General features: G+C 41.0%; 1 protein-coding gene across 10 annotated transcripts; it reads right to left on the reverse strand.

The window, feature by feature from the left end:
- Nucleotides 1-6,446: 6,446 nt before the first annotated feature.
- Nucleotides 6,447-96,619, reverse strand: LOC138746223 (plasma membrane calcium-transporting ATPase 1-like). 10 transcript variants are annotated; one of them, XM_069904278.1, is made up of 23 exons: nt 96,497-96,619; nt 95,045-95,300; nt 69,054-69,095; nt 66,632-67,036; nt 45,127-45,324; nt 41,629-41,886; nt 40,455-40,580; nt 32,476-32,586; nt 31,022-31,060; nt 28,791-28,949; nt 27,960-28,174; nt 26,880-27,122; nt 26,220-26,461; nt 24,391-24,622; nt 21,651-21,830; nt 21,473-21,560; nt 19,233-19,339; nt 18,608-18,799; nt 16,152-16,365; nt 14,899-15,110; nt 14,689-14,796; nt 13,362-13,544; nt 6,447-8,986 (listed from the first exon to the last, which is right to left on the reverse strand). In XM_069904278.1, the coding sequence occupies exons 4-23, from the start codon at nt 66,828-66,830 to the stop codon at nt 8,675-8,677; spliced, it is 3,618 nt and encodes a 1,205-aa protein (XP_069760379.1). In that variant the 5' UTR covers nt 66,831-67,036; nt 69,054-69,095; nt 95,045-95,300; nt 96,497-96,619; the 3' UTR covers nt 6,447-8,674. The 10 variants fall into 10 exon arrangements, with proteins under 10 accessions (XP_069760379.1, XP_069760378.1, XP_069760377.1 ...); XM_069904277.1 differs by lacking the exon at nt 69,054-69,095 and having other exon boundaries at nt 95,200-95,300; XM_069904276.1 differs by lacking the exon at nt 69,054-69,095.
- Between the last annotated feature and the right edge of the window lie 47,560 nt (nt 96,620-144,179).

A 144,179-nucleotide genomic window follows, 5' to 3' on the forward strand; every position in this document is an offset into this window, starting at 1 on the left:
CAACTTGGGTGGGATGGTCTTTTGATATGGTGGCAGCTTTCCAAAGATAGTAGGCCTTTTCACACCACCCTATAAAATAGGGATTTCCGAGAACCCTCCCCGTGAACTGGGGATGTGAAAATGTTGGCCAGGGAAAATTACCTGGGTCCACAGCCCTACCTAAGAGCTAGAGCAATGGACCCAGGTAGTTTTTCCCAGCCACTCTCTTCCTACAGTCTGAATTGCTAAATGGCCATGCAGGGAAAGCGTCTCGACGTCAGCGCTTGCGTGCTGCGTCATCATTTCAGCATTTAACCTTGTCAACCTCAATTTGCCTTGAGGCGGGAGATAATGGGTCAATAAGAGAAGGCACAAGAGCAAGCAAGAAGGCTCTGTGAATGGAATAGAGAAGGGGGAGGGGGAGAGCTGGAGAAAAGACAGAGGGGAAGGGAGGGAGAACGAAGAATAGGCTAGCAGAAAACAGAAGTCAATGTTAATGCCATCTGGAGCCTTTCTTGAAGGGCTCGGGCCCAAAATGTCAGTAATACAGTATATCTTTACCTCCTATGGATGTTGCGAGACTGGCTGAGATCCTCTAGTATTCTGTGTTTTTACTGATTAGTGATGGTCAGCATGACTTTGTGCACAGGAAATCATCTCACAAAAATATTTTTTTATTTGGAAAGATGACCTCAGGGAGGCAGACAAGGTTCTGCACTGGTCCACAAGGTTAGAACATAAGATTCAGGGTAAGCAAACAAATTAGATATGCATTTGGGTTGGTGAAACAAGACAAAGGATTGTAGTTGAGGGTAATTTTTCCTTCAGCTTGGAGGTCTGTGACAAATGATGCCTGACGGATCAGTATTGCCTGACGGATCAGTATTGCGTTCTTTATGATACATGGATGAGTATGTTGGTGGCATAATTGTCAATTTCCAGATGACACCACAAATAATAGAAGTGAAGGTGGTTGCAACCAGATATAGATCAACCGAGAAAGTGGGCAAGGGAATAGCAGTGAAATTTGATTTGGACAAGTGCAAAATGCTGGATTTTGGGAAGGAAGTGGCTAGGCTTGAGGGAATACTGTTGAACAGAGAACATGGTTCCTTGAAATAGGAAGGCATATGGCATGCTTTCTCTCATCATCCATAGCTTTGAGAATAAGATTCGTACCCTGCTGTAATCTTTGATAACCTTTACTGTCCACCAATTCTGTGAATTTAAAAAACATGGGAATTTTCCTATCTAGAATTAAATGCATAATGTTGCAATCCTAGATCTGTGTTTTCATAACAAGGTTAAGTAATTAAGTAAAATATGTTGATCTCAAAACTATTTTCCTTTTTTACATATTCCCTCATTCCTTTAATGTCCAAAATCTATTGATCTGAATCCAGTCAATGACAGAATCCAGGGTAGAGAATTACACAGGTTCAGCATACTCATGCCTTTGCTATGCTTTAACATGGTGCCCACTAATTCTAGAAACATTAGCCCAGGGAAACATTCTCCCTACATCTGTTGAGCTCTGACCTTTTAAAGAAACTTGAACATTTCAGTTAGGAAAAACTAGAGATTAGAAGCAGAGCATTCTTAATCAACAGGAATCCATTCCAAGAACCAGTACAGTGATTCTCCACATTTTGTCTGCATCAAGAATCTTTTCCAGTTCAGGAGACTACAATGGACTACTAATTGTCATGGGACATCTTTTCTCAAACTCGTGTCCTCTTGCAATAAAGGTCAAGGTAGCATTTGCTTTCCTAATTGCATAGTATCAGTACTTTGCTTTTCAGTTGGTTGTGTGGAAGAGTCATTCTCCACCCTTTTTTTGGCTATGGTCCCCTTAATACTCTGCTCAAAATTTATGGGTCCCCTTCCCAGTGAAGCAGTCCAGTTTAGTTGGTTTCTTCCATACCTCTCTCCTCCCCACGACAGTCCTTGCCCCCACCCCCACACCAGGGGGCTGCTGTATGGCCCCTATTGAGAATAGAAATGCATGCAATTGGCCTTAACTCCAAGTACCTTTTTGTAGCTCTGCGATGGTCTATGGCTGATGCTCACTACTGATTAAGAGATAGTAGTTAAAATATTGGGTATCTCACCCACAACTGTACAAATTCAAAACTCATCATATTTCTTTTAAAATTTTATTTATTAGTTTAAAACCACACAACACATAATTAAAGATAATTCAAAACAATACAAATACATGTGGTGTATAAAAAGAATATGAAATCCCCCATATACCTCCCCCTCCCCCCTCTATCCCCCTATAAAGAAGAAAAAGAACAGGTCAAGAGATCCTCAACAGGGGTGCCTATTAACTTTAAAGTCTCTTATAATTATTGAAACCTTAAGGAGAATGGAATGTCAAAGCTTAATTTAAATATTAACACCCATATTTTATAAATAAGGGCTCTGTATCTTCCAAAATATATATGTTTGTCTCTTAAATTATGTAATTTTCCTCAAGAGGTAAGCAACTCCAGACTTCAGCATGCCATCTTTCTATACCCAGGTCCGTGTCTGTGACTTCTAAGTTATGACAATACATTTTCTTGCTATTGCTATATGAACAAACTTCTTTTGATACATATTCAATTTCAACATGGGTTCAATATTCTTAATATCACCCAATAAAAATTGGATCCTGTGAGAATTTAAAATCCATTATACATTCCAATAATTTACCCATTTCTAACCAAAAAGGTTTAGCTTTGGAGCACTGCCAAGTAGAATGCAAAAATGTACCAATTTCCTGTCCTAAAACATAAATCCGAAAGAGTCTGATTAAATTTTTAAAATTTATATGGTGTTAAATATAACTGATGAATGAAATTATATTGTACCATTCTATATCTCACATTTATTGTACTTTTCATATTTTTTCTACATAGCCCAATCCAATCTCGTTCATCTATTTGTTTATTCAAATCAACTTCCCATCTTTGTCTTGAATTATGAAGTCCTATTTTTCGGGTTTTCTTTTGTATTAACTCATCACTATTTGACTGTACAACCAAATGTAAATTTCTGAAATTGACATTTTAATAGTAAATCCCTTTAATCTCTTGTAACACTTAAGCAATTAGCTTCTCTACACTTAATTGTGTCATCAGTTCATTGAAAGAAAATGGCATGTTATCTTTGGACTTTGGTTGAAAGCAATTTGTTAATGTGTTACACTATTCAGCATTGTAAATGAGATGTAAACAATGTACGATTAAATATGTTGGATCAGTAATCAATTCTTATTTCCATCATGCTTTGATTTTAATGAAAAAGACAATACTGGAGAAACTCAGCAGGCCAGTGTACTTTGTAGCAAAGATAAAGATACATAATCAATGATTTGGGTTTGAGCCCTTTGTCAAGGTAGGAAAGTAGGCCAAGGAATGGGAGATGGATTTCAATTTGCACATGTGAGGTGTTGCATTTAGATTAAAACAGTGCCAAACTTGCACAGTCAATGGGAGGGCCCTGGAGAGTGTTGGAGAACAGAGAAACCTAGAGATACTTGTTCTTCGTAGTGAAGGCATTTGGCCTTCAACAGTCATGGCATTGTGCATGCACATTAGGAAAGCCTGATGCATCTGAGGAGACTGCACTTGGTGTATTGCGTGTAGGTCTGACAAGAGGAAATATCTCATTGTTGGAAAGGATGCAGAATAAACTCAAGATATTACCATTCCTGGCAAGCTTGAGTTACATGCATAGGCTGGGACCTTTCTCCCTGGAGCAAAGGAGGCCAAGCTGTTTCAATATTAAGTCACAATGGGTATAGTCAGGGAAAATGGGAGTCTTTTCCCCACCACAAGGTTAGGGAGTCTAAAACTGAGCCCATATTTAAGGTGTCAGGGGAAATAAAATTTTTTTTTGAGACATAGAGCATGGTAAAAGGCCATGCCGCCCAATTTACAGTCCATTAACCTACACCCCCAATACGTTTTGAATGGTGGGAGGAAACCGGAGAAAACCCAAGCAGACACTGGGAGATTATACAAACTTCTTACCCTGACCCAGTCCCGATCACTGGCATTGTAAAGGCGTGTTAACTGCTACACCAAGGTACCTGGCGAGCAGCTTCCTTATAAGGTGGTAGGTTTGTAGCATGGGTATATGGGTATTATGTTTAAGACATTTGGATACATGGATAAAAGACAGATAAAAGTCAAATGCTGGTGTTGGACTAGCTTATGTGGGCCACTGCTTGTATAGGCAAGTAGGTCTGAAGGGTCTGTTTCCATGCTTTAAACTCTAAATGACACTGCCAAGACCTTGATGAAGGGCTCACATCCACAAATGTTGGTTATTTATCTTTTCCTTTGCTATATAAAGTCCACTGTTTGACCTGCTGAGTTTCTCTAGCTCTGTTTTTACTTCAACCACGGTGACTGGAGACTTTCGTGTTTTACCTTTGATTTTAATGAAACAGTTGGTCATGCACAGATGGATTTTAAAGATCTGGAACATGAAATGGAACAATAGGCCTTGATTTTCCACCTAAGAGTTACTAATTTTGATAGTATGGCATTTATCACCATGTATACAGTTAATGTACAATTATATCATGAATTGTGACAACTTTCCAGATTTGAAGTGGCTGAAACGGGCTTATAGCATTTCTGGTGAAAGATCTTTTAATCAGTACTAATTACCACATTTAAGAAATGTGTCATTGTGACCTTGTTTTATTAAGATGCCCAATTTACTTACAGAAAATTTTAATATAATCTTCAAATATTTTACATTTTCTTTGCATCTGCACGTTACATTTATCAACTACATTTCATTCAGGGATGCCTCCTAATTCCAGTGGACTAACCAGCACAGCCAGAAAAGTAACTTAGTACTTTGGGTGTGCAGAGTTCATTACAAGTTACTTTTAATATTCCTGCAAGGCTGTACCAGACTACCATCAATTAATGTTGAAGTGCAGTCAGTTTCATAGAATAGCTTCCTAACTTTTTGAAAGCCATATTAGTTCACACTGAAATACTGGTATGCTCCAGTGTCAATAAATGACACCACCAGACCACTACTAGTTAGTGACTCCTCCATTACACCCATTGTTAAAGCATCTCACATTCCACCCCCCCCTCCAAAAAAATTGTCATACGATAAAATGATATAGGATTAGTGGAAGGGAAAAAATTCCAACTAGTTTCTTGACACAAGCATTGATGACATTGCTTGATGTAATGGAAAAACTGTGATATGGACCATTTTGAATGGGGGTTACCTGTTCCTGCAGTGGTTCCAAACCTTTTTTGGTCTAAGGCCCACCTGGCTTCTGGCCTAACATGGTATAGCCACTCATGGCAATGATTGAGCAATATTTTCAAGGTGAAGGCAGCTCTGGAAGAAGATACCTTTATCTAATTTATTTTTATTTAATATTTTAAAAGACCCACATGGAAACACTGGACTGCAGGTTTAGAACCACTGCTTTAAGGGATTAGAGAGGTTCCTGGAATTAGTAGCAGTTCTCCAGCAGGACAGCAAGAGTATACTTTGAGAACTTTCTATCTAAAATATTATTACAACTTCAGGGGTAAATCATCCCAAAATATTTATATTTTAAATCATCTTTAGGCAGGTGTCATTATGTTCATTGTGTGTGTTTGTACATGCAGAGTCAGATAATAAATTTGAACTTGAGGGGGCCCCCTGCGATCTTTGGTGTACCCCTCAACCTGAGGGTTTGTATACCTTAGGCTGGTATGGGAAATGTGGTGCCCTGCCCTGTAACTTCTGTACTGCTATGGGATGCCAAGATGAGCATAAACTCAGGGCTTCCACTTACCAGCTCATGCACAATGACTGGATGCAAGAACCTGATGTTTGCTAAAAACAGACAGCAGTTTGGACACAATAGGCCATTTAAAATAAGTTATAAATGAATGACTTTATCCAATCAAATAAGAGATGGATAACTAAAAGCTACTGGCCAATATCATGTCATCCTTCTACAGGACCTATTGAGGGCATCCTGGCCAGCTGCAACACAGCATGGTACGGTTGCTGCAGAGAAATGGATCGAAGGTCAATCCCCAGGACCATAAAAGCGCCTCCCTACCCATTTTTGGCACGATCTACTGGGACTTGTCTAAGCGACGGTGCAGAAAATCATTGAGGACCCCATGCACACAACATCTTTCAACGACTCCCATTTGGAAAGAGATCTAGGAGGATCAGAGCCAGCATCGCCAGGCTGAGGAACGGCCTCTTCCCACGGGCAGTGAGAACGGTGAACGACCAAAGGAACTGCTCACACTAACCGTCTTAGACTCATATTTACAAAATATTTATATATGAATACTCATCCTGCATGTTTTGTTTTTATGTATGTATGTATGTTGTCTGGCTATGTGTCTGCATGTTTTGCATCAAGGACCAGAAAACACTGTTTTGTCAGATTGTACTTGTGCAATCAGATGACAATAAACTTGAAAAGGTATTTTTAGAAAGCTTTTAATGTGGTTGAAAAAACTCCCATGGTGCTTTGCAGGAATTTATCTGATAAGTTAGACTCCAAATGTTGCAAGTATTAGGACAGGTGACCAAAAGCTCAAGTCACAGAGGAGCTGTTTATGGAACATGTAGCAGATTAAGTAGTTTAGGAATTCCAGAGCATAGAAGGAAGCCACGCCAAGGGAGAGATTTTTAAGGGATACAGCTGGATCAGGAATCATTACAGATCACCAAGCAGAGGGGTCTTGTATTAGGAGTTGATCAATAAGCAACTTGAATATAACTACACAATATGCACCATTCACCACAAAGTCAAGCATTTTTGTTTGTAAACGATAAAATGTGTACAACTGTTAAAGTGTTTTCATTTTGATTTGCGGTTAACGTGAACTTATATCCCATTACCATTTAATTACAAGTACATTGTACAATGATAATCATATTCAATAAAACCATAGGGAACAAAGCATTTCCGCTCAAGAATCTGTTTTTTTAAGGAAATTGTGGTCATTTACCTGAAGATTATATTGCAAATCACTCTCCTTTGGTACAAATTTAAAAAACAATCTGACAAGGACAATCTAACATCATTATTTAATATTTCTTTAAACATTTAATAATTTGGTTTCAAAACTGACAATCAATGGCATCCATAATAAAGTTAATGGCAAAAATAGGATTCAAAGCCACATTCACTTAACCTTTTCTTCTTGTTGCTCCATAATCTTTTTTTTTAAATTAATAAACCTGCAGAAGTAGTTTGGTCACTGGAAATGTGCAATTTGTCACAGAAAATCTCACTGTACACATCCTTACCATTTTCCCATGAAGCAAACACCCAACCCAAAAAAGCTTGAAAAGTTATTTTGATATAAATTAAAATGGTACTAAATTTTAATGCTAAATGTAGTATTGAGTAGGTGGGAAGTTAAAGGAAAAATTACATGAACTGCAGGTAGATACTAGCCAAATGACTACTGTAGTTTCGGGCTTGCTGCAGTGAGCTACATATTCTTGCCAATTACTCTATGCAAGTTATTTAAAATAAAGTCATACTTATCACAAATGTGCTGTGTTAGATTTCAATTATTTACACTTTGAAATGACCAGATACATTGGATGACAGCACTGGATTTACCAAAATTTTGATTACATTTAAGCAAGTGAATATTCAGTGGAATATTAGACTTGTAGCATGGTAACATGCTAAAGTAGACAAAATTAGATATTTAAACAGCCCTTGTGATGAAATGAAAAGAACCAAAGTTTGTGGGGAAATAAAATCCTACTCACATTTAATCAATTCTAAACTAATATCCAAGGACAAACACAGACAAAGATAATGATGCATTTGATTTAATCCATTTGATGAGCCGACAAATACTCTGAAGCATCTCATTGTACATGGATGTATTCTTCCAATTAACAATTCACCCATACTTATTTGTGATGAAAATATCTTTATGCAGTTTATTTCTCAAAACCTGAGAAACTAGATTCTGAAACAATAATTGAAAAATCCATGTAAATATTCTGGGGCTACACGGGGGGAGGGGGGGGGGGGAAGGGCTTGTAACTGTTACAATATTTCAGCATTGTTTTAATAGTGCTACCTATTTGGTTACAAGTATTAGCTTTTTTTATCTACAGTATTTAACAAAGTAAATCACAGGCATATTTAGTACAGTTTCAATAGAAACACCCTTTTCCTGAAAATACAGTAGTATTAAGGATTAGTTTCTCTGCATCGTGTGTCAGGAAGCTTTCTACCTACAAACAGAAACAAAAGTATCTACAAACCTTGTAAACAGAACTGCATCATTTTAGAACATAAATAATTCAAAATATTAACAGCCAAGTAGCAGAAATTATAGATTCAATGAGCCAGGGTCAAAAAAAAAACACCATCCAGAAATCAAAAACTAAATGTTCAGCTAACACACTGCTCAGGACAATTCTTAAAGTTGATTTTTTTAAAAATCTTCTGTAACAGAACAAATCCTCAAAGCAAGTCATTTTTATACCAGGTTTGTGTGTCCATTGAATTCCAAAAGCACCCTTTGTCTGGCAGAAAGCTTAAAGTATCTACATTCTTGGTGTGTCTTCTGCTGAAGTCCAAGACAAGAATATCTTGTCAATCACACAGTGTAAAAGGACCCAATTTTTTTTTCTTCCAACTCACTAGACCTTGTGCATTATCATTCAACTTGCACTAGAGAGACGTTTCCAGACTATGTAGTGGACTTGCTGGGGTTGAAGAGGTAGCAGACTTGCTTGTGTTAGTTGAAAGATGGATTCCACTGTCAACAGCATTATTGTTTTCATTCAGAGATAATCGAGGCGAGGAATCAGGTTTTGTCTGTGTAACGTCTTCGGTATCACTGTCATCAATAAGAGGGATGTGAGTGTCAGAATCTTCTATTCGGAATTCTGGATGGGTCATAAAGTTGTGGATTGAGCTGCGAGATTCAGGCTTCTCTAATCCTTCGTACAAGGAACTACGGAATGCATTCACCACTCTGAGCTGCAAGAGGAACATGCATCATGTCAGTTGATTGATAAAGTACAGGTTTGGATCTGATAATGACAAAATATGATTAAGCTGCATTGCCAGTTGAAATTCACAGTTACACAGCAACACGTGAAATCTGTATCGTGCAGAATGCAGTGGATGCTTGAACTGGAAAAAACTCGGAAGACATTTTAGAGCAATAAATAAATCTTGAAAAAAGCACATCACCTTGTAAGGATTTAAGCCAATGTACCATAAAATACAAACAAAGCAGTTAATGCATCAGTACTTACTGGTCCAAAGATTCATGTACCTCATTTTGTTGAAGACAAAAATGTTTTTAAAAATGCAAAAAACAAGAGCTACAAAACAGGATCACCTCATGCGTGGGATTAGGATGCCCATTGATTATGGATAAAAAAAGCCAAGCCTAAGATAAACACAGCATTAGGAAAATGAGACATGCGAAAACCCTAGATAGCAACCTGTGTAAGTGTTCAAGTATACGCCCAATTCTATTTGCTCAAAATTTCAACCGGCCCACTGGAGCATTGCATTGCAAAATGTGGTCGGGGGAAGAGACAGATACAGACACAACTTTACAAAGACGCTTGTAATACAATTCAGTATTCTCATCTGCTCAACTTTGGTAATTAATTTGGATCTTGGACATACCACTAAGGAAGACATTTGACCACAAATTTTAATTAACATGGCATTTAAATACAACAAAACATCCTAAGGCACATTTTCCAAAGATGATCATTTTCTCCTATTCGTTAGAGGGCAGGACAGAGAAAATGTTTTCAAAATGGGCAAGAAAAGCTGCTTTACACATCGACTTGAAATACAAATATATTTACACAAGTATTGTCAAACATGGAAAAACCTGATTTCATATAGAATTAAAAACAAATTTGTAACAAGTAACTAGACAATGCTAAAACACACAATGCTGGAGAAACTCAGGACAAACAGTGTATTTCGCAAAAGGTAAAAATACATTACTGACATTTCAGCTTGATCCCTTCATCAAGGTATGGAAAAAGGTTGGCAGGCATCCAAGCAAGGTGGGGGAGGTGTGGATGCAAAGGTGGAGAAAGGAGGGAGGGGACAGCAGTGATCATGGGGAGGAGGGATGGCTTGGTGAAGGAAGGGAGGAGAACAGATGAACAGAAACCAGAAAAGTCAATGTTAATGAGATCTGGTTGGACAGTGCCCAGATGGAAAATCAGCTATTGTTCCTCCAATTAGCAGGTAGTTTTGATGGGATAGTACAAAAGGACAAACAGACATGGGAGTATTGGAGTGTGACACCGAACTGAAACAGCTGGCTACTGGGAGGTCTGTTACTGTAGCGGACGGAGTGAAGGTGCTCAGCCAAGTGATCTCCCTTTATGAGAAGGCCACAAAGGGAGCATTGGATGCAGTAATCAGTCCTGCAGATATACACGTGAAGTGTTGCTTGAAAGGCCTGTTTTGGGCCCCAGACTGTGATGAGGGGGATGTGCGGGCACAAGAGTGGTACCTCCTGCGGCCACAGGGGAAGGTGTGGGGGGGAAGAATGAGTGCATGAGAGAGTCACGTAGGGAGTGGTCCCTACAGAAGGCAGAGAGGGGCGGAGAGAAGAAGATGTATGCTTCTTACTACCAGACAATGCTAATCTATTCTGGTTACTGCCTGAACTCCATGAGAGAATCTCTTATTTGCAATGTGTTCTCATTGTCCTTTAACAATTTATTAAAGTTGTTGAAGATTCACTAAGGACTCATTCCAACACTTGTTAATAATTTCAAATCTTGCAAGAAGGATTTTTTTTAAATTCCAGTCCAGCTATTCAGGTTAAAGATGCAATGCCAAATCACTAAGAATGGTTAAATTAGCACAGAGCCATGATCAAGTTTTCCTTTCAATTTTAATCTTTGATTACATCAAATTGGTTTATAATTCATAAGAACTCTGCAGAAGAGATCACAAACTTTGCTTTCTAACCAAGGTTAGGGTGGGAAGGATTTGTAAAATTGACTAAATTTCAGAATAAAGGATTTGCACATGCTGGTTCATAATAAAGTCAAAATAACAGTTTACTTTCTGGAACAATCCTGAGCGGTTAATGGAACACTATTACAGAGCCAGGAACCTGGGATCAAATCTGGCACTGTCTGTAAGGAGATAGTATGCTCTCCCTTGTCTGTGGGGGTTTTCTCATGGTGCTCCAGTTTCATCCCACCCTTCAAAATGAATCAGGGTTGTCAATTAATTGGTGTATTTTGGGAGCACGGATGCGTGGGCCAGAAAGGCCTGTTACCGTGCTACGTCTAAATTTCAAGCTAGATCAGAAAAAAACAGTCTGACTCCTTGAAAGGTCAATGCAATTCAAGTTCTGAACGAGTTGATATTAAAGTGAAATACTGCAGAGAGTTTCAGAATGGACAGCAAAAATAGAAGACCTCCTGCTCCATTCATCCATGCCAAGTTGTCCATCTGAACTAGTCCCAACTTTCTGCATTTGGCATCCCCATAAATCTTTCCTATTCATGTACCTGTCCACACCTACTTCCACCACTTCCTCTGGCAGCTTGTTCCATATACCCACCACACTTTGGGGGGGGGGGGGGGGGGGGTGGAATTAACCCTCAGTCCCTTTTATATCTTTCTCCTCCGACCTTAAATTTATGCCCTTTAATTTTAGATGAGCTTATCCTGGAAAAAGCACTGTCAACTTAGACACACCCCCTATGATGTTATTTACCTCTGAGGTCACCCCTCGGCTTTTTAAGCACCACATTCCAACCTTTCCTTATAACTCAAGCAATATAGTCTCAGTAACATCCTCTTAAGTCTTTGCTTCACCCTTTATGGTATTATTCCCATAACTGGGCAACCAGTACTGTCTGTAGAATGAAACCGGAAAGTCTGCAGACTACAATCAGAGCTGTATGTAATACTAAGTGCGGTCTGCCCAATGTCACGTACTGTGCACTTGTCACGTATCATGGTGTTCCTACTCCTGTACTCAGTGCTCTGACCACTGTTTACCTGGGTCACCTGGGAGCTATGAATCTATACCTTAAGGTTTCTGTTCTGCAACACTTCAGGGCTCGACTACTGACTGTGCAAGTCCTGCCCTGGTTTAACCTACCAAATTGCCACATCTCATTTGTCCAAGTTCAATTCCATCTGCCATTTTTTTGGCCCATTTTCCTTGTTGAAGCAACCTTCATCTCTGTCCACTATAACACTAATTTTGGTGTCAACTGCAAACTTACAACAACTACTTTGCCATACAAATCATTAATATGGATAAGTGAATTCAGCACAGATTCATGGGGTACACAGGCCTCTAATGTGAAAACAAGCTTCCTGTAATTATACAACACCAACTTGACTTGGTTATCTTTTTTTTAGCAATGGGATTTTTTAGATTTGCCATCTCCATTATGTTAACTGAGGCACACAAGGTACATGGAAGAAACTGGAGGAGCCAGGTTCAAACACTATACAGAGACACTTAAGGAAAGAGTTCAGTTTAGCCCTCTTGCTGCTGTAACAAAAGGATGTAGACCTGGAAAAAGAAAGCAATGTCCACAGTCCAGCTTTCTAGATCAGATGCAATTTAGCCTGAGAGATGAAAGCCCATTCAGAGTTAATAACAGGAGATTTATAGATCTGTCAAAGAAATGTCACTGTACATATCAGAATCTCCTAATATGGGCTTATACACAGAACATTTACACAGGCACATTTGAATTATTTTCTCACTGAAATGAAATTTGGGAGGTATATCTTCTCAAGTTTCAGAAGTTTGTTCTTGTTTCAAGTATCACAAGTTCTCTACTTAAAATAAAACTTCAAGACTTGGTGACCATGTTAAGAAAAGCTGCATGAAACAGACTGAAACAATGAAGTTTGAAGGGTACTACAGGAAAAATGAGAAACGTTAGGCATGTGGCTCAGGAAATGTTAAGTTCATGCACTGAGAAACAAACTCACACCCCACAGTAGTAGAAGCAGTAGTGGCAGCTGTAAACACTACATGTGTAGGGGTAGAAACATTTGTTACATCATGGTGCTGGCTGGCGATGGAAGGCTGCCGCCTTAGAGCTCCCTGAAAGGAAGTTCCAGTCTGGAAAGCATTCACTACATCCATCTGCAAGGAACCAGAGATTGTGACAGCTTGTTCATTGAAAGGAGAGGAGAGAGAAAGAGAAAGAGAGAAAGAAAAAGAAAACCATCGATCTACAATATACAGGAGCAGAAATTATATCTAAAAGACAAGTGTTTGCAGAAGAGTGGTGGAGTTGTAGTTAATAAGCTAAATATGTGGGGTAGTCCAGGTATAAATCCTTTCCAATATTGAAGAGAAAGATTTGTATGGTATTCGTACCTGAGTCTGTATTCTGTTCAGACCTCGAAACCACAGAATTTGACCATGACGCAGTTCCCTCTCTGCGTGGTCAATTTCTTCAATATCCTCTTCCAACTCTTCCTCTGGAATCTCTTCCTTTTGCGTGCCAAGGCCAGCTTCTTTGAGGAACTTTAAGCGGCTTGTCGGAATTGTAGCAATCATCTGCAAAAGATGTACTTAATACTGTCCACCAAATTTCAAACTCCAAAACACTTGATGCTTATGGAAACTTATTTGGCGAACCAATTCAGACAACCATTTGTTTACCCAATGGTCACAACTATTTAACACAAGTTTATTGTTCTCTGACTGCACAAGTACAACCCAAATAAAACAGTATTCTCCGATCCTCAGTGCAAAACACGCAGCAACACCACCAGGCACTCAACATACAAACCCTATGCAGGACAATATATATTGTTTCATAACTGATGGGATAAAAACGCAAACATTCATACTTCCCAAAGATGCCAAGTAGCTTCATAAGCAGTACAGTAGAAATATATTGTAAAAGAGGATGGGCAAAAACATTTTGTATGGATTCAATGCAAGCAAATGAGAGGTCACTAACTTTGGCTCCAAAATGGAAATTTATGTAAATCATGGAGTCCCCATAAGAGAATTCAGGGTTTAAGTATAGGAATGAAAATATCATGAGGAGGTTGAGAAAATAATTAACCTGATACAGTGCTGGCCGTTGTACCTAGACAACTAGAAAAGGTAAAGTCATGCCATTATTCCATTTCAAGATTTTATTGAACTGAAAATCTGGAGAATTATCATACCAATTTATTCAGTGAAACGAAAAACACATTGCATCACAGAATACACGAGGTGTTTTACTTCAGACTCTACAGTTAATTCTAACTGAATTATTAGAAGCTTGGCTATTTAGACACTTCCTTTGGACAATGTGTTTTCCTTTTAGATAGCTATTTATTCGGTGGACATCTTTAATAGTTAAATCACTTAACCAGACTAAATGTTCCCATCACTACTGAGACGGTAAAATCAGACCAATAAAGACCTAGAAAAGATGACCAATGCCTCTAGCTATACTTAAAATTAAGACTCAAATGGAAGGTAAGCACAGGCAAAGTCTATTTATCCCTAGCACAATGTACATCAAGGAGTATTCAGTATTATCAGTGTCTCTATTGGTCAATTTTGCTTTAACCAAATGCTGTTGAAGTAGTGTTTCTTCTCCGAGATGGTGGCTGATTTAAAATTCTGCAAGAATGCCTGTTTTGAAACTAAATGCACTGCTTTGATAAACAAAGAACTATGCCAAAATTCAAATGCTTACCTGGCCCCAGAGAAGTGTTCCCATTCCTAGAAAAATACACCATAACCACTGATCAATTGTTAGTTCAGTGCAACTAAATGGCTTCCCGCCAAACTGAATAATAAAGATCTGGAAGAAACAATGGATTTAAAATGTAAACATAAAGAAAAGTCCAAGTCCAACATTCAAAAGTAAATGCAACAAAGACACATCTGGTCATAACCAACTTACCTGTATCAAAAAGGTTCCTAGTACTATGGTACAAAATATTGGATTTTTGAAAATTCCATCAAAAACATTCCTTTCACCATGAATTTTTCGAGCGTTCACTTCATTAAACAATTGCATCATGACAAATGTATTAAATACGATCGTGTAGTGTTCTGAAGGAGGGGCCTGAAGAGGTGCATTTCTTCCACTGTCAATATCAAATATTTTTTCCCCTGAATCAAAAAAGTCACATTTGAAATGCTTTCTTTTAAGATGTTGCTATTTGCAAATGAAATCATACAATTAAACCAGTCTACTGCAAAACAAATTAGATGGACAGAGGAAACGAATGCAGATAACTGAAGTAGAGATGCTTTATAGGTCATACATCTAACCTGGTCCATTGTTGTGTTTAATGGGTCATCTTAACATTACTTTCCAATCCTATCCCCATACCACTTACCATATATTCTCATGTAATAATCAAGTTCTGGGGACCAATTTTTTTTGGGTCAAATTTGGGGGTCAACATTTACACGGATACTACTTTTGACCACAGTAAGTATCTGCGTCATCCAAGGCTCGGATGGCCATGACCAGGTAGTAGGCATTCAGCCTGTCATGAACTTGGATTGATGCACGGCCCAGGTGAGGATCCGCAGTCGGGCCGTCGAGAGCTCAGATGGGTGGGCAGTCGGGGCCAAAAATTGGGGTGTCAACTTATAAACGTTTGGGCCAAAACGGGAGTTTGGGCGGGGGGGGAAGGGGTCAACTTTTACACAGAATTGACTATTTCATGAGTATACACTGAAATGCCCAAAGATCAGTCATGAACATAATTCCAAACTCTGGAAAAAAATAGCTGATCTCATAAAATATACTCTGTCAAACCCTGGGAACTGTATTTCAATACCCCTCCTTCCAATCTCCATCACAAAATTTTTGCTGGCTTGCCTGCAGAACATTTCTCCTTACATGTACACTGTACTCCAGGTGTAGCTTAAGCAAAGGTGTGTAAAATCAGAACAGGATTCTTTCATGAAATCTCACTTGTGAGTATAGGTTCTTTTCCAATTGTTTCCTTTACCCACATATTAATTTTCCATGATCTGCATAAACCATAATACATCAAATCCCTTGCAATATGATATTTAAGACTGGAAAGCCTGTTTCCACAGTAGATAATTTCTCATTTTCCCTACACAATCAAAATACAAAAAGCAAAATGCCTCATTTGAAATCCAAAGTTAATATGGTTTTGCATTTCCACTTACCAACAAACAAGAGTGTAAAAACAATAACAAGTTGGTAGATGGCATGACCAAATATATTTTTCATCATGGTACGAGAGATGAGTGGTTTATTTCTCCCATAAGGCTTCCGTAGTAACAGTGCTTCTGTGGGAGGTTCAGTGGCCAAAGCAAGTGATGCAAATGTATCCATGATTAGATTTACCCAAAGCATTTGCACAGCCTTCAAAGGAGAATCCTAAAAAGACAGGGATAAATGGAGTTCACACAAGGAAAAAGCATAGTTTCTCTGAACATTTCTGTACTGCAATTGCTGCAGTAATCCAAGAAAACAAAAATTTGTAAACTTTCGATTAAATATACAGGTAACCATGTATTAATCACAGCAACATTCCCTTATGTTAAACCCATAGACTATCTACCAAGTCTTAAGAGCAATCCCATTCCCCTGTAACCCACTCTCTCACATTCCCATTAACATAATGCAATTCTCTCACTGGCAACCAGGAGCTTACAGTTGTCAATTAACCCAACAATAAGCACAACTTTGAGTTGAGGAAGGAAACGGGAAGAAATCCACCAGATCACACTGAGAACAAACCATGCAGAAAGCACAGGTCAGAGTCAAACCTGGATTGGTTGGAATTGCGACCATTGCAGCACCAATGTGCCACTTAGGACTTTGCGCTGGACGATTTTCTTTCCAAACTCTCTTATGTTTAATCTCCCCCCCACCCCCCGCCCAAAGATCTTTTAAAACCCTGAGGAAGTTTTGTTTACTCCTTCCAAATCCCATTCTTGCCTCGTTCATTTATGTCTTCAGTGATGATCGACATCATATGGACATGAAGTGCAAATTACTGACTACTGTGGTCAATTCTTCCTTGGACATTTTAAGCATCTGAAGTGCACTGCTCCTTTAACTGTAATCAGTTGATCACGCTCGCAGTCTTAAGCTTCCAAAGGGACTTTACATCTGAATTAAGCTTACAAATGACAAGGGCATGGCAATGAGATGAATTTTGGACAGCTTGTGCAGAATTGGCACAGAAATGACTGAACCATCCTCCTTAAACCTAAAAACTCATCATCCAAAACTAAGAAAAACTAAAAGGAAATGTCAGCTCAGATGGATTAAATTTATGTCATTGTTGGGATCACCTAGACAAATCACTAAAGATAATTTAAATATTGATCATCTCTGACTATGGCAATGTGTCAGGATCAGATCAGCTACACATTCTGATAAAGCATTCAGAATCGTCTCAGGACAACTTAGCTTTAGCCTTTTATTTGGGCCAATATCATTTGCTTACCAAAATACCCTGCAATTGATCAATACTTTGTCTCATTGCCAGATCAATATCATGCTTGAAATTGTTACTTATACAGCAGAGGTTTTCAAAATTTTTTCTTTCCACTCACATACAACTTTAAATAATCCCTGTCATAGGTGCTCAGCGATTAGTAAGGGATTACTTAAGGTGGTCTGTGGGTGAGAAGGGAAGGTTGAGAACCACTGCTCTAGATCCAATTGTTACTGAAATATTTTGCTGAGAAAAGTTGTCATTGGCCCATTTCCTTTGGAGTTATGAAACTGTGCACATAACGAGTCAATGAGGGACGATTAAAACAGTAGTTTTCAAACTTCTTCTTTCCACTCACGTACCACTTTAAGGAATCCCTTACTAATTATAGCCCATCTATGGCATAGGGAATACTTAAGGATGCATGTGAGTGGAAAGAAAATGTTTGAAAACCACTGCTTTACAGCAATGAGTAGATTGAGTTTGGGGAAAAAAAAGTAGTCTGATCAGTTTGGGTTTTTTTTTATATCTAGGCAAATGTGGTCTTGATGGTGACTGTCCAGTTCTTGATAAATGGTTTCATATTTATACTTTTGGATATCGAGTTGTACGCCATAACCCCTGAAAAATGGGATTGGGTCAAAACTGGGCTTTCATGAAGTGCTGTGACCCTCAAAAGAACCGTATTCCACCACTAACTGTAATCTCACAAGGCAACATTTCACTCACTTTACCATTATAATCAAGTAATTGAAGCAACCCTAGTTCATTGAGGGCTGAAGGACATGCCGAGGAGTAGCACTTGACATATCTAAATTTTAAGTGGCAACTGCAAAAAGTTGAATAGGAAGATAAAAACAAAAACCAACACAACACTGGAGATCTTCAGGCAGGGCGGCATCAGTGAAGAAAGTCCGTCCATATTCCATGTCTATTTTACTTCATCAGATCTGGGAAAAACTGTGTGGGAGGGAGGGGTGCTCAAGAGGGGGAGAACAAAGGGAATGTGTGAAATACAAGGGTGAGGACCAAGAGAAAATGGATGAAAGCTGGTGGAGAAGACTTGCAACAGATAGATTAAATTGCAGCATAAGTGCAATCAATAGAACCTTCAATCTTTTAAGAGTCTTGAAAGGTTTGGAGTATAGTTACATAAAAACTGTTTCCACGCACCTGTGTAATACAAGCACCAGTGAATGCCACAATCACCGCCACAACATTGACGGTAAGTTGAAACTGGAGAAACTTTGAAATACTGTCATATACATTTCTGCCCCACATCACTGCCTTGACAATGCTTGTGAAGTTATCATCAGTTAGAATGATATCTGAGGCCTCTTTGGCCACATCGGTTCCAGCAATACCCTGGGAGGGAAGGTAACACACACCTTGTTATATACTGGGATTTTCAACAAAATTACCTCAGGAATTCAATTAAAGTTTTAAAGAAACAGTCTCTTGCGTTTAAATTTGGACATGCAGCATGGAAACAGGCTCTTTCCCCTCGAGCCCGTGCTACCCATTACATCCAATTGACCTTCAATCCCGGTATGTTTTTGAAGGGAGGGAGTGAAACCGGAGCAAACCCGTCAGTCATGGGGAGAACGCAAAAGTCCTTGCAGACAACGCCAGACTGAAAACACAGTTGCTGGCGCCATAACAGCATTGCGCTAACGGCACTGCCCAGGATTTAAAACCTTTCTAAAAAGGATTTTGCATTTTAAAGATACCTTAGGTAAACATTCAAATCAAAACCACAATGCAACATAAATGCACAACATTTTTCACAAGAGCATACCATGGCAAATCCAACATCAGCTTTCTTCAGGGCTGGGCCGTCATTAGTACCATCGCCAGTGACTGCTACCACCTGTCTTCGGTCCAATGCATTACTATCGAGGATGCCTTGAATTGAAAATAAAGGCATGTTTAATTTTGTGAAAATGATTGAACATCACCCAAAAAGTCTCAAACCGGGGGGGGGGGGGGGGGGGGGGGGGTGCCAGCTCCAAGCACTTCTAAAGTTTATCCAAGTGTTTCCACTTTATCTCCACCCCATCTTAGATTCTACAATGTGTTTTGATTTATTCCTGTGCAAAATAGATTTGAAAAAAAAATCAACGTTTTAAATTCCCATTAGAGCGAACAAGGAAAGTCGAATGGGCTCATTTTCCATGGCTACATGCTGTTATTTGGGTGAGATGCAGCTATATCCTCCAACGTCAGCTGCACAAGGTTTCAACAATCAGTTGTCATTAAACACAAACCAAGAAAACCATTCCATTTCTATAACCATTTGCATTCCAAAGCATTTACCCAAAAATATAGAAGATAAAGCAAACAGAAAATGATCAATGGCAGTAGTAAAAAAAAATCTAGAACCATGTTAACTATACCTCACCCAGTCTTAGGGTGTGTGGAATCTTTTACACATACTGTCAGCATTCTGTGCAACTAATCACGTCTTTTCTTGCACACTAAGGTACTGGGGCTTTCAATATTCAACAATTGTATGACCAAGGCCTTTAAGACCAGTGCTGGCTTTCTGAAACGCTATCCAATTTATCGTACTCTATTCCATACACACAAACATTTCTATTTAAGAAACTGTGAATAAAAACTGCCCTGTAAATGCAGCTTAGAGGAAATATATTAATTACTTAACCTTTCTGCATTGCAGTGAAAACAACTTCGACCCTAAATGAATAAAAAAGCTAATGATTGAAAATGTCAAAATTCACTCAGTTATGTGTCTTCCCTTTAGTCACACCGTCCTTAACTTGCTTGGCCTTTGAGTCAACGAGGCATTACATTTGAAATTGTGTACTTGGAATATTTTACACCAGGTGGCAGTCTTGTTCTTAAATTCACAATAATTTTCAGAGAATCTAGAAGTTCCTCTGAACATGTAAACAAATTAAATATATTCACTTCTGCAGAAGTTCAGTCCATTTCTTCAAAATGGAATTCATGAATCTGATGACCATAAGACCCAGAAAATTAAAATGCACCTCAACTCTGACATTCTTTCTCGGTCCTCATTTTTCTCCTGCTTTTCCTCGGAGAAATCAATGGCAATAAAAAAAACCTTCAGCACCCCTTCACCTTTGGGTCTCCAACCTGTCATTGTTCTCTACACCATCTGCAATTTAAAACATTCCCTAATTTTAATGAAATATCTTTCACCGGAAATGCTAACCATTTCCCTGGTGACAGATGCTGCTTGATCTGAACAATATTCTATTTATAATGAGTATACCCTATTTCCCACAAATGCAGCAAGATTTTTCTATCCACTGTTGGAAATTTTTCAGTCTACGTTAATACAACAGGAGGATGTCTTCATCCCTTATTCTTCAGCTTCGCCAGCAAATGGCTTGTCACTTTTTCCACTGCTGCTCTCACCATTTTTCAGAATTCTTCCATCATCAACTATCTGTCCGATTTTTGAATACTGGGTGTGCACATTTCACACCAAAACACTCTTCAATCAAATGCTGACTCATTTTGCTTCTTGATGGATTTTCATTTGAGAAATCTGCAACATCTGTTAGAAGCTCCTCACTATTGAGAATTGGCATTCATTTCCATCCCATTCATGTCAGGCTCATCCCATTACAAGACGTGACCAAGACGTGACATTTTTAGCTGCTTAGCACTCCCTTCAAAAACTTTCCTCCTTTGACAAATCAGGTCCCTCAATAGGTTTTTAAAGCCACAATATCCGATTATACATCAGTGAAATACCATTCAACTTTTATGAACAATAAAGTGCCCAATAAAAATGGAGGTTGTTGAACCTGATGTCAATGGAAGCAAATGTGCTGATTTATTATAATGTCTGGAGTACAAAGCTCATTGAGAATCACAAAGGGCTCAAGCCCGAAACGTTGGTTATGTATCTCTATCTTTGCCATAGAAAGTGCACTGTTTGACCTGGTGAGTTTCTCCAGCGTTGTGTTTTTACTTCAGCATCACAATGTTCATCTTTTAAAAATATCTTTAGAAAAATTAAACCTTGAATCAATGTCAATTTACCTTTGACTAAAGTATGTTTGTCAGTGGGTGAAGATCTTGCAAGGACACGCAGCCTGGGCCAAATCCTGTCAATACGCTCTTGCTCAATCTGAAATGATTAAGTATTTGTTATTTTGTAATAATTAGCATCACGTACAAAAAAAAATACACTTTGACATTTTCATTTGAGTTAACATACCTCTCCTTTTGCGTTGCGAATGCGTTTGTTGAACTGTTTACCCTCCAAACACAGGAAGTCATCACCAGCCTGTAAAATGCCACATTTTGTAGCAATTGCACGAGCGGTGTTAATGTTGTCACCAGTAACCATGCGCACAGTGATACCAGCACCCTGGCATTTCTTTATGGCATCTGGAACCTGCAGGTAGGAGGAAGCAACAACTTCACCTTGAAGAAGCCAACAAAGAGAAGGACCCATCCTACCCCAGACATCTTTTCTCCTTCCAATCCAAGTGTGAAATTGGGCATCCACAGGCTTAAAGACAGTTTCTATTCAACAGCCATCATGCTCCTGCATGAACCCCACATCAGTGATCTCATACTGCCCTTCCTGGGCGAGAACTGATTTTTTTCATTGCAACCCTTCTCTCTGTAATTGTGCTCTTGTTCTTTCCAGCTGTATGAATGTTAGACCACTTGCAGAAGTACCAGTACCCTTCTCATTGTACCAAGTATAATGTGACAAACTAAACTTCTTTTAGTTTAGCGACGAGCAGGTTGTTTTACCTCTAATACAGGCTTCCATCGGATTGTGCGCGTCAGTTCAACCCACTGAGAACTCAACCCCCATTCCACGGATATGTTTCAATGAGTTAGGCCAATGGTCAAAGTGAACTAAGACCTCCACTTCAAGGGATAGGAAGTCCTCCTGGGCAACATTTGTTCCTCAGTCAGTATCATATATCGTCTTTTATGGTGTATCGGACGACCCCAGAATTTCCACGTAAAATGTAGATTTTGAGCGACACCCTTTGTACAAGACGATCCCAAATCTAGTACTTACCACTGACCAATGGATACTGTTAAAAGCAAATCAAAATATTTTAATACCTAATTACCCTGTAAGTGCTTTTATTTTATTATCATATTTTAAAATAAACCACTGTCGGCTCCCGTTACAGGCCATTTAAAGCCTGCACAGAGTTGTCAGCAGTTGGACTGGGTGGATGGACCCCAAGCGGGAGCACTGAGATGTTGTTGATTACTAACAGGACAAGCGGGAAGATAGCAGTGGTGCTGATACTTCACTGGCAAGGTTCGGATTTTAGACCCAATGTACAAGAATACCCGATTTTGAGGATCGTCCTACATGCCAGCATACACGGTCGTTTTAAATTTCTCTTAACAAAGACCATGAAATACTTTGGTACAGAGGGTGTAAATTGTCTTCTGTTTACCATGGACGATGGCAAAAAAAACCTTTCACGAAGCCTCCATTAATGTACCGTTATCAATAATTTAAAGAGTAGCAGAATTAGAATTTATTGTCATGAACAAGTCACAAAATTCATTGTTTTGCAACAGCGTCAGAGTGCAAGCATTAATATAAACCACCTTACAACAATAAATAAAAATCGTGCACAGCAAGTCAGAGTAAGGCAGCATCTTTAGTGTGTTGATCGTTCAGTAATCTGATGGCAGCGGGAAAGAAGCTGACCTTGTGCCGCCGAGTGCTCATCTTTAGGTGAGCAATGCAATCAAAAATGTTCAACTTTACAGTCATATCTCAAAACATGCATGCATTGAACGAGAAAGTTAAAGATTCATTACAGAAAGCAGTTGAACTAAGTGTCTTAGAATGACTAAGCACAGAGTGGCGTGACAATGAAAGGGAGAATTAGTCTATATGGCAAGTTCAGGGAATTACCCATTTCTAGTCACAAATTTTCAGACTTCTGATTCACCGGTTGTCATTCCTTATCCATTTATTTTCCTTTTGTTTGCACAATACAGTGTTGCTTTGTTCAGGCATATTGTTGATAATAATCAGACTGGAGGGAAAATTCACTTAGCATTCATACTTTCTGCATGCATCTTCAAATTGTTTCAATTTGGGAGTGGTACTGTCTCAACTCCTTTGAGAATCAAACCTAGTTTCCTGTCAAAATCTGTTTAATTAATAAGAGAATGAAAAAAGATCCAAACCACTCAAAGTTGGGTAGTTGGAAAATGCAGATTTGTAATGAACCTGATTAAGGTTGGACATAGTGATTAAGATGACTTCGAATTTCCCCTCCAATGTGTTTTCGTAAAAGTAGTTAAACTTCCGTTTCTATTTCTAATGAATTCTGAAACAATTTTTCTTGCCATAGAATTTGCTGAAACTACAAATACTGGAGGCTAGTTGGTTCAACTTAACAATATACACATTTGAGGACTATTTTGAATGCCATTGAATAAAATTTGAAAAATATTCCACACAAAAATGTCACTGGAATTTCCCAAAATCCTTCAAAAGATTGACCTTTGCAAGTCAGCTGCCAGACTTGTCTGTGGAATAATAGCAGTGTTGGCCAGACTTCAATATCCCAAGCATAAATTCATGTTCTTTTACATCAGAGAATCAAGTAATGCTCTTGTTCACCATTCCCAAGATCAGCTTCTTATAAATGAGAGAATAATGCCTCAACTTTCATGCTTAAGTTTTTATTTTCCCATTGAAGTGCAATAAGGATTCAAAACCAATGCGTGCAAAAAAAGTAGCAACTTCAACGCTTTGAGGTTGTTCAGAATAAAACCCTAGATGGACCTCTTAAAGACCCGACATTAATTCCACCCAGATTCATTTTTGAAAGGACACTATTTAAACAGCAGCTACTTTCAAAATGAACACTTGGGTAATCCCCATCCTAATAAAAGACTTTCCTAAAACCCAATGCCATCTCCACCTCATTTAAACATGTTTACAGTTCTCCTACCTCTGGTCTTACAGGATCTTCAATTCCAACTACAGCAATACAGGTGAGGTCAGCAAGTATCTCGTTTTCATTATCCCAGTCTATAGCAGAATTATCAAATTCCCTCCATGCCAAGCAGATGGTGCGGAGTCCCTCAGAGGCCATTGGTTCTATTACTTCCTTAATCAAACTGTCACGATCTCGCGGCTTCAAATCTTTGACTTCGCCCTTTGCATCGAGAATTTTAGAACACCTGGTATAAAAGTTGAAAATTTTCTCAACACATAATTCAACTATAGTCATATGGAAGATGTGCTGTACTTTAGTCAAACATTAAGGTACAGAAAATACAATTGGCATTTTTATACAGTATTTACACTGCCATTTAAGCTGGTATTTAATAATAGCCGACAGATTGGCAGAATTCTAAATACAGTAAACTTGTTTCTCCAGTATTTGAGCATACAAATATTTTCATGCAATTTGCAAAAAATAACAGGAAGCAATTTCATACCAAATTGCAGTGTAAAACACTGCTATTTAAAAAGATGGCGTTTCATTCAGTGATTTAAAGGGTCATGCATAGAAATAGTGTGCAATGTAAAGTTTTTCTTGAGAGAAATTCTCAATCAACCAGCATCTCCCATTCCTCATGGATGTCAGTTGGAAAACCGATGTCAAATTTAGGAACTTGAGATCATTGCAATCTACAGAGACTTGGGAATGATTCGTAACTCTGCCTGTAGGTGCCAAAACTAAAAACAGAAAAGGGATGGAGAGACCACGAGGGACGATTTTGAAAAGTTGTTCTGCAAAATTTGATACCAGCCAAATAAAACCATCCTTTGACAAATCAGTCGTCACGCCAAGTCACAAAAGTCTCCTAACCTGGTAAATAAAATATCCTGAATTGCAAAATGTGCAAATATTTTATTAAAAGAACCAACAGGAATTGCACATTTAAGTAATGATGAAGGGATCTGGTCTGCAAAGTTGAAAATTATTTTTCTCCCACTAATGCTGTTTGACCCATTAAGCTCATCCAGTGGATAGCGTGTGGCACATTTAAGTAAATTGGGAATGGCTGAGTTTACACTAGAATTTCTGAAACTTAGACTATACCAACATTCCCAAAGTGTTGATTTTCTGGAGGCTGGGACTTGTCCTTCGTCAAACAGCAAAATACTATGGGCTCTTCTAAAGTAGTGACATCCTCAGGTTTCAGAATTTCCAGGCGCTGCCCAGCATTTAGACAATCTTTTAGAGCTTTTGGGTTATAGGAGCTTGATAATTTGCAATAATTCTGAAGACTTAACCTGCACAACACTAATCTTATTGCATGAGGCTGAAGAAAAAGGTCCAGAATAGTTAATCACAAAAGCATCTCTATTGCAGAAATATAAATGACTATAACTCGATTAACCTGGCATGCTAGGAACCTTGGTTCCAGATCAACAGGTTTTCTGGATTACTATGCTTTTCTATCATCAGACAATTTTAAAAAATATAATAAATGTTAAACAGTAGAAATACAGTGATCCCCGTGCATCATAAAAGCCATCACTGAAGCTCAGGACCTTGTTGGAAAGGATTGTAACAATCTGGTGAGCCAGATCTCAAACCATCAGGACTTCCAAATAGTTGACTAATGGATTGTATTATGGCAAAACAGGAAATAGATTGAAAGTGACCCACCATGATTCAAGGCAACATCTGAAGTGTACAGTTTGCATATTCAAAATAGCACTTAATTTTACGATCAACGATAGTTAAAATGTTTTCTCTGGATCAATGTCTTATTCAAGTTCCTTCCAGAAATCTGACAGAATTTATTAGTTAATTATACTTACTTCTTCAACACAATCTCAGAGGCACCCTTGCTGTACATTTGATAACCACCATCAGGATTCTTCAGGACCGTACTCATAGATTTTCGTGCAGAATTGAAGGTATAAACTTTGAACATTTTCTCTTCTGGAATTTCATTTCGAATTGTCTGATAGTCTTCCTTCAATTGCAATACAAATTGCAACAAGGCACATTCCGTCTTATTGCCACAATGACGTGGCAAGCCACCTTCTTTCTCGGGTGGCTGTGAAGTTAGATAAATATTACATTTGATATACTCAATCTTACAGGATTGGATCCAGATCAAGTAAAAATAAAGTGGACATGACTCTTAAATGAAGCAACAAAATAAAAAGTCAAATGCATGATTTGAGATTGTTACAGAATACAATTTACATGTCTAGCAAGTCATTGAATTTGCTCTGGGATTGAATCCTCAACTAAATTACTACCTTGAAACAAATAATATTCACTCCTTGTTCCACTAGTTTGAAATATTGTGAAATTCAAAGACAAACATCTCAAGACAGTGTAATACTGTGCAACAAAACACTGCACGCACTTTCAGCAAGAATTTTCATGGCATTAATTCTAAGCAATTAGTATTTTACACTTCAAGGAACAGAGAGTCAGAAGAGAAAAATAAGCGCTCATCAACATACCAGTATCTTGGTAGTATACGCAGAGTTCACAGCTATCCCTACAATCAGTTTGTCCATAGTATTCTCATGAAGAGTATCCAGATCTGGAATTTTCTTGAAGTATTTGCCAGCAATATATGCTTGAACCACAGTCATTCTGTTCATTGTAAGGGTACCAGTTTTGTCTGAACAAATAGCTGTTGCATTCCCCATGGTTTCACAGGCATCCAGATGTCTCACTAAGTTATTATCTTTCATCATTTTCTGTATTGAGAAATTTGTGGTCATTATGACCCATAATGCAAGAGCATGTGCCATTTGATACTTAATGTTATCCATCTTTAAGGAACAATCACACCCCTAATTTGGATTAGCACAATATAAAAGCAGGATCTAGAGTAAGACTAATGAACTCCCTCAACTCAACTTTCCCAATTGCCCACTATAATCCAGGCACCCAAAAATATTTCAATCTCCGTCGTGAATATACTCAAAGCATCTGCAGCTCAATCAGGTATTAACCTGTCCACATTTACTGCTGTTGACTGGGGAAACTACACTAAATATCCCAAGGAATCCAACCGCAAACAGTTCTAATTTCTGCACATGGCCCCGTACACAAGATGGCATTAGATTTGACCAAGGGAAAAGATGCACAGCTTCTAATAATCACCTCTATCATGTCATTGTGGTCTGTGGAAATGCACTGACCAACTCTAATGTATGTGGGCCATGAATGGAAGGAAGAAAAATATCAATTCAAAATGGGGCTTTACGAGGTAGAAGGGCTTAGTTTTTTGGTAGATTGAGGGCCTGTACTGTAGTGAAAGATCTGATTGTTGTGCAATGACTTGAAGCAAGGCATGGCTATGTTCGCCTTGAGCAGAAACTGACTAAAAACATTGCTACGCAAATAACTAGTCATTTTCTGATAAAGAATCAGATTTGAAGCTTTCACGAGACCAGAAAAAAAATGCTGGATATGGATCAAATTAAATACAAGTCACACCAATCAATACAGAGTGGAAAGGGAGCAAAAAACCAAAACAGCAACTTGTGTGTACGAGGCCCAAGGTGCGTTTGTGCATTTCTAAAGCGTACCTTCACAGAGTAAGCCAGCGAGATGGTCACTGCAAGGGGAAGACCTTCAGGTACAGCCACGACCAGTACAGTAACACCAATAATGAAAAATTTAACCAAATACTGGATGTAAATTGGTGTGCACTCAGTCAACCAGGGAAGGCGCTGGATCCAAAAGGTATCAATCACAAAAAACAGAACAAGAATTATAACTGTAAGAGCAGACATCACCAATCCTATGAAAGAAAAATAAAAGAGAGTTACAACACAAATGACAAATAACATTTGATGTAATAGGATGTGCTGCTGTCTTCATGCATTATTTAAACCTTTATCACCTTAACTATTAAAATGACAAACAGCCAAAGGTCCATTTGTAAAGAAGGCAGGTGCTGGATATCTGAAGTCTCCCCAACACTCGGCAGGAGGGTGGTGGGGAAATGATTCACCAGCAGCAAATACCTGCTGCTGCATTGGAATTACAGGAGAAACTCTATGGAGCCCAGAGCAACAAAAGGGAGGAAAGATCAAACGGCAGGTGTGGCAATTCCTGCTTTTGCACAGGACGATGCCTTGAGGAGGGGTTGGGTGTCGAGATTGAAGGTTTAATCAGATTGCTGGAGAGAAACATACTTTAGAATGCTGATGGGGAGGAAAACTAATTCCATTTATTAAAAACAGATGTATTCACCCACAATGGACTTCATTTAAACAACTTTCTACACTCGCTTTTAGGAGACACTTCAGACAGTATAAAATAATCATGACCTCAACAATTCTACACAGAAGTTTCCCCCAGTCATAAAACAGACAATGAAATAAATGCCGTAAAATAGAAAGCAATGGTCATACCAGCTTTCCCAATTTGGACGGCCAGTTTTGTGAGCTTTCCTTGAAGTACAGACTTCTCTTTTTTGGGGAGATTTTTTTTATTTTTTTCACTTCCATCGTCGCCAGTTTCATCACCTTTCAAAGGCTGCATTTCCATCGCTGCACCATCTCGAGCTTTAGCTTGAAACAAAAAAAAGCAAGATCTTCATCAACTCCTGACCAAGATAGACTGGAATTATTGTTATTGGTTAACAAAAATACTTAAGACTTTAAAAGTACATGCTTGTCATCCCAAATGGTGCTCCAGGTGGCGGTGATCTGCAGCTTTGAACTACACCACTTCACTGGGTGATGGTATTCCCTTTACCAGAGTATAGGAATGAAAAATAACTGCTACGCACATCTGATAATAGTGGGCATTTTCTCTCTCATTTCCACTGTCAATTTTAATCATTTTCAACAGCCATGATACCTTGTACTTTGCCATTATCGAATGAGAAAAAGATTAGCAAGGATGAAAAGATTAGTCAAGAGGAAAGGCTGGTAAAGAACAGCTCTCCTTGCAAGATAAAGTTAATGCAGGGTTTTGGCATGGTGGAGAGATATGCAAGGTGTTGACTACTTGTCCTTGGCGATTTCACTCCATCCTTGGCGATTTCACTCCATCCTTGGCGATTTCACTCCATCCTTGGCGATTTCACTCCATCCTTGGCGATTTCACTCCATCCTTGGCGATTTCACTCCATCCTTGGCGATTTCACTCCATCCTTGGCGATTTCACTCCATCCTTGGCGATTTCACTCCATCCTTGGCGATTTCACTCCATCCTTGGCGATTTCACTCCATCCTTGGCGATTTCACTCCATCCTTGGCAATTTCACTCCATCCTTGGCAATTTCACTCCATCCTTGGCAATTTCACTCCATCCTTGGCGATTTCACTCCATCCTTGGCGATTTCACTCCATCCTTGGCGATTTCACTCCATCCTTGGCGATTTCACTCCATCCTTGGCGATTTCACTCCATCCTTGGCGATTTCACTCCATCCTTGGCTCTCAGATGTTTGAGCCACAGAAAGCCTTGATAACATCAACACACATCCTAGGCAATGGCAGATTGCTGGACCTCCTGCACCCTATCCAGCCACCATCCAACTATTCTTTAGGCCACAGATCCTCTGATGGATCTTGGCCTTAAAATGCCCTTTGGAGGTGTGTTTTTATTCAAGCGGCATGCTGAAGTTTCCATTCCTAGAATGTGCATATTTGCCATTTAAATCCTGGATTACAGACCCTCTCATCAAATCTATCCTGTTGTCTAGTAGGATCTCCTCTTAGGTGCTCATCATTGGGGTCCTCAAAGCTGATTGGATTTCATGGACATTGTAGCTCCAGTTGATTGGGGTTTTCAGGTTTTCTGAGGCATCACCTGAGAAGATCTTTGCAGGGCCCTTGAGACCTTCAACCTTGATTTTCTTGTCCCAAATTGAGGCGATAGATCAGATGATCATCAACGCAGCTTTCTTTGAATCAATATCCGCAGGAGATATGTAAATTCTATTTTTCCCTGACAATGTCAAAACTGAACAAGTCAGTGGCGGAAGGAGTTTTCACCATGAAAGTCTGCCTTCATCAATTAAATTTGATGCAAATCACATGACATTACTCAGGAAGTCAACTACTGAAGCTGGCTTTTTGAACTCCAAGTCAACAGCCACCCAGAGCTGTTCAAAGGAATATGCCATCGCTGAACAGCATTTCTTAGGGGTGAAGGGCAAAGGAGAGTACGTGGGTTTAAAAGAATGGTGGGAGGGAGGAAGACCATGGGACAAGAGAAGAAATTATGGCAACAGTGGGCAAGGGGCCCTGCAGTTGAGCTCATCATTTTAACACTTTTAAAAAAATGATAGAGAGACACACTGGAGCCACTCATATTATGACAGGAGAGGGAAATGGGTCAAAAATTCCCAGCAATTAATTTTGCCAGTTTGACAATATTACTAAGTCTTACAGAAAGCATTTTATTTAAATTCCAAGTATAAACTTTGTCCCATTTCTTGATATTTTGCTCAATGTTCCACGTTAAGAACAAAGTCCTGCTCTTAATATTCTGACCATTTTTTTCTCTCACTGATGCAACCTGCTGAATTCCACCAGCACACAGTTTAGCTTCCGATTCCAGCATTTGCAGTCTCTTGTGCGTTTTGAACTCTAATATTATTTCCAGGTGCTATTAATATGCTTAATATTTACCTTTATTTCGATTTTCCACAGTTCCATCTTGTTTCTTATCTAAGGAAAAAAGTATCAGGAAAGGTATCAAGTGAATCGATATACAGTACTGACATATTCAACAAGTCATTTAATGGTGCAAATGGGAAGTGACCTTTGTATAGGTATTTATGATTTATTCCTCAAAGTGAATGGAATACTGTAAATATATCCTGCCTTGCAAATGTATATCCAGTGAGAAGTTTTTTTTAAATTAAAAATTTAGACATACAGCAGAGTAACAGGCCCTTCCAGCCATGAGCCTGTGCCGCCCAATTGCACCCAATTAACCTTCAAACCCCTGTATGTTTTGAAGGGTGGGAGGAAACCAGAGCATCCGGGGAAAACCCACGCAGACAATGGGAGAAGACAAACTCCTTACAGTGTCGGATTTGAACCCAGGTCACTCACACTGTCATGGCGTTGCACTAATTGCTACGCTAACCGTCCAGCCCTGAAGTTCAGAAAGCTCGTTACTAATTTCCAAGACCTATTAATTAAATTGAGATGCTGGAATAGGTTTGAACAAATTGTATTTTTTTAAATATAAAATTGTCAAGCTCTATCTATTAATATTCAGTCAATATTTCACCACAAGGGAACTTGCTTGCAAGTCGCATGGGGTTAAACATTGAACACTGAGGAGGGAAGTGGGGGAAATATAATTTTTCCCAATTCAGTCACATACAATCTTATATCTACCTCAAAAGGAAAAATTGCTTTTGCACAGTATCGTTCACGTTTCCATCACTTTAAAAAATGTAACTTTCAATTAGGACCAGTTTTGAGGTAGAGAAGCCGGGAGCCATTTCATGCATTAAGGTAACCATCTGATCATTTCTTTTTACTATTGATTAAAGGATGTCACTGAAAAATACAATAATGTAAGGAGAGGATCTTCTTGGAACAGTTCGCAAAAAGTCATCACCCTCCAGTGGCCCTTATGCTTCAACTCCATTCCAGCTCAAATAACATATCCACTGTAAATGTATACAATAACCATCGCTACAGCTTTTTGGGTTGAAAAACGTGTGACGTTTAATGGCTTCCAATAGAGGGAAGTGTCCATATTAATTTCCATGTGCATCGATAAGCTTATCCTCAAGCTGATATTATCTGGCGTACAAGTTTCAGAAAGGGATTGTGCATTATTCCTTCTATGGATTTCTAATGAGCTTGATTTCTGAACAAGTATATCACCATACCTGAAGTACACTGCACAGGGGACCAATAAAATTAAGACTGCAATTACCTGACTAATATGGATTAGAGTTGACAGACTTGGTATTTGAAGTTCAAGAAGAAAAAAGCTGCTCCTTAGCACTGAAAAAAATTACTCAACAATAGGCAATTCAAAAGAACCTTGGCAAACCTCTCACATTTTATCCATATAATTGTCTTTCTACCATTAATTGGGCAGCAAGCTATGTACTTACTCTTCTTCTCCTCTTCTCCAGACCCCAGTAAGGTGAAGATGATCCCAGTCTGAGAGTTCACACCAACAGCCGTGACAACCATTCGCCCAGAGCCTTCCATTACATGGGTACCTGAAAGTAGATCCTTGTTAGAATTGTGTCCCTCTTGTTAGAAAGCCATTAGTTCAAAGCAAGAAGGCCTCGAGTGATTTTATTACCTCAATAATCAAAACATGAACTCAGGGGTCCATGCTTAATATAATGACCTATATACAGAAAGCAATTCTTACATACTGAACTGTACAGGGGAGTTCAGTCCAGTTATGCAAATATGCATCATTGATACAAATCTACACACAGAACAAAACAAATACAAATGGCATACACCTAGCGCAAAAAAATAGAATAATACAAAACAAACATCAAGAATTCAGCCTGCTCCCAACTTACGATGAAAAAACCATCATCGTACACAGCTCAAAGCACACTGGGCATGAAGAATGTTTGAAGCATTGATCTAAAATTAATTGCTGGATGGTGGGGATGTGAAACCATCAGTCATCAATTTCACTTGTTCATGTGACCACTAGAGACTGCGAGAATGGTTGAGTCAGCGTCGCAAGTATGCTGTACAATGCCATTGCCCAGCATCGCGAGAGAGTAACGCACCACATATCGCAAGTGCGGGAACAGGAAATCAAAAGTACTGATTCGAACCATTGTAACTTCTAAAAATTGTAAGTAATACCATCATAAGTAGGGGTACACCTGTATAGTTTGACCAATGGCATAGGAGGGTGTCTTGGGTAAACTTATACCTTTCATTTTGATCGTTTTAGACTGGTCACAGTGTTTGAGCTACCGAAAGAAAATAGACACAGACACACACACACACACACACACACACACACACATCGAGAGCAGTTCAGTTTATACAAGTCTTTATTACTAAATCTAAAGCTGAATTCACACTATAACATGCAAGCCCTTCCCAATTATACTTATCAATGCCTGGACTGGTCCCAACTGCCAAAGCGAGGCGATGACTGCACACTTGTAGTAGGTTATCTGGGCGCCGGTAGCAGCTTCTCCACCTCCCCGGACCGGGACGTTGGTTGGAATCTTGAAGTTCTTCTTCTTGCTGAGAGATGTTGCCACCTCTTGGAGAGTCTCTCTTCAGCAGTGGGACCATGGCTTATATTACCCAAAAGTTGTTTACTTCAGATCTTATCTCTTTGAACAAATGGTTTAATTATCTTCAAAGTCTCCTGACAGTCTGGGACCAACAAAAGAAAACTGCATCTCTGGGCCTCATAAGTGTAAATTAGATCATCTATCATCTCTTCCTATTCAACTGCATCCTGGGCCCCATGGTGGAATTTAGATGTGTCTACTAAATATGCATCCTGGGCCTCATAGTGTAAACCAGATGTGTCTACTTTCTAAAAAAACAGGCAAGTTCTCAGCCTTGCAGAAGCAAAAGTAAGAAATACGGTTTAAATCTTCCATTACATAGGGCACAGGGTTTTCAGAATTACATAAACCTTTAATTGTACTTGTAATTCTTATCAGTTATGGAAAAGTAGCAAGTACCAAGGGATTGAACTCCAAGATTAAACTTGTTCATAGACACAGATTATTGCCAAAGTTGAAATAACATGTGCATTTAATCTCAGAGGCCAATGGGAATAAGTAATATGTACATTTGGTAGAACAGATTAAAAAATGCCTTTGTTCTAAAGGATAGCATCTACTTAGAATACTCCAGGGAGAGGCATATTCAAAACTGTGTCAAGTGGTGGTACGCTAAAAAGATGAAGAATCAATAACATTCATCCTCAGTTGTTTGAACCAAACACTTGTAAAATTCACAAAATATGTGGAGATTGAGGAAATCCAAGAACATTTTGGCATTGAAAGTAATCATCTTCATTTTACCATTCAGCATTTTAAACTAATGAACTCTCATCTACGGAAACCCCTCCCTGTCCCCACCCATATACTTTGCCATTCCACAGAAGGAAAAAAATATGGAAGTTTAAAATTGGCACAGGTTCCATTAGTTTGCCAATCATGCAATACACCATCTAAAGCAACTGGGAAATACACTTATCTGGTTTCTACCAATCTCTAAAGGAGCTGGATACTGTATTGTATGATTGCTTCATGTCATATCTTTAATTTAACCCCCATTTTGTTTATCCAATTACTTAAACCAAGGCATTTACAAAAACTAATCAGTTCCGTTTGTTTTTCACTTCAATTTTCCCCATTCTCCACTTTCTGACCAAACTATTTGATATCTCTTCATTGGCAATTTAAGTGGGGTGTGCAAAGTGATGCTTTCCCAACATTCCTCCATTTACGGCCACAGGCAACCCCTGCACTATGGGCACTCAGGTAACAAAAATTCACCCTTACAGAATTCACAAAGCACTATCCACAAATTTGAGATAAGGAATTCTCATGGAATTTGTGTAAAAATCATTGAATGAGTGTTTTCAACTGATGCTACTCAAAGCAGGTGCACATGATGCAGTTTGACGTGATGGAAATAAGATACAGACAATTTTCTATGAGTGCAACCCACCCCGCTCACATAACATGGGGTCGTCCATATTAATATATAGTCCTAAGCATCAAAAAAATTAAATACAGAGGATCAAATTGGAATCACCAATCTTTCCACAACTATTTGAGCATATAGGCACTTGTACACCTTCAATGTAAGAAGTCCATAGGGATAGACAGAAATTGAATGAGAAACATCAAATCAGATGGAGACATGGAAGAATATTTTATAGAATTCTTTTTAAAAATCCGAGGTTAAACAAAGAGAAGTCAAGTGTGAGATCAGGGAGGGAGGTGGATTCAGTGGCAAAGATAGGAACTTCGACCAAAAAGTCCAAAGATTTCCATGATTTCAATGTCTGTCACTGCCTGTTATTTACTAGCAATGGGCAGCCATAATCTATAGGTCATATGGCCATAGAAAACGAAGACCCTTTGGCCCAGATAGTCTGTGCTGAACTATCATTTTGGCCTAGTCCCATGGATCTGAACTCTGATCAAATGTAAAAGGGGCAAACATCATTATGAGATACAACTGGACATGGACAGGGCAAATATAAGATTTGAGAACAATGACTCAAGTTCAAGTTTATTGTCCCATAAACCAAAGATGTGATAATAGAGGCTACTTTGGAAACTGTCCAGTGAAAGTGTAAAATTACAGAGAGAAAGTGTTTGGCTTGGAGCAAAGTTAACAATTTTATTTGGGGATTAGTTCAGGAGTCTGATAGGAAGAATAAATCTGTCTTTGTATCTGGCCATGCGCAATCTTAAACTAATAAATCTTCATCCTGATGCAGGAGGGGTGAAGAGATTATGACCAAGGTGGGATGCTGGCTGCTTTCTCAAGGCAGCAGGAGCTGGAACTTTGCGTAACTTAAGACAACCGTGCATTTGATAGAGGCCAGACCAGAGGTGTAACAGCTGGCAGGACATCAGTCTCAAAAGGCAGGGCTCTGAAGCTGAATAAACAGATGTGGCTAACCATATTACAATAATAATGACTATGACTGATTTAGCATAGTCAATTAAGGAATACCATTCAAAAATTAAGCTGCAGCAAATGATGGCAGCAGATTCAGTGTGATTTGAAAATACGTAGCAGCTGATGTGCATGGAATTCAGAGGCTGAGCAGATGTGCTCACGGCAAACAGGAAGTTGGAGATGAAGATGGTTAAATATGAAGGCTTTGGTTGCAAAGCTGAGCAGACTGATAGAAAATATAGAGTTTTGCAAAATTCAAAGCAAAATCTGAATGGGTACATCTGGGTGAGGAGTACCTGAGCCTTAACTATAGTTGCTGCACGGCTAAACCTCATGCAGGGTGTCAGAAATCTTGTCAGTTTAACTGCAGGTCTATTTAAAACCACAGAATGTTACACCTCAAAATATTTATCAGCTGAAGAGGGAGCAGAATTCCTTCCAAAGGATTTGATTTTTAGATTGACAAAGTTTGCTATCAATTAGAAAAATTGGGCTGCCTAAATGCTATAACTGAGACTCAGTGCTAAAACAAGACCATTTAAAAATTTGCTGAAGTTACCATGGTAATGGGTTGTCGTCAGCACACAGGAGGGCGATTGAAAACTTGGCCGAATGGTGCACCAACAACAACCTCGCACTCATGTCACCAAAACCACGGAGTTGATGGTTAACTTCATGAAGGGAAATCCAGAAGTGTATGATCCAGTGATCATTGGGGGGGATCAGAGGTGGAGAGGATGAGGAAATTTAAGTTCTTGGGAGTCACTACCTCAGAGGATATTTCCTGGACCCAACACACTAATGGATTGTGAAGAAAGCACATCAGCGCCTCTACTTCTTCAGGAGTTTGCGGGGGTTTGGTTATGACACCAGAAACCCTGACAAATTTCTCCAGATGTGTGGTGGAAAGTGTGCTGACCTGCTGCATAGAAGTCTGGTATGGCGACACCAATACCCCCCGAGCGTAAAGCCCTGCAAAAGCTAGTGGACACAGCTCAGGACATCACAGGCAAAACCCTTCCCACCATCAAGAACATCTGCAGGGAACGCTGCTGTTGGAAACCAGCAGCAATCATCAAGGATCCACACCACCCAGCACCCCCTCTGTTCTCACTGCTACCATCGGGAAAGAGGTCGAGGTACCACAAGATTCGCACCATCGGGTTCAGGAACAGCTGCTCCCCCTCCACCATCAGACTTCTCAACAACAAACTCAATCAGAAATCCATTCAAGGACTCTCTGCTTTTACACTTTGTTTTTTCCTCTCTATTGCAGTTTGCTCACATTTCTTTTTGTTTACATGCGTACATTGTGTCGGTTTTTTTTTTGCACCACCAATAAGTGGTAATTCTGCCTCACCTGCAGGAAAAAGCCCCTCAGTTGTATGTGATGTTATGTATGTACTCTGACAATAAATCAGAATGTGACTCAGAACATCCAGGCAACAATGATGTCAGTGTCACACAAAGAATTATCAGATTATGCAAGAACCACCCAACTCTCTTTAGAAAACTATTCCCATTATCCTTTAAGGCAGTTAATTCTCCTAAAACTACCTTCATTCCTTCTCAGGAGTTGATGGCAAACTCTGATTAGTTGGTGTTCCTGACCAAATTTATTTCAAGATCCCAACACAGATCTTACTACCTGTACCATGGAGCCCCTTTCGATCAGCCAGATATGCCTTTTGTTTTCAGGATCCTTGGGCTTCATGATCTTTATAAAAGACCCATATTTGCTTAAGCATCCATGACATCCATGAACATCTATTTGTATTCTTTGCATTATGGGATTTTGTTGATCAAGCACGATGATCTTCTATAACTTTATTGGCCCACACTGTTTGCCTTTTAATGTGTCTGACTTTTAAAAACTGTTGTGGCTAATAGATCTGTAATTACCTGGCTTATCCCTTTCTCCTTTATTGAACAGGGTGGAAGGTTCTTCACCTTGCAGTCCTTGGTAAAATTCCTGCTTTCAAGGAATTTTAAATTTTCAAATTTTATTTACAATATGGTAGAAGCTGATTCTGGCCATTGAAACAACATGGTGCCCAATTACAACCACTTAAACCACAACACTGTAGGTTATGGAGGGTGGGAGGAAACTGGAGCACCTGGGCAAAACTCCAGCCGGTCAAGGGGAGTATGTACAAACCCCTTACAGACAGTACCGGATTCAAATCCATGTCCCTGGCACTGTAACAGCTGCTGTACTTAACCATGCCAACTACATTTTAAATTTTGAAAAATTAGTATCTCGGAAGAAAACTTCTAAATTGCCTCCATTGTGTAGAGAGCATTGGAGCCAGGGACATCCACATGAATGTCACAAAAACTCCAGTTTTCGTTAGTGCTTCTAATAGTATTTCACTTTCATTTTTAACCTCTTCTACAAATTGAAGAGAAATATTGAAATGGCTCAAATTTGCCTTTTTCTCAAGTGAAACTGCTTCATTTCTGAAGATGATACCACACCTACAAACAAGTCTTTGCTAATATCAAGTACTGCTTTTTCTCAAGCAGTCTATATACTTCTCCAATTCATTCCCATTCCTGCTGTCAGCGATCCAAGTCTGTTGCCACCTGGCATCACAAATTCTTGGAACAGCTGTTACAAGATTCAAATTTTTTGCCCACAATGTGCACTCCTGTTGGATACTCATACATCAAGCCACAGGGGTTCAAGTTACAATTCAGCATTGTATTCCTCCATGAACACATGTTGCTTGTGCCAACAGGTGCAATGTGTACCAGAGGGAAGATGGGAGAAAGAAATCTAAAATGGGGAATTAAGCACAGGAGAGGAATACCTCGGAGAAAGAACTATTAATTAAGAGATGAGGAATCTAGTTAATATAATGGCATCTTTCTATGAGCAGTGTATTTTTTTTTAATTAAAAAAATTAAGACATACAGCAGTGTAACAGGCCATTTCAGCTCCCTAACTCATTAACCTACACCCCCAGTACATTTTGAACAGTGGGAGGAAACCAGAGTCGCCATGGAAAACCCACGCAGACACGGGGAGAACGTACAAACTCCTTACAGACAGCACAGGATTCAAATCCCACTTCAGTCCTGAATGTTGGTGCTGTTAAGCACGCCAACGCCAACCGTTCCAACTCATATATGGGAATGATTAGAAATCCACAGCTTTACAACAACCAAAGACATTTAATGATTTACAAGTTACACATCTTTATTTTAACTGCATTCTGCATTATTTGCAAAAACTTTCATGTTGATTGCCAGTTTTTCCAAACTGAACTTGAAATTTACTTTTGCTTTTCTGTGAAGTTTTTCTTCCCTTTGCTTTCCTCCAACAGTTGCTCAAATTTCTTGCATTTTACGCTCGACTGAAGCACTTGGTCATCCAGGGGACTTCAAAATTTATACACTTGGAAGGCATTTTCATTTTGTGTTTTAAAATATTTTCACTTTGCAGATCTGATTTATTATCTTCAGATTCTGGCAGTTCCAGTTTTCTCTTTTCCAATCCAGCGATCTTGGATCAGTTAAACAAATACCCAATAATCTGAAGCATTTACTTTTCACCTAGACCAGGAGAGCCTCATTCCAATCAACTTCAATAATTCTATTTCATGTTGGAATGTTTTCCTTCATCAATCATAACACTCCATCCCTTATTAATTTTTCTTGGAAGAGAAAACTAGGCAATCAACAGTTTATTACTTAACCACAGTTTCTGATAAAGCGACCTCAGTGATTGTGTTAGCTCCCTTCAATGAGAATACAGAGTTGGTGAATCTGTGGAATTTGTTGCCACAGGTGATTGTGGAGGCCAGGTTATTCAGTGTATTTAAGGCAGAGAGATCAATAGGTTCTTGATTAGCCAGGGCATCAAAGGTTTATATAGGGAGAAGTGTGGGTAGCGGGGCTGAGTGGAAAAATGGATCAGCTCATGATTAAATGGTGGGGCAGGCTCGATGGGCTGAATGGCCTATTTCTGCTCTTATAACCATATAACTGTTTACAGTGCAGAAACAGGCCAGGTGGGCCCTTCGAGTCCACACCTGTTCACTTGAACAACTCCTCTATGGTCAAAGAGATTTCAGATCCTGAGAACCCTAACCCTCTGCCTCAACGTAGGTCGCCTGACCTGCGGAATTCCTCCAGCAGTTTGATTTTTATTTGCTGTATTATCCAGCACGTCAGACTTGAACAGTATTGGACAATTAAGTGTGCCAGTTAACCAATAAATAGCTCACCAATTTTTAGTGCAGTCCCTTTGAAATGCCAGTTATCAAAGGGTGTAGATAACAAAGCTTTTACTGTGCTTTATTCCGCAATGCTGCCTCAACTAACCTCTTCAGAAAGTAGTTTTATAATTTGTTTCTGAGGTAACATATCTGAATGGGTTGGATCTACCATGTCGAGAATCGACTGCTCACCCAACCAACAGCAGGACAGTACACCTTACCAGACAACAGCAGAGGGTCTCTGTCCAGGCGTTTCTTCACATGGTCAGACTCTCCAGTCAACGAGCTTTCATCAATCTTTAGATCATTTCCATGAATAAGTACACCATCAGCAGGTAGGAGGTCACCTGAAATACAGAAAACCACAAATTTCTCATTTTAATTGGTCACTTAACTATCTGCTTCTAGTTTAATTCAAAATAGTTCAATTATTTCCCCATTCTCCAATACACGAGTTCAATGCTACTTTGAAATGAAAAGCACAAAATTTAAAATATCAGAAGTAGTGAAGACATTTACCAAGCCACTTTTTCCTAATCTAAAAAAAAATATAATTAAACAAGCTGCAACACTGGAGGGAGAATCAGGAAACACATATATAACTAATATAATCCAAGAATCAATTTCACCTGTGCTGATAGACGGTCCTGATATGATAACCCTTTCATCCCTGGAATTATCCTGGTGAACCTTCTCTGAACCCTCTCCAACGTCAGCACATCTTGTGCTGCAACCATAAACATGAAACTTATCAATTCCTTCTGGAAATTCCAATCCACTGCATCGACTTGTTCCTCCTTGCCCACTCTGTTCATTACATCCTCAAACTCTACCCAATTCGTCAAACATTTCTCTTGTCTAAAACTACAACTCTGGTTGTCTCACCATCTTCTGAGCGACCTGCTTTACCTCTATAATGGACGACAACATTTTCCCAACTTGAATATTTTTTTTTTGCTTGACCCGTGACTTAAATAGAAATGCTAGACCTGTGACTTAAATTTCTTGCAACTCTCTGGGACCCATGGCATTTTGGAAAATCATAATCAACGTACTTCAAGATCACAGCATTTTAGGTTGGTCATAGGGCAAGGGGACTTGACCTTTAGCCCCATTAATCTACCTAGTACTTAAAATAACCCTTTCTGTTAGAAAATTGAAATTCTCTCCAATAGTTCCCTATTATTGCCATTTAAGAAAAATCATTGCCCATCAATCCACCTTATTCTTTACTTATTGCTGCCATTCAGCAGTTACAAGAGACAAAATGACAAGACCATAACATACAGTAAGAACATTAGTAAATTTAGATATTCAAGTAAATATTACTTTTTCTCAAATTAATCCAAAGCAAAAACAGATGACATGACTATTAGAAGTAAATATTTCAGTTACCATATTTAACTTGAGCAATGTCACCAACTACCAATTCTGCCACAGGTATTTGGATAACTTGGCCAGATCTTATCACTGTGAATTTCTGCTCTTGTTCTATTCGGTTTTGTAGACCTCTAAATTGTTTTTCCTTACTCCAGTCATTGAAAGCTGTGACCAGTACCACACAAATAACAGAAACAAGAATAGCAACTCCTTCGATCCAACCAGCTTCTGCTTCATTTTCATCACCATGGCTATCTGTAACTTTTCCACAAGCTGTGGAGAGAGAGAAAAAAAATTACAAGAATTAGAAGGATGGCAGGCATTGCACATGTACATTTTATAACTATGGCAGATTTCACCAGCTTGATTATAGATTATTTATTTATTACAAACGTGAGTGCAGAGCAGAAAAGGTTACAAAACTGCAGTGAACTATGTTCAATCTGTAAATTGGTAACATCAAGCAGTCGTGAATGGAGCAATTAACAAAGAATCCTTCCCATGTATGAGAATTCAAGAATATTTTCTGAATGGAACATTTGGTAACAGGCACCATAGCTCAAATTCTTTGGGATACTTACAGTCAATTTAATTTGAACTGTCAATTACTTCAAAGAAATAAACATTTGTAAGCAGTTATTCTTGACTAAGATGTAACAACGACCAAGTTTACAGGAACATCACAGAGAATAGTCAAAGACATGACAGAGAAAATAATACAATTGTTTCTGAAAACCTTCAGGCATTAGGAGGACATGGCGCTCTAGTGTAGATACCTACAATTAAAGTTGACAACAGAGTCAAAGTTAAACAACATTGAACATTTGACAAGAAAATTGTTGAAAGTTTCTTTCCATTACAGCACCATCTCATGAGAGAATTCTTTCCAGCATCCTGTTGGGTTGGATTTAATGTCAATGCTTGCATTTCAAGACAATGGAATATCATCTTTCAGTCAAAATACAGTAAAACACCTGGCATCCATCACCTATGAGGTTTGGTCGACGCTGGATTTGTATTTTCCAGTTGCTTGAGTCTGCTTCTTGCGTGACGGGCCAACTAACAGCGAGGTATGACAATTCTAAACCTGTATTTTTTATCTATTATTTTCCATGATTTATTTGCCTGTTGCTTGAGGCTGCAGGTTGCTTGAATTCCGGATAACAGGGGTTTTACTGTAGTGACTGATCAAATTGATCAATATTGTTTTTTCAAAAAGACAAATCCCTTGGAACCCTGCTCCAGCTCCTGGCACAAGGTAGATGATAGAAACCACTGGCAGTATTTGCCTACATTTCTTGGGGGTATTTCTTGGTGAGCTTTGCAACTCACTCAGTCTTGATTGCAGAGGTCAAGAGATGCTTATAGAATACTGATTTAGTTAGAACAGCAGATAACTTTTAAGTATAGACCACTGCTTCTAACAGAACTGATGACGAATGTATTAATCTTGCAAGATGTTCGTCAACTTTAAAAGTATTCAGTTCCCAAAGCCAAGGCCAAGATAACTTCCCTTTTCCTTGTACATCCAACTTATGGACTCTAGCCCAAGCTGCCTTCAGATTCAATTCCCCTCTTTAGCCAAAGCTTGCTCACAAAATCAGAAATGCAAAGCATAGAAACTGGCCCAGTTTGTTTAATGCGGCCTGTGATGCTCATACTGTACATGCTAATACCATTTGCTTGCAGAGGGCTGTCATCCGACACATTTCCTATCCAAGTGTTTAACCAATCGTCTTAGGTGTTGTAATTGTATCAGCCTTTAAGTCTTCCTCTGGCAGGTTGTTCCAAATATTCACCACGCTGTTTGGAAAAACTGGTTCTTTAGTTCAGCTTCAAATTTCTCCCCATTTTATCTAAAGCCGAGTCCCCTCGCTCTAGACTCTCTTGATCTTGGGGGTGGGGGGGGGGGGGGGGGAAGAATATAACCCATTTCTACTCTTCATTATTTTCTAAACCTCCACAAATCATCCCCTCAGTCACTTGCATTCCAGAGGAAATAAACACAGCCTGACCAATTTCTCCTCATAACCACAAACTCTCATTTTAGTCAACATCCTGGTGTGTCTCTTCTACACCTTATGGCTACCACATTCTCCCTGTATTGTGGCAACCATCACAATAGGCCAAGTGCAGTTGAACCAATGTTTTGTTCAGCTGAAATCTCATCTCATATGCAATACCCTCACTTGTGAAGGCAAGCATCCTGAATGCCTGCTTCAATACCCGATCCACCTGTGTTGCCACTTTTGTCCAGCTATGCACTTGGACCCCCAAGGTCTTCCTGTACATCAATGTACTCCACATCTTCCCAGAAGTTCTCTTCCCAGTTTTCTTGACTTAATTCCATCTGCCACCACTTGAACTCTATTTTTTCACATTCCATATTTTATTCAGAATCAGAATTTATTGTCAAGAATAAGTCATGAAATTCGGTGTTTGCAGCAGCGTCGTATTATAACCATCTTACAATAATACTATAAAAAATAAAATAATACCAATAATACTGCACGAAAAGTAAGCCAGTGTCTGTGGTTCATTGATCATTCAGGAATCTGATGGCAGCGGGGAAGAAGCTGTCCTTGTGCGGCTGAGAACTCGTCTTTAGTCTCCTGCACCTTTTCCCCGATGGCAGCAGAGTGAACCTGGGTGGTGGGGTGGAGGACAGAGGTTGCTTTTTTAAAGACACCACCTCATGTAAATGTCCCCGATGGAGTGAAGTCTGGTGCCTGTGATGTCGCAGGCTGAGTTAACAACCCTCTGGAGTTTATTCTTGTCCTGAGAGTTGGCACCTCTATACCAGGCAGTGATGCAACCAGCCAGAATGCTCTCCATGGTACACCTGTAGAAGTTTATGAGAGTCTTCAGTGACATACCAAATCTTCAATTTCCAATTATAAAGCTGAGTTAATATTAGTACATGAATTCAAGGGACAGGAGAGTTGTGAACTCAGCCAGTGCAATCATGGGAATGATTGCTCACTCCATAAAGGACATTTACAAGAAGTGGTGTCTCAAGAAAGCAGCGCCTAACACCAAGAACCCTCATCAACCAGGCCATGCCGTCTTCTCACTGCTATTATAAGGAAGATGGTATAGGAGTCTGAATGGAAATCAACCCGAATTTATTGTCACAACATGTCATGAAATTCGGGGCTTTGTGGCAGCATCATTAGTCCAAACAACCACAGATACATCCCAATATTTTCTCTTTGTTTGCACTTATTTATTTTTAAAATGCAATTTTTGCACCTGTAATCCTGCTGTGAAACAAATTTTGTGACATGTACATGACAAAAAATTGATTCTGAAAGGGAACTGATGGGAGTTACTGATTTAATTCATCATCTGTTCCTCAAATATTTGGATTTAATGCAAGGTATTCAAAATATACAAAAGTATTTTGAAGCAGTTTGGCTAATCCAGAAATTCAATTTCTTTCTGTAACTTAAATCTTGAAACAAGAATCTACACAGACTCTATATTAATTTGGTATTAAAACTAAGTACTTGCCTGCATTCTCCCCCTCAGGAGGACTATAGAAAGAAAGGCCTAGTGATATTATGGCTGCAACTTCTAAAATAATTAAGGTGACATCTTGTAGAGCTTCCCATACTAGCTGAAGAAAAGTTTTTGCTTTTTTAGGTGGTATAGAATTCTCCCCAAAAACTTGATGCCTTCTGTGAAGATCTACAGGATCACCAGATAACCCTGTGGAAAGAAAAAAAAGGTCAGGACTGTTTCATATGTTCTCCTGAAGCCAGCAATGATATAAAATCACCAGTTAAGTTAAAAATTGAATTCGGACCTGACAGAGCAGACAGAAATCAAGAAAAGACATTTAACATGGCAGCAGAAGGCAGAAAAGACTACAGGCTAAGTGCTGGAAAGTACTCGATGACCGGCATGCCCATGATCTGAAGGGCTTTTTTTCCCCATGCTGTATGGCTACAGCTCCATACACAAACTTCAGTGCAGCGGAAGTAGTTTAAACAAAACGTCCAAATGTATTGTTTTCAATTTTAAAATCAAACCAGTCGGCACGGTCAGTGCAATACTATTACAGCACCAGCGACACTGGTTAGAATCCAGTGCCGTCTGCCGTCTGTACAGAATTTGTATGTTCTCCCCACGTTTGTGTGGGATTTTCCCGGGATCTCCACTTTCTTCCTACTCTTCAAAAACATACAGGGGTTGTAGATTTATTGGGATACGGGGGGGGGGGTCACAGGCTCATGGACTGAAAGGCGCCTGTCACCTACGTCTCAACTTAAATAAAAGTAATCCACAATGGGTGATACAAAGGAATTACATAAATACTAAACTCTACTTTTGAATGAGCAAAACTTGGGACAAGAGAAACTACATGTGGATTGAATTATCTATTACACAAATAAAATCAAACGCCTCAATTAAGAGTTTAAAAATAATCACATTGGGAACTACATTCCATGAATATGATATATTATGGGAAGCACCTGAACCAAATAGAAAGGCATTTTTGTTCCCTAAACCCTGGCAGATCATTTCTCCCTCTTCAGCATCCCTTCCTTTCCTTTCAACAGTTGGGTTACACTTAAGGCATTAGACAATTCTGCACAACTGGATACACTAGACATCACAACTGGAATGCAACTTTTAAGATGACAATTAAAACCATCACAAACCTCGCTGCTGCCGTCAGCATTTGCTCCTGAGTAAGCAAGGATTATATTTACCATTTTTAATTTGTAGTAGTTTTCAATGCAATAAAATACCCAAGATTGCTCACAACAACTTTACCAGACAAGATTCAACACTTGATCAAAGGCTTGATTGAAGATTTAGATTTTAAGAAGCATCTTAGCCAGATTTTGGCAGTTGAAGGCACACCCATTGATGGCAGAAAAATTAAATTTGGGGATGGGGAAGAGGTCCGAATTAGAATACAAATATGGAGGCAATAAAAGGTCATTAGTGATAAAGTCTAGGTCAGAGTGATTGGTTCGAGGATGAAAATGTTAAAACAAACCATTGGTTAACAGAGCCACTGATGTGAGAATAGAACTTCGTGCAAGGGAGCTTCATCACAAATATATGATCGTCAGCTATTAGGAAAAAGAACAAGCCACTGAGATCACACCAGTTAAGAAATTGGGGTGGCACAGTTAGCATAACGCTGTTACAGCGCCAGTGATCAGAATCAGGTTTCAAATCCCACGCTATCTGTAAGAAGTTTGTACGTTCTCCCACATCTGCATGGGTTTTCCCTGAGGGCTCTGGTTTCCACTCATTCTTCAGAACATACCCAGCCATTGCTGTCTGGGTAGGCAGAGTTTTTTTTTTAAAAAAACTTAATTTACAGCTTTGTTACTTGCAATTGGGGTGTTTCAAAAAATGTCATATTGTTCCTGGGAGGCCCAGAGAGCCCAAAATATAGGGGGCCAACTTGTATGCCAGATAATAACATAAAACCATTAAAATGCTAAAAGAAAGGGGGGGGGGGAGGAAGGAAGGTTGACTTGTATGCCGAAATATAAGGTAATTATCAAAGTCTAGAGATGCATCACCTATTTCAATCAGGTGAAATTGGGTGGCATGTGCTTGTGGGCCGAAAAGAAATCAAAATTTCTCCCAACTCAGCACATACCGCATATTTTGGCATATAAGTCAACTAAAAAATTTCTCAAGCTGGGTGGGGGGATATACTTTTGAGACCTTAAATTCACCAAAAAAATCTGGATTGACATCAATTCGGCGTACAAGTCGATGCTGGAAGCACCTCCCCAGTGCTGGAGTTTCCGCTTCCCGACACCTCCCCACTCCTGGGCGCTTCCATGACTGCTCCTACCTGGGACCCTGAGGTCGCTGTCACTGCTCCTGCCTGATAGGCCGAGGTCCCTGCTCTCACCAGGAGCATGATGTTGTTGCTCCAGCTCCGTGGGGCATCGCTGTTGCTGTCTGGGTAGGCAGAGTTTTTTTTAAAAAAACTTAATTTACAGCTTTGTTACTTGCGGTTGGGATGTTTCAAAAAATTTCATATTGTTCCTGGGAGGCCCAGAGAGCCCAAAATATAGGGGGCCAACTTGTATACCGGATAATAACATAAAACCATTAAAATGCTAAAAGAAAAGGTGGGGGGGGGGGGGAAGGTTGACTTGTATGCCGAAATATAAGGTAATTATCAAAGTCTAGAGATGCATCACCTATTTCAGTCCATAAAGTTAGCAACTTGCTCTGCATAACAACTGATGAGATTCAGATGACCTCTGCTGTGGGAAATATCTCAAAATCATTTTAACAGCATCACCAAGCACATACCATATCAAACAAAGATATGGGATGAGACTTCTTAAACAAAAATGTGGAGTTATTTTTAAACTAGTGAACTTCCCATTTGCTATGCAATTGTATTCTCTTCTCTGCAAGCAAACTCAAATCTTCATTCTACAGTTTTTCTCCAAGGACAGAAAATGAAAGTAGAAGTTCAGATTTCAGATTTATTGTCAAAGTACATAAATCACATACAACCCTGAGATTCTCTTTCCTGTGGGCGAGCAGAATTATCACTTATTGGCAAAAAAAACCTAACTCAGCATACATGTGTTAAAAAAAAATGTAAACAAGCTGACTGTGCGATTTAGAGAGAAAAAAATCCATAAAGTGCACAAGTCAGAGCCCTAAAAAGAGTCCCTGATTGAGTTTGATGTTGAGGAGTCATATGGTGGAGGGGGAGCAGTTGTTCCTGAACCTGGTGGTGCGAGTCTTGTGGTACCGATACCTCTTTCCTGATGGTAACAGTGAGAATAGAGCGTGTGCTGGGTGGTGTGGATCCTTGATGATTACTGCTGCTCTCTGACAGTAGCGGCCCCGGTAAATGTTCTTGATGATGAAAAGGGTTTTACCCGTGGGCTGTGTCTGCTACCTTTTGCAGGACTTTACACTCAGGGTCATTGATGTCCCCATTCCAAACAGTGATACAGCCAGTCAGCACACTTTCCACCACACATCTGTCAAAGTTTTCCAAGGTTTCCAATGTCATGCCAAATATCCACAAACTCCTGAGGAAGTAGAGGCACTGATGTGCTTTCTTCACGATGCCATTTGTGTGCTGGATCCAGGAAAGATCCTCTGAGATAGTGATTCCCAAGAACTTAAATTTCCTCATGCTCTCCAAGAGGGAAGATTTCAGTGGAATTAAGAGTGTAATGTATCTGAGCAATGCCACTGATGGCACAGGATAAGTTCAGACTTCTCAGTAATTTTACAGGTTTACTCATCCAGAAGGCACAATGTTGAGAACCTCCACACACAAGTACAGTATTTAACAGTTAGCCTTACTTTTCTCTACAAAGTGAATAGAGCATTTAAAAAAGAAAAATGCATGACATGTACAGTTTTAGATTTTGGAATATTTTCCAACAGAACTAAAACAAAGCCATCCCACTTAAACAATCACAAGCTTAAGCCAATCCATTGCCATTTCATTGCAATTGCAAAACTGTCTCCACACAAAATTCGTGTCAGATTCTAAAACTCTAGTTTCAGTGAACTCCTGTTTTCAGTGGTTGATGCCATATGGCCAATACATTTTACTGAAATGCAACAACGCAGGAACTCTTCACACTTAATGCGCTAAATGTTCCATTGCACAAGCAACTGTAGCAAAACTCAACCTTGAATCAAGAAAGCAGCTGTTCACCACTATCAGAATTACTCACCAGATCCACCCCACAGACTCAGAACATAAAACTTGCAAATTTCCCTTGCCGTATCCAATTCCTCCTTGAAGGCCACAATGAAACCACAGCTCTAGGCAATATGCATTCCATATTCTAATCACATGCTGCATTAAAGAACATTTATCCTAATGTCACTTCCCTTCCCAAGTTTATCCCCATGACCTCTAATGCTTGCTCTTTCCAATTGGATTAGACTCCTACTATTATTAGTCTAGACACTTTCTCCAAAGAAAACAATCACAATCTCTTGTAAATATAGCCCCCTTATCCTAGAAACCATTCTCATATTTTTCTAGAGCCTCTGATGCTTTCAAATCTAATTTCAATGATACCCCATTTGAGACCTGAGGAGTGTTATGCAGAGGTTCAGCTCAATTTAAGAAAAAAAATCAGACCTGAAACATTATAAAAGGCCACACGGTTAGCGCTGTTACGGCACCAGCGATTGGGACCTGGATTCAAATCTTGCACTGTTTGTAAGGAGTTTATACGCTCTGGGGGCTTCAATTTCCTCCCACCCTTCAATACGTACCAGGGGTTGTCAGTCATTTGGGAATAATTGGGCAGCATAGACTTGTGGGCCTGAAGGCTTTGCTACCATCCTGTATGTCTACATTAATACTTTTTAAAAAAATTTTAATTGGATCAGCAAGTTTGCAGATGACACAAAGATTGGTGACATAGTGGACAGCGAGGATAACAAAGCTTGAGTGGGATCTGCACCAGCTGAAAAAATGGACTAGAATATGGCAGAAACAAGTGTGAGGTGCTCCACTTTGAGAAGGTCCAACCAAGGTAGGACATGCATGGTAAACAGTCGGGCACTGAGAAGTGTGGCAGAACAGAAGGATCTGGGAATACAATTCTCTGAAGTGGCATCACATGTAAACTGTGTCATAGAGAGAGCTTTGGCACGTTGGGCTTCATAAATCAAAATATAGGAGTTGGGTTGTTTTAGTGAAGTTGTACAAGACATTGGTGAAGCCAAATTTGGAGTATTGTGGGCCGAAAAGGCCAAGAAAGATATCAATAAGATTGAGAGTGCAGAGAAGATTTACAAGGATGTTTCTGGGACTTCAGGAACAAGTTACAAGGGAGGTTAAACAGGTTAGGACTTTATTCCCTGGAGCAAAGAAGAATAAGGGGTGATTTGATAGAGGTATTTAAAATTATGAGAGGTAAAATTGTCCAAGCTTCATAAAGGAAAACGCTTTGGTTGAAAATATTCATTGTAGGATGCCTAAAACTACCCACAACCAAATATTTCTCAAACAAAAAACAGGAATTAGCCAACAAAATGCACTGTGAAGAACTTGCTCCTCTTGCTCTAGTCCCCCAAGACTGTCAAAGTTAAAAAAAATGCAGACTTCGGGGGAAAAACAAAGTAGAAAGTGTTAAAATGCTCAGATTGGGAAAATGTATGGAAAGGAAAAATGTCAACACATTTCTGTTTTACACATTGAATTGTTATCTACCAGAAACAATTCAGCATTCTTTAGAGCCACTGTCTCATGAACAATTAATTCCACATCGATTGCTTCAGTAAATATATTTAAGGTTAGATAGATTTTTTACATAGAGATATGGGGAAAAGGTGGAGGCGAACTTATCATCAGATCAGCCAGAATCTCATTGTACGACAGAGCAGGCTTGACAGGTCGGATGGTCTACTCCTATTTCTTTTGGTTTTTTATGTTCTACAGTAGAGATTCTCTTTAAAGAGTACACGCTATCTTCCAAAAACAAAAACCAAACAAAGGAAAAGGTAGAAACCACAATAAGAAATACAAAAAACTAGCGCACATTCTAGAAACAAGAAGAGCTACAAAGAACAAAAGATTAAAAGTACAAGTTAGTTAAAAAAAAAATAGACAAAACAAAGAAAACTTCAAAGAACATCCAAGTTAAAAATGGAACAACGCACTGCAGATATCAAGAAAAATACATCAGGGATAGAAAGACAAAGTTAAGGAAAAATAAAAAGTATAATAAGGCCCAAAAAGTGAACTTTCCAAGGCCAAATAAATATTTAAGAGAAAATAGGGTGTCAATGCAGATTTCCTTGCCCTGATTTTCTTGATGCATCTTCTTGGACTGAAAGTTTGCATGTCATTGCTATTTAAAGAAAGGGAAAGAGGAAAAACAGGAAATTTATAGACCAGATGGCTCAACATATTATGTTAGGAAGTTGGTTTATAATTAACACAAATGTGATATTGTGCATATTTGAAAAAATAGTGCTATAAATACTACACACTGCAGCCAGCCAGCATCTGCGGAGATCTGCAGTTACACTACAGATTGCGGGTAATTCTGATGGAAGATCATCAATGATTGGATACCTCAAATTTCTGAGCTGATACGAGCAAACAAGGTTTTGTAAAGTATAGTTCAAACCTGACAAAATTGAAGGCACCAATGAAACACCTTAGGACAAGATAACTCATAAAAGACTACTAAAGTTGAAGCTCCTAGTATTGAAATAAATCACTGACCACCTTAAACAGGATAACAAAAGGTATTCATTGTTGAGATGACAAAGATGACAACACAGGCTGTGTACCTGGAATAATTAAAGTGCAATGATGTTGGTGGGTTCATTGAATGAGTACAACTATGCACATCTAACGATGAATTATATACAGTATTTATAGCTACCCAACTTTGGATCGTAAACAGCACCATTTTCTAAATAGCAAAAAAATCTGAAACATACACAGAATGTTAGACAAAAAAAAAGACAAAAAGACTGTCTATAAGATGAAGAAACAAGATGGTCATCATACTGCTGTATAAAGTCCTGGATTGCCTCCATAGCATTGTGAGTAGTACTGGATACTAGATCCATGAATGGATATACTCACCTTGTATGGGGTTAACTGAATGTTACTTGAGTCCTTCCAAATAAAAAGAGCAAGTGCAAACCATCAGCTTTTGGTTGCTTCCTCTTTATATGCCACCTCTCCCTGACCAATTTGCCCCAACGAAGCCCAATACATGTTTGAGGAAATGCTTCTCACCTTTCACCCAAGCATGCTGCACTCTTTATACCCATAATGAATTTAACAATCGTGGTTTTTGGACTGCAAGCACGTAACGGCACAATCAACAAATTTTACTGCTCCAGTCTAAAAAGGAATGTCCAGGAATTTTGAGTCAATTCTGCAGGACCCCTCCTACTTTTTGGAGAAAGTCTGTAGTTTAAATTGTACCACAAAACTTACCTCTTGAATTTGATGTCCAGCTGATGACGCACTATGTAAAAACCTGCATGGTTTTAAAAAAAAATAATCTGAATACCAGTTCCAGCAGTCAATCAGCCACAATGTCTGGAGCAAAGTACTGGACTGTTACAGAGATCAATGACTTCCTTAGCATCCATCCTGAGGATGGAATGAATCGTTACCTGAATGCCATATCTAAGGATGCGCCCACATTGGACATAATGTGTCAGATGTTAGTTTCTGAGGCAGGCCACGTTGCTCCATGTACAAACACCAGGACTAATGCGCATAGGAATTTGCTGTCTAAAAATGCGTGCAGTGTAAACGACAAGGTGAGTAATAATTTTTTTCTGGGATTTTCCTGTCACTGCAGTCTAAGAACCATAAATTTCAAGTAATTTTTTTTCTGTTTGTATCGTGGATTCCCCTCCTTCACATTAGGCCATGTCTGGCATCCGCCTGGAGGCCTGCTACAAGAGCAGATCAAAAACCTAAAACTTAACTTTCAGACAGCAGACCTAAAAAGCTGCTCCACTGTCCCACTAATATCGAGAGGCACCTCGTAGTGCCCCGCTTCCATTGGCTCCAGAGGCCGCTACAGCACCACCCGTCATAAATATGTGGCAGAGCAATGGCTGCCTTCCCTACTCATAATCCCCACGCAGCTGGAACCACTCTATGGTTCCCAGAACCGTTCCAGGTTGTGTATGGGATTATGGGTAGAGAAGACAGCCATTGCTCTTGCGCATTTTGAGCCGCGGCGGCCCAGTGAGGCTGCCATAGCCCACACCGGCCACCCCTTGACGGTTCCCGCCAGTCCCCCACCTTCAGGGGGGCATAGAGAGAGAGGGGTGAGTGGGGAAGTGGGTTGTGGGCTGACGGAGTCATGAGCCCACCCCTAACCAGCCACTTGTAGTGGGTGTACATTCAGGTTAGACGGCGGAGTGCAGCACTCCGCCGATTATCCTTCCCTGAGAAGGGTTGGAATCAAGGCCTTGGAGCTGGCCACGGGGCATTCAGAAGGGGCATTCAGAGAGGTACGTCTTTAGGCGCAAGGATGAAGAACCTCCACCTTTACAGACAGGTGTTTACCCTGCATGAAAGAGCCTACTAACTAGCTAACGTGCTGAGGATTTCTAGAATTTGGGGGGTGGGGGTTCAACTACTGTTCTCACTTGCATTTCACAGGTTTGCCTTCCATTCATTTTGTTTCGAATCACCCCATTGACCACATTATTAACATTAGAATCACCTCAGCAACCCTGACCTCATCATTCCCTTCATCTAATCCATTCCACCCTTCTTTTGCAAATTAATTGTTTTTTCACTTCCCTTCCTCAATTCCCAAGGGTCTTTGTTCCACAATGCCGACTTTCTTTTCCACGTGTGCTATCCTAGCTAATGAGAGTTTTAAGCATTGCGTTTTTATTTATTTTCATATTTCTAGCCTTTTGTTTTGTATTTTCCTTTCAGCACATTGATATTAACGGAGAGTTCAGAAAAAATAATCAGCATTAAGGACACAGGAGGTCGCTGCCTCATAATTAATAACCCACCAATTAACAATATTCATTACTCCCACCCCAAAGAGAACAATTGAATTTAAAGGCTATTTAATAAATTTTCATCTGATGAAGTGTGGAAGCAAGATTAACTTAGAAATTATACAATCAAGGCATAATCTTTATTCCAAGACATTAATACAATTTGCTGAGCCAAAAAAAGAGCTGTACACATTAGAAAAGTACCAGCTCAAAACCAAACATTATCACAACCAAATTTTTATTTAGAAATCCAAATGAAGATGAAGCAAACACTACAGGTCTTTCAAACAGCACTGCAGAAACTTTGGAGTTGTCCACAAGGCTCCATGAATCTTTGCAGCTTAACGCAAAATCTAAACTAATTAAAATTCATTCAATAAAAGAGGAATTGCAGATACCCTTCTACGGGAAATTAGATGCCGATTTATACAAGAACATCCACCATTGGTGATAATGCCGCTCATTAATTCCAAATGTCATTCAAACTTTACGTGCATGGGCAAGTCAATTTAATTGTTCTCTGCCCTGGATTTATCCTACAAAATAAAGCACAGAATGGTCAAGCTAAGTATTGCGCAAAATCTGAACATCAAAGCTACAAAAGGCAAACCAGTCACAATCATTTTGTGAAGATGGCTTTCCAATTCACAGAAAACATCTGAAAGTAGTGGCACATGTAAAAATTACAAGTTTCATAAGAACATGAGATAGTAGTTCATCCAGTCCTTCAAGGCTGTTCCGCCATTCAATGAAATCATACCACTGTAAGCTCCTCCTGTCGCTGACATCCCTCTCCCCCCTCTCTCTGTAACCCCCCCCCCCTCCCTCCAGTCCCCAACACCTCTCCCTATCTCTGTAAAAGATCATAAGAAATAGGAGCAGGAGTTGGCTGCATTGCCCCATCGAGCCTGCTCTGCCATTCAATGAGAACATGCCTAATCTGGTGATGGGCTCATCTCCACCTACCTGTTATTCCTCCATATCCCTCAATTCCCCTACTTTGTAAAAATCTATCCAACCTTACTCAAATAGATTTACTGCTTCAATGGGCAGTGAATTCCACAGATTCACCACATTCTGAGAAAAGCAGTTTCTCCTCATCTCTGTCCTAAATCTACTACCCTGAATCTTGAGGCTAGCTTCCCTAGTTCTGGTCTCCCCCACCAATAGATACCTTTATCTTATCTATGAATTTCATAATTGTATACTTTTCCTACAAGGTCCCTTATCATTCTTCTAAATTCTAGAATACAGTCCCAAACAATCTCTCCTCATATGCCAGCCCCTCATCTCTGGAATCAACCTTATGAACCACCTCTGCACCAGCTACAAAGCCAGTACATCATTCCTCAAGGAGACCAGAATTGTACACAGTGTTCCAGATATAGCCACACCAGTACCTTATATAGTTGAAGCATAACCTTCCCGCTCCTAAATTCAAACCCTCTAGCACTGAAGGTCAACATTTCACTTGCCTTCTTGACAGCGTGCTGCACCTGCAAACCAATCTTTTGCCATTTGTGCGCAAGCACTCCCAGTTTCATAACTGAGCAACAAGGGATTTCCACCTACTTTACCCATCACAGAGAGAATGGAAATTGGAAAACCAGGAGAGTAAAGGCTTTGCTTCTCAGAATTGCAACATGTCAGGCAGGCATTTTCTTTTTTTTAATATTATTTTTATTTTTCACACTGTGAACCACATCAACCAAAATATATATGTTTCTCATTAAATATACACAGTGGCATTTTCTCCCTCCCCCCCCCCCCATTCCAACCCTCTCCAAAACCAATAAATATTCAACATATACAATACAATAAAACCATTAAACAATGTCTTCACACAATGAAAAATAAACATGAAAAATGTGTCATCTACTTTTACACACTGGATTAAGTCATTTTGTCTTCTTATCATTTTAGGGGGTGGAGGTCCGAGGCAAGCCCTCTCTGTTATGTTCCATGTACGGTTCCCAAATTTGTTCAAATGGTGTGACTTTATTTTTTAAATTATGTTATTTTTTTCCAATGGAATACATTTATTCATTTCCATGTACCATTGCTGTTTTCTCAGGTTCTCTTCCATTTTCCAAGCTGACATTATACATTTTTTTGCTACAGCTAAGGCTATCATAATAAATCTTTTTTGCACTTTATCCAATTTGAGGCCTAATTCTTTACTTCTTATATTACTTAGAAGAAAGATCTCTGGATTTTTTGGTATGTTATTTTTTGTGATTTTATTTAATATCTGATTTAGATCTTCCCAAAACATTTTCACTTTCTCACATGGCCAAATTGCATGTACTTTGTTCCCATTTCCTTTACAGTGAAAACACCTATCTGATAATGTTGGATCCCATTAAAAAAAATTTTTTTGGGGCGTGATATATAACCGATGTAATCAATTATACTGTATGATGCATAACCTTGTGTTTATTATATTCTTCATAGTTCCAGAGCATAACTTTTCTCATGTTTCATTTTTTATCTTTATGTTTAAATCCTTTTCCCACTTTTGTTTGTGTTTATAGCTTATTTCATCATTTTCCTTCTCTTGGAGCTTGATCTACATGTTCGTTATAAATCTTTTAATTATCATTGTGTCTGTAATCACATATTCAAAGCTGCTTCCTTCTGGTAATCTCAGTCTGTTTCCCAATTTATCCTTTAAATAAGCTTTCAATTGATGATATGCAAACATTGTACCGTGAGTTATTCCCTATTTGTACTTCAACTGTTCAAATATTAATAAATTATTTCCCAAAAAACAATTTTCTATTCTTTTGATTCCTTTTCTCTCCCATTCTCTAAAGGAAAGGTTATCTATTGTAAAAGGGATTAGCGGATTTTGCATCAATAGTAATTTTGGTATTTGGAAATTCTTTTTTTCCCTTTCTAAGTGGATCTTCTTCCATATATTGAGTAAATGATGCAGTACTGGTGAGCTTTTATATTGTACCAGCTTTTCATCCCACTTATAAAGTATATGTTCTGGTACCTTCTCCCCTATTTTATTTAGTTCTATCTTAGTCCAGTCTGGTGTTTCCCTTGTCTGGTAAAAATCTGATAAATGTCTTAATTGTGTGGCTCTATAATTATTTTTAAAGTTTGGTAACTGCAAAACACCTTGGTTGTACCTCTCTGTTAATTTATTTAATACTATCCTCGGTTTCCCCCCCTTTCCACAAGAATTTCCTTATTATTCTCTTTAGTTCATTAAAGAATTTCTCTGTTAAGGGAATTGGCAACGATTGAAATAAGTATTGTATCCTTTCATTTTAATGCAATTTACCCTCCCTATCAACGTTAGCGGTAATTCTTTCCAATGTTCTAAGTCTTCCTGCAATTTCTTTATTAGTGGCTGGTAATTTAGTTTGTACAGGTGGCTTAAGTTATTATCTAACCTAATACCTAGGTATCGGATTGCTTGTGTTTGCCATTTAAATGGTGATTCTTTTTTAAATTCTGTATAATCCGCATTACTTATTGGCATCACTTCACCCCGATATTTCTCCATACTCCTTCAATTTCTTATGTAATTCTTTTATTGATATTTCTGGTTTTGTTAGGTATACTATGATGTCATCTGCAAATAAGCTGATTTTATACTCCTCCTTTATTTTTATCCCTTTCATTTTATTTTCTGTTCTTATCAGTTCTGCCAAAGTTGCTAAAGTGAACAGTGAGGGGGATAATGGACATCCCTGTCTAGTTGACCTACTTAAGTTAAATTGATTTGATACATATCCATTTACTGTTATCTTCGCCAATGGTCCATTATATAATGCTTTAATCCAATTAATATATTTTTTCTGGTAGATTGAATCTCTGTAATACTTTAAATAAATAATTCCATTCTACTCTGTCAAAGGCTTTTTCTGCAACTCAAGCAACAGCCACTGTTGGCTTCTTGTTTCCTTGAACTGTATGGATTAGATCAATAAGTTTACAGACATTATCCTCTGTTCATCTTTTCTTAATAAATCCAGTTTGATCTTGTTTTATTATTTTTGGTTCACAATTGGTCAATCTGTTTGCTAATAATTTTGCTATTATCTTATAATCTGAATTAAGTAGAGATATTGGTCTATATGATGCTGTTGTTAGTGGATCCTTCCCAGTCTTTGGTATTACTGTAATTATCTCTTGGTGCCTGCCACATTGACCACGGCCAGTGGGCTGATATCGCCTCAAACCGTGCATCTTGGCGCTTCACAGTTTGGCGGGCAGCAACCTCCTTTGAAGAAGACCGCAGAGCCCACCTCACTGACAAAAGGCAAAGGAGGAAAAATCCAACACCCAACCCCAACCAACCAATTTTCCCCTGCAGCCGCTGCAACCGTGTCTGCCTGTCCCGCATCGGACTTGTCAGCCACAAACGAGCCTGCAGCTGACGTGGACTTTTTACCCCCTCCATAAATCTTCGTCCGCGAAGCCAAGCCAAAGAAAGAAAGAAGAAAGACATGAATCTGGCAAGTTTTGTGTTTCTTCTATCAGGTTCATTACTTCCAGGAGAGGAGGAATTAATAAGTCTTTAAATGTTTTATAGAATTCTATTGGGAATCCATCTTCTCCAGGTGTTTTATTGTTCGGCAGCTTTTTTAATATATCCTGTACTTCCTCTATTTCAAATGGTTTTATCAGTTTGTTTTGTTCCTCTTCTTGCAATTTCGGCAGTTCAATGTTAGCTAAAAACGCTTCTACTCTATCTTTCCCCTCGTTCTCAGTTTGGTATAATTGGTCATAAAATTCCTTAAAGTTTTCATTAATCTCTATTGGGTTATATATAATTTGTTTGTCCTTTTTCCTTGATGCCAATACAGTTCTTTTAGCTTGTTCTGTTTTAAGTTGCCAGGCTAATATTTTGTGTGTTTTTTCTCCTAATTCATAATACTTGTGCTTTATTTTCATTATGTTCTTCTCCACCTTATATGTTTGTAATGTTTCATATTTTATTTTTTTGTCTGCCAATTCTCTCCCTTTCATTATATCATCCTTTTTACTAGTTCCTTTTCTGTACTTACTATCTCCCTTTCCAACTGCTCTTTTTCCCGATTGTAGTCCTTATTCATCTTAGTTACATAACTTATTATCTGCCCTCTGATGAACGCTTTCATTGCGTCCCATATTATAAATTTGTCTTTCACTTATTCTGTATTTATTTCAAGATATGTTTTAATTTGGAATTCAATAAACTCTCTAAATTCCTGCCTTTTAAGTAGCATGGAGTTTAACCACCATCTATATGTTCTTGGTGGGATGTCCTCCAGTTCTATTGCTAATAACAGGGGTGAATGATCTGATAGTAGTCTAGCTTTATATTCAGTTTTCCTCACTCTCCCTTGAATATGGGCCGACAACAAAAACATATTAATCCTTGAGTATGTTTTATGCCTACTTGAATAATATGAGTATTCCTTCTCTTTTGGGTGCTGTCTCCTCCGTATATCTATAAGTTTCATTTCCTGCATTGATTTAACCATAAATTTGGCCACTTTATTCTTTTTGCTAGTCTTTTGTCCAGTTTTATCCAACATTGGATCCAAATTAAGGTTAAAATCCCCTCCTATCAATATATTTCCTTGTGTATCTACAATCTTAAAAAAAATATTTTGCATAAACTTTTGATCCTCTTCAATAGGTGCATATATATTGAGCAAATTCTAGAATTCTGAATATATCTGGCACTTTATCATTACATACCTCCCTGCTGGATCTATTATTTCCTCCTCTATTTTGATTGGTTAATTTTTATTAATTAATATAGCTACACCTCTAGCTTTTGAATTATATGATGCTGCCGCTACGTGTCCTAACCAGTCTCTCTTTAGTTTATGTTCTACTTCAGTTAGATGAGTTTCCTGCACAAATGCTATATCTATTTTTTCTTTTTTCAGTAAATTTAATAGCCTCTTCCTTTTAATTTGGTTACGTATTCCATTAATGTTTATAGTCATATAGTTTAATGTGGCCATCTCATATCCTGTTTACACCTCATTTCTGCTTCCTCATCACCACCATCCCTCTTTTTCCCATAATCTCTCAGTTTTCCCTTTTTAAACTCAAAGTATGACAACACATTTAAAACACAAGATACTCCAAAAACTCCAACATCAAATATTCCCTTAACCCCAAATATCTCCCCCCTCTCTGAGTTGCCCCTTATCCCTTGCCGGGCATCCACAACTCCCCTTTCCATTTGGGCTGTGAACCTGCTTGCAAGTGTCAACAGATTTCGCAATGACAGTTATTCTCTCCCCCCCCACCCCCCCAGAAAACAGTATTTTTTTTACACACACATATAACAAAGTTCACCCTCTTTCTTCCCCCTTACTTCCTTTCTTCCCTTCTCTTTCCCTTCTTTAGTTCTTTACATACATTGTTTTTACATCTTTATATATATATTTTTATCGCCGTTCTTCATTCTTGTTACATCTCTCCTTCTGTCCTGCAAGCATTCTGCAAATTCTTGTGCTTCCTCCGGATCCAAGAACAGTCTGTTTTGCTCCCCGGGTATAAATATTTTAAGCACAGCTGGATGTCTTAACATGAATTTATAACCTTTTTTCCATAGGATCGATTTTGCTGTATTAAACTCCTTCCTCTTCTTTAAGAATTCAAAATTTATGTCTGGGTAAAAAAATATTTTTTGACCCTTGTATTCCAATGGTTTATTATCTTCTCTAATTTTATTCTTTGCCCGCTCCAGTATATTTTCTCTTGTCGTATATCTCAAAAATTTTACTAAAATGGATCTTGGTTTTTGATGTGTCTGTGGTTACAGAGCTCGTGTTCTGTGTGCCCTTTCTAATTCCATTCCTTCCTGCATTTCTCTTGTTCTCAGGACCTTTGGGGTCCATTCTTTTATAAATTCTTTTATATCTGTGCCTTCTTCATCTTCCTTTAGGCCCACTATTTTTATGTTGTTTCACCTACTATAATTTTCCAACATATCAATTTTCTGAGCTAACAACTCTTGTGTCTCTTTAATTTTTTTTATCACTTTCTTCCAATTTTCCTCAAGTCGTGTACTTCCATTTCTATAGCCGTTTCTCGTTCTTCCACATTTTCTACTCTTTTCCCTATTTCTGTCATGACCAGCTCTAATCTTTGAATTTTATCTTCTGTTCTTTTCATTTTTCTTTTAATTGCACTAAATTCTAATGACAACCATTCTTTTAATGCTCTCATTTGTTCTTCAAAAAAACTTTATCTATATCCTGTCCAACTGTTTTACCTTCCATCTCTGTGAAGATCTTGGTCTTCTTCTTCCTCTTCTTGTGTCTGTACCTGTGTCTTCTTCTCTTCTTTGTATCTGTGTCTTTTCTGATTTTTCTGATGAGTTGCTTGTCTCACTTTGTCAGGCCTCTTCTTGCTGGGCCTCTTGCTGTTGGCCCTCTTTCCGTTCACCCTGTCGACTTTCTTCCTCGCCTGGTTCCCTATTCCCTCTCCTGCTGCTTTCCACTTCCTCCAGCTGGGAACCCTGGTGTCGGGCATCCCTCAGCTGATCGCACTGTGGTTGCCCGCTCCTCGGCTGAGCCCCCCTCCCGTCGGAGTTTTCCTCCTCCTTAGATTGTGCACTTTTATTTGGCTTAGAGAGCCATTTTTGCAGTGCAGCGGTCGGGGGGGCAGGGGTCGTGACTCCGCGGAGCCACCACCAACCTCTGAGATTGGGCAGTCTTCTCCACCATGACTCCCTGTTCCTTCATACAGGTAAGGCCTCCTCTTTTTTTTCCGACGTCTTTTCTTCTTCCCCCCCCCCCCCCCATTGTTTTAACTTTTTCCTTCTTAGGTGCCATTTTCTTCCTTTTCTCTACAACTTTATGTTTTATTTCTTATATCTTATATTTGTTGAAATTTGTATTTTCTTGACTTTTTTTCTTCTTTTCTGGAGAGGGCTGGTTTTACCCTACCGGCCACTACTCCATCGCGTGACTCCTCAGGCAGGCATTTTCTTGAGGAATAGATCAATCTCCTTTCATGCAATGAAATACAGGAAACCTGGTGAAGCATGACAGAAACAAATTTGCACACTTACTGAACATCACACTATTTATTTAACTTCCAGAATTTAGAGCTTCACAGCACGGAAAGTGACAGTTTCAGTGCAGATTCAAGCAATGATTGATCACCTACATGAATTGAAGGAGCATGTCTTCAAAGTAAAAAGGTCAAAACTGACAGAAAAAAATTTTGAATCATCTTTGGCCTATCCAAAGACAATCAATGTTAGTTCAGTTTGAATTTCTTTCAACCCACAAAACAACCACTTCCTGGCAGATTAATGCTGATTTCTACTGCAGAGTAAGCTTTATACTGCAATGTGCATCGAAAGATCAGATGCATTTACTTTCTTTATAGATTATGCTTAAACATATTCCTATGATTAACCTCAACCTTAATGTAATAAAGTTGCAACATCTTTGGAAAATTGGCAGCCCAGGTACTTCAATGCACTGCAGTTTGGTGATGCATGCAAATTTGATTGATTTGGTTGAGTGGCACGAAGAGCAGCGGTTAGAAAAATGCTATTTATAGGTCCAGCAACCCAGGTTCGAATCCACCACTGTCAGCAAGAACTTTGTACTTTCTCTCCACGATCTGCGTGAGTTTTCCCTGGAATTTTCCCTGATTTCCTTCCACTCTCCAAAACGTATGGGGGTTGATTGGTTAAATTGGATGGCACAGGTTTCAGGGCCGGAGGGCCTTTGTTAGAAAAAACATTAAAATTGATTAATCATTGATAAGAATTTATAATAAGACTGAAATTAGAAACTGCAGAATTTCAACCAACATAGCAACTAAACGGAAAGCAATCTAGGAACAGATAACACACTGCATCAGACAGGGTCCTGCTCAATCCAGCAGAATCTGGTTCTTCAGATTGACTACTTCGAACATCAAGATTCTGCAGCCATTCTGGAAGGTCAACCAAGCATCATAATACCATATCCTTCCCCAATCATCCTGATAGGTCTTTGGACAGATTAATGTCAAAGGAGACATGGTTAGCGTAACACTGTTACAGCACGAGTGATCAGGACCGCAGTTCGAATCCCATGTTATCTGTAAGAAGTTCTCCTTGTCTATGTAGGTTTTCTCTGAGTGCTTCAGTTTCCTCCCACCATTCAAAAAAACTTACCGGGAGCTGTAGGTCAATTGGGGGGCACAGGCTTGTGGGCCAAAAGGGTCCATTACTGTGCTGCATGTATAAATTAAAATTAAATGAAGGATTAAATATGTAAAAACATAAACCATAAGAAATAAAATACAAAAGTTTTAATAAGTTAACACCTACCTCATCCAGGCTTGCTGTCCCAATCAAATGAATGGGGTCATGTTATTTACAGCACAGCTGGTGTAAAGTGGAAATGCCAAGCGTGATGCCTGAACAGCCCATTGACGAGGGTTGCTTCACCACTGAATTCAATGAGTCCAGCAGCAGAGCAGGTGGTCACCACATGCACTGGCATCCAGCTTATGGTTCATCTCTGGCTTCCACGTTCACAATGTGCAAATGAAATAAACCAGCCGAACCTAGGACTGCAGTTCGATCTAGCAAACTGGCAGATGAAGATCTGTACATTCACAATGCGCTTGGGAATCTCCAAAACGGAATTCAAGATCATAGAAATGGACCACGGTAAACATCCTAGTGTAAGAACACTGCTTTGAAACCTCAACTCTTTTCCCAGGTAATGGTTCCATTATTGTCAAACAATACTACATTTAGAATGCAACATCGGTGAAATTGTTTAACTTTTGTCTACTGAAAGGCAGAGTCACCACTTCGTCCGCAGCCCTCACAGCATTTTCTGTTTTTAACCTGAACGGCATGCTAGTACCATGGGCAGCATGGTTTGGATAGCGGATAGCACAACACTGTTGCAGGCCAGCAATTGGGACCAGGGTTCTAATCCCATATTGTCTATGAGGAGTTTCTATGTTCTCCCTGTGTCTGTGTGGGTTTTTTTCCCCACTTTTCAAAACATACCGGGATTATAGGTTATTTGGGTGTAATTGGATGGTGCAGGCTTGTGGGCCAAAATGGCTAGTTACCGTGCTGTATGTCTAAATTTTAAAAATGTTAAATTCTCAGTTTATTTTGAATCTTTTCCTGTCCAAAGAGAATTTAAGCTTGCTTATACAGCACACTTGCATGACACAATCATACATTTTTGAATCAGGTTAAGCAATTATCCCATGTGCTCAAAGCCCAACAAATCTGTAATTCTCCATGAAACTATAGACCATAGAAAACTACAGCACAGAAAACAAGCCATTTGACCCTAACAGCGTGTGCTATTCTTCTAGTATGGGAGATTTAAATTTGTCTTGATTATGGCAAAACATTTTAAATAACTAGGTCATTGATCTGGTTAAACAGTCAACAAGGAAATTTTAAAGTGAATAGGAAAGTAAAGTCATTCAAAACTAATTAAAATAAGTTGACTTTCAGAAGTGCTCAAAGCTTAATACTAAAGTTCTGTCAGTGATGAGGGATGCAAAGAGTAAGTTGTCAAAATGAAGCGCAAGAGATAGTAGATAATGCTAAACTCCGCAAAGCAGCAACTAGAATTGTATTTCAAAATACACTGCTTCAAGTCCAGCTGGGAAAAAGAGGCATTCTTTAAGAATAAGTGCGTGCAAAAAAGTAAAATATCCATGTTATGGAAGTAATCTCATGGCCTGCAGTTGGGATCCAAGATAGGTCTAATGATGAAGAGATCTCCTTCAGCAGCCCTTTCCTGTGAATGAAATAACCAATGTGTTTTCCATAAAGTTATGGCCACACTATTGGGAGCTCCAAAAACCAAGTTTTATTCAGACTTCTCAATGAATTGCTGCAATGAAAGATAATCACACTTGCCTCATTTTGGGAATTCACTTTTTTTGGACCACATCTGCAACAACTACTGACCACGACAGATCCTAAATTGAACAACAACATTAACAGCGAGCACATGTTGCGCGATAACAATTTCAACCGGCATGTTCCATTGTTGATAAACTGAACAAATGAGATAGAAAATAGCTACATTAAATTATCTCTGCTTTTTGTACACTCAGGATGTACGGTCAATTTTCCAGTCAGAAAGACACCGGAGAAGTGGAGATAGTTTGAATTGAAGTCTTCACCTCTATAGTAAGGTGGCTTCAGGTCCCTATCCTTGCACTTAATCATTTCATATCTACTAGATTGAACTAAATATATGCAATCACTTCTGAGCAATCCAACATTTGAAATGTGATCATTAAAAGACTGGTCCACAAAGCTCTCTCATTCAAGAATCCTGCATTAACTGTATTACCGAATATAAAGTCAGACAAGCTTAATTATCAAATATCTGGGTGGATAAACTGAAAGCTGGTAGCAGAAATATTGAGTTAAATCACCCTGGTGGATTCATTTCAAATCTGGGAGAGAGAAACAGTCGCCATCACCTATCATTACACAATAACTGGAATGCTCAGACCTCATGTTGGATCAAAAAAATGCCAAGTACTTTAATATGTCTGATTTGGCTTAGAATTGGAGACTTTCATTTCAGTGGGGATCCTGAGACTATAGAGAAATCAATATTCAAATTATTTTAAATTGATTTATAATTGTTACCGTAGTTCTGATGAACCATTAAAAAAATTTACTTCAATTTTAGTTTTCAAATGAGTCTAAACGCCGGTGATATTTAAACTTACAAAAGCTTTACAACTTTAACACAAGACAAAGCCTTCCAGGATTTGGGGCTCTCAGCCAGGTGCCATCAAAGGTCACCTCATTACCTGACTTGAGAATCCAGAGGCCCAATGATATTGGCACTCGGTATCAAGTCCAGGAGAGACTGACGGCACAAAGACCTTGGAGGGTAAATTTGGCGGTGGGCAAGATCCAGGAAGATAAAATACTGTACAACAAAAGGTATTGGTGAAAGTAAAAGATCAACATATGTATAGTTAGCATTACTTCAGTGGGGAGGGGGGGGGTGGTGGAGAGAAAAATCAAATGAGGCAAGAATGTTCTAATAGACATATGGAAACAAGAGACTGGCTTAGTGAGCGTGAACAAATAGGGCCGCAAGGCCTGTTTCCATGCTGCACAAGTACCAGGATGTGGCAAAGAGGAGATGGAAGTCTTCACATTTTAAAAATCATGTTAGGAGTAAATTACTGGTTTATATTTTCAGAGAACCTCACCAATTAAAGCAATGATTAAAAATCAGCCAGATGCATATTTAAACGTTTACCTACGATAAACAGTTTCAAGGACAATTTATTGCAATGAAATCTTCATGCCCAATTTAAAAAAAGGAATATATTACAGCCAAAGTCAACAATCTTTGGTGCAAGATTTGCAATGCACTTTCAGATCTTTAAGCAAGATGCTACCTGAAATTATAAGAGGAAGCTTCCAAATATTAATTAAAATTTTTTTAGCTTCAATAAATTATATATTTTTTTAATTGTCCAGATCCATAGAGCAAAATGCAGCTTTAAAACACACAAATTATCAAGAACAAAAGATTACCTTCTGTGGGTGAGGTTTTCAACCTTGTACAAAGCCCTTCGACATTCCCGTAACACTCTTCTATTTTCTGCACAGCATCTGTAGATCGTAGTTCCATAAGATTACGGAGCTCTAGCACAGTACAGTCAAATTGCCCTTCATGGTGATCATCTGTTGTTTTGCTTGGAAGGTACTTCACTGTATTATTCATGTCACCCATGTTTAAAAATCCTCAATGCAAAATCTTGGTGCCGAAAAGAAAATACAATAATCCAACCAAATTATGGATTCCAGAAAGTGCAATTCCTCCAAAAACAGTTGATTAGTGAACAGACTGCATCATCCAAAGTGATTATTTAAAAAATCCATGCTTGACCAATGACTGGTTTCCATGTTCACTCACTTTAGCAATCCTTTGGTTGAAGTCTACAAAAAAAATTACATTAAATTACTATTTGCACACAAGCATATAAGAGCAACTCACAGAGGCTGAAGGGGGGGGGGGGTGGGGTGGAAGAGAAGAGAAACATTACATTTAGCGCCTTTTAACAAGGGCATCCGTTGAGAAATTAGTAATGGTCATATTCCCTACATTATTATAAACTGAAAAACAAACACCATCACAAGAACAAAGAATACAATTAATGCATATGAATCCCAGTAGAGGAAAATTTGATTTACATCTCAGACATCTTGTAGTTAAATCTTATTAGCTGAGGTTCTGACATACCTCACACAAAGGTAGAATTCACCCAAAATAATGCTTGGTCTCAGATCATAAACCCACTTCACTACATTACCCTACCCTAATGGTTAATTATAGATGTATAAAAGCCAATTTCACAGTGCACAATAAAGTATATTAGAAGCCCTGTACCAGGAATCGGTCAGGGCTTGGAGTCTAGTGGGCAGATTAATTTCTTTCCATGGTCTATTTAAAAGGAATGAAATTCTATCTCGTCAGTGATAGCAAACCCACAACTTTGAAGTTAAATAGGCAGAAATGTTAGTTTTGAAGTCTGTATGGTGAAAATAAATATTCAAATTATATTTCAAATAAAAAAAACTTTAAAATTGATAATGCTATCACAACTTCAAGTCTGAAGCACAATGGTATCATATTTTGACGTGACTGATGAGTTTTGCATGAGACGAGGTCATTAAAATAAACTCCAGTGGTAGCTTGTGGAAGGTGTCAAGCACTATTTTGGACTCCACAGCTGTCATAAAGCATGTCCCGGTTACTTATTTGAATGCATTTGGTCTGCATCTAATTATTAGAGCACAAAATAGACAACCCAGAAAGAAGGTAAAGGTGATCGTGCAAACTGAAAGCTTTTCGCAGCATTCAACTTAATGGATGCAATAACAATGTAATGGAGAGAAGCATTTGTTGTTCAGAAGATGGGTCCTTGACCAGAGGCATCAATATTGCCTTCCTCTCCACTGATGCTGTGCAAACTCTCAAGTGCTTCCAGCATTCATTTTTATTTCAGATTTCTGGCATCTGCAGTTTTTTTTTGTTCCAATTACTCGACAAATGTAACCCCCACTGCCCTGAAGGTAACATGGCCTGAATGGAAAGTGCTTGAGTGTTAACATTTCATATGGAAACATGCAGTTCAATATATAATTCATTAGGATTGGTTTGATTACATGACTGGAATGTTATTTATATTTATCCTTCACTAACAAGGTTCAAGTACAAACATGATCTCGATGCAAGATAGCACATGTTACACTTTGTTGGTACTATGTATCAACACTTAACAAGCAATCCTGCAAGAATTCCAAGCATTTTGGATGTTTGGCATTCAAAATGTAGGGAAATAAATGCAAAATTGATTCCTACTATCTAGATTCACAGAACGAGTCAAAAAAAAAGTGCTTGCACTATCAGGGTAGAATATAAAGGAGAAACCATCTTAATCAACTTTGTTGCATTAAGATTATGTAACCATTTTTTCCTATTCGACCTTCACCTGCATATTCTCCCACGTTGTTTTATTATTAAGAAAAGGCTCACGAAATGATTATCTCAGGGAAGCCTCTTTCTTGCTTAATCTAATTAGGTCTGTAAAAAAAATCTTTTGTCCACTCTGTTGTACATGCCAGCACAATTCAATGCACAATGAGCTGCAACCCAGCTAAGAGTAAAACTGTAAAAGCTACAAGCCAAAACTTAATTGGTTATTATTCTAGAATTGATTAAATGGATCTCTTGGAATTATCAGAGACAAGAATTATGCACTTTTTAAGCCTTCAGCCCAAAATGAATGAGAAGCTATACTTCTCCCAACAAACTTTTTCCTCAAAGTTGTCAAATTAAGAAGAGTCACTAAGAGAGAGCAAGTGGAAAGGGTCCAGCATTGGCAGAACTATTAATCTATCTTAATATCTTATTAATCTATCTTAATATCTAACATGTCAAAATAAACATTACCATATTTAGATCCACAGAGTATTCTCTAGTATGTCAACCATTCTGGAATCAAGCAAAATATTAACTGATAGTAAATTCTCTCAACTTTTACTGCTTACATTGCCTGCATGAAAGATTTTAAATCAAATTTATATTCAATGCATTAAAATCTGAACTGCTTGTCAGGTAGAATTGCAAATCTTAAATAATTGAGACTTCAAGTTGTTCAAACTTTGATGCTGCAGTTTGACTGTAATACGAGACCAGATATTAGATTGCACCAACCACACAATTTACAGACTATTCAGATACTAAAAGTGCAAATTCAAATGTTTGATAGCACAGAGACAAGTTGGTCCTTGTGCCAGAAACTTGCTGAGAAAATGGTCTAGTCCTCTGCATTTCATCTTAACTGGTCCCCAAATTGAAAAAAAAATGATTAACTTAACATCAATACTCTTCGACTAAAATTTGATTAAATGAGGACAAATATCAAAACCAATGAAAACAAATACAAACAACCTGATGAAATGCAGAGGGACAAAGGATTGTCGATGTTTCGTGACAGAGCCCTTCATCAAGATTGACGGCAAAGTGGTGATAAATATATATAACAGGTGTTTCGGGCTGGAGTCCTTCATCAAGGTATGAAAGAATGTTGGCAGGAGCCTGAACAAAAAGGGGGAAGGAGCGTGGTAGCAAAGGCAGGAGGTGATAGGTGAAGGAAGGCACAGCAGGAAGGGGAGGAGGGATGGCGAGGTAAAAAGAGGGAAGCTGAGGGAAGACAGGGAAGGGAGGGAGAATGGAGAAATAGCAGAAATTGGAAAATCGATGTCAATGACATCTGGCTGGAGAATGCCCAGACAGAAAATCAGGTGCGTTTCTACAATTTACGGGTGGTCTTAGAGGGCCATGGATAGACATGAGAGTGGGACGCAGAACTGAAATGGTTGGCCACAGGCAGATCCCTGTCCCTCTGATGTAGAGAAGGCTATAAAAGGAGCACTGGATGCAGTAAATCAATCCTCAGATACACAAGTGTTGCTTCACTTGAAAGGCCAATTTGGAGCCCCAAACTGTGATGAGGCAGGAGGTGTGAGCACAAATGTGGCACCTCCTGCAGCTGCAGGGGAAGGTGCAGGGGTGGGTGATTGGTAGAGGGGGACGAGTACACGAGGGAGTCAGTATCCCTGTGGCTGCAAGGATCAGGGCCTTCTCTACATCAGAGAGACTGGGAGATCACATCGCTGAGCACCTTCGCTCTGTCTGCCCCAGTGACAGGGACCTTCCAGTGGCTAACCATTTCAGTTTACGTCCTGCTCCCATACTCACATGTCTATCCATTGCCTGATGTACTATCCCACCAAGACCACCCTTAAATTGGAGGAACAACATCTGATTTTTCATCTGGTCACTCTCCAGTTGGATGGCATTAACACAGACTTCTCCATTTTCTGCTAACCTGCTCTCCCTTCACCCCCATCCCTTCCATTCCCCGGTCTTCTTTCCTCAGCTCTCCACCTCCTTCCCTCTCTATTCACCTAGCCATCCCTCCTCCCCTTGCTTCCTGCTGTGCCCTCCCAACTCTATGACCTCCTATCTACTTCTATGCTCCTCCCCCTTACCCTTTTATTCAGACGCATGCCAAGATTTTCCCATATCTTGTGGAGAGCTCCAGCCCAAAACATTGGCTATGTATCATCTTTACTACATAAAAGACACTGCTTGACCTGCTGAGTTTCTCCAGAATTGTGTTTTTACTTCAACCATGGGGTCTAGGCTTTTGTATTTTTCTTCTGAAGTGGAGTGATACCTGGTAATAGCCATTATACCAGCCATCTCCTCTTTGCAACTGTCTGGGCGTAAGGTTCAGGCCTGAAATGGCAACAATCCTTTTTCCTCTCACTGATGCTGCTCAACCTACTAGGTTTCTCCAGCAGTTGTTTGTTGCTCCAGATTCCAGCATCTGCAGTTTTTCATGTGTCTACTTTCCTCTCTCCTCAAACTTCAAACCAGTTTTAAAGAAACAAATTTCTTTTATTTTGAACTATTGATTTTTCATTTACAGTGCATGACAGAAACAAACTCAATTATGAAATTGAACCATTTTAGAAAAAAATCTTAAATTTCTTACTTTTAGACTCACAAGTACTAATTCTGGCCACACGTACTTTGATCTGTCCAATTCTTCTGCAAGTTTTAAATGTTTTAATAGGCCAATGGAAACCATCAATCGAAATCCACAAAAATATAACTCACAATTTTAGCATATTTGTTTCTTAAATGTAGATAGATATCTTTCCTTCCTCAACTTTCTACACTTCTTGCTGGCACTTTTTTCTAGCTCTTTCCAGTACCACACGCAGAGGTCTAGACCCAAAAGTGCCCCACAGAAGCTGCTGTCTTCATTCAGTTCCCTGTAGAATTACTGCTTGAAAATGCACAGCAACATTAAATGACACCAGACATATGTTAAAAATAGAACAGAGCAAGCAATGAATCCCACATTTAATTAAAAAACTTGTATGCAACATGTGCTTACAGTAAATTATTTCATACAACAGACTCAACCACACAAAGCCTGCTTCACAGCAGGTATAATATACATTGTGGCTACTTAATTATCGACTTTGTGTTTGGGTGAGGCTTGGGGTACGCAGTTGAATGACAAAATAGCCTGGGTTAAGCAATTCCAAAACTGGTCTTCAGAGCACTTTAATGTCCATCTTTGAAGAGACTTAGTTTTTCTACCAGAACAAACAAGACTTCTTGAATTGGAATTGCACACATGGAAAAGAAACCACTTTATTGGCATCCGAAGGTCAAGGTTCAACAGGTTGAGGAAAAATGGCAAAAAAGGAAAGATTAAAGGTTTTGAAATAACAGATAAACAAATAATGGGTGAATGGGTGGGATCTGATAACCATGATGGAGACATAGCTGTCAAGGAATAAAGGCTGGAATTTAATATTCAAAGATAATTGTATTTTAGCAACGATAGGCAAGAAGAAAAAGTGGGGTAATAATGCTTATAAGAGATGAAACTACCACATGGCAATCAGGGCTCAGAGATTTTTAGTCCATTTAGGATGAGGTTAAAAACTACCAGAGAACAAAAGCACAAGAGGTTGTTGATGCTGGAAAAAGGAAACACAGACAAACACAGCAAAATTAGCCAAGGAAAATGTATAAATCAACAAATAAAGCAGATTATATGTGTACAAAATCAGTGCAATAATTATTGCAGACTTTCAATCTTGGATAAACCTAGTTAGAAACTGTAGCCACAGGATCTATTTTTATTTTAAATTTTATTTACAGCATGGAAAAACAAAATTTAGTGCTGCCCAAATAACCATGTATGCTTTAGGGGGGTGGGAAGAAAGCGAAGTACCCAGGAAAACCCCATACAGTCATGGGGAGAATGAATAAACTCCTTACAGAAAGCACCAGATTTGAACGCAGGTTGCTGGCGGTGTAACAGCATCGCATTAACTGCTTTGCTAACTGTGCCACTCAAATTCAGAGTACATTCTGGATAATTCCCCAAAGCAAAGCGTTAAGAGTTGAACAGTGAAGAAGCCACCTTGCGTCTGGAAATTGGCAACGTCTGGTTTAAAAGATGACCTCTGTAAAAGATCTTTAATGATCATATATGATGGAATGATATATTTTACTAAAAGGAAAATTTGGTACACAAAGAACTGTATTTAAACATAAAATTAAATGAACTATAATAGAAGGGTTAGCAGGAAATACAGTTGGCAAGCTACACCAGATGGTCATTTCACTCAAAGGTAACTCACAAGGAGTAAAGAATGAACCAATCGGGGCTAACCAAAGAACTTAAGGAGAGAGTCAAATTTAAAGAGAAAACAGGAGTAAATTTGAAAACTAGATAGGAGGGCCAACTAGCATTGAAAAAGGGAGAATTTTGAATAAGTACATAAAAGGTCCATTTGAACATTGCATCAAGACAACAAGGTTGGTGAAATAGTTATGGGGAACAAAAAAATTATGGAGTTAAAGGCATTTTGCAGTCTTTACAGTAGAAAATGCTACAAACATTTTATAGATGATTACTGCAAAGAAGAATTAAATGCCAGCCAAGAGAAATATTATTAGGCAAACTAATGATCCCCTAACCCTTGCATTTTAGAATTCTTGACATAAGCTACTGCCATAATGGATGCATTAGTTATAATCTTCCAAAAATCTTCATATTCTGGAGAAGAGCTAAGAAATTAGAACAAAAACTATTAATTTGACACCACTATTCAAACAAAGAGGCAAAAAGCAGGCTGATTAGCCCAACATCTGTGGTTGGAAGAGATCATTACCACATCACCCCTTTGTAGGTTTTAACCTAAGGCTTTAGATTAAACCAATTGGCATTTGTTGCTCCATCACCAAAGAAATGATCAGAGGCATGCACTAGAAAACTGACCTATACAAGGCAAATCATTGCAGTAGCAATTGGAATCCCATTTCCAAGCTCACTGTAGAACCACACCACACAATTTTTCCCAATTTTCCTTTGAGATCAAAATGCAGCTTATGGCAACATTTTCCATGCTCCAATAAACTGCAGAAAGCATTTCCAATTCTACTCAAAACTACTTGTTTTTAAAAAGATGAATTTGTGACTACATTCCTTGCATTTAAACACAAACCTAATAAAGGGGTCTGTTAGGTAATATGCCTTTAGATAGGAAGCAATGTTGGTGTGATGCCACAATTCTTATCGAAGCTTGAATTTCAGTTCTTTATGGTGATTCTCTGGAAGTCCACACTACAGAGGATTGTGAAAACCAGATATAACCAGATATAAAATAGATATTTTTCTTATTGATATTTTTTTTAATCAAGAAATTGAAGTCTATGGACATCTAGCATTGAAGAGATGAGGCTTGGGGTAGATCATCCATGGGGCTACTGAGAAGATTTGGTACATCACCAAAGACTTGCAAATTTCTACCATTCTGACTGGTTGCATCACTGTCTGGTATGGAGATGTCAATGCACAGGACAGGAAAAGGCGACAGAGAGTTATGAACTTGGTCAGCGCCTTCATACAGACAAGGCCCCACTTCATGAAGGGCATCTATAAGAGGCATCTAAGAATACAGCCTCCATCATCAAGGACCCTCACCACTTAAGCCATGCCCTCTTCACACTGCTACCATCAGGGAGGTAGTGCAGGAGCCTGAAGAAAAACACCCAACTGCACAAAAACAGCTTCATCCCCCTCCCACCAGATTTCTGAATGGAGACACTACTTCAATTTTTCCTTTTTTCTTGCATTAACTTATTTATTTTTAAAAATGTGATTTATAGCAATTTTTGCACCTGTAATATGGCTTTGAAACAATAAATTTCGTGACATGTTCACAACAATAAATTCTGATTCACCTTATCAATTGGGCTTGAAGTGCCGAGTAGCCTATTCCTGATATTTTTTGTTTGCTCAGTGTCTTGTAAATAAAGTTTTAAAGGTAATAAGCACACTAAAGTGCAAAAAGTAAATAGGGATACTGCAACCTTTCTCTCCTAATCCCCAGACCAAGAATTCTCAACAAAATGAATAAAGTATCTGATCCCATCTCTCACTGAAATAAAATTAGGAGAATTCTAGCAACACAGGAATCCTTCAACTGATTTGACATTACGTATCCAGGGCTTACATGTGTATTAACAGTTGAACTCGACTGTTCATCCATTTTCCCATGTGCTCACCAATTAGGCTTCAAAGATCTGGCGATCAAAAAGATATCCACATGATCTCTGGGGGCAAAGGAACCACCAAGATTTATAGTTTAGTTCTCTTCATCTTACTAAATTTTTCCCAAAACTGGCCAACAGTTCTCTGCTCTGCCATTAGTGTCGCCTGGTGCCCCTTACTGTAAGAGAGAAAGAGAACCAAAAGAGAGTCTTTCAGATTCACTGAGTGTCCATGAATTTACATCCAGTGCTCCTGCAGACTCTCCAGCCACACAGACTCTAGTTCGATTAACTGTGACCCAAGCTCCAGGTCCAAATCTCTGGCATGATCAGAACTTTAGGAGCCCTTCTTGCCTTCAGCACTCTCTCAAATCCTGGCTCTGATACCTAGTTCTCATGAAACAGTCTCCAGAAGCCCACAGCCCACGCATGTCCCCAGATTGCAAGATGCCCACAGCCTGGGAATTCCACAGCCTCTGAGCCTTTGCTGGTTCACTGCCATGGTCACCCTCCCTGTAGGGTTGTCTCTCCTTCTCAACTCGAGGGAGGGTGGTCCTACCCATTTCTGGTGCCCTGAGCTGCTCCCTAGAGTCTACAACCCCTTGTGGCAGCAGCCAAACACAGGCACCACAAGGTCTGCGCCCAAGATATAATTGTTAAGAACGGTCATAACCAATTCTTCAACCACACCAATTAATTACTTCCCACTCCTCCATAACATTAGCTCTAGAATTATTTAATATTCTTTTACATGGTACCTTATCAAAGGCCATTTTAGAGACCAGATACACTGCTTCCATTGGAGAGCCCTCATCTTTTCAGCTTGCTATATCCTCAAATAAGCTAACAGGTTTATCAGCCATGATTTCCCCTTCATAAATTGATGCTGACTCTGTCCAGTCCTACTGCATTTTTTTAAAAAAACCATTTATTACAAGATTCCGTCACTTTCTCTACTTGTCAGGCTCATTAGTCTATAAATTGCCATTTTCTCTCTATCCTTAAATTTGCCGTCTTCCAAATTGTGTGAACCATTCTATATTCCTGAATTTTGTAAGATTGTAACCAGTGCAACCAGGTTTTCCATAGCTATCCTGTTTTAGGGATTATTCCTTTCAGTTTCTTCAATTTAAAAAAAATACTAGTTCTCAAAAATGATTAAAGTAAACTCCATTCTAATGAAGCAGCTCCTCCTTTGCGTCAGCGCATTGCAAACTGAAACTCCTTTCTCCCACATTAATGCCTCAAGCCACTTGCTGTTTGTCAAACCACGTGCTTGCCATTTGTCAATTTAGGCACTTTGTGGTGCAGCATCTTAACTTGGACTGCGACTGCTTATTCCTTTATTGAAACCACATCTTTTTAAAAGAATAAAATATTTTTAAAATGATGAGTATCTTTCAGTTAACCTATGTAGCTAATATTAAGCACAGCAAGCTGTTCAAATGGTTGATATTGGTGGAGTACAAGAGGAAGGAATTTCGTTTAAATTATATAATTTTTGAGGCAGAACCTGGATGAGAGCATTTTCACTTTCCTTAGCTGCAGATGGAGAGTCACTAGATTCCCAGGTTGAGTGTTAAACTGGGAGGAAATATTGGAGTCTTGGGAACTTAATCCATTGAAACATAATTCTAACTGAAAAAAATGTCTCTGAATGCAGAGCGAGAACTGTCAAACAATTTGGTGTAAAATTATATGTTCTGTACTATTACATGACAATAAAGGAATCTTGAACAAAAACAGTAGGAATGAGTGGCTAGAAAAAAGTGTGTGTTTGCTGGATTCCTACCTAATTTACCTCAATGATTTGAATAACAGAATCAAGTGTGACAATAATCCAAGTTTGCCTCAAACAAGGCTGGGTTACATTGTGGTTGTAGGAATAATGCAAGGGATTTCAGGGAGGTGTTATGAAAGAGAAATACTGTCTGACAAACTAGTTTTTGAGGATGTAACCTCAAGGACTAACCAATGGAAATTGGGCATCTGGTCAAGTGAACACAAACAAATGGGTGGGTGGCCCCATTTCAAGCAACGCCTTGAGCCCAAGCAAGCATCCACTGCATATTCATCTGCTAAGAATTCCAAAAATCTTGTAGGCAAGGATGTCTCATGGAATATAATGTGTTGGAGAGAAACTTTGGTCCTAAATATCCCCCAAATGTTTGAGCATGGGCTGGTCACCATTTGACAAATTTTTCTTGGTGGGTGGGGGGGGAGATGGGGGAAAATTGATGCTAATTTATATGCTTGAACGATGGTGTTGCTCAGAAAGATCTGGGTCCCCTTATAAATAAAGTGAAAATTCAGCTAGCACTTAGAGACCAGAATGATAATTATAGGAAATGATAATTATACTGGACTATGAAGAATTTGCTTTCTGAACATTTTTTGGGTGTATTTTACAGATTTTGGGCTGCTGATTACAAAAATCACCGTAAAATTTTTCTATCACTAAACTTCCACACCCTCCCCCCCCCCCAAGAAATAACCTATTTTTGTGATTCATGTCATATTTTAAGTCTACTTCAAGAAGACAAAACCATGAAATGCAACACGTCATTGAAAATTCATTTTCTGCCTTCGCACTTGGACGTCTTCCTTGCTGATCTTGGAGCAGTGACGAACATGGTGAAAGGTTTCATTAGGACACTGCGACATGGCAAGGTGGTATCAGGGCAACTGGAATCCATTAATGCTGGCTGACTATTGTTGGACAGCGATATGAGAGGCATCAGATGCTGAGTACAAATGAAAATCAGTGGAAAAACATTTTAGCTCATTAGCACTAACACAATGTGCCAGTATCATTATGCAATTTAACAATACTTTTATTGATTTTAGCATGTTTATGTTTCTCCAACTTCTTCACCAAATCTGAAATTATCTCCATTTTCAGCTTGAAGTTGTTTATTATAATCCTCAATTTTTCTTCAGAAAAACAATAGCAATCGTCAAGGAGCCACAGCACCCAGCACAAGCTCTGTTCTCTCTGCTGCCATCAGGGAAGAGGTCTAGGTGCCACAGACTTGCACCCCCAGGTTCTGGAACAGCTGCTCCCCCTCCACCATCAGACACAACAACAAACTCAATCAGGGACTCATTTAAGGATTCTTACTTCTGCATTTTATTGATTTAATTCTCTCTGGATCGCACATTTTGTTTACATTAGTTATCTGTTTATTTGTTTATGTGTACAGAGTAATTTTTTTGCATTGCCACTAAGTGGTAATTCTGTCTCACCCACAGGAAAAAAGATCTCAGGGTTGTATGTGATGTCATGTATGTACTCTGACAAGAAATCTGAAACCTTTTTAAAACAATTGTCCAGTTTTATGAAGTCCCATTTAGAACATAGTGCAAGATAAACCTGTAATTGAGGGAGCAAGCACTGAAGATTTACCAGATTAATCCCTTGGATGGCAATTCATAAAAGTGGAGGTTACACAGATGGAGATGGCACTTCCTTGAATAAATTTTGGTCACATTGAAAGAATTCTTGCAGGCTAAATGCAGGATGCATCCCTTGAGTCTAGAAACACAAGTCCATATCAAAATAAGGGATTATTCTGGATAGGGAAGAAATTTCTTCACCCAGAGGGCAAAACCTTCATAATTCTCTATCCCTGGAGCATGTCGAGGTTCAGTAAATTCAGGGACTTTTGGATATCTGCTTTTTAAAATCACCAAGTGTACTTTTTTTCTCAGGGCTGCCAATTTACTGCAATGATTGTAGATCTATTTAACCTACATAAAACCACAGTAGGCATATGTGCTGGAATCTATTATCAAGAACATGATAATAAGACATATCAAATCAGTGGATAGGTTTTTTCCAAACACTACACTGGAATCCCATTCTCTTCTCCCGGCCACCCTACTTCTCCTCCCCCTACCTCTCCCTCCCTCCCCCCCCCCCCCCCCCCACGATACCTTCAAACAACACTATATTCTCCAATTCATTGGTTTCAGCTCCTGAATCAAGGGAACTCCGAAAGATGACACAAACACATTTGGCATCTACGCAGTGGACTTTTAGAAATCTAGGTCACAGGTCAGCATGCTCTTGGGGAGTTGTTAGTTCTTTGTTGATTTCTATAGTCATTAATTATTACTAACATTTAAGTTCTCCACACCACCAACAAACCAACTTCTGGTGTACTTTGTCTCTACAAAGATCCAAAATACTGTCTTGAATCACATCACAATTTCTTCAGTATCAGCTTTTTGGAAACCCTTCACCTTCTTCCTCTATTCTGATGTATAGAAACTATTTTTACAGGTTTAATCATGCTGATGGAAAAATGTCATCTCAAGCTGTATATAAATATAAAGCACATACTACAAAGTATGAATTATTCCACGCTTGGCATTTCTTATCTGCCACTCTATTCCCCCCCCCCCCCCCTCAATCTACCTTGGTCACTTCCTATTCAAATCTTTTGAACACAAAGTGTGGAAATACCAAGTAGGTCAAGCAGCACCCATGAAAGAAGCTCAACATTTCAAGCTGATTAATTTTTTTTCTAGAACTGGTTAATTTATACATTCCTTTTGTTCCTAATTTGTTCATTTAAATCTTGAAAAAATTTGAGATATGGATAAAGTTTGAAATAAATATTGAATTCCTGGAAAAATATTCATTTTAATTCTTTGGCTTGGCTTCGCGGACAAAGATTTATGGAGGGGTAATGTCCACGTCAGCTGCAGGCTCATTTGTGGCTGACAAGTCCGATGCGGGACAGGCAGACACGGTTGCAAGGGAAAATTGGTTGGTTGGGGTTGGGTGTCTTTTTGTCAGTGAGGTGGGCTCTGCGGTCTTCTTCAAAGGAGGTTGCTGCCCGCCGAACGGTGAGGCGCCAAGATGCACGGTTTGAGGCGATATCAGCCCACTGGCGGTGGTCAATGTGGCAGGCACCAAGAGATTTCTTTAGGCAGTCCTTGTACCTCTTCTTTGGTGCACCTCTGTCACGGTGGCCAGTGGAGAGCTTGCCATAGAACACGATCTTGGGAAGGCGATGGTCCTCCATTCTGGAGACGTGACCTACCCAGTGCAGTTGGATCTTCAGCAGCGTGGATTCGATGCTGTCGGCCTCTGCCATCTCGAGTACTTCGATGTTATAATACAATTAACATAATAGGTAAGTTTACCCATCTCTTTAAATCTTCATCTATTTTTTAAAATATTGGAATATAGTTTAATTTATATAAATTTTTCAAATTATTATCAATATGTATAGCTTAACCTTATCTGTCCATTTAAATTGAACTTTTTGTCAACATTGTGAGTAACCTTCTTTTACCTATTCCATTACTTCATTTTTATCCCAATTTATTTTTATACCCTGAGATTTTCCCATATTCTAACAACTGACTATAAAGTCTTGGCAATGATAATTGCAGTTGAGTTAAATAAACTAATATGTCATCAGCAAATAAACTAATTTTATGTTCAGTCTGATTTATCTCAAACCCTTTCAATTGGCAATACAATTCTTTTTGGTGCTCAGAGTCAAGTTGCAACTATTCAAGTTTGAATGTTCACCCCTAAAGAATTACTCACTGATTAACTTCATTTAGGCAAAACAAGCTAAAGTAACCTGCTCCCTGAGAGCATAATGTCCATTCCAGGAAGATGAAATCAAACACATTCTACCTCCATTTTAACAATTTTACCAATTTTTTTGCCATTGATAAAAGACCATCCCCTACATTGATCCCACTGCCTCGCTCTCAGCTGTCCCCAGGTGTTTCTAGACACCTTATGCTGTGAGCAAGCTGTTCTGTGGGTTTGTTCTCAGTCTGAACAGTCTGAAGCCCACCACCTCACTCCCACCGACAGCCCGCCACCAGCCCCCAACAATAGATTGCAGTGATTAGTAAGGGATTACTTAAGGTGACATGCAAGTGGAAAGAAAAAGTTTGAAATCCAAGTCATCACCTTTATTTATTGTTCAGCCATGCTCGCACGGTAAAGATGAGAAAGCGTTTCTCCAGGACCATGGAGCATATTTACATAAATAAGTTAGAAGTTAAACACATTAAAATATTAAGACGTATACAGTAAAAGTCCACAGCACACTATCCACATACATTCTGGGAATTCAGGAGCCTGATGATTTTGGAGAAAAACTGTTGCCCAATCTGGACGCAAAGGCCTGAATGCTACAGTACCTCCTACCAGATGGTAGAACAATTTACATGAGTGTATGGAATCCTTCGCAAAATTTATTGCCTTTCTCCTGCATTGAGCATTGTAGATGTCCTTCATGGTAGGAAGAGGTTCCCCAATGGTATTTTCCACTGACTTCATTATCCTCTGCAGGGTTTTGATGCAGAAGCACAGGATGTTCTCAATAAATCCTCTGTAGAATGTAGTGAGGACGAAGGGTGGGAGATGAACTTTCCTTAACCTTTGCAGGAAGTAGAGGCGCTGCTGGGCTTTCTTGGCTATGGAGCTGGTGTTAAAGGATTAGGTGAGATTCTACACCAAGTGCACTCCAAGAAATTTAATACTCTTGATGACATCAACAGAGTGTGGTCCCCAGGCCTTCCTAAAGTCGACAACCATCTCTTTCATTTTATTAATATTCAGATACAGATTGTTGACTCTGCATCAGTCTGTTAGCAGCTGGATCACATCTCTATATGCTGATTTCTCATTCTTACTAATAAGGCCAACCATGGTCATGTTGTCAGTGAGGTTCAAGCTGCACAGTCATGAGTGAGCGATGTGGACTAAGCACACAGCCCCTGGGGGGGCCCCGTGCTCAGTGTGATGGTCTTGGAAGTGCTGTTACCAATCCGGACTGCTTGGCCTCCCCAACACGAAGTCAAGAATCTAATTGTAGAGGGAGGTGTTTAGACCCAGCAGGTTCAACTTCCTGATTAGGTACTAATGTAGGATTGTGTTGAATGCCAAAGTGAAGTCAATAAGCAGCACTTGAACATTCGAGTCTTTATTTTCCAGGTGGATGAGGGCTAGACGGACGACAGTGGTGATGGCATTGTCCATAGAGGGGTTGGATCTGTACGCAAACTGCAGGGGGTCCAGTGATGGAGCACATCAAGCTCTTGCTGCCTCTCGAACCTCTCGAAGCACATCATGATAATGGATGAGAGTATGACAGGGCAGAAGTCATTGAAGCGGGACACAGGTGACTTTTTCAGCACAGAGACAATGGTGGTGGCTTTGAAGCACATTGGGACTGTAGTGCTTCTCGGTGAGAACATCTGCTAGCTGAGCTACACATCCTGAGCACTCTATCCAGTCCAGCAGCTTTCCATGGGTTGACCATACCCAACTCTCTCTTCACATCGGCACTGCAAGACACAGCACCTGATCATTTGGAGGGGAGGTAGTCTTCTTCACCACCACATCATTTTTCACCTCAAAGCGTGCATAGAAGTTATTCAGTGCATCTGAGAGGGAGGGATCACCAACACAGGCAGATGGTGTTGTCTCATGGTGGGTGATATCTTGGATGTCCTTCCACATGTATCCTTGCTGAGACACGTCAGAAATGTTCATATACACAAGGTCAAACATGCTCACCCCTCCCATAGCCAAGTCCACATACTGATGGAATTTAGGTAGCCCTGACTTGAGGTTCGCCCAATTGGAAACCCCAGTGATGATAATCAGTCCGTCAGGCTGTGCGGTCTGCAGTTCATTTACTGTCCCACACAATTCCTGGGGAAGTTGTCGGGGGGGGGGGGGGGGGAGATGGGAGAGGGGGTAGATGTACTCTCCAACTATGAGGACCGTGGTGAATTCCCGCACAAATTCCACCAGCACTGAGCAGTGACTGGAGACTCATGCAGACTCCTTACACCATTCCGTGTTGATGTAAATGCAAAGACCATCTCCGTCAGCCTCGAATAAAGTAAGCCAGTCCAGCTCAATGGCAGCGTCCAGGTCCCTGCTGCTGAGCCATCTTTCAGTGAAGATCAAAGCACAGCAGTCCCTACACTCATGTTGTGCAGATTTCTGGAGTCGGATATTATCCATTTTGTTCACCAGGGAACAGACCTTGGCGAGCAGGATGGACAGGACAAACAGGTAGCAGGGGTTGCCTTCAGCCTCGCATGAACCCCTGCTAGCTTACCATGCTTCCTCCACCTCATGCACCACTTTCTTCTCCTCTGTGATCCGAAGCTTTTAGGCCTAGTCCCTGCAGCAGCCCGTGGTCATGTAGCTTGACCTGTCGATCTTCCTGGAGGTGAGCAGGTAGGTTTCTAATCTACTGCTATAGATCAATACTTGTAGAATGCTCTTTTATATAGTGTGTGCATCTGTTTTATTAAATTGTGTGCTTATTTTCCCATGCTCTTATAAATTGTGTGCTTGTGTTTTATTCCTATGATTTTCCCATGCTCTTCTATTAATAGTTGTGTTAATAAAAGTAATGTTTGATTGCAAACCCTCGTATCCAGACTAATGTCTCATGAACCTGACAATTTCTCAACATAACAATGACCAGTGCAGGGACTGACATCATTACTGTTGGCATTTCTCGCCATTATCACCCCAATTCAAACAAGACCAGGGGATTTTTTTTAAAAGCTATTTTTGGGATATAAAAAGTGGGTCTAACATGCCATCAGTATGTAATAATTAACACTAGAACATGACACTGTTGAGTTACATGTCGCACCACTTTTGATTCTGGAATGCCAACTTGCTGCGTAAAAAGACATTGACCTATAAAAATGTCAGCTTTGTTCATTTTAGTGTAAACAACCAAAGGCAGCTGATTGCCAGATCTTCCTTATGGAAATATTGCAGAATTTCTGTGCAAAACACACTTTTGACCGTGACTGATTGACATTTATAAATGTTCCTCAACTTAAAATGATAGTGGAAAGAGAAGTTTTATAATTTAACATTCGTACACTGCTCTAGTTCTCTGAGTAGAGCCCAACCCATCAGATACCTGTTACCCTAGTTTTTGCATCCAGCATCCCATAGATTGAACAAAACTATCCTATCAACTGTACATTCTACAAGCAGTTTGACTTAATGCCAAAATTCTAATTTCAAATTCTGGACCAGGCAGAAAAATAGTCACAGGATTTTTTTTCCATTTGGTGTTAAAATAACACTAAGAACTCAATCTGCAAGTCCCATCCTGTGACTCCATATTCGACATTTCTTGAAAGCAAGTTCACACACCACATTAGGATGATTCAGTTCGACAGGTTTCTCAAACATTTTAGTCCAAGAAATTTTGATTACTTTGAATCCCATAAAAATTTCTTGTAGAAGACAAACAGCAAATTTAATGTACAAATAATGCAAGGATTGAATCCTGAATATGGTCCAAAGGCTGCACAGCTAGTATTTTAAAAAAATGTAGCGTGGTAACAGGCCCTTCTGACCCATGAGGCTGTGCCACTAAAATATGCCAATTGACCTACCATCCCTGTATATTCCAAAGGGTGGGAGAAAACCAGAGCACCTGGAGGAAACGCATGCAGACACGGGGAGAACGTACAAACTCCTTACGGGCTGCACTGGATCCAAACCTGGGTCGCTGGTTCTGTAATAGCAATGCACTAACCATACCGGCTTACAGTTAGTTCAACCCCAACCTCAGACACTTCCTGCATGGGAGTTTGCACATTCTCCCCAGGACTGTGCACTTTCCCCCTCAAGATACTCATTTCCTCTCACATCCCAAAAATGAGAGGTTAATTGGTCATTGCAAACTGCCAGTAGGTGATAGTTGGTGTGGATTCAGTGGGCCAATGTTCCTTTTTCTGTGCTCTATAAATCTGACCAATTTAAAACAAAAGTGCTGGATATAGTCACCAGATTCAGTAGGGTCTGGGGACAAATGTCAATTTTTCAGGTCAATGACCTTACTTTGAGCATCTCAGAGAACCTCCTGTAAAATTGACAAGGAAGGTAACAGAACAAATTGGTGGAATTCAAAGTAATGAACATTTTCCCACAAGAGAAGTAGGCTGCAAGGCCGCTCAACTCAGATTTCTAAGAGGTTTGAGACCACTGCTATTGTACAATTTGCCAACTAGCTCTCAGTGGCACGAAATAGAACTTTCATTCTAACCATACACATCTCAGGCCTTTGAAGCTCATTTCTAGGTCATCAAGGGTGCAGAGCTCACTACAAACGGTGACAAGGAGGTGCCAGAGTTGCCCCAAGGTATTGAAGCTACGCTCCTTACTCCTGAAGTCATTCAAGAACAGCTTTTCCTTATTCATGAGACAAACCAGGCAATACACATCGGGCAATGATTTGATACATTAATGCATAAACTGAAAAATAAGAGCTTATACATGGCCTGACAAACCATAGATTCGCTTCAATTTACTACAAAAGGTCAAGGCAAAATGAAAAATCCATTCAAATTTTCAAAACATTAAATGCTATAAAATGAATCACCAATAATACTCCCAATTTGAAACACAGTGACTCAGTAACAAATTCTGAACATCCAGTCTCCAAACTATGCTACTCGCTTCCTGCAGGGAGCATGCAAATTTGTAACATTCCTTTTTGTCCAAAAGTGACTGCAGATTTCTCAACTTCCAATTTGGCACCCAATGCAGAAAGGAGCACCCATCATCAACTTGGAATCATCGTCACTGACCATAAACGTTTCTAGAATTTCTCTTTCATAATGGTAACCATTAAAGGGAAATATAGAAATGCCATAAAGGTTTGTACATTACTGATTAGGCTAGTTTGATTCCTATTTTGTATGATTTCAATATTAAGAGTGGCACAGTGAAACAGCAACAAGAGCAGAGGCCTCTCACTGCCAGAAACCCAGAACCAATCTCCAATCTTGCATCGATTTTGCATGTTCTCCCATAACCATACGAGAGTCCTCCAAGTGCTTTGGCTTCCTTCCACATCCCTAGAAAATGAATTGGCCCATTAAATTTCACCTAGCATTGTACGTGAATGGTAGAACCTAGGGGAAAACTGTAGAGAATGCAGTTTTAAAAATGGGATTAATACAAGATTAGTTTAAATGGGTGACTGATTGGCGTGGACTCAGTGGACCTTGGTATCTGTTTCTGTGCTAGAACTAGGAAACGTAAATATTAAATATTGGTGGCGATGATTGGTAAAATAATTACAAAATTCTATCAGAAAAATCACATTGAGCAATAAAACACCCTGTATGCTCTGCTCAAGGTGAAGTGCAAGGAAACTAAGCTATACCTTGATCAGACATTGCCAGTAACAAACACTACATTTATAGAACATCTAGCTACAGTTTGAAGTTCTCCAATCTACCTCAACTTGGAGCAATCATTATACCAGACTTTTACTACTTCTCCCTCAGTCAAATAGTGAAGAATTTTATGTTAAAATAGTAAATATTATCAGTGCTTAGGATTCTAATTCACTTGACCTGGGAAAGTGCGGAGCTTGCATTTCATATAATAAACATGAATGGAAAAAGCATGAAACTCTACACTTATTGAAAATGAACTAACACAACACTCATTTAGTGCAATAGCATTTTAGGGAAAAATATGTTGCACATTTAACAATAATTATAGTTAATCACTAGCTCAAATAATTTTATTTTAAACTAGAAAAACAAACTAACATTCGGTTTCTGCATCAGTCATCACAAACTAATCAAAGTTGTTTTGTTCACATTGGTTTTTGATGTAATAATTTTTCCATCCATTGACAAGCACACTAAGAGTGGATCAAATATATGATATGGACAGATCCATTTCAATTATTAATGAGAAGATGAGGCAAACATGCAACTGCAGATTTGGCTTTACAACTTGTCTTTACTGACACGAGAGTGGAACAGCAATTTGCTTAAAATTCTGCCCTGGCAAATATTAACGTGCCAAGCCCAATGCAGTATTTTCAAATCAAGTCGACAATTACAGATTTACAATGATCTACATTAAGTCCAAGTACTCATTCAAAATCTTCATATCTCAGAAGTACAAATAAGCCTCAAGGAAGATTTCATTTTAATGATTTTCTCCTTTGCAGATTAAAAGAATCTGGATGTTCCATCTACGTTCTAAAAATTCCTCTGCAGACCAGCAAGCAATTCTCCCTTGCTTCAAAGCCAAATATTCTTAAAACAATACAGTACTTCGAGTTACAAACATCAAATATGTCAATTTTGCTATTTCATTCAATGCTCAAATATATGTTCACATCCAAAACTAGCTTGGCATTAATTCTTGTGCCAGTTTCATTTGATAACTATTATTACTTTCATTGGCTTCTGGTCTCATACCTGTTCCTTTAGCTTATACTATCCAAAATAACTCCTGAGAATTTGTGGAAGTAACCAAACTTGTCCCTGAACAGATCAGTAGAAATACTCTTTTCTCCTTGAGAAAACCAAAATGGAGTTGCAACAAATTAGATCTTAGATCTATTGTAAAAGTAACAGAAGTAATACTAAATTAAACATCACTGTTTTGCATGAGGCATAATAAAACAGACAATAAAAACTGCAGTCATGGCTCACTTGTCTGGATTGGCGAAGCAGGAGCATTCTTCTATTCTTCAGCATTGATTAGAGAAGCAATTTTATACTGGACAGTACTCTTGCTCCTCCCAGAAAACATGGGTATGGCCACAAAACCTTGATTACAATCTGTGTCTATGAAGTAATATTTGTAACTTAATGATGTGGGACAATGAAAGTCGCATGTTTGATATAATTTCAACAATGTTTTGGCAAGTATTCACCTGACAATTTAAAAAGGTATAATCCCATGGGTTCAGATAAAGTGGCAACTTTGACAGCTATAGGATGCAGAGTAAAATAGTCTGGATTTATGAAGGTGATTTGACCTGAGAGCCCAACAGCATCCCTTATTTTTTGTGATATTTAATGATTATTTAATGTGGCACAATTACATAATTTACAAATCTTGAAAACTAAATCAATTGATCACAGAATATTACAACATAGTACAGGTCCTTCAATTTACGATGTTGGGCTGAACTATATAAACTTACTCTGCACCCACTACTGTGTTTAAAAATACTTATCCCTGATATCTCCACCAAAACTTTCCTCCCTTCAACTTATGCAGATGTCATCTGGTATTTGCTCCTGTTGTCCACCCTATCTATGCTTCTCAGAATCTTGAAGACCTCCATTAAGTCACATCAGTGGACAAAGAGTAGATTGGAAAGGCAAGCAAGCCAAAAGAATACACAATAGGAATTTAAAATATGAATCCATATCCACAGATCCCTAAAGATAGCAGGTCAACCAATGCAAAATCCAAAGTACTTTTAGTCAAGATAATATAGAAAAGGAAGCATTGCCAAAACAGCAAAAAAATACCAAATGAGCTGTTCTATATCTTTTCCTCAGCAATCCGTTGAAATCAAGAATGACTTGCATCTACTTAAATTCTGTGGATTGAAGTAATTAATAAGCCTAATGTGGGAAGTTCCAGTTCTGCCAAAGAAAGGTGGGATTGCAGGTTGGTGGATGGTTTTGGAGATTAGGTGCTCCTTCCACTGTTCTTGCAGAAATTCACTGCACTCTGGACAATTGAACTTGAGGTTTTCAATGCTACCCTAAATGCTACTCCTTAATTCCAAGACATCTAAAGGCAGCAATTTCCATAAGGCACTAAGGATGTCACATTTTTAAGATAGCTTCCCCCCCCCCCCCCCCCCAACCCCCTCACTTGACAGCACAGTGAATAAGGAGCAGATTTGAAAGGAAACTTCCAAAACGGTAGCATTTTAGATGCAAGACGACATTGTCTGAAAATGTTTTTGTTCCACCCATTGTGAAGTGAAGGCACCCATCATATGCATTGGCCAATAACTGGCGCCATATGTGTGAATCAATTGGAGAATCAATTAGAGAGGGAAGTTGGAGAAACTCTTTTAGAGTGACAGGTAATGGAATTCTCTACCTAAAAGTTGAATGAAGGAGACCCTTTCATTTAACTTAAGATGCATTTAATTGCTTTAAGCCAGAGACCAATGAACCTTACAGTCTGTAAAAACCAAGAGTATCACAGTGGAATTGGGAAGGATAGTCATGACTGGTAAGAACAAATGCCGTGGAGCTATCTCCTGTACTTATAGACAAGATGTCTGCAACATTAGGCACTTTTAAGCTGCAGCACCAGGGTAGCCCTCCTGGGACCCAGGTGCGATTAGTGGGGCAAAGGTGCTTCCAGCACCTTTTAAGCTATAGGGGGAAATTGACCCATTAAATCGCCAACCTGCGACATCAACCTCTCCTCCCATGGAAGCGACCTCATATCCCCCCCCCCCCCCTGCTCCAAACTGTGGCTCACCCCCTCTCTCCCTTTTGGCAGCAACCTCCTTTTCTCCCACCCCACCCTGTGGCAGCAACCCCTCTCTCCGCCACCGGCCATGGCAGGCACTTCACCCAGAGGTTTTCCCTGTGACACCAGCATGCAAGCACCGACGCCACAGGAGTAACCAGGTCAGCCATTTTGCTGTTCAAGCTGCCAGTGGACATGCCCTGGGTAAGTTTAACTGGGTTCCCTGACTACCTCTGAAGTAGGTCAGGGATCCGGTTGGATTTGCACCACACTGACCAGATCAGACCCTTTCAACCTGCTGCATCAGTGGGGCGCTAATTGGGCAAATTGATTCCCTGGGCAAGATAGAAATTTGTTGCAAAATTGAACAGCGATTCATTGCATTCAAGAAAAAGGGCGAATACAGCACAAAACCAAGTAAAAGCTGAGAAAATGCAAATTTAAAATATTAGGCTGTGAATATTTTTTCCCCAAAAGTCAGTGTTCCAACATCAATGACAATGCTTTTGAACACTGATATTCACAATTCTTTTCCAATATAGAAATTTAATTTAGTCATGTACTCATCTTAACCAGTAAGGAGAGACTTTTTTGCCTTCAAGTAATATTGTTTTATTCATAGAGTGTCACCCCCCCCACCACCAGCCAACAGGAACCACAGATCGTAAAGAATTAAATGAAAATCAAATGACCAGTGTGCAACGCAAACTTCAACAAAATTTAAAACTCTGATGGTGTCATGGTCAATTTGTCAAATATGCCAATTAAAAACCAACCTAAAGTCAAACAGGGAAAACTTCTGCAAATCTGTACTGAATAACAATAATTTATTATCTGACCAACTGCTTTCTTTCCAACAACCATCAGACTTGAACCTTCCTCCAAATAGCACAAAAGGATTTGGTGTCACTTTTTTTGCACAAGAATTATTGTGAATATTTATCTGTCTTATGTATTTTTTTATTGTCTCCTTGAATTTACTTAGGTTACCAGTTTTTCTTTAGAGACACCCGTTTGGCTGCATCAAAATTTTTAGTGCACATTTACATTGTACAATATGTCAATAAACTCACCACTTATTGCCATTTTGATAATACAATGGGTGGAAGCATTAGTACAGCAGTTAGTTATCACAATGTCCAGGTTCGAATCCAGCAGAGTATGCACATTCTCCCCATGAATGCGTCGATTTCCTCCCACATTCCAAAGAAATATGGGGTTAGTGTATTTAGGTGGTACGGGATCATGAGCCAGAAGGACCAGTTACCATGCTGTATTGATAAATTCAAAAAACAATGTACATGTGCACAAAAACTCTCACTTGCTGAATAGGTATGCAAAAAACAAACAGTAAACCTAAATGAATTAAAAAAGATACACAAGATAATAAATATTCACAGTTAATTCACGTTGGAGGAGGAAGCAAAAGCAATCCTTTTGTGCTTTTGGAACAATCCATGATTGGATTAATAAGGGGGAGGTTCAAGAGCCTGATAGCTATTGGAAAGAAGCTACAGGTGCTGACATTCTGGCTTCTGTACCTTCTGCCTGAGGGTACCAGTGAGAAGAGTTTGTGAAGCTCACATGGTATACGAAGATCATTTGAATTAATTGCCCCAAGTCCATTACACCAAGGTTTTAAACCAATCCTGGCTCTAGCTCTTATTTACACGGGAGGCAGAGAAATACAAATCATGTCAATAAAACATGAATATCTGGCTCTGCTTGTTTAGTTACAAATGAAATGTGGACTCCACCTTTCATTTCATGCAGGAAAAATCTATATTGCTGCAACGTCAGAGATACTCTCACCTAATAGGGAACACCATTTAAATTAAAGAGAGCCAACATTTAAATATTAACTTTCTTCAACCAAGTGTCACCTCAATTAAAGCAATGTTCCCACCAAATGATGCAATTGTAAAATATAGAAACAAATCCCAATTTTCCCGATTCTCACAACAGACAAAGCCACCTTGCCCATGAAGTCCGCATTGGCCCTCAGAACATTCCTGCAACCCATCAAGTGACCAGTGATTCTCCTGCCATCCACCTACATTTGGAATTTATAATTAAGACAGTCAACTTGGGCTCTTTCAAACTGCCTCATGAAATGGGGTTAACAGGGCAATTTGCACAGTTAACAACCTAGGTACGTGGTGATTTGAAAGGGTCCAATCAGGTCAACCTGGTCAGAACACAACCGGGACCCTGAACTACCTCAGAGGTGGTCAGGGAACCCAGCATGGAATGTGAGAGGAAACCACAAAGCCCAGAGAGACCCACTTAGCCAAGATCAAAATCAAACTGGGGTTACTAGAGCTATGTAGCAGCATCACTCTGCAGCATGTCACCATAATGAAGACCTCAACTAGTCCAATTATAAATTGCACCTCTTTACATTGTACTGTTAATATTCTCTGTGAGATATGAAAGTCATTATTTCTTTTTTAATACCATTCAGCCTGACATTGTGAAAGAAAGGCAACTTGAGACATAAGCAAGCTTTGAAACAGAGACAAAATGGGAATAAAGTGGTCAAAAACAGAGGTCTATGAATTCTATGTATTCCCTCTAAAAATCAAGGTCATTCAGTTAAGGTATTTGGTCTCCCAATCAAAGGCTTCTCTTATAACATAAAAGTTAATTGTGGAAATTTGGGGGGGGGGGGTGTGGGGGAAGAAGGGGTGGACAAACTACAGTGATCAAATCATGCATACATTTGGAAACCTTCCCATGGGCTGAAAGATTGTTGTGATAGCCATCTATAGAGTCTTACCGAGGGTGTCGTCTGAAATCCACCACAAAAAAATTGCTGCTCTCCTTATTTGTGCTGCAGTGCTCCTGTTGGAATTGATTGGTCTTTGGCAGCTGCAATACTATTAAATAATTTTGATTTTATAACCATTGCACATGCATCAAAACTGGAGAAACCAGGCTCATCGATTTGTAACCACGGCAACCAAAAGTGCAGATTAAAGAATAAAAGACTCAAGCAAAAACATGCGTAAGGAATTTATGTTCTGTCAAAAAAAAACAATTGTTTATATTTCAGAGACCACTCATCCTCTCCTACTGGCTTTCCAAACGATATTAATATTAGTGAGAGTGATCAAGGTGGAGAGATCAATAGGTTGAATTGGATTATTCTTGCCTCCCTCCCTTCTCCTCTTGCAATGAAGCTTTTGTATGGAGAATTCCAATAATCAGTGGTGGGGAGGAGGGAGGTTATTGAATCCCAAATGGGAACATCAGCAAAGATGAAGTTCAATGATTCACTTAATTCAGAAGGCTTGCTGGTGGCACAGTTAGTGCAATGCTATTCCAGGGCCAGTAACCCAGGTTCGAGTCCGCAAGGAGTTTGTACGTTCTCCATGTCTGCGTGGGTTTCCTCCGGGTGATCCACTTTAAAATGTACAGGGCTCACAGGTTAATTGGGCAGCAGTGGCTCAGAAGGGCCTATTCCAGTGCTGCATGTCTACATCAAATTATGTAGAATTGTTCATAAAATCAGCCACTGCCTATTGGTGGGATGGAATAAACCAATGAACCCATTTTATAGCTGGCTGTTGTCAGGATGTTACAAAGATCGACACCATTCCTACAGAGTGAACCATGTTATAAATTGCTTCTTTAGCTGTCCCCAAATGAATCTGCTGAATCCCAGTGTACTTTCTCAGTTAAAGCAACCCTTCCTTCATTTCCTTTATCTCAGGAGTTTGACACCTGCTTCAACTGTGACTGAAATCTTTTAGACAGAGTAGATGTTTTGTTAATCGATTCAAGTATTTGTGACTATTAGGATTTTATTACATTACTTGAGCTTCCACTTTTAAATCAATTCTACACTAAAAATTGTTAAGTCAAAGAGTCATGATGTCATACTTGAGAAGTTTCTCACTTCTGCTTAATTTAGTGAAATAAATCAAATTCTGGAGTTACGAGTCACCTTATGATGTGTGCTAAAGCTCAACTATGACATTTTAAGTCTGTTTAGTCTACTGATTCAGCAAATGGTCTTGGCCCATGAAACAGACAAGTCAACCCTCCTATGTAACTAATGAATGCACTCAATAAATTGTCTGCTGTCTGATTTCAAGTTCTGATTTCAACAAGTCATATTCGAGAACTGGATTTCCATTCTCTACCTTCAGTTCTGGAGCCACATTTAACTCGATTAGTATTCAGTGTTAAATATCAAAAACAGGGAAGACCTTTGGTCTGCAAAAGGTAAAATTCATCAACAATATTACCATTCACTTTTATGGAAGTCAAATTAAACAGACCACCCAATTTTGCCAGTGAGAATTTCATATGAATCAGATTCATAATTTATTTTCCCATTCATTTATTATATTTTTTAAAAAACACTCTATTTACAGAGCTATATTCTGTAGAATTTTTGCACCTGTAATGCACAATAATGCTGCTACAAAAGAACAAATCGCGTGACATGTGGATAGGATAAACCGGATTCTGGTCGAAATAGATTTAAAAATGAAATTCTGAAAAGTTATTTTCGCCCAAAACACCAAATTTCAGCAGGAGTGGGGGAACAGCACAATTTCAAAATGACGGCAGCGTTAATAGGATGTCTTGGATTGAATTGGAAAGCTCTCAGTTAAGGTTTGGAAGCAATGAGCCAAGTCTATTCAAGGCTGTCAGGAAATTCAGAGAACGCTCGAACCAAAGTTTTAAAAAAGATGAAATAAGGTTTGTCTTAATTTCTTTGTGTGGATGCCACTGATAAATGCAATCACTTTTTCAGGGCGAGATGCATCTGACATACACTTATCTGGTCCTACCAAAAAGGCTACAAAACAGGTTATGCACGAATTCTAGGCATTTGGAAATGTGGAAATTATGGCTGAATACGTGACTTGCTCAATCTGCCCCAAACTCACTTTTTAAACTCTTAAAAAATAGTAATAAATGTTTTAAAATCAAAGGATTGGTATAGTTCAGCCTGTTATTTTAGATATTATACCAATTTCATTAAAATCACTCAAATTATGCCCATGAACATATCCTGAAGGAGATTAAGATACCATTCATTAAGTTTACTGAATGGTCGTTCATCCCATGCAGGCTCGGCTATCAGTTTAAAGATTTCAAGCACAATCCGCTGCTTGTTCCAATTTTGGAGGCAAGTGAAAGTTGCCCACGAAGCCTTTTGCACAGAACGGTCAGGACCGGAGGGGCACAGATCCTCGCCCTTCTCATTTCACTCACCCGACCACGATTCAACAGGACTAAACCAACACCGTTCGCATTGACAAGTGAACGTAAACCTTGTATGACTGATGGCGAACTAATTCTGGCAAGATAATGGCAGCGACCCCCCCCCCCCCCAAAAACCCTCCAACAGCGGGAAATGAGTCTCACCGGTCTCGGGAAGTTGACTGGTCTGGAGACCCAACTTTCTGGCTGGGTTCAATTCTATAGATTTTTTAAAAAGACCAGGCTTTTGATCCAACGAGTGAGCAGCAACGTTCCCACGATTGCACTTTTCCGACTCGTTTGCCCTCCCCCAATGCTCCGACTTTCAGAGTTAAATTATCACTTGATCTGGTCATAAGCCAGTTTTAATTTAAAAATGTGAATTGCATCTGCCACAACTGCAGACCCTCGGGTCGTTCTTGCCTCAAACTGAAGCCCCCCCCCCCCCCCCCCCAGCGTGATCAAGCCCCCCAGAAAGTTACAATCTGCTCCAAATCCATCTGTATCGCCTCCCCAGCAAGTTACAAAGGGCCACCCTCTCTCACAGCTTCCTCAGCAAGTGCGGCGCCTGGAAGCGTCCCTCTCCTCCACACCACCTTTCTGGTGCCCGGGAAATGTCGAAGGTAAAGAGCACTGTCCCGGGCTCTGCAGAAGCCGCGATGGTGCTTCAGCAATAGGACGAGCCATTCGTCCAACAGCCGCAGCGGCAATAAAGAGCCAGGCAGCGGGACCTGCCCGCCCGGGACCCTCGGCTCACATTGCAACGTTCCATGCTTACCCCACAAGGAGATCGGGAGCCGATGAATGAAACCCAAGACTTGGGAGGCGCCGGGCGACAGGGACAGGACAGGACAACTCAACGTTCAGCCGCCCGCTCCGAACTAACACCGGCCCATTCGCCCCGGCTCGGGGATGATTCATGAAGGAACTTACGTCTTCTCAATACGGATATAATTACAGACGTTGGTGGTACAAGATGGATGATGAGGAGGATGTGGAAGCCATGCAGGTATCAGGAGGGCACCGCCTGTTGCCTTTGGGAAGGGGAGGGGTAAAAATGTTACGGGACAACCAACCGATCCAAGAAGACAAAGTTGTTCAAGGACAGATGCACCTCGGCTACCTCATGCCACGGATTTGACACAGACTGTCAGAGCAACCTCTGGTGAATCCATTTTTCGCCACCAGATGGAAGCCAGGGCTGGTTTAATCCCCCCGAGGTGGATTGAGGGGAGGGGGAGGGGGTGTTCCCCCTCCCCCTCCCTTCCCTACCCCTCCCCTCCCTTACCCCCCTTCCCCTCCCTCAACATTCCTGCCTCTCATCCGGCTTCAGGGGCTGAAGCCACAACGAGTTGGGTGCCAGTTGAACCAGTTCCATTCAAGGTCATGGAACGCCCGGCTTTCCCTCGGACAGGAACCGAGAGAGAGAGGTGAAGTCTAACTTGTCATCTGCAAAGCTCAGGGTGCAAACAGTAAATAAACAGCACTGATTCGCCTGGGGAATATATTGCACACAGGGTGCAGGACAACCCCGGCATCCCCAACCAGACCATGCAAATGCTGCTGACGTTCAGCCGGTCAAACTGGGTCCTTTATCGAGCGAATAGAACGAGCCAGGAGCCACGTTCCAGGCCTGAGCCCTTCCAGGCTGGAGCACACCGGTAAACACGCTGCTGGTGCACTTGGTGTCGCAGGGAGAGGCAACGTTCCGAGCTTCAGCCCCTCATCAGGGATGGGAAGGGGAGGACTGCACCGTGGAAGCAGCCCAGCTCTCCCTCAAGTGGGGGGGTGGGGGGGGGGCATGGGCGGCTTACCTGGTGGAGGGGATCCTGGTGGAAACAACGCGGGCACAAAGGAAGGGTCCGGAGGGAGCAATCTTACTGGCACGACTTCACCCCCACCCCCACCCCCCCGGGGGGCGGGACACTCACTGGGCTTCCCCTTCAGAGAACACGGCCCCCCCCCCCCCCGCCCTCCCTCGGGGGAGGGGGGAGAGGGGCTGGAAGGGACGGGGCGCCGGCAGCCCACATGCCTCGGTTACGGTGGCCGGGTGTTAATGCGAGGCCCAGGCTCGGCCGGCGCCCACCCTCACCGGGGTGTTGTGTGTGCGAGGTGTGGGGGGGGGGGGGGGCTGAATCCCGCTGCATGCAGGTGGTCGGAAAAACCCCCCCACCTGCCGACGCACCGCCACTCATCTCTATTCCCCCCCCCTTCCCCTTCCCCCAGTGACCTGCCGTCTCACGTGATCGGCCGGCCGGGCCCTGCCATTGGGAGGAAAGAGTCCCGCCTCCTTCCCTGGGCGCGATCCGGCGGACTGGGCGGGACCGGCGGCGGCGATAGGCTGCGGGGTGTGGATGGGCGTTGCTGTCTGACGCCACTGTTTCCATGACGTAGCGGCTGAGCCCCACCCTCGTTCAGCACCAGCTCCGCCTTCCCTTGGGCATCTTCACGTGAGCCCCTGCAGGATGATTGACAGCAGCGTGGGGTTTGCAGTCAATCTGCTCTCCATGAAAGTGAAACGAGTGGTGAACATTTGCAACTGATACAAAAACTTTTTAAGAGACTAAAACTATTTTGCTTTACTAGATTCAATCTCCAAAATACATTTGTTTGTTTATTGTACCTCGTGCAGTGAGAAGGTTCTGCAAGGAGATGAACTTATCTATAACATTCCTACAGTGGTGCAAAAAGCACAATTTTTAGAGTGAAACACGAAAGTCTGTGTAAAAGCACAATGCTGGGGAAACTCAGCAGGTCAGTGCATTTTATATTCGATTCCTTTACTGTCATATTACCATTTGCGGAGCAGAAACAGGCCATGTCGGCCTTTTGAGTCTCATGTCCTTCTACCTTGTCCTGGAGAAGCTTGTGTGGTCCTGAGACCCTGAGAGCGATGCCCTCTGGAACTCTCCTCCTGGTAGGGCCACCCATGGTGGTAAGGTCAAGGGTGAGGTCCCTGACAAAGAACAATCCCTCAACAGTGGAACAGGCAGACTAAGGTACTTTGAACTCAACGGCCGTGAAGGCGGACGAAGGCTGCATCAAATCCGTCCATTCCAATCGTCGTGGTTTTCGTGCCATCGTGACTAGTCGGTTGATTGGTGAAGTATCATGTGCTTCTTGGAGTGCAACATCAAGGACACGTTAAACAAATACACACACAGGTATCTTCACTCTCTGGAAAACGGGACAAAGTTCATCATCCTCAACAACGAGGGATAGACACCACCACGACCAATTGTCATGTAATAGAAACACACGCAACCCGTGTTTTGGGCTTGATCCCTTCAAGGCACAATTTTCAGAATAAAGAGTTTCAATGCAACAAAAGATCAACTGGAACCAAGCAATTGATGTTTAAGTTCAAGTTTATTATCATCTGATAGTATAAGTAAAACTAGACAATGCAGCGTTCTCCGGTCCTCAGTCCAAATACATGCAAACACGTGGACAAACGATTATTATGCATAGTATAAAATAGAGGGTTATGAGGTAGGAAGGGCTTTTTTGGGGGTAGGAATATAGGTCAGCACAAAATCGAGGGCTGAAGGGCCTGTACTGTGATGTGGTGTTCACAAAGTCACAAGATATCGAAGCAGAGGGAGGCCCAACGAGTCTGCTCCGCCATTCTAATCATGAGCTGATCCATCCATCCACTCTGCCCCACTCCTTGCTTTCTCTCCATAATCCTTGATGCCCGGACTAATCAAATACCTGTCAATCTCTGCCTTAAATACACCTTGCTTCCACAGCTGCCTGTGGCAACAAATTCCACAGACTCACAACCCTCTGACTAAAGAATTTTTTTCTGCATTCTATGCAGTCCATACGGAGCGGAAGTGACCTGTGCAACCTTGAAGCGGTCATTTTGTTGTGGGGTTCACTTAGGTCCCTGATAGCAACAGAGAAGGAATGGTCTTTGTTGGTTTATGGTTTCAAACCCTTGAGCCTTCTTTCTCCACAATGGAGAAGGGAGAAGAGAGTGTGTCTGGGTTGTGTTGTGTCATTCAGTATGTTGGCTTCCTGGATGTAAATCCAGGCAACTTCATTATTGTACTGAGCTAATGTTTTCTCCATTCTTGCTGTGTTCCTTCAGAATAGACCAATTACTCGTCAATATCCCATAAATGTTTTTGCCAATGTGTGGATCTTTTGGGAATGCAATATCTTGACCACCTCAATCTGCCCTGTTTTCTGGAATTTTCATCTCCCAAGAAAATCAGGAAACATTTTCCTTCCTGTTTGGCATCCCTAACAATACATGGCACAAAGTTTGCAAAGGAAAACTTTTCAAATCACAATGAATATTTTCAAAAAAAAATTTACTTTTATCTTGAGAAAACAAATGTTTTAATGAATACTGCCTCTCACCAACTAAATACAAATGTGAATGTTTTCTATTATGTGTAAAACTAATCATGAACGATGTGCTGTCTGTGAATTATATTCTATTAGGGTAATAGTTTGACTGTACAGAAACAGGTCCTTCGACCCCCATCTTTTCTATAATGACAAATTTGCTTCCTACCCTCTCTAAATCTCTTTTAAATGTTACAACGATCCCTGCTACTGCTTCCTCAGACAGTTCCATACACCCACCACCCTCTGTGTGTGAAAGGTGGCCCCCAGGTCCCTATCAAATCTTTCCTCCCTCATTTTAAATCTACGCCCTCTACTTTTAGATTCTCTTACCCTGTGTAGAAGATGATCATTAGATTTTTAAATTTCATAAATGCAAAAATTATTTTTAACATTCAAAATTGTTTAAAAATATATAGAAGTTTAGGGGAGACATCAGGGGTAAGTTTTTTACATAGTGTGTTGTGGGAGCCTGGAATGCCTTGCCAGGGGTGGTGGTGGAGGCTGGGACAGTAGGGGCATTAAAGAGACTCTTATACAAGCACATGGATGGAAGAAAAATAGAGGGTTACGAGGTAGGGAGAATTTTTTAGGTATATATAGGTTGGCACAACATCGTTTGCCAAAGGGCCTGTTCTGTGCTGTATCGCTCTATGTTCTAAACACATTAAAGAGGTTTAAATAATTTAAACATAAATATTCAGTGGGTTGAGCACCATGTGTGGAGGGAAAGGAATTGTTGATATTTCTGGTTGAGACTGTACTAGGACTGTAAGGGGAGAGAGAAGGTACCCAGTGGTTTCTCTACATCAGAGAGACTGGGCACAGACTGGGAGTTCACTTCGCTGAGCACCTTTGCTTGGTCCGTACCAGTGACAGGGACCTCCCAGCGGCCAACCATTTCAGTTCTTTGACCTACTCCCATACTCTCATGTCTGTCCACGGCCACATGAGCCAAGACGACCCGTAAATTGGAGGAACAACACCTAATTTTCCGTCTGGGCACTCTCCAGCCGGATGGGATTAACACTAAGTCTCTGGATTCTGCTAGCCTTCTCTCCATTCTTCCTCCCTTCCCTTTCCTCTTGTCATCTTTCCCTCAGCCATCCACCCCCCTTCCCTCTCTATTCCAGAACCTTCCCTCTTCCCCCTGCTTCCCCCAGCTCTTTTCTCCGCTTGGCAGCTTAGTCCGTGGAGAAGCAGAAAAGCTGCAGATGCTGGAATTGTGAGCAAACAGTGAGATACAGGAGGAAGATAACGGGTCAGGTTGCATCCCAGGGTAGAAATGATCAGTCAATGTTTCTCGACAAAATGTTGACTGGCCATTTCTCTCCGGATACTAACTAACCTTAGTCTGTAGAGTAAATCTATCCTGTTCCAAGCAAGTACTTATGAATTGTGTCAAGTCAAATAAAAATGTTTATCTACAAAGGCACAGGAGCAACATAGGACTGACATATCACTTGCATGGTACCTTGGGACCATCTTGTCTGCCAACTTGGCAGAGTGAATGGAATTCAATGGTGTGTTGAAATGACTTCTCTAATGACTTGGTGATTCATTCTTCATTGCACACAGGATTTTGTTGTTAATTACTAAAATACTATCTCTGCAGCATTAAGAAATAGAATATAATAAACTTTGTGGAAGAGATGGCAATAACAGGTGCAGATGAGAAATAATTTTTGCATTGTACAGGATTTCTGTTCTATCGTTAACTGAATCCTAAAACAGATCATCTTGAATTTTGGGGGGAGCTGAGGGAGAGTACAAACTGAATTCAGAATCATTGCTATAATGAGAAAAATATGACAGGGGAATCTTCTTACCTGACCCAACCAGTGAAGTGAATCTTGCTATTGAGAGTAAACAAAATCTATTTTTATTGTTTAATGCATTTTTGTGGTTCAGAGCCATAAAGATTTCACGCCTGCGGTCAGTAAACGATGATGACGATGTTTCACTTTATTGTCATTCTACCAGTAAACCAGCCAATGAAATACAATCAGCCTTGACCGGCAGTTAAAAAATAGTATCATGTATGTGACAATAAAACATGCAATTAAAACCAACAACAACACTACCACCAACTGTTAGAAAGGACTGATGTGGCGATGTGTGCAGAACCACTCAGGGCCTTGATTCAGTGTTGAACATAGTCCCAGCTTCGTTAAAAAAAAGCTCTTTTTGATCGAAAGCTCCTGTAACATCTGCCCGATGAGAGAAGAGTGAGTGGTCTGTGATTTGGGTGTGTTGCATCTTTGATCATGTTTCTCGCCCTGCCCAGACATCGTACCCTATAGATGTTTTTGATGGTAGGCCATTGGATCCCAATAATCCATTGGGCAGTTTTCACTACCCGCTGGAGTGCCTTGTGATCTTGTGCAATACAATTCCCGGACCACACGAAATACCAGATGTTAGCTCGCTCTCCATTGTGCATCTGTAGAAGTCCAACCGTATCCTGGGACTTCCTCATGTTCCTCAAAAAATAAAGACCCTGTTGGGCCTTTTTAATCAGAATTGAAGAATTCAAGGACCAAGTGGGATCTTCAGAGATACAGACACCAAGGGATTTAAAGCTCCACCACCACTCCATAAATTTGGACCTGAGTGTGGCTTCTGCCACACCTGAAGTCCATGATGATCTCCTTGGTCTTCTGAATATTAAGTTGTTATCAGCACACCACAAGGCCAGGTGTTGAACCTCACTCCTACAGGCCATTTCATTATCTCCTTTAATCAGGCCTACCACAGTGGTGTCATCTGCAAACTCGAAAGAATACAAAAACTTGAGTACTAAAGAAAGATCAAAATCAGAAGAGTTTTCAATATTCCGCAGTTTTCAAAAGCATTGAAAACATATCACAAATGCACAAACATTCATGTTTACATCCAGAACGGCCTTTAGCAAATGCTATCCTCTTGTTATCAAGGAGCATCAGGTAGCTACAGAAATATAATTTCCTGGTTCACCTTATCCCTCACTCTATCATTATGAAACCAGCAGGATGAACCCTGGTCCAGGGAGAGGAATGGCAGGGCATACTGGGAGCTCAACAAATAAAATGATAAGGACCCAGCCTCTAGTGAAGTTCTAGTAATACTTAAGAACCTCATCAACGTCCAGGGCGAAATGGCCACCGATCCTCCACCCTTCATAATCGCTCCCTCCACCGCAAGCTGCGTTTGATCATTGCATATTCATCTCGGCTACTCCAACAGCACATTTCAGGCTTGAGGCCATTACCACCTAGAAGGCCATCACTTCCTGCCACCTTCCCCTCTATAACGTTTGCCATCCTGGTTTGGAAATGGACTGCAGTTCCTTCACATCACTTGGTATAAATCCTGAAACTCTCACCCATAGAGCTTTGAAAGCATATCTTCCTCATCAGTTTAAAGAGATGGCCATGTCTGGAAAGAGCTGTTAGAGGAAACTATGGAAGCAAGCACCGTTTTGATGACATTTGGACTCTTGACATACATATTTATATTTACATTTTAAAACTTAGACATACAGCACTGTTACAGGCCAACGGAGTCAGAATTTATCATCACGAACAAGTCATGAAGTTTGGTGTTTCACGGCAGCGTCATCCTTGTACATTCATTTTATACCATCTTACTACATCACTGTAAGAAAAAATAATATCAAAAATTGTGAACGAGAAGTAAGGCTGTGTCTTTAGTTCATAAAATTATTGATTATTCTGAAATCTGATGGCTGCAGGGAACAAGCTGTCCTTGTGCTGTTGAGTGCCCGTCTTCAGGCTCCTGTACCTTTTCCCTGATGGTAGCAGAGTGGGTGGTAGGGGTGGTAGAGGATAGAGGCTGCTTTCTTAAGACACCTCCTCATGTAGATGTTCTTGATGGAGCGAAGTCTGGTGCCTATGATGTTGCAGACCCACTTAACATCCCTCTGCAGTTTATTATTGCCTTGAGAGTAGGTGCCTCCATACCAGACAGTAATGAAACCAGCCAGAATGCTCTCCATGGTACGCCTGTAGAAGTTTACAAGAGTTTTCGGTGATGTACCAAATCTCCTCAGATGCGTAACAAAGTATAGCCGCTGGAGAGCCTTCTTTGCGATTGCATCAACATGATGGCTCCAGGACAGATCCTCGGAGATGTTGACATCCAGGAAGTTGAAGTTCTAGACCCTCTCAACTAAGCACTAAATGAAGACTCAGAAGTTGAGAGGACTCAGTAGATGAGGATAAGTCAGTGCGCCCAATTTACACCCCATTTTAACCTACACCCCCAGTACATTTCGAAGGGTGGGTGAAAACCGGAACCCCTGAGGAAAACCCATGCAGTCATGGGGAGAACGTACAAACACCTTACAGACAGCATAGGATTTGAAACCAAGTCTGGTCCCGATCACTAGCGCTGTAAAGGCATTGCCCTAACTGCTTCACCAACCGTCCCACCCATTTACGCCAACTACTGCATCTGTTTGGAAAGAGCTCTGAAAGATATGGACAAAATGCAGGCAAATGGGACTGACCCAGAATGCTAACTTGGTCAGCATGGACAAGTTGGGCCAAATGGCCTGTTACATTCTGTCTGATTGATGACCCCATGACAATTAACCTATCAGCACAGCATTGGAGTGTGGGAGGAAATGAAAGCCTGCAGGCACACTAACATGTAAAATTCCACCAGGTCAGTAACAAACCCAGGTCTATGGAACAACTTGCTGCAAACCCACTACCTGTTCACCACCTACTTGGCAGAATTAGAAGGTACTGTGAGGACAGCTGATCTACTGAAGCTAGACAATGGAGAGGTTAAAACAAAACTGAGTACGACAAACTTCGAGCAAAGCAAATTTGGAGAACCAATCAAGTTTATAGCCATACTGCTGGAAGTGGAGTTATTAGAAGGGAGTCCAGGACATGGTTACTACCAACTGTGCTGGACCTCAACAAACAAGGTTGATAACAGTAGCACAGCACTTTGTCCAGTGTGAAAGTAACTAAAATACTCCCTCACCAGAGTCCTGCTGATGTGATTAATTTTTCAAACTCTGCATCTGGTTTTGAATTTCAACAGCTAATTGATGGGTAAATATTTCATATTAATTGCACTTAACAACTTCCAACCTTCAGTCCACAGGCCTGGAGACATTTTATATACATAGACAACCGAAAAATTTCAACTTTGTACTGATATTCCATTGCTCCCTGGGCCACACATGTAGATCCAAGCATTCCATCTCTTCAATGACACATTACTTCATCCTGGAGGAAAAGCAGATCCACAATCTGTTCCTCGTCCCCCTTGCTCCATTCTGTCTACATTTAAGTTTTAAAAAAATACCTGCCTAAAATAATCACTGAGCTATTGTAGACAGGCAGGAGACTGCAGATGCTGGAATCTAGAGTTAGCAAACAATCTGCTGGAAGAACTCAGTGAGTCGAGTGGAAGAAAAGGAATGGTCACCGTTTCAGGCTGCAGCTCTTCATCAAGCTTTCAGTCCAAAAACTTGAACATTCTTCTTCCCCACAGAAGCTGCTTGACCTGCTGAGGGAACTCAGCAGATCGATTTTTGGATGGATTGTAATAATTAGTTTCACTCCCAACATTGAAGCTTATTGAAGACAAGGTGAAAAGAATTGGAGTGAGAATGTTTGAGGCGAGTAAAAATGCACAGAACTCCTGGAGGAACTCAGCTGGTTTCGCGATACTGGCCGAGTTCCTCCAGCATTTCTGTGCGTTTTTACTACAATCTCAGCATTGGCAGACTTTTGTGCTTCACTGTGTTTGAGGAGAGCGTTGGGACGACGTTGCACTCTTTTATTAACGCCAATCTGTGTTTGAGATTGGGTCAGTTGTGGATCCATTGATCTAGATTCTAACTTGCAAGCCACCCGAAATCAGAGGTAAGAAAGGGTGGTGAAACTACTATTGAACACATTTACCATATGTAAATGTCATGACCTTTCCTGGTTGACCCTGTTCTCATTGCCGGCTCGTGACTCTTTCCCCTTTCTTCCCCATAAAGGCCGTCATGCCACAAGCCTGCCCCCAGTTCAAGTCGGGGTCAGTGTGAGTGACCAACACAGGGATGTTGTCCATCTCTTGCAAATAAAAGCCTTCAGTTTTGGCCACTTCAGTCTTTGTGTAATTGATCGTGCATCAGAAAGAGATAAACTTCTGCAAGCATTTACATTTGAAAAGGCTGTTTCATAGTCAAAAGTTTTAGTGAGGCCAAAGAAGGCCATTTATTGGGGCTACTGCTGTTCCTTGAGTTCCTCTTGGGGTCGAAGGGTGAAATCCATGTCCCCTGAGTCTCAAGATCAGCCATTCTCAAAGGGAGCCAACCGGCAACCCCTGGGGGCCACAGCATATTTAAAGGGGCCCATGAACTGAAATTATCAAAGAAGCCCCCTTATCTTTGACTTAATCATCTCACTCATTTAAATGGAAAATCGTATCCATACTGCATCGCAAGAAACATCCCAGTATCTATCTTCATAATGGAAATGTAACCTTTTAAATGCCTTTTGTGTGCTCTAAAAGTTCCACAAGTCATCATACTTCACATTTTCTGAGAATCGTAGAATACACTGGTTGAGTGATGTATTGCAGCCATTCTCAATGGGGGGCTCTATGCATCTCTTCCCCTCCCCCAGGGGCCACAGCACATTTAAGTAAAGGCATTTTGTTTTCAACTTGCATAAAAATATTTTTTTATGTAGGCAGTAAGGGAGAAGTAGGGAAAGCTTGACTGCTTCACAGAGAAGGGGAGCCAGAAACTTTGAGCAGAGTCCTGCGTGTGGGGAGGTGGGGCTGAAAATACAGTACACCAGCCATTCTCAAAGAGGGCCATGGACTGAATCATCAAATATTATTTATGTTTTTTCTGTAGTCAGTAGAAGTACAGTAGAAACCAACTAAACTTGACTGCTTCACTGGGAAGGAGGCCCATAAACTTCAAGCAGAATCCTAAGGGGACCATAGTCAATGAATAGAACCCACACTCCAGTTTGGGTAACTGCCCTACAGCCACTGAAAGGATGGAGGTGAGGAAGACTCTGGCGATGACTTTCCCTGTGGCAGGAAATATGGAGGCCCTCCTTGCTGTCACCACAATCAAATTTTCTGCTTTCTCGAAGGTGGGCATAATTGTGAGTCTCTGTGGTTCAACTCCTGTTCACCATTGATGAAATTTGTCACTAAAGTTCATCTCCACCAAGTTTTCTTTTACATTAAAGTTTTTTTTAACAAGACAGCATGACACAAGCCCCTTCTTCCCGTTCAAACCTATGTAGCCCAATTACACCCAACTGTAATAGTGTCAGGCGAACTACTAATACCAGGATGAATGAAGTTTTAACTCCATGGTTTATGTCTTGTAGATTTTAAAGATTAAGAAATCTTTTCATCCAGGATCTGACTGCATTTTGTGACTTCACCTGCAAATGGTTGCTGGCAAGAGGTTTGCTCTCAGTACCACACCGTTCAAAAGAGGAATCAAATTTTTCATTGTCATTTTTGATTTGCTCTGGGGGCACCTGATTTTTATTTTTATTAGAGTTCCACAAAATTGATTAATTTTGGTTTGTCAAAATGCCAAAATGTCATTTCTGTCACTTGTTCAGTTGCTCAGTTACCTTTGAGAAAAGGCCACCCACCTGAGTTTAATATTTAGTTGAGAGAGTGCAGCACGATAATAGGCCTTTCCGGCCCACATCGCCCAAACACACCCCTGTGACCAATTAACCTTCTAACCCTGTATGTCTTTGGGAGGTGGCAGGAAACCGGAGCACCCGGAGGAAACTCACACAGGACATGTCCAAATTTTTTACAGGCAGCCATGGATTCGAACCTGCTAAGCTAAACGTGGCAACCTAAGAAGGGGTGGGGTAGGGGATGAAGGTTGGGGAGCACAAAATTAGTGGAAACTTTGGCACAACTGAATTTAGTAGCTCGATCAATGCAAAATGGTCAGCTCACATTTAGTACTGTTCTGTTTTAACCTAGTGGCTTTTTGGCACAAATTGCTGGGCCATTAGTAAGGGCAGTTACTTGCTAATCACACATGCGCCAGAATGGCTAAAGGTAGCAGATTCTCTTCTGTCAGAGACTTTAATGAACTGGATGGATTTTGATGAAAATCTGTTAATTTCATGATCACCTTCAGTATTATTTCCATTTTAAAAAATCTTCTTTATTGGAGAACACCCCCCCCCCCCCCCACTTGAGAAGGAGAAGCAGAGGAGAAGACCCTATCAGACGGTGACCACGGTGGTGGATATGCAAGGGGCTTTGTGGCTGAAGAACACACGGGCAGTGGTGGGCTGGGACTCGGGGAGAGGAACCCGCATAGGCTGCGGGCTGCTGGCAACTGGGATTCACACCATGCTGCGGACCGCTGGAGACTGACTCGAGATTGGCTGAAGAGGTACCGTAACCAGAGTGCAAGAGGGAGCTAAGGGCACTGAAAGTTTCCAGCTCACGTCAGAGGTTCGGATCTGGAGCTCGAGCTGCTGATGGTTTGGACCGGACTCTGTATGGCTGCGGAGACTGCAGCAGCTCCAGAGGTGAATCCACTGACACTCGGTGACTCGGCGGTGGGGGGGTTGGGGCGGTGGGGGGGAGACAGGGGCTCAAACTCTGACTGTAAGAGGCGCTTCTGGCAGTTTCTGCTGATGGCGAATCTGTCTGCCTTATGGTAGACTAAAGTACATTCCGTGTGATATTGCACTGTTTTTATTACATGACAATAAATGAATTTTGAATCTTATTGATTGAACTGTACTTAGAATTCACTTTTATGCCAATATCTCATTAATTTGTATGTGCAAGAGAAAGCATTCTGGGAACAATAAAAGTAATGTACTGATACAATTTCTAGACGATTCATGTTGGAATAATTCCCACAGAATGTCAGCTGATGTATCTTTCCACAAGTGAAATTGTTTTATTGTCTTGAAACTTTACTGCTCTGAATTCAGCTCTGTATGGTTCTACCATTTCCTCTGTGATAGAGTTTATGTTCCCTTACACTCAAAGCTTATAATTTAATTACTACTTGTTGGCAGCAGTGATCTTTATCAACAAGCATGTTACTTGAGTTTGCTAAAAATCCACGAGAATAGTCATTTATTTTAGTACTGTGAGTCACTATTTCTCTCAGAAAAACAAATGCCACTTCGAACTTAAGGTAGAGTTGGGTAGCACATTGCTTTATAGATTGCTGGGGTAATTTGTTTAATTTTTTAGATTCCTTTTGAGAATATGGCGTTGATATTTTTTCCCGCAGGGTTTATATTTTTTTTTCCAGTTTCCTTCCTCAAAGGTCAGGGGATGTTTGAGTTTGAATTTATTTTAAGGAATGCATTTAGATGCTTGACAAGCCTTGGGGTGAAATGTTCCTGAGGGTAGATGGGGATGCAGAGTTGATGTCACAATCAGATCAGCCATCAACTTCTTTCTCTTTCTTACTGTAAGGGGTGCTGGGCAACACTAATGGCAACTCTGTCTGCATTATGAGACAGGCAGAAGGCAATTTCTTGTAGGGCTGCATGTCCAATACTAGTACATATGAAAGACGCACGTTGGTCTGCCCAAAACCTGTCGCTCTTCCAGCACACTGAAATGTCGGTGTGAATGCTGACGACTCGCTCAATCTAGGCTGCAGGAGGACGTGCTGAGGGATGCACTGATGCTTGGTGCAGCCAACCCATGGGCACTTGGGGGGGGGGGGTGGGGGGGGAAGGACCACAGGCTAGAGTCCTCCCATTACCAGCCACTGAGGGGCTGAGACCGAGGGGAAGCGCCTCAACCAACGATGGGGGCGTGGGGGGGGGGGGAGGGAATGACAAGGTGCCACATTGGTGGCAACGGTGTATTGAGAGAACAAATGTAACATTGATGCGAACGTATGGATGTGACCGACACTACAAATGTAAAAAGTCTTGAACAGTTTTCTTGTTTGTAAATAATTTATTGTGAATAAAGTATATTTTTGGAAAAAATTAGATGACAATAAAGGAATCTTGAATGGTGGAGATGCCTTTGGAGTCCTATTCCTGCTCTTAAGTTTTATGTTCCTCTCTAAAGTTAAAAAAAAAGGAATTAACAGTTTTAAATGTTGTATATTCATTCTGGGGATGTGGGTTCTGCCAGCAAGGTTAACATTTACTACAATTATGAACCAGAGCAGGGTATGTAGTGACGGCTCCTTGACTTCAAAGAAAAATTAAATACTTGTTAAAGTCAGGATGAAATGTGGACTCTAGAAGTTTTGACATTCCCATGCATCTGCTCTCCTTGCCCTTTCAAGAAGCAAGTTGAGATGATTTTGCACCATATGGTAAGAACATTCAGAAACTATGGCTCATTCACACTTGTCTTCTTACCAGGCAGGCGATTTGTGAACTGCACAAGCACGTGAGAAAGATGGCCAAATCATTCGCTTGTCCCTCTGGCAGTTCGTTCCATGTACCCTCTCCTGTCCAAAAAATGGTGCCTCTCAGATCATCTTTAAATCTTTGCCCTCTCACCCTATGGCATCAGAAGTGGCAAACCTAACTGAGTCCATCATGGGCATCAACCTCCCATCCACTGTAGACATCTACATGAAGTGTTATATCATCAAGGACTCTCATCACCCAGGCCATGACCTATTCTCGCTGCTCCCTTCAGATAGAAGGTACAGGAGCCTGAAAACCAGCACCCTGATATGCCATCAATAAGAGTTCAGAAAAGTGAATGGAATAATAGTTGGCTTTTATTAACAGACTCAATGATACCTTTGTCTGCCCTGTGGGACACTGAGCACCATCCGTTATACCAGCTAGGCACACACTCCTACAGCAGTAGCCAAGTACATCCATTTGAGTGACAGTCAGTAATAGTACATACACTAACCCTAATCATAAACCACCCCAGGACCAGAGATCTGTCTGCCCTATTGCAACGTGAGTAGCTTTATGCACTTGCTACAACTGAATATTTAAATGTTTAAATTTTTTCAATTGTAATTTTAAATTTAAACATAGAGCACGGTAACAGGCCCTTCTAGCCCATGAGCCTGTGCCACCCAACTACACTCAATTGACCTAGAACCCCGCATGTTTTTTGAAGGGTGGGAGGAAACTGGAGCACCCAGAGAAAGCCCAAGCAGACATGAGGAGAATGTACAAACTCTTTACAGAGAGCACCGGATTTGAACCCTGGTTGCTGGTACTGTAATAGTGTTGAGCTCACCACTGTGCTAACTATTCCTCCCCTACTCTAACTGTGTCTCCCCTACTCTAACCATGTCTCCCCTGCTCTAACCATGTCTCCCCTGCTCTAACCGTGTCTCTCCTACTCTAACTGTCTCCCCTACTCTAACTGTGTCTCCTGAACTCTAACCATGTCTCCACTACTCTAACCATGTCTCCCCTATTCTAACTGTGTCTTCCCTGCTCTGTGACTCCCCTACTCTAAACGTGTCTCTCCTGCTCTGTGTCTCCCCTACTCTAACTGTGTCTCCCCTATACTATCTGTGTCTCCCCTACTCTAAATGTGTCTCCCCTGCTCTAACCATGTCTCCCCTACACTAACTGTGTCTCCCCTGCTCTAATCATGACTCCCCTGCTCTAACCGAGTCTCCCCTGCTCTAACCGTGCTGCCCTTTGTCCATTTATCCATTTTTAATTTTTTTTTTCTCATGTGACAATTTATACTTATTGTTTTTAGTGCTTTTTACATATTTGTGCAACTTCCGTACATTCATACATTGTACTTGTGTGTATGACAGTATGCATTGTCTATTTTTGTCTGTGAGAAACTGTGAACATTTACCTTATCTATGCATCTCATTATTTTGTGTACCTCTTTACTTTTCCCCTTCTACATTCCAGGGAGAGAAGTCTCAGGCCTATCCAACATTTTCTTATAACTCAAGATCTCAAGTCTCAGCCTGTCCAAACTCTCCCTTATAACTCGTGACGATGGAAGGTTGGACATTCATGAAGGTGTTGGAGACTGATTGAGCAGTTCCATATTCAATGTCCTGGGCCTATGCCTTGCATTGAATTGATAATTTTAGACATACAGCATGGTAACAGGCCCTTCTGCCCACATGCCACCCAATTATACCCAGTTAACCTACAACCCCACTTCGTTCCATGCAAACACGGGGATCGAACATATAAATTCCTTACAGAGAGCAGCGGATTGAAGTGTCAATTTATGTTCTGAACTACTAGTCAGGCATGGGCCTGCACTCAGAATTGGGGGTGCCGCCAGAGTTGCTGCAACAGCAGCGCTGCCGCTGATGAGAGCCTGCAGAGAGCGGAGACACCACACTGCTCCGAAAAATTTAACCGCTCAGTCCTAATGAAGTGGCTTTTTACAGGTGTTAAATTAAAATCCCGTAGCTATGGGCCTGTGCTCGGCAGCGGCTATGAGGGGTTGCAGACTCCAGGGTACCAGAAACGGGGAGAATGTTCCCCGCTGGGAAGGAGAAGCAGAGGAAATGACCCTATAGGATGGTGACCACAGTGGCGGGCCAGCGTGAGGCTCAGCGCTGAGAGACCCACACAGGCTACAGGCTGTTGGCGAAGTGTTCCACACAGACTGTGGGCTGCTAGAGACTGGCTTATGGGAACCAGGTAGTGGAGAGGGTGCTGAGGGCAAGAAGGGCCCCCAAAGGGCTTCGGGCACTGGAGGCTTCCTGATTGTGTTGGAGATTTGGATCTGGAGCTTAGGTGCAGAGGCTGTGGGAGCACTGGAGGCGAATCCACGGGCACTCACTGTCTCTGAAGGGATTCGCTTTTGCTTTTCTTTCTCTCTCACCGTAAGGGGCTCCGGGTGACATTAATGGCGGCTCTTTGTCTGCCTTATGGCCGACAGAAGACAATTTTGTGTAATATTACATTCTGTACTATTACATGACAATAAAGGAATCTTGAAGCTTTAATAATTCAGAGGTGAGTGATAATTAGAATGAGTTTATTGTGCAATATACACACGCAGCGAGTGTGCCAGCAGCTCAATATTCAGATTTAGAACTGTTTCAAGGTTGCATCTATTCTCCTAACATTGCAAAGTTTGACACTGAATATCATCCAAACTGCCAAGTAGGACAGTGACAAAATGGAAGAAGCAGAAGAATGAGATTTGAAGAACTGATATGAATTAGCTCACAATGAACAAAATATTCACAAAACCAAAATAGGGCCAAAATGTAAATGTTTTGTTCAGGAAGAACTAATCCCTCTCCGCAACCATCAATTTTCCATCACACAATGACAACTAATGGGCCATTACTTGGAAAGTTATTCATCCACTAAATTCCCATATCACATGAAAAGGAATGTGATTTTCCACTGTGTGTCAAGCTTTGTTCCTGTGTGTGCACATTGTATCACGTTACAATGGAACTTGCAAAGATTTACAGCATCTGGTGTGATAGGCTGCTTTTAAAACAGAAAGATTAAAGCAAATGAGAACTTTTGCAGGTCTGAAAAGGAAGATTGAAAATGTCTGAGGAAGAAACCACCAGTTCTTAAAGTGGGACACATGAAGACTGTGAACTTGAATGGAGCACCGCACTGGTGGTCAAGAGGGGCATCTCTTTTGCTTATCTTTCGTATCTTGAACACAACCCAGTCCTCATCAAAGGGTCAGCAGAGGAGAACTTCAAATTTCTCGGTGTTAACATCCCTGAAAATCAATTCTATGGCCATCATGTTTTTTTTTTTTTTTTTTTTAAATTTTTTTATTTTTCACACCATAAATCACATTAGCCATGATATACACAATTTCTTTTTCACACATATACAGTGACTTTTTCTCCCCCCCCCCTTTCCTCCCAAACCACCCCCCCACCCCCCCTCTCATCCATTTTAGGTATACAATCTAGGTTGCATTAATCCAGTCAGACAATGTTGTCATTCAACAAAATTACACCAGAAATTCTACTGAGTCCATTCTTTTCTTTCCTTCTCCTTCCATCAACTTAGGTAATGTTTGTCCCCGGTAGGTTTTCGCTATTGTATTTAATGTAAGGCTCCTATACTTGTTCGAATATTTCAATATTATTTCTTAACCAATATGTTATTTTTTCTAATGGAATACATTTATTCATTTAAATTTGGTAGTTTCTTCCTTTTAATTTGGTTATGTATTCCATTAATATTTAAAGACATATAGTTCAGCGTAGCCCTTTTATATTTTGTTTATCTTCTCTTTCCGTTTTTCCATCATTACCTTTCCTCCTTTTCCATTTCTGTTTTCTTATTTTCAACTCTTTATAAGACAACATTCCTACAACATCCAACATTTTCCTTATTCTCCTATTTCTATCTTATTTATTCCCAATCTCCCATTCACCTCCTGAGTTGTCCTTTATCCCTTGTCGGACAACCACATCTCCCCTCTCCATTTGGATTTGCGAATCCACTCGCAAGCGTCAACTGATTTTGCAGTGACCGCTATTTCCCCCCACCCCGCCTCCCCCAGAAAAGATTTCACTTTTCATATGTCACAAAGGTCACTCTTTTAATTCCCTCCTTATTCTCTCTATTCCATTACCTTCCCTTATTAATTCTTGTCTATACTATCTATATTTTCCTCTAAGTACAGATACATTCACGTATGCTCCTTGTCTCTATTCACTCTTATACCTCTTTACCCGCATACATATCAATCGTGATCATTTTTACTCTCATTACCCGTCTTCATCCCTCAGTCTATTTTTGTCTTTACCCACATACATATCAATTGTGATCATCTTAACTCTCATTACCCGTCTTCCTCCCTCAGTCTATTTTTGTAATTGTTCTGCAAATTTTCGTGCTTCTTCTGGATCCGAGAATAGTCTGTTTTGTTGTCCTGGAATAAATATTTTCAATACCGCTGGATGCTTTAGTATAAATTTATACCCTTTCTTCCATAAAATCGCCTTTGCTGTATTGAACTCTTTTCTCTTCTTTAGGAGTTCAAAACTTATATCTGGATAAATGAAGATTTTTTGCCCTTTATACTCCAGTGGTTTGTTGCCCTCTCTTACTTTTTCCATTGTCTTCTCCAGTACCTTTTCTCTTGTAGTATATCTTAGGAATTTTACTACAATAGATCTTGGTTTTTGTTGTGGTTGTGGTTTAGAGGCCAATACTCTATGTGCCCTTTCTATTTCCAATTCTTGCTGTAGTTCTGGACATCCTAGGGTCTTAGGGATCCACTCTTTTATAAACTCCCTCATATTCTTGCCTTCTTCATCTTCCTTAAGGCCCACTATCTTTATGTTATTTCTTCTGTTATGGTTTTCCATTGTATCTATTTTTTGAGCTAGTAGTTCTTGTGTCTCTTTAGTTTTTTTATTAGATTTCTCCAATTTCTTTTTTAAGTCTTCTACCTCCATTTCTGCTGCTACTGCCCGCTCTTCCATCTTGTCCATTTTCTTTCCCATTTCTGTTAAGGTCATCTCCATTTTAATTATTTTCTCCTCTGTGTTGTTTATTCTTTTTCTTAAATCCTTAAATTCCTGTGTTTGCCATTCTTTAAATGATTCCATGTATCCTCTAATAAGAGCAAGTATATCCTTTACCTTGCCTCTCTTTTCTTCTTCTATTTCACCATACTCTTCCTCTTCTTCTTCCTCTGGGTTGACCATCTGTTGTTTCTTTGTTGCCCTTTCCTCCTCTTCTATCTTGTTTCTATTGTCTTCTGTGGTCTCTTCTTGCTGCAGGTGTTCTGCAGCTGTCGTTGCCGGCTGTGGAGATCGACTCCCCAGCTGGTCCCCCCTCCCGTCGGTGCGTTTTTTTTCATTCGCATCGCGCATGCGCGAAACTTCGCGCATGCGCGGTTGCGCACTTTTACTCGGCTCTGCGAGCCATTTTTGTAGTCCATTATTTACCGACCTGAGGGAGCGGGTTTCTCTCTCCGCAGCGGGCCTCTTCGGACAGGTAAGGCCTTCACCTTTTTCCTCCTTTGTCTTCTCTTCCTCTCTTCTTACCGTTGCTTTCGACTTTTCTTTTTTTGTCGCCATCTTCTTTCCACCTTTATACTCACTTTTCTGTAACTTTTATTTCTGTGCCTTTGTGTTTTCTCTTGTTTTTCCCGACTTTTCTGGAGAGGGCTGGAGTTCACCGTCCGGCCACTACTCCATCGCGTGACTCCTCCCTATGGCCATCATGTTGATGCAATCATGAAGAAGGCTTGCCAGTGGTTGTACTTTGTGAAGAGTTTGAAGAGATTTGGTCGGTCATCAAAAACTCTTGCAAATTTCTATGGCTGCACAGGTACACGACCCTTTTTCCGGAACCATTGGGAGACAGTGTGTTCTGAATTTTGGATTTTTCCGCATTTCAGAAAGCCCACCCGAGTTGTGCTGCCGTATCCAACCTCACCCCCTTCCAGTCGCCCAGCCGCCTCCCCCAACCACGGTCCCTTGGCTGCCTCCTCAACCGCCGGTTCCTCGGCCACCTGGACATCTCCCCCAACTGCGGTCCCTCGGCTGTCTCCCTCAACCATGGTTCCTCGGTCATCTGGCCACCTCCTCCAACCGCGGTCCCTCGGCTGTCTCTCCCGACCGCCGGTCACTTGGCCGCCCGGCCGCCTCCCCCAACCACGGTCCCTCGGCTGTCTCCCCCAACCGTAGACCCTCGGCCGCCCGGCCGCCTCCCCCCGACCGCCCAGCAGTCTCCCCTGGCTGTCTCCCCTGGCTGCCTCCCCCAACCGCCCGGCAGTCTCCCCCAACCGCCAGTCCCTCGGCCGCTTCCCCCGACCACCGGTCCTTCAGCCTCTCGGCAGTCTCCCCTGGCCGTTGGTCCCTCGTCAGTCTCTCCCGACCGCCGGTCCCTCAGCCGCCTCCCCCGACCGCCAGTCCCCACTTGCTGGAATTTGGAGCTTTCCAGATTTTAGGTGTCTGGATAAAGGATCGTGTAACTGTACCATGGAGAGCATTCTGACTGGTGGCATCCCTGTCTGGTACGGAGGCGCCAATGCACAGGACAGGAAAAGGCTGCAGAGGGTTGTTAACTTGGCCAACGCTATCATGGACACCAGTCTCCATTCATTTAAGGACATCTTTAAAAGGTGGCGTCTCATGAAAGCAGCCTCTATCATCAAGGACCTTCACCACCCAGACTATGCCCTCTTCTCACTGGAAGGAGGTACAGGAGCCTGAAGACAAACACCTATTTTACAAAAATAGTTTCTTCCCCTCCGCCATGAGATTTCTGAAAGGGTGATGAACCTATGGACACTACTCACTTGTTTCTCTTTTTGCACTAATTATATATTTCTAAGTATAGTATTTTTGAAACCATAATTTATTGCAATTTTGCATCTGTAATGCACAATAATGCTGCCACAAAACAACAAATTTCCTGGCATGTTGTGTGTAGGGAAGAGTATCAGTTTCAGAGAGATGAGACTGGACACAAGTGTTACAACCAAAGGTAACTTTAATTAACACACAGGAGACAAACAGGGCAGAACGATAATTACTATGTTACTAAACAACTACTTAGAGACATACACGTCGGACCCATGTTGGAGTCCGGAACCTATACTATACATGCTCACGCACTTGAGAACACACTCTACAGACAGGGACTTTCACTACACTCCCGGTTCTCTGCACCGACTCGAGTGCGGCTCTCTGCAAGCACTAATCTATTGCAATACTATGGCTCAGCTTCAGGGTAGTGCACACCTTACCCACAGGTCACAGTAGTGACCTGGCATGGAATGGTCTGGGGCTTGGACCTCAAGGCAGACAGAAAGAATGTGCTGTGTGTTGATGTTATATACAGTTCTGATCTGGAAGTCTAGCCAATAGTGACCCTAGGTAATTTAAACAACCCAATGGCAACATACGCACTAATAGGTGGCCGGAGTCCAACCTTGATTGACAGGTGATGTGACTTCTGAATAAGTTTCAGTTGGGGAGGCCACGTGACCACCTGCAAAACACACATTCCAGACAGGCAGGGAGGCCACATGTTTCTCCATAATCTACATATAGAACCAGAGAACAATACAGCACAGAAACAGGCCCTTCATCCCTTCTAGTCTATGCCAAACTATTATTCTGCCTAGTCCCATTGAGCTGCACCTAGTCCATATCCATCCATATCCTTCCCATCCATGTGCCTGTCCAAATTCTTCTTAAATGTTAAAACTGAGCCCACATTCACCACTTCAGCTGGCAGCTCGTTCCCCTCTCCCACCTCTCTCTGTGTGAAGAAGTTCCCCCTCATGTCCCCCTAAACTATTCCCCTTTCACCTTAACCCATGTCCTCAACACATGTTCATAACAATAAACCTGATTCTGATTCTGGACTGGTTGTGCTTTTTTGTGTCTCTTTACAGGGCAAACACATTTTGTGCATTTTGTGTAAAGAACAATAAATGGAACCTTAAAACATGATAACGGGTTCCAACCTGAAATGTTGGCTGACCATTTCTACACATGGATGCTGCCTGACCCACCGAGTCTGTTCAGCTGTTTGCTTAACAAGAGGTGATTGTTGGGGACTGAGAAATAGATGGAATGAACAGGAGGCTATATGATGGCAGAGGCTGTGGGAGCGCAGGAGTCAAATCAACAGATACTCCGTGTCTCTGAAGATACTCCCTTTCCTTTTCTTTCTCTTATTGATGGAGCCCTGGGCTAGTGGCGCCTTTCTCTGCGTGCCTTTATGTCAAACAAAAGCTGGCACATTTGTGTAGTTATGTGCATGACAATAAAGGAATCAGACGAAGCACATTTACCTCGACCCTAACATCTACTCCTGGGCAGTGAAGTTCCTCGACAGCGATATTTTTTGACTAGACAAGGTTTCTCACTTGGCCCATTAGATAATGGGCCATCAGTTTCTGGGACATCCAGATTTCTTTGCCCTGCTTGCTCATGGAAGATGGAAGGGGTAAGGACTACATATGTGGGCTCTAAGCAACCAGCAAAAAAAAAAGAAAATAAATAGGTAAAAATATGGAAATTTGAAATTGGCACACCTTGCCATTAGTTCACCAATCACACAACATGCAATCTCAAGCAAGCAGAAAATTCACTTATTTGGCTTCTACCAATTCCCATAGGTGCCAGATACCAGGGGTTTACTGTAACTGCCTACCACTGACAAAACATGAAACGTATCAGTTAACTGGAGTAAAGCATTTCAATGTTTTAGCCTTTTTATTCTTATACCTTGTTTTGTTAGGACAGGTTAGTATAGCTGCAGCAAGGAAGAATTTCAGTGCATCTGCACACTGTACTTGTATGTAAGACAATAATCTCTCTTCTCATCTAACGGTGCCAATCCCACCTTTCACTCTGGGGAATTTAGGCTCACTCCCCAAGAGGCTGATGTTGCTCTGCACTGAGGGAGAACCCACTGCTGGATGTGTGGTGGTAAGCCGGCCCATTCCCCATTTCTGATGGATATAACTATTCCACTGAAGTGCGAGACATTCTGATCTGATGACCTATTTATTCCTTGAGCCACGTATCCATCAGCAGGCCACACTTTCAACATTAAAGCAATGCTTCAGTGGCTGTAAAGGCCTTTGAGAAGTCCTGAGGTCATGAAGCTTGCAATGTATGTGATTGTGGTTTCAGGCAGCTCACATTCACTGCACACGCAATGCATGCTTTCCTTATTACCAGAGGTTTGAAATGGAACATTAACCAGCGTTTATTTCCGACTGCTACCAGGCTCTTGAAGCTGCCCATGCTCCCCAAAGCATAAACTACTCCTGGGCCACGAAGAGACTAAGTCAAGTTTAGAGTCAACAAGTACAACTCAACGAAACAGCGTTCTCCTATCCTCGGTGCAAAACATGCAGACACACAACCAGACACAACACACATACAGACAAACAATACATATGCAGGATAAGTATTCTTATATACAAATAGATATTGTTTCGTGAATATGAGAATCTCAGAGGGTTAGTGTGAGCAGTTCCTTTGGTCGTTCAGCGTTCTTCAGCCTGGGGGTGTTGGCTCTGATCCTCCTGTATCTCTTCCCTGACAGGAGCAAATGTTACAACCAAAGGTAACTTTAATTAAATGGGGGGGTGGGGGAAGGCGGGGAGGGAGACTCCAGTGATCCTTTCATTTTTGTTTTTATTACTATTATTTATTAGTGTTAGTGTATCTTATGCAGTCAGTAAGAATTTTGAGGTATCTGTACATTGTACTTCTGTATATGACAATAAACTCTCATCTCAGACAATAGAAGTGCTCTTCCTTAAAGCCAGCTTGAATTCCTAGTTGCATGTAATTTCTGCTCTCCTTCCCTTCACCTCAGTGACCTGCCTGTCCTTGGCCTTCTTCACTGAGGCTAAACGCAAACTAAAAAAAATTATACTTCTTATTCCTCTTGGATAGCCCACAACCCAATGGTTTCAACATTGAATATTCCCATTTCTGGTCACCCACTCCCCTGTGTTCCTTTCCCATCCTGCCAATCCACCCAGGTTCTCTAACTTATCCATTCCACCAACCTTCCTTCCATGGATTCATTACCCTTCACCATCTTGTTCCATCTGCCCATCACCCACAACTTTAACATAGAACACTGGAGCATAGTACAGGCCCTAATTACAGCAGAGTACATGATGTTGTACCAACCTATATATACCTATACAAACAAAATCATTTGCTTCTCCTAAATCTCTATTTTTTTTTAATCCACGTGCCTGTCCCTTACATACCCATTATGTCCCAGCCTCCATCACCACCCCAGCAATGGATTCCAGGCATCCACAATCCTCTGTGTAAAAAAAAACTTACTCCTGATGTCTCCCCTAAACTTTTCTCCCTTCACTTTGTACAGACGTCCTCTGGAGTGCTTTGCTCCCGCCCTGTGGAAAAGGTGCTGGCTTTCTACCTTATCCAAGCCTCTCAGAATCTTGTATTGCCTATCCACTTGTATTTCTTTTCCCTTAGCTGACTTTTCCTCTCCTCCTCCCCCACCTGCCATGATCAACCCTCTCTTATCTGGTTCCACACATCACCCTCCAGTCTGTGTTTCTACCATTCCATTCTATTCCCCTCCATCCCCTCCCCCCCACTCATTCCATATGCCCATCACCTCTTCTCACCTGATTCCACCCAGCACACCCCCCCCCCCCGTCTCACACTTCCCACCTCATTCCACTTGCCCCTCACCTTACCTGCTTCCACCCATCATCTACCAGCCCCTCCCTCTCACCTTTTTATTTTTTTTAGACATAAAGCACGGTAACAGGCTCTTTCGGCCATTGAGCCTGTGCCACCCAATTACTCCCAATTGACCTACATTTTTTGAAGGGTGAGAGGAAATCGGAGCCACTGGGGAAAACCCATGCAGACACAAGGAGCGTACAAACTCCTTGCAGACAGCACAGGATTCGAACCCCCGTCCTGATCGCTGGCTCTGAAACAGCATTGTGCTGCCTCATCTTCCCTCCACCCTCTCAATTCTGGTGCAAGACATCCTGAAAGAAAACAGTTTACTCCCCATCACCCTACTAAATGAACCCTTCAACAGTGCTCTCTTTTGAGGCTTGCTATTTACTAACTTATTTTTCTCGTTGTAACCCTATGCTCTTGTCCAGGACTTTGCTGAGCTGTATGAATGTTGGAATTCACTTGTTAGCCCACTTGCAAAAGAAACTTTCTCACTGCACCAGGTATAGTGTGACAATAAACTTGAAACTTGTAAAAAAAAGCCAATCCACTTTGATCCACAGAGGCCGCAATTCCTTCAGCAGTTTGTTTTGTGTTCTACTATTCCCATAAACCCATTTCAGCCATTCTGCAAGGCTTAACTTCTTAAAGATCTTACAATGTAAAATTTTGTGCCCAAAATATCTTAAATTCAAATGAAAAGTTCAAAGTTTTCAGCCCCAAGTCGCCAAAACCTCAGCAAAGTTGTATCTGTGGTTAAGGCACTGGAATATTTTTTTTTCCAGTCAGCTGCTAAACATAAACCATGTGGGTGACCTCAACAATATATGATGGACACTCAACTTTCATGATCTGCTGGCTCGATGATACTGTTAACTATTTGTTTACCACTGAGCCTTTGCATTTACTTCACAGAGTTAGACAGTAGGGCAGTTGGCCCATCTTGTCCATACTGACCAAGTTCTTTATCTGAGCTCGTCCCATTTGCCTGTGTTTGGCTCATAACCTCGCTCAAATTCTTTCCTTTCAATGTACTTGCCTAAATGCTTACCGCTGTAACAATTATTATTGGATTGCAATGATCTTAGCACAGAAATAGATAAAAGTGCCCACGGGTAAATTTTCTGTGGGAAGTATCAGTGGGCATTTGTTTAGTGTGACTGTATGTCAGCAGAGGCTTTATGGTGGCATTCTTGCCAACGAGTCTGAAGGCAGTAGGCTGCATGTTTACGTGCTGCTCCCAGGCTTCATTGCATTACTGAAATGGTGCTGCACTGTCAGAGGTGCCGCTGCCAAAGAGCTGAAGAAACATGAGAATTGCAAATGCTGGAACAAAGAGAAGCACAAGGAACTCAGCGGGTCAGGCACCAGGCAGACGAATGGCCAGTCGACCTTTCATGTCAGCACCCTTTGTCAGGACTGTGTCAAAGAAGTACCATACATACTCGTGTAACAGTCTCTCCCGTGTAAAAGTCGACCACCCCCCTATTTTTGGCCCTAGCCGCCTGCCCATCCGAACTCTCGACGGTTTGACCACGGATCCTCGCTCCGGCTGCCCACCTCTCCCGATACCCTGAATGCCCACCCACCGGAGCTCATGATGCCCTGACCGTGGTCCCTCACCTCAGTCACCTGCACACCGACTCTCTCCTAGGCCCTGCCACCCAGCCACCTGCACACAGACTCTCTCCTAGGCCCTGCCACCCAGCCACCTGAGCCCCTGATGCCACGAACATGGATTTACCACCTGGTCCTGGGTATCTGAGCTCCTGATGCCCTGAACGACACAGGTAAAAGTCAACCCGCCCCCACCCCCCAAATTTGACCTAAAAAATTGGTCTAAAAAACTTAACCATTACACAAGTATATTACTATATCTGATTTTCCACACTAGAAATACCCCCATGACACTCTTTTGAAGAGAATGCCAGAAATATCTCCAGTGTGCTGGCTAATGCTTATGCTTCAATCTACAATTATAAAACAAAAATCTGGCTTTTATCATAATGTTGTCCATGGGAAGACATATCGTAAATTGACTGTTATGTTTCCCTTAGAAAATTTCATTTTGGAATGTTCCAAAAAGAATGTGAAAATTTTATACAAATGCAAATCCTTCTCTATATTTAAAGTAATGCTCATGGTATATAATACATCACAGGTGATTGGAAAATCTTAAATTTAATTTTTTTAAATTTAGACATATAGTACAGTGACCTTTCGGCCCACAGGCCCACGCTGCCCAATTACACCCGATTGATCTACACCCCTGGTATATTTAGAAGGGTGTGAGGAAACCAGAGAACCTGAAGGAAACCTACACAGACACGGGGAGAACGTACAAGCTCCTTACAGACAGTGTTGGATATGAACCATGGTCCTGATCACTGGCGCTATAAAGGCGCTGTGCTAACTAAATGCTTCACTAAGCATGTTGCAAATCTTGCAAAAAGCTTTTCAAAAATCTCCAGAAAGAAGATTTGAAAAGGCAAATGTTCAATTCTAGCTTAGATCTGAATTTTTCTTATCTTACTGAGTTCAGGGATTTCTGAATGTACATTGAAGAATTGCTGAAGTGACTAATAATGTGATGTTTGTTTATTTAACAGGCTAGAAGGTTCCATGTATCCCAAAAACCTCTACAGGTGTATCATCAAAAGTATTCTTAAAGGATGCATAACACCTTGGAAAGGAAGGGAGTTACTCTTCTCAAGATTGGAAGCTACACAAGGAAGCTCAAAACGTAACACAAACTTCTCTCCATCGACTCCATCTACATCTCCCTCTGCCAAGGAAAGGCAGCCAAACTACTGAAGAACCTCTCCTCTTATCATCTCCAATTAACACCTCTTGTTGGTCTGGACTCCTCCCCCTGCCAGTCTTCAGTCTTTATTCTGACACCTTCCTGTTCTTTGCTTATACCTTGAAGAGGGGCTTGGGCCCGAAACGTCGGATATAGTTATCTCCTATGGACACAATGAGACTGGCTGAGTTCCTCCAGCATTTCTGTGTGAAGAGCCCATCACACCCCAGACCAACTCTCTTCTTCCTTCTCCTATCAGGAAGAAAGCTGAAGAGTGTGAAAGCAGGCTTAAAGGAGTTTATTCCCTGCAGCCATCAGGCTCCTGAATGGACCCAATAACAGTGCTATCATATTGCCTTTGCTTGATTGTGCTTTTTACATGCTACATGAATGCTAGAAACATGACTCGATAAAGGGTTTCAGCTCAAATGTCAACCATTCTTTTTCTCCCACTGATACTACTCGACCTGCTGAGCTCCTCCAGCAGATTGCGCTTAGTTACAGATTCCATCAACTGCAGCAACTCAAGAGATAATCTGTCCACCTGCTTGCAGAGGAGTCCTTCTCACTGTGCCAGGTATTTTTGTGACAAATTAACTGAAACCCAACTGTGTCATACTGATGTAATGATAATTATGCTTTAGAAAATAATTCAATTTCTTGCAATCTTCTTTATTTCATTCGAAGTGCAAATAGTGATGTTTAGTTTGACCTAGTTCTGCAGAAAAAGTGTCTGGTCCCAGAAAAGAATGTAGAAAGATTTGCATTTACACAGCATATTGCATGTCCAACCCCCCCCATCCCCCACCCCCACAGGATATTGAAGGACTTCACAACAGCCATTAAATGGTTGCAATGTTAGAAATTATGTTGGCAATTTCACACAGCACACTTCCACAACAATGACTGGATAAATTGTTCCAAAGATTGAAATTGAAGACTGTACAGAGCATTGGTTGGATCACTTAGAGCACACTGTGTGCAGTTCTGGTCACCCAGCTACAGAAAGGATTGCGCTAAGTTGGAAGGGAGGTAGAGGAGATTCACCAGGATGTTGCTAACAAAAGAGAGACTTGAGAGGTTAGGTAGGCTGGGTCTTTATTTCCCTTAAGCATAGAAGGTTGAGAGTGACCGTAGAAAGGATTTTCAAATCAAAGGGCCACGGATAAAGTTTCCTGGGGTAGACAATTCTAGGACTAGAGGGACATTGGTTTAAGGTGAGAGGGGTTTAAAAGGGACAACGTTTTCATTCAGAGGGTAGAAGGAGAGGCAGAGGAAACAACCATATAGGACAGTGACCCTGGCTGTGGTCTAGTGAGGGGCTGAGGGACCCACACAAGCTGCGGGCCATATGGTCGGACGACCTGACCTGCTGATGACTGGCTCCTGTGAACCAGGTACTGCACCCAGAATTCGAGTGGATGCTAAGGGCAAGAAGGGCTCCTGAAGGGCCTCGGGCGCTAAAGGCCCCTGGATTGTGTCGGAGGCTTGGATCTGGAGCTCAAGTTGGCGATGGATTGAACAGGAGTATGCCCGCAGCAGAGGCTGCAGGAGTGCTGGAGGCAAATCCATGGAATCCGAAGGGACTCTTCTTTTGCTTCTCTTTCTGTACTACTGGAAGAGGCTCCGGGTGACACTAATGGCGAGTCTTCGTCTGCCTTACGACAGGAAGAAGGCAATTTTGTGTAATGTTACATGTTCTGTTCTATAACATGACAATAAAGGAATGTTGAATCTTCAATTCTGAATATTTGGATGACTGAGAAACACAAAAAAACCCCCTAATGCTGTAATCTTGAGCAAACAAAGAGAGGTTGGAAAAACTCAGCAGGTCGGGCAGCATCCATGGAGAGAAATGTTCAGGCAACATTTCAAGTCAAGACCCTTTGTAGTGTGGTGATATCTAGAAAATAAGGGCATAGCAAGGAATGGGGGAGAAGTTTGGGAGGGGATAAGAGGTGATAGGGCATTGAAGAGGTGAAAGACTGGTAGATCAGTGTATGGGGGGATGGGGGAAGACTAGAGGGTAGAGTAAGAACAAGAGTGGGTGAAGAAGAGATGGAAACAGAGGAAGTAAACAACAAGTCTGTGGATGATGGAAAACTGGAGCAACCCACAGAGCTGCAGGTCAGGCAGCATCTGTGAAAGGCAATCAACAGTTAATGATTTGGCTGAAAACCTAACCGAACTGACAGTTATCTTTTGCCTTTCAGAGTTGCGGCATGTTCCACTGAGCTCTCCAGCTTTTTGTGCGTTGTATGAAAATAGTGGATCCATTTGGAGTGGGGTGGGGGGGGGGGGGTGATTACCTAACATTAGAAAAATCAGTGTTCTTCCCATCGGGTTTAAAGCTGCCCAGGAAAAATATAATGTGTTACTCTGTAAGTTTACGATTACCTTCACAATGGCAACGGTTAAGGCCAAGGATTAACGTCTGTGTGGTGATCGTGAAGAGAATTAAAATGGTTGGCCATTTGGACTTCTAACATAGACCCACAGATGCCTATCTGGACAGAAACATGAATTGAAAAGGGTTAGAAGGATATGTGTGAAATGCAGGCAAATGGGACTTGCCCAGCATACCAACTTGGTCAGCATGAATGAGTTGGGCTGAAGGGCCTGGCTGCCCAATTACACCCACTTGACCTACAACCCCAGTACGTTTTTGAAGGGTGGGAGGAAACCAGAACCCCTGGGGAAAACCCATGCAGACAAACTCCTTACAGATAGCGCGGGATTCGAACCCCAGTCCCCATCGCTGTAAAGGCGAAGAGCTAACCACTATGTGAACCCTGCTGCCCATATTGGATAATATAAGTCCAAGATTATGGGTGCATAGTGAAAACAAATCATTGAAAAATGTATTAATAAGATCTTTGAATAAAACACAAACGAGGATAGATTGCAAATGTTGCCTTATACTTGCTAAAACAGCTCCTAATTGAACTGTAATGGAAATGGTAATTCCCCACATAGAGGTAAATACTCTGATCATATTCAGGTACTGAACACCATGTACTAAATCCCACGTTGTACTCTATAATGCCCGTGTTAGTAAATGAAGTGTGCCCTGTATAAGGGAAGTTCACAAAAATAGAACAGAAGAGATTCTTGTAAAATGCACTTCTGCTCAAAAAGTATAATCTGAGAAACTCTTTTCCATGTTAGTAAAGAACAAATTAAAGGCTTGAGATCAAACATTTGTGCAAAGGTATGCGCAATGTTAAAAATAATTTTAAATACACGGTGCGGTGTAAAGTAAATTACAGCATGCAGTTTTAGGACGTCTGCTGTCTCAGGTCTGTGATTTCAGGTTTGACTCATTCCCAGAGGTATGGGCTTGCATCGAAATAACCTAACATTACAGGAGGAATTGTCCAACATTAAACTCACACTGGGAAATGAAGGAACACAATACACTTTTGCACATCCTTATAATCATTTTAATTAGGATCCAACTGGGAGCAGGACATGCACCCTTATATTTAGCATTGACATGGGAAGTTTAGCTCCAACCAAAGAGGTCAAAGGCCCACAATTGTTAAATGTAGACATGCGGTCTTTCGGCCGCGATCCCGTGCCAACCAAATACCCCAGTTAACCTATGTTTTGAAGAGTGGAAGGAAACCAAAGTGGTCGGAGGAAATCCATAGAGACATGCGGAGAACATACAATCTCCTTATCGGCAGCGCCCGATTTGAACCTGGGTCGTTGGCATTGTAATAGCGTTGCACTAACCGCTAAGCTAACCATGCCCCCCTTTGGTCAAAATGTTGCAATAATAAGGCCACAAGGTACTGGAGCAGAAATAGGCTATTCAGCCCATCGAGTCTGCCCTGCCATTTAATCATGAGCTCATCCATTTTCCCATTCAGCCCCACTGCTCGGTCTTTTCCCTTTCACCTTTGATGTTCTGGCTAACCAAGAACCTATCAATTTCTGCCTTAAATTTGCCCAATGACTTGTGCTCCACAACTACCTGTGCCAATAAATTCCACGGATTTACCATTCAGAATCTGAATCAAGATTTATTGTCATGAACAAGTCATGAAATTCAGTGTTTTGCAGCAGCGTCTTATGACATTACTATATATGAAAAAAAAATACCTATAATCGTGCAGGAAAGTAAGGCCGTGTCTTTGGTTCATTGATCATTCAGGAATCTGATGGCAGCGGGGAAGAAGCTGTCCTTGTGCCGCTGAGTGCTCGTCTTTTGGCTCCTGTTCCTTTACCCCAATGGTAGCAGAGTGAAGAGGGCACAGCCCAGGTGGGGCGGGGGGGAGTGGGGTCTTTGAGGATAGAGGCTGCTTTTTAAAGACACCGCCTCATGTAGCTGTCCTCGAAGGAGTAAAGTCTGGTGCCTGTGATGTCGCAGGCCAAGTTAACAACCTTCTGGTGTTTATTCGTGTCCTGAGAATTGGTGCTTCCATACCAGGCAGTGATGCAACCGGCCAGAACGCTCTCCACAGTGTACCAGTAGAAGTCTTCAAGTATTTGATGACAGACCAAATCTCAGACACTTCACAAAGTCAAGCTGCTGGTGAACCTTCTTTGTGATCGCATCAACTTGGAGGCTCCAGGACAGATCCTCAGAGATGTTGACAGCCAGGAATTTGAAATTCTTGACCCTCTCCACTACTGAGCCCTCGATGAGGACTGAGTCACGTTCCCCTGAATTCCTCCTTAAGTTTTGGTGGCACTGAGCACAAGGTTGTTGTCGTTACACCATTCAATGAGTTGATTTATCTCCCTCCTGTCGCTTCCTCATTGCCGTTTGTGATTCTGCCGACAACTGTGGTGTCTTCAGCAAACTTGTAGATGGCATTGAAATGACAGAAATTGCCTGGAGGGTGAATGGCCTTTTATCCTGCCCCTGTATTATTTGCACACCCTAGAACCACAGTAGAGAAAGAGGCCCTTCAGCCTATCTAGTCTGTGCCAAACTATTAATCTGCCTAGTTCAATTGACCTGCACATAACCTTCCATACCCATTTTATCCATGTAACTATCCAATCTTCTTTTGAATGTTGAAATCAGACCTGCATCCACTACCTTCTCTAGCAGCTCATTCCGCACTCACACTGAGTGGAGGGGATTCCCCTAAAGTTCCCCCTAAACATCCGACCTTTCATCCTTTACCCATGCCCTTTCATTCTTGTCTCATCTAACTTCAGTGGAAAAAAGCCTGCTCACATATGCTCCATCTCTTCGCCTCATAATTTATATACCTTTATCAAATCTCCCCTCATTCTCCAATGCTGCAGGGAATAAAATCCCAACCTATTCAATCTCAGATTCCAAACCCCGACAACATCCTTGTAAATTTTCTTCACAATCTTTCAAACTTCTTGATATCTTTCCTGTACATAGTGTCCAAACCAGAACGTAGTACTCCAAATTTGGGCTCACCCATGTATAACTACTTGCACAACTTCAACAGAACATCCAAATTCCAGTACTCAATACTTTGATTTATGAAGGCCCAGAGATCTGTATGATCCTATCTAGTTGTAACATCATTTTCAAGGGATTATGTATCTGCAATGACCCTCCTGCTCTGTAATCTGTATAAGGTGTATGAACTCACTACTATTTTGCCTCATTTCTGTGGACTCTCTGTCCATCTCACGAGTAAATCCAGATACAAAAAATCCATTTGAAGACTCCCCCATCTCTATTAGCTCCATGCGTAGATGACCACTCTATTCTTCAAGAGGACCATTTTGTTCCTTGCTATCCTTTTTGATCTTTCTCTATCTGTGGAAGCCCTTGGGACTTTCCTCCACCTTGTCTGTCAGACCAACCTCGTCCCTTTTATTCACCCTCTTAATTTCTTGTGTTTTCTTGCATTTCTTATACCCCTCATTCCTCATTTATGCCTTCCTGCCTGCACCTGCTCAGTACCTCCTTCTTCTGAACCAGTGCCTGACTCTCTCTCAAAAACTAACATTCCCTTTTCCAGTTAGGTTTGCCTTTAATTCTGAAGGCTCTTGTAAAGGTTGTGAGAGATGATGTTGTAAATTTAAACGCATGTTGGGTGACATTAAATAGTAACATTAGTCTTGCTGTACTGTGTGATTTAATGCAAATGAAGCTTAGGTGAGAGCAGTGAGATAATGTCCCAAGGCACTCACTCACACACACCCACACACACACTCACACGCACACACTCACATACACACTGGCACACACTCACATGCATGCACACATACACACAGTCACACATACACATTCATACACATGTGCACATATACACACACATGTATACACACATATTCTTTGGCTTGGCTTCGCGGACGAAGATTTATGGAGGGGGTAAACGTCCACGTCAGCTGCAGGCTCGTTTGTGGCTGACAAGTCCGATGCGGGACAGGCAGACACGGTTGCAGCGGCTGCAGGGGAAAATTGGTGGGTTGGGGTTGGGTGTTGGGTTTTTCCTCCTTTGCCTTTTGTCAGTGAGGTGGGCTCTGCGGTCTTCTTCAAAGGAGGTTGCTGCCCGCCAAACTGTGAGGCGCCAAGATGCACGGTTTGAGGCGATATCAGCCCACTGGCGGTGGTCAATGTGGCAGGCACCAAGAGATTTCTTTAGGCAGTCCTTGTACCTTTCCTTTGGTGCACCTCTGTCACGGTGGCCAGTGGAGAGCTTGCCATATAACACGATCTTGGGAAGGCGATGGTCCTCCATTCTGGAGACGTGACATATATAAACATGCAAATGCACACACACATACACACTATTTGATACAGATTCTCACATACTCAAACACACGATGTGCATGCGAACACTCACACATCCTAATGCACATGAGCACTTGCACACACACACACACACACACTCAAATGCCCTCACACAAGCATATAGACATTCAAATGTGCACATGTCGACATACAAAGTCAGGGCATACATGTATGCACTCACACTGTCATGTACTTGGATACACATGGACATGTAGACATAAAACACAGATTCCTACATACTTACAAATGCACGCGTGCAATAATATAGTTTATACCCTCTTGTATTATAAACCATAATTGAGTCAGTAGTTAAAGGCAGTCTTGCAGCAAATTATGCTCATTAAGGTATTGAATAATTTACTCTTACATTCTTTGACTACACACAGGGAAATGTGAGTAATGTTGAACCAATTAGGGTTAAAATGAAAACTTTCTTCTCTCGTGGGATTATCAATGAAGAATGAGGTCAGGCTGTTCTGCACATGAACAAGTTTTTTTCCGGTAATTAATTATGTTCGGGAAATACTCATTTATTTCTGAAATAAAAAGTGAAAGATCTCAGGATATCCCAAAGCCAACTGCATCCATATTTTTAGCATGGAGCTCTTCTTCATTATGCCTTGGGATCGAGGAAGACCTGTTTCTTCTCTGGGTCTGTGGGTTCGGAGGTTGTCGAGAGTCCGATGTGGGATCTGAAGACCCTCCCACTGACAGAGCAAGAGGTCCCTGATGGGGTGGGTTTGGATAGGTGGTGAGTGCACTCCTCCTGCTGCCTATGCAGCTGTCATATGAAGAAGAGTTCATAAAGTTCCATAAACAATGACCCGATCAAGTGCTGGAGAAACTCATGCAGCATCCGTAGTAAATAAAGTCAATGCTGGTCGATGTTTCAGGCCTGAGCCCTTTGTTGGGAATGTGGAAAAACAGGTGAGGGATGGGCAAGGAGGAGAGGAGGGAGTGAGGAAAGGGAAGGGGGAGGAATGCAGACTAACAGGTGAGAAGGAAGAAGTGATTAGTAAGGCAGAGGACTAAGAGAGGGAAGGGAAGGGGGAGCTGGAGGAAAAGAGACAGAGGGGTAGGGAAAGAGAGAGAATGGGGAGGGAGAAAGTTAAACAGAAATTCCTCTCCTTTTTATTAAAGAGCACCACAGATCCTTTACAGACTGTGAAGATGAATTTTACGCATGGGAAACTAACTCTTCCAACTGTGCAGTGGATGCTGAGGGGAGTTTATTATCATGTATCATGAACTAAATTACTGCACTGTTCCGTGAGAGATGAAAAAAGATGGCAGTGCTGCCAGAGCCACTAGCGCGGACCTGTGAGAGCAGAGAGGCGGAGACACAGCACTGTTCTACAGGGCAGGGTTGGTGCCAGAACGAATGTTAGAGGGGGGCATTTTACAAAGCCTTGTCCAAAATTGTGGAATGAATAATGTGACAGGCCCATTTGATTGCTGAGGCTACACTGATCTGATTCTAGCAGCAGCAATTCCAGTCTCCCGATGTATCAAAGTGTGTTGTAGCCAACAAACTCCATGAGGTGGTGAAAAGCACAGTATAAATAAAGGTTCCATTGTTATACTTTACCATCTGTTGATCTAACACACTATAAAACAAGAATGATTTAGTGGCTGATTAAGGCTAATGTTGGAAGCTATAAAGTTACATTCCAGTACCATGAGAAATCAGAATCAGGTTTATTGTCATGAACATGTCAAGAAATTTGTTGCTTTCAGCAATAGTATTGCGCATTACAGGTGCAAAAATTGTTCAGTATTGAATTTTTTTTTTGTTTTAAGGCATCCAAACTTCTAATTTCTACTATTAGGTGAGGGGGTCAGGCTACATTATTTAGTTCAAGATTAGTTTGTTAGTTTAGATTATATATCTTTTCTACTGTGTTTATTATTTGAACAATAGAGCCTCGGGGAATCAATTACTGTGTTTACAATGTATATCTGTTGATTTATAATCTGTAAACTCACATTCTATATAATATTTCCTTTTTGAATTCTTAAAATTAATAAAGAAATTAATAAATTAGTTCAAAACAAAAAGTACGCTGGTGTCCATGGTTCATTGTCCATTCAGAAATCTGATGGCAGAGGGGAAGAAGGTTATTTAGTACCATCTTCAAGCTCCTGCACCTCCTTCCTGGTGGTCGCAGTGAGATGAGGGCATGGTCTGGGTAGTGAGGATCCTTGATGATAGAGGCTACCTGCTTGAGACATCGCCTCTTGTACATGTCCTTAATGGAATGGAGACTGATACCGGCGATGGCAATGGCGCTGGTGGCATCTACAACTTTCTGTCACCCATTCCTGTCCTCCCTACCAGACAGTGATGCCACCTGTCAGAAATTTGTGGAAATTTGCAGGAGTATTTGGTGAATTTCCAAATCTCCTCAAACTCTGAATGAAGTATAGCCAGAGGCAAGCCTTCTTCTTGATTGCATCAACATGAAAGCCCCTGATAGATCTTCAAAGATATTGACCCCCAGGAATTGTGTTTTTGATTGGATTTGAGGAGAATCCACTGAGATTGTTTTGACTTTTGGGGAACACCCACAGAAGAAGAAGAAGGCTTCGAAACATAATTCACCAAAGGACTATTTATTTCTCCATTCAAAAAGGATCAGCTGTTAATTGGGCTATAACCTTGCCAAGTTAGCCTGTGTTCCTCCCTTTTCCCTTCCTCTCATCTCTCCTCTCCCCTCCCTCCACCTTTCTATTCAGGCACCTGGCTGTTTTCCCTCATACCTTGACTGAGGGCCCAAGTTCCTCTTTACTTCCTATGGGTGCTGCCTGACCTGCTGAGTTTCTCCTGCACGTTTGTGGATTGCACTCGGCCCCAGCACCTGCAGACTTTCTTGTTTTAACCCATGCAGCAGTCAGTGTGTACAGATCCATGGATGTCTGTGTTGTGTGGGAGGTCAATCACTGTAGATTGTCCCTGCAATGTAGCAAACCCCTGGAAACGATGGCATTGGACCCTGTTACTCTTTGGACCCGTGCACTTCATCTTTGTTCTTATTAAATTCTTATTTCATGCAAGTTTTTATCTTTACATATCAAGATGTTTGTTTGCTCAATAGTTGAAGTCCAAAGTGTAGCTGTAAAAACACAGGTCATCACAACAACTGAACTCATTTCCATCCACTCTGGTTACACCCATCACTTCCACGAGAAAGCTACTATATTAAAGGACTCCTAAACAAAAGACTCAATCAGAGATTCATTAATTGACTCTTACGTTGCACATTTTTTTATTATTGAATATTTATTTTCTGTATTGCACAGTCAGTTTTCACGTTTCCTTTGTTTACACCTCTCTTTTGTATATGTATCTTTTCTTGAGTAAAGTATTCTGCATTACCGATAAGTAGAATTTCTGCCTGGCCCTTAGGAAGAAGGGTCTCAGGGTTGTATGTGATGTCAGGTATGAACTCTGACAATAATTCTGAACTTTGACCTATCCCAACATAGTCATATTTTCTTTTCCCCTGTCCTGCCAGGCAAAAGAGACGTGCTTGAAAACAACAACCTCCACATTCAAGGGCAGTTTCTTTCCTGCTGTTATCAGACTCTTCAATGGACCTCTCATTGATAAAAGATGGTGCCCTTGCCCTGTTAACTGTATTTTTCCTTGTATCCTGTACTGTATCTTTGTAACAATATATCCTGAATTCTTTGAATACTCTAACATTACACCCAGCTCTTTTGCTTTATTATTGTATGACTTGGTGTGCTTAAGTGTGGGTTAACTTGCCTGGATAGCACACAATCAAAGGTTCAAGGTTCAATGTTTCTTTTATTGTCAGATAATAATACATAAAAATGTAACATACATGATATACTTCAACTTTAATCTGCTAGAAGGGAAACAAAGAGCTGCCAAGAGCATTGCCTGGTTCACCTAATGACAAGAATAAGAGAAGCAAATGTGGGTCCCTCAGAATCACTGAGTGTCTGTGGATTCGCCTCCAGCTCTCCCGCAGCAACTGTGCTGCACAGACTCCTGTTGATTCATTGGTCACCCGAGCTCCAGATCCAAACCTCCGATATGCTCAGGAAGCCTTCAGCACCCAGGCCTTTCTTGCCCTCAGTACCCTCACGAATCCCATTTTCGATACCTGGTTGCTATGAGCTGGTCTCCAGCAAGCCCGCAGCCTGTGTGCGTCCTTTGACCTCAAGTCGACAAAGGCCCGCAGCCTGTGTGGGTCTTTCAGCCACTGAGCCCCTTTTTCGTCCACTGCCATGGTTACCTTCCTTGCAGGATTGGCTCCTATGCTTCTCCTTCTCAATAGTGTGGGGTGGGGGGGGGGTTGTTTTCCCCGCTTCTGTTGCTCTGCAACAGTCCCATGCTCCCCCAGAGTTTACAACTCCTCGTGGTAATCTGCCCAGCACTGACCCTGCCATCTTGGGGACAGACCCCGAGCCTGCAGCATTTTAAATCTTGGTGCATGTAACAACAAACTATTTAATTTAATTCACCTTCAGGAAACTCATTCTCTAGGTTCCCCTGGCATGGTGAACTGTTTACTATCAGCTCTCCTCCATATGCTCTCTGATTTACCCAGGGTTACTGATGCAGGGGGTCATTTTCTGCTGACAATGCCCACCACTGCAGGTGACTTCTTCAAACAATTTTGGTCCACCAATGCCTCTTTCTGATGGAAACCTTGTGTCATTGCCCAATCTTGCCTCTTGTCCCTTGGCATCGCAATTGAGTCCCACTCTACTCATTGAAGTGACCTTACCATGTCACTCAGGGCAACTGCAAATGAATGAGGAGGACAAATAATAAACACAAAATATTTCACTTGGCTGACCTTCCAAGTGTTTGTCAGAACCACAGGGCAGACTGTGGCTTGAAGACTCCCAACTTATCAAACTTATCAAGTCAAGTCAAGTTTATTGCCATCTGATTGCACAAGTACAACCTGATGAAACAGCGTCCTCCGGTCCCCAGTGCAAAACATACTGAACCATAACAAGACATAAAACACATGCAGACAAACAATACATAGACAGAAAAAGTATTTCATCTATACAAATAAGGAAATAAATAAATATTGTTTAATGAATATGAGAGTCTTGGATGATTAGTGTGAGCAGATCCTTTGGTCGTTCAGCATTCTCGCTGCCTGTGGGAAGAAGCTGTTTCTCAGCCTGGTGGTGCTGGCTCTGATCCTCCTGTATCTCTTCCCCGACAGGAGCTGCTGAAGAATGCTGTGTTCAGGGTGGAAGGGGTCCTCAATGATTTTGTACGCCCTCTTCAGACACATCAATGGGGGGAAGGGAGACTCCAGTAATCCTCTCTGCCACTCTTATGGTCCTGTGGTTTGAGCTCCGATCTCTGCAGCAACCGTACCACATGGTGATGCAGCTGGTCAACACACTCTTGATAGAGCTCTTATAAAAGTCTGACAAAATGGTGGCCAGTAGCCTTGCCCACTTCAGTCTTCTCAGGAAGTGCAGTTGCTGTTGCACTTTCCTGACAAGTGAGGAGGTGTTGAGTGTTCACGATAGATCACTAGTTAAGTGAACTCCAAGGAATGTGGTGCTCTCCATTTGCTCTACCGCAGAGGTGTTGATGTGTCGTGAAGGGTGGTCGTTCCTGGTCACTCCACGTTGAGACTCAGGTTGTTACACTCGCACCATATCACGATATTTTCCACCTCTTCTCTAGCGTGACTCACTGTTGTCGCTGATGAGGCCAACTACAGGCCAAGGGAAGGATTTGGATTCGTTGGAGCACATATCATTTATTGTCACTTGTATAAGTGTATAATAAAAGTTGCTGAAACATCAGGAAATTATTAGGCAGAGATCTTCTCTTTCCCCTATCTGCAATGTGCATTAGAATTCTATTTATAGATTTAGTCTGCAACGCAACTCGTTATTGCTGAGTAACTTTGTGTGCTGTTTGGCACATGATCTTGATTAATGACTGATGTAGTCCTATTTTGGGGAACGAGCTTTAAACTGACGTGTTGTGAAAGTGTAAAAACTGCTTTTCCCTCTGGCTTTAGGTAAGGAGCATATTTGAGGGGGTTGCAGTGACAATCAGAAACAGATGTCATAGATCCGCTCGGCACACATAGACTCGTGGAAGTCAACGGCAAAGGAAGGTTCAATTCAGTCTGTTGTGCTCACTGTTTGGATCGTTCCCATTTCCCAGCTCATGATCCAGCGTCTGACACGCTTACCAAGAGCTCACCTTGAAACCTTATGATGAAGGTTTCTTCCCCCACCATCTTTCAGGCAATGTGTTCCAGATCCCAACCTGAGTAGATAGATGGAGTATGTCAGTGGTTTTCAACCATTTTTTGTTCCACTCACACAGCACCTTAAGTAATCCCTTACTTACCTCAGAGTGCCTGTGACATCCTATCCCATAGGTACTCTGTGGTTAGTAAGGGATTTCTTAAGGTGGTTTGTGAGTGGGAAAAAGGTTCAGAATCACTGGATTCTGGTGAATAGAACTTCCAGCAATACTGAGGACAGCAGTCATGCCCTTCCTCACTATTTTGGAAGAGCAGGTGTTGCCCTTGGTACCCTGCCCAATACTGATTACTCCATCCAGATTCCCAAAGCAGGTGCAAACAAGAAACTGAAGGGACTCAATGAGTCAGTCAGCGTCTGCAGGGAGAAAAAGGTCCTGTGACATTTTGGTTTGGAACCATCTATCGAGACCTCAACCTTGATAAAGAGTCCCAACCTGAAACATTGACTGACCGTCTCTCTCCACGGATGCTGCCCGACCCCTTAAGTTCCTCCAGCTTCTCATTGTTGCTCATAGGTTCCAGCATCTGCAGTTCCTGTGTTTCACCTGGTTTCCTAAAGAGGATTATCAGTCTGGTGCCCTGTTGCTGTGTGGTAGCTTGCTATGCAGTTCCTTCAACTCCAGAGTGATATGGCTTCAATGTATATCTGATTGTAAAGGATATGCAGAGATGTTCTTATATGAGGACATAGAACATAGAACATTATTGCACAGTAGAGACCCTTTGGCCCTCAATGTTGTGCCTACCAAAACAATACTAAACCCTTCCTACCTCGTAACCCGTTATTTTTCTTTCATCCATGTGCCTGCCCCTAATGATTCAGCCTCCACCACCATCCTGGGCAAGGCATTCCAGGAACTCTCAACTCTTTGTGTAAAAACTTGCCCAAAAGTCTCCCCTAAACTTTCCTCCCTTCACTTTGTACAGATGTCCCCTGGTGTTTACTATTCCTGCCCTTGAAAACAGGCACTGGTTGTACATCTTATCTATTCCTTTCAGAATCTTGTAGACTTCTATTCAGTCTCTTCTCATCCTTCTTTGGTCCAAAGTGAAAAGCCCCAGCTCCACTTTGATTTTCCAATCCAGGCAACATCCTGGTAAATCACCTCTGAATCCTCTCTATAGCTTCCATATCCTTCCTATAATGAGGCTTGTCTTTTCTGAAGAATTGTGAGAGAACGCGAAACTAACCAACTAAGTTCATATTCTACACACGTATTATCTTTGACTCAATGGCAACTGAAGTTCAAGGGTTGGAGTTGAGCAAAGGGGCTTCAAGATAAAAATATGACAGGGATGACAGAGGAATGGAAGCAAGAAATGAATGGAGTTTCTGGAAGTTCTTGAACAGTCAAGGGGAAGTCACAGATTGTGAGCCATTGGCAAAACCTGGGGGAAACCCTAGCAGAAATAGGAAGGTTGAAGGTCCAGAAGGTGATTGGCTTTTGCGATAGATCACATATAGTGACATCACCAGCCAAAATGGAGGTGGTTGGCTAATCCCCTTTTCAATCAAAAACAATCTGCTGAAGGGACTCAAACAGGTCAAGCAGCAAACCGTGGAGGGAAAAGGAATTGTCGATGTTACAGGTCAAAACCCTTCATCAGGTCTTTTTCCTCCTCGGATACTATTTGACCTGCTGAGTTCCTCCAGCAGATGGTTATTTGCTCCAATTTCCATTCTTATGTCTATCCTTTCAATTGAACTTGGTGATCTTGTTTTACGTACAGAACTTAAACACGGCTTTCCCCATGGAGGAATTAAGCCGCCTGGGTTTTGTTCCTTGCATTCTCAGTTTCCAGAATGAACAAAATTTGCCGCAGGATGGACAACCCATTCACTCATGGAAAAGTCCTTCCTTTCGCTGGTGAAGGATTGTAGAAAAAAATCCAGAGTGTGGAGCCAGGAAGCAATTCACATTTTTTTTTGTCTTTTGTTTACTCCAGCTATTTTTGGCTTTTGGAGTTGATCGCTGTCTCACGATGCCCTTGAGGCTATTTCCAATTGTTCAATAAATTTGTCATGGAAGGAGCTGATTGGAGAACATTCTTCAGTTAACTTCCAGCGTTCAATCTTATAAAGGTATAAAATGACTCTGGACATTGGTTCATGCATAAATAGGCTGGCTAAAGAGTTAAAAGGCCAGTGCTTCGTGATAGTAGGCTGAGATATAGTTTGCAACACTCAAGCTTATTGTCAGCATGCATCATGGGTTGAGTTTAAAAGTAGCAGATCCAAACCCTGCACCAGAGATTTAAAAATCTGGATTTTTACATTTATAAATTCAATTTAGACATAGAGCACAGTAACAGGCCATTTCAGCCCAATTTGCACCCAATTAACCTACACTACCAGTATGTTTTGAAGGGTAGGAGGAAACTGAAGTTTCTGGGGAAAACCCATGGAGACACAAGGAGAACGTACAAACTCCTTACAGACAGCGTGAGATTCGAACCCCGGTTCCGATCGCTGGCGCTGTTAAGTCATTGTGCCATCTGCTACTCCAACTGTGCTGGATTGATTCTCCACAGTAGTAGATTGTCAGATTCAGATTTATTGTCAGAGTACAGACATGACATCACATACATCCCTGAGATTCTTTTTCCTGTGGGTGAGGTAGAATTACCACTTATTGGAAGTACAAAATAAAAACTGTTCACAACATACACATGCAAACAAATACAAAAATGTAAACAAACTGTGCAATAAAGAGAGGAAAAAAAATCACCAATAAAGTGCAAAAGTAGGAGTCCTTAAATGAGTCGCTGATTGAGTTTGTTGTTGAGGATTCTGATGGTGGAGGGGGAGCAGCTGTTCCTGAACCTGGTGGGGTGAGTCTTGTGGCACCTAGACCTCTTTCCCGATGGCAGCAACGAGAACAGAGCGTGTGCTGGGTGGTGTGGATCCTTGATGATTGCTGCTGCTCTCCAACGGCAGCGATCCCTGTAAATGTTCTCGAAGGTGGGGAGGGTTTGCCAGTGATGTCCAGAGTGCTGCATTCTATCTTCCACGGGCAGTGAGAATGCTGAACGACCAAAGGAACTGCTCACACTAACCACCACACTAACACAAAACAATACTTATTTATTTATTTGTATATGTGAATACTTGTCCTAAAATGTATTGTTTGTCTGTGTGTTATGTCTGGTTGTGTGTTGGTGAGTTTTGCACTGAGAACTGGGAAACACTGTTTCATTGGGTTGTATCTGTACAAACAGATGGCAATAAACTTGATTTGGTTGAATGGCGGGGCAGACTCAATGGGCTGAATCACCTACTTCTTCCCTATGCTTTTGGTGAACTGTTAAACTGAGGCTCTCTCAGCTGCAATTTTGAAGAAGGGAGGTTATCTGTTCAATACTCATTTTGCATTTCGACACAAGGTTATCTGATTGTTATTACATGCTGCTTGTGGGAGTGTGTTGGGCATAATTCTTTGCTGCTGTGTTTCCCATATTACAATGGCGACATCTCTTTAAAAGGTTTTCCTGGTTGCAAGTTGCTTTGGGCTGTTCTCAAAGGGATGTGAAAGGTGGTATGCAAATGCAACTCTATTTCCAATATTGCATTGTTATTGCATGTAATATTATGTTGCCATATTTCCTCACATTGACCTCAAGGAGTAGAGGACTAATTAATTTAATTGAAGAGAATAAAAATCTTTTTAAACTACTGTAACCCTGAGAGCAGGAAGGACTGAGCAGGCTGGATTTATTTGGTGGAAGAAAACATTGCAAGAAAACATAGCTAGAGAAAATAATTCAACCTGCCTGGTGATGACTGCAATACACAGAAGTGTTGGAGAGACTCAGCAGATCACACAGTATCCATAGGAAGCAAAGGGTAACCAACGTTCTGGGCCTGAGCCCTTCACAGGCTCTTGAATAAAAAGGTGGAGAGGAGGAGAGGTTAGGAGGGAAGAAGGGGCAGGGGCAGGAGGTCATTGGTGGATACAGGTGGGAGGGTAGAAGAGAAAAAAAAGCTGAGGTAATGAGGGGAGGGGTCAGCTCTGAGAGGAGAGGGAGGGGAAAGGGGTGGGGGGCTGAAGGAAAAGAGACAGTGGGATGAGGGAAAGAGAGAGAGTGTTAGTGGATGGGGTTTAACAGAAACTGGTTAATGCCATCTGGTTGGAGAATGCCCAGAGGGAATATCAGGAGCTGTCCCTCCAATTTGTACGGCACGGTTATTGTAGCGCCAGCGACCCAGGTTCAAATCCTATGCTGCCTGTCAGGAGTTTGTCCGTTCTCCTCGTGACTGCGTGGATTTCCTCTGGGTGCTCCAGTTTCCTCCCACCTTTCAAAATGTACGGAGGTAATAGGTCAATTGGTGAAAATTAGGCGGCACAGGTTCGTGGATGTCTGAATATAAATTTATATTTAAAATTTGCAGGTGCTCTCAGTTTGGCACTGAATGAGACCATGGATAGACATGTCAATGTGGGAATGGTTGGCCACTGGGAGGTCCTTGCCATTGCAGCGGACAGAGCGAAGATGATCAATGAAGTGATCTCTCAGTCTGTGTCCAGTTACTCCCATATAGAGAAAGCTACATTGGGAGCACCGGACACAGTAAATACTGTAACTCCTGCAGATTCACAAGTGAAGTGTTGATTTGGTGATTCTGGTTTGTATGAACTTGGCACATGCTCCCACAATGTTAATGAAGTGGCGACATGTCTGTGGAATGCTATTGAAATGAATGAAATGCATGTAAGAGGACTGCACAAGAGATGAACCCTTCTTCCTGTACCTGGTTTAATGTGACCATATACTGAACTTGAAATGACTGACATACCATGAGCAATTAATGAATCGATTGTAACAAAGTTTGAACCTAGAATCAATAAGATGACTGAGAAAGAAAAAAAAGCCCCTTAGGTTCCTTCAGCCAGACGGCATTAACATAGACTTCTCTGGTTTCCATTTCTCCTCATTTATCCCAATATCTCTTTTCCTCTACCTCTGTCTCTGTCCCTCTACCCCCTCTGTCTACATTTCTCTAGCTCTCCATTCACCCCCCCCCCCCCGTCAATTTTCACCTTTCCTCCCTCCTGTGTCCTATCCATATCCAATTAACACCTTTTGTCTGTTGTCCCTTGGCCCTTCCCTTCTCCCCAGCCTTTTAATTCAGGTGTCTGCCTTCTTTTTACTCACACCTTGAGGAAGGGCTCAGGACCAAAGCATCGGTAATATATTTTTATCTCCTATGGACGCTGTGGGACCTACTGAGTTCCTCCAGCATTTCTCTGTTTTTACTCTTAAATCTCTCCCTTCTTACCTCAATCCTTTCCCCTGTAATTCTACATCAGCTACCCTGGGCCAAAGACGCTGCGCATTCAGTTTATCCATGGCCTTCATGAGTTTTTAAACCTCTTTTACGTCACCCCTCAGCTTCTTACAATCCAAGGAATAAAATCCCAGCTGATCCAAGCTCTCCCAATATGCTACTTTTTACCTTTCATCATAGGAGTCCACTCAGTCCATTGAATCAATGCTAGCTCTCAATACAATTGCCCTGATCCCATTCCACTACTTATTTCCCTGTTCGCTTTGAATTAGAACAGAGGTGAGATGAAATTTCTTCAGCCAGACAGAGGGTGGTGAATCTGTGGAATTCATTGCCACAGACGGCTGTGGAGGCCAGGTCATTGGTAGATTTAAAGTAGAGGTTGATAGGTTATTGATTAATGAGGGTGTCAAAAATTACAGGGAGAAGTCTGGAGCATAGGGTTGAGAGATAAAATGCATCAGCCATGATTCGATTGGTGGAGCAGACTGGATGGGCTGAATGGCCTAATTCTGCTCATACATCTTACAGACTCTCTTACATTCCCATCAACAAACCCCACTCACCCCTCTCCTCATTCTCCTGTCATTTACCTAAACCAGGGGTAAGTTACAGCGATTGCTTAACATACTAGCTGATAGCTGGGGTTTCAGAAGAAATCCACATATTCCTCCCAGACAGCACTGAGGCTAGGATATGAACTGGGGTAATGAGCAGTGTTGTGAACTGGTGTTATAAATGGTTGTGAGCTGGAATTAGGAGCTGTTGTGATCTGTAGTGAGCTGCTGTGAGCAGGGTTTTGAACTGGAGTTGTGACCTGTTTCGGGCTGAATTGTGAGCAGTTGTGAGCTGAAGTTGTGAGAGGATTGTGAGCAATTGTGAGCAGGGTTTTGAACTGGAGTTGTGAGCTGTTGTAAGCTGTTGTGTGTTGTTGCAGGCTGTTGTAAACATGGTTTTGAATTGGAGTTGTGAGCTGTTGTGGGCTGTTGTGAATAGGGCTTTGAACTGGAATTGTGAGCTGTTGTGGGCTGTGTTCACTTTGTATGTTGTGGACTGTTGTGAGCAGGATTTTGAATTAGAGTTGTGAGTTGTTCTGAGCAGAGTTTTGAACTAGAGTTGTGAGCTGTTGTGAGCAGGATTTTGAACTAGAGTTGTGAGCTGTTGTGAGCTGGAGTTGTGAGGCAGCATCTCCAATTGTGTCACAGTGTTACCCTTGTTTTTCCCCTTTGGAAGGTCAGGTGAGTGCAGCTGGAGTCAGATTTGAGCTCACGACGTCCTAGTCAACTGAGTTTGAGATATCCAAGATAGAGCAAAGGGTTTAGAGGTCAGCAAATAACCTGAACTCAAACTAGGTGAAAGGTGACACACCAACTTGTCAGGAGAACCAGCAGACCACCTCCAATTTAGAAGCAATTACCATAACACTGCTTTCCACAGTTAAAGCTAAAAAGTGAACAAATATTTGTTTTGTTGATCAGCCAAAGTCCCATGGAAAATGTGATTTCATGGGTCAGGTGGAAAGCAGCCACAGGGTAGTTTAATTTGTCAGATAGTTTAATCGGAGTCATTGCTGTTTATTATTTCTAGAATAATCCGATGAAGGTGACCAATGTGCAAAAACAAAAGAGATAGATGGAGAGGGATAGAGCAAGAGTGCAATCATAACACTTGGCAACAAATATACAGCAACTTGAACTTTGTATGTTGGACGTTCGGGGGGGGGGGTGTGGTGACAAGGAGAAAGTGTGAAATAGGAGTGGTGGCACTTTTATCTGAAACTTGTCTTTGGCCAACTTTGGATTGTGTCATCAATTTAAGTCTGAATTGCTAAGATGTTATGGAGGTCAACAAGATTGCGAGAGGCATAGGTAAGGTGATAGCAAGGGCCTTTTTCCCGGGGCAGGAATAGCAAACGCCAAAGGACGTCTGTATAAAGTGAAGGGAGGGGAAGTTTAGGAGAGACGTCAGGGGTAGGTTTTTTTAAACACTGAGTCCCTGGAATGATTTGCCAGGGGTGGTGGTGGAGGCCAAAACATTAGGGGTATTTAAAAGACTCTTAGACGGAACCTGGATGAAGGAAAAATAGAGGGTTATGAGGTAGGGAGGGTTTTATTTTCTTTTTGGTAGGAATATATAGGTTGGCACAACATTGAAGGCTGAAGGGTCTGTACTGTGCTGTAATGCTCTATGATCTATGTTCTCTGTTACCTGGACCACTTTACTGCCTGCAGACAATTTACCAGTATCACAGGCCAGAGAGAGGGAGATGATGAATTTTACAGCTGAACAAACAGGGAAATAAATGAACCATTTAGCGAACAGATGGAGAGAAATACAAGGTGCAAGGGTAGACTCTTGGGTTGGAGGATGATTGGTGGGCTGGGAGTTGCATCTTGAAGCCAATGCACGAGTTTGCACAATTGAGGTTGAAATTCTGGATGGGATGGAGAGGGTGGGGGGGGGGTGCATTTTGTGAGGTGATGTGCTCCTTCTGCCATGTATGCCAGGCTTCCCAGAGTTCCTAATGCATGGACTGGAGGTTCTCAAACCCACTCCGAGCATCCATCAGTTTTCCTTCAAGAAGGCTATGACCCTGTGTACATGGACCACATAGGCTGTCCAACCAAGCTGAGTGAGTGTTAACATAGTCTCCATACTGGGCATGTAGATCTGTGAGGGACACGAATAGTCCCTTTGAGTACTGCTGGAGGTATTGATGTTCACAAGTAGATCACACACAAAAATGCACACACACCCAATTATGCGCGCACGCACACACACACACACACACACACACACACACACACACACATCCCATACACACACACACATACACATGTGCACACTCTCTCATACACCCACCCACCCACACATATTCTCACACATCCTCACACTCTCACAAACATACCATCAGTGGGAGAAAAAGAGTGGTCAGTGTTTCAAGTCAAAACTGTTTATTGAGTGGGGAAATGTAGGAGAGAAGCCAGAATAAAGAGGGCAGGTTGGGAGGGTGGGACAGGGATCCCGTGTGGCCTTGGGGAATCAGGTAGGAGTGAAAAATCATGGCAGTCACTGCATCAAGGGGCACACAACAATAAACATTTCCATTGACTTCCATTCAATCCCAGCTATGTCATTGTTTACCATCAGTGGGTAAACAAAGCAATGGACCATCTGAAGATTTTCTGGTAGAATGTGCCAGCTCCAACAAACACAGAAAGCATTTCCTTATTGTCCTGCTGAGATAAAAGAGAGACTTTGCCCAACCTTGAAACTGTGGCTACTTAAAGATACAGATTGTA

Source organism: Narcine bancroftii, chromosome 11, assembly GCF_036971445.1.
Source record: "Narcine bancroftii isolate sNarBan1 chromosome 11, sNarBan1.hap1, whole genome shotgun sequence".
NCBI lineage: Eukaryota > Metazoa > Chordata > Chondrichthyes > Torpediniformes > Narcinidae > Narcine > Narcine bancroftii.

Coding starts and splice junctions, on each gene's coding strand:
- LOC138746223 (XM_069904283.1), bottom strand. CDS start 66,830: ATGGGTGACATGAATAATACAGTGAAGTACCTTCCAAGCAAAACAACA. Junction 28,950..31,021: donor TGTGGAAAATCGAAATAAAG/GTAAATATTAAG, acceptor TTTTGTTTCAAG/CTAAAGCTCGAGATGGTGCA. Junction 14,797..14,898: donor TAGGAACCTTTTTGATACAG/GTAAGTTGGTTA, acceptor TGTTTCTTCCAG/ATCTTTATTATTCAGTTTGG.